Source organism: Heloderma suspectum, chromosome 2 (genome assembly GCF_057233095.1).
Source record: "Heloderma suspectum isolate Gila_16-S chromosome 2, 16-S_ref, whole genome shotgun sequence".
Taxonomy (NCBI): domain Eukaryota; kingdom Metazoa; phylum Chordata; class Lepidosauria; order Squamata; family Helodermatidae; genus Heloderma; species Heloderma suspectum.
Genome location: NC_139459.1, coordinates 343,273,048 through 343,417,226, shown reverse-complemented (window position 1 = coordinate 343,417,226; position 144,179 = coordinate 343,273,048). Strand labels below are relative to the sequence as shown.

At 46.1% G+C, this 144,179-nt stretch overlaps 1 protein-coding gene and 2 long non-coding RNA genes across 4 annotated transcripts; 1 reads left to right on the top strand and 2 right to left on the bottom strand.

The window, feature by feature from the left end:
• Positions 1-14,381: 14,381 nt before the first annotated feature.
• LOC146355299 (uncharacterized) lies at positions 14,382-48,044 on the bottom strand. The gene is made up of 2 exons (XR_014787145.1): positions 47,784-48,044; positions 14,382-14,702 (listed from the first exon to the last, which is right to left on the bottom strand). It is a non-coding gene; the product is annotated as an uncharacterized LOC146355299 (long non-coding RNA).
• A 34,550-nt stretch (positions 48,045-82,594) lies between these two features.
• Positions 82,595-136,845, top strand: LOC146355298 (uncharacterized). 2 transcript variants are annotated; one of them, XM_084830432.1, is made up of 4 exons: positions 82,595-82,751; positions 130,417-130,722; positions 134,183-134,265; positions 135,388-136,845. In XM_084830432.1, exons 1-4 carry the CDS (start codon positions 82,661-82,663, stop codon positions 135,424-135,426), a joined length of 519 nt encoding a protein of 172 aa, XP_084686558.1. In that variant the 5' UTR covers positions 82,595-82,660; the 3' UTR covers positions 135,427-136,845. The 2 variants fall into 2 exon arrangements, with proteins under 2 accessions (XP_084686558.1, XP_084686557.1); XM_084830431.1 differs by lacking the exon at positions 82,595-82,751 and adding an exon at positions 123,603-123,807.
• Positions 110,085-141,825, bottom strand: LOC146355297 (uncharacterized). The gene is made up of 3 exons (XR_014787141.1): positions 141,787-141,825; positions 119,576-119,936; positions 110,085-110,959 (listed from the first exon to the last, which is right to left on the bottom strand). It is a non-coding gene; the product is annotated as an uncharacterized LOC146355297 (long non-coding RNA).
• Between the last annotated feature and the right edge of the window lie 2,354 nt (positions 141,826-144,179).

The following is a 144,179-nucleotide window of genomic DNA, read 5'->3' as shown; positions in this document are numbered from 1 at the left end:
CAATATCTTAGGGACGGGAAGGGTAGAAACTAGACCTCCAGATGTTTTGGACTTCAACTCCCAGCATTCCTGACTATTGACCATTCTGGCAGGGGCTTCTGAGGGCTGAAGCCCAAAGTATCTGGAGATCTGCCTTCTGTCCTCCTGTCTTAGGCTGCCTGCTTGACTAAGGGTTCAGCTTCCCTTTTCTGCTTCATATTATTAAAATGCTCTCCAATTCTTATCTTCGGCTTACGGGTCGTCATTCCTCCATACATTAGATTTCATGGACATCTGACAATATAAACCACACTCCGGCTGGCACAGCTGGTAAAACGTCACAAGGAATATTCCCGCTGGCTGTTAGAATCCATCAAGGACCAGATGGGCTCCTTCACACGAAGCTTGTATCCTGCAATTGAGATTGCTCCTTCATGGAAGTTTGCGGGCTCTTTACACGACGTCGTGACCCTCCAGGGCGTCTCCTGCGCTAAATACCCTTTGTTCCATTTTTAAGTAGATCGCAGATAATGAGCTATCAAATTACCCCGCTTGTGTTCCGCTTCAGTTTCCTTCGTGAAAAGAAGAAAAGTGGCAAGAGGAGTGAGATCAATGACAGATAATCGAAGACTCAGATACGGGGAGAAGGAGGAGGAAAGGGAAGGGGGGAAAGGAAGCGCTTGTACAGGGAGTCAGTGGAGATCCTGCATTTAAAACGGAAGCAGAAAGCCCCGTTTTAAATGCAGGATTTGAGGCTGGTGTAGAGATGCCCCCTGTGTATTTGCAGTACATACAGTGCCCACAGAGGTGGTGGCCTTTGGGTGGAGTAGTGCCTAATAAGGGTCTACATACTGCTCCCTTTCTATCTCTCAAAGTGGTGTCACTATGCACCAGTATGCCCTGGATATTATCAGTTCTTTATAGGCAAAGACTGGTTTCCTTTGAAAAATGGATATTGTCATGGTCAGCGCCTTAGCTGGACTTTCAAGGACCACACTAGCACGGTCTGCACTCGCAAAAAGCTTTATTCAGGATGGAGTACTGAATCACCGTGATGGTTCAACTCACACACCTGAGTGACACCAAACTAAATTTCCAACCCTCTGCTATAGAAGGTGATAAACAACTTATGCTAAGCCACATTCCTCTGTGCTCCCTCCTCCTGTATTTGCTATTCATCACTGTGGTTTCTCATATAAGGTAATCCATGCGTTACACCTTTTCGCTTAAACCTAGACGTAAATTCATAAGGTTATGACAGATGACAGGAAAACACTAGCTTAACTGCAAGCTCCATAGGAAGCTACAGAAACCCACAAACTGCATCCTGTTATTCTTCACTGCCGCACTAAGCAAAGCCTTTCATAAGCGTTCTGTCTTACTGACTTTCTCTATATCGCATTATGGCTGCTAACTTAAAATGGAGTCTCTTTGGCCAAAACTGAATGTCCACTACAGCCATGACAATATGCCTCCCAAAATATGAAATTCTTCAAAATGCTTCCTAGCTTTATTATAGGTCAAACGACATACTTGTCAACTCTCATCTTTCTGTTGTGTTCCTTCTTGTTTACCCTTGGGTCTCAAAATCTCACTGCGTGTAGCAGACAGCGCTCTCCCATGTGCTTTGTGAATGACTTCAACTGGGTAACCTCTGCTTTTAAAATCCCTCTTTAGTGTTGAGCTTCTCTTTCTTTTATCTCTGCACAATTTCTGCGTATTCGCAAGAACTGGCTTACAAGAATGTTTTCCTTCATGTGCCTAGGGTGCGAACTCTGAAAATGTAAGTAGGTGTTGCATTCTGTGCGTTTCTTGCATGTTACTGTTCGTAATTTTCCTGCTCTCTTTGCAACCGTAATATCTAGGTCAGTAATATGGGTGTTGCTGAAATCCATTTCAAGTGGGCGCATTTGGAATCCTAACAAAGTGCCATGGGCACTAGTGACAAAATGGCGGCCATAGTGGGGGCATGGCTACTCACAAAATGGCCACCAAGGGGATGGGTGTCAGGTCAGAACGGAGTCAGGTGGGCAAGCAAGCAGGGAAAGGCTCCCCACCTTCCCCATAAAAGGCCTCTGCTGCTGCTCACAGCAAAAAAGCCCCCAAACAAACGGGGCTGGGTGGGGCAGCCAGCGAGCCTGGGAATCTAGCGCGCACAATGAACAAAAATAGCACAGGCTTGTGAGCAAGCATGCGGCAAAATCCTTAACTTTGCACGTGTCCCCCACATGCACCAAACAACATCCAGAATGCCACAGCAAACACAAAGCAGGTGGCCATGGGGAGAATGGGAAATGCCCCTGCATCACCACCACTCCGAACACAAAAGCCTGGAGGTAAAGCAACGCGGGCAGATCAGCAAACAGGCTGGAAATTCCATTGCTTCACCCACCCACCACCGACAAGCAAACAGAAGGGTACAGAAGATGAGCACCACACCGCCCAACACACAAAAATAAAGGGTTGGAGACCAAGCGCCATCCCCCTCCTTCCCAAAAATTCAGATAGGAGGTTGAGCAAGCAGGCAGGAGATGCCCCCCCTTTTGCCTCTGCTCCCCTCTCAGATGGGAAGAACTCCAGATGACGAGGGGTGAGGGGAAAACTAAAAGAAGAAGGAGCAACAGAAGGAGAGGTCCTGGAAAATTCCTCTGTAGTGCATTTGATTGATTGATGGATTGATTGATTGGCTGCCTTTCAGGGCAGAAGCCCTCCCAAGGTGGCTCACAGCAATAAAATACATAAAATCAGTTAAAATATTAAAAATGATAAAAACATAACAACAATAAAAGCCGACCATAAAACCAGCAATGATGTTAACAGCGGTAACAGCAACAATAGCAGTCATATCAGTACAAGGCCGAGGTAAAACAATATATTTTCAAGGCCTTCTTAAAAGTTTGCAATGACAGAGTACGGCAGTCCTCTGGTGGCAGCTTGTTCCAAAGGTGTGGGGCCACTGCAGAGAAGGCGCTCTCACGTGTGGCCACTCATCTGACTGCTCTCACAGATGGGAAAATGAGAAGGGCCTCTGTTTCTGATCTCCAAGTGTGGGCAGGCATAGTACAGACACAGTCTGGACAGATGCATTTTCCATCTGTTGTTTCTTTTTTCTTTTACTTTTACTCACCCCTCTTGTCGACTGGAGTGCTTCTTGGCCTTGAAAAAGCACTTTTGGCTCTCGCTCCTCTGCTGAAATCACTTTTAAGTCACAGAACCTTGGAGACACATCAGACCGCTTCCCCCGGAGCCTGTGTTCTGGCCACCTAGGTCCCTACACTTGCCTACAGCCTTTTCTGAGTCTTCCTTGACGAAAACCTCAGGACTTGCATCCAGCACCATCTCCAGGAAGGATTTCATGAGATCTCAGGAAAGGTATCTTTCAAGCTCTGTCCTATTTCCTAGACGTCCTTCCTCTACAAATCATGGCCCCCACGGCTGTACCCACTTTTCTATCATGTGCCTGTGTGAGTGTGTTTAGCGATTTGGTTTAGTTTTGAACTGGCTGTTGGTTGGAAGCCAAGCCCCTTTACTGCAGCCTCGCCCTGGTTGTCCAGGAGAAGGATCATAGCTGGGCCTCCTTCTCCTTGCTTCCTCTTCATGCCTACTGTGATCAGTCAATTCTTCCAGAAGAGATGGCCGATACACATGTGGTTAAAAAGAGAGTCCTTTGCCATAGTTGTGAATCCTCACCCTCTTCCCTGAGAGGAAGCTGGAAGAAGCAGGTTGTTCACAAGGGGCTAGTAACGGGGGGGGGGGTGCGTATGTGGGAGAGGTAACCATGCCCCGCCCTCACCTTTTGCCACAGTGACTGTGCACAAGGACTAGCCTTGGCCCACTGCCCAAAGTTGCACACAAACTGCTTTTGTGAGAACTCTTGTGACTGCTTTCCCCCTCCCCACTCACTTCTCCCAGTGGCAGGGGAAGCACAAAAAGTTCAGTGAGGTGTTACCCACCCCTGGTTTAAACCCTGTAAGATCCCAGAGCTCCACGCGCAGTTGCTCCTGGCCTTCCCCCTGGCAAGGCATCACTTGGCTGCATAACTAGGGACAGCCAAAGACCTTTCGCTGTATGTGGCGGAGCAGCAAATGGTGCCCCCTCACCCTTAACTAAGGTGCTTAAGCCTGTCGTGGCTGAGCCGTGGTGGGAATTAAAGAATTCTTACCACACAGGCCAGTCCACATTTGCAAAAGCCTCTTTATTTCAGAACAGTCAGGAAAAACAGATTAGGAGTTGTCCTTCTAAGCCCTCTTTTTTCTCTTCGTGTAAGTCTAGGCAGGGTTGTACTATCTCAGGGATCTCATTTAACTTCTTTCTTCACCATCTTATTGCTACTTGTTTCAAGGTCTTTTGCACTGGTGGCGGAAGACCGGACACTCACTCTACCTGCTGTTTTCCTAGGATTCTGGATGCCCGAGTGTCTCTCTAGGCTTCCGCTACTCTGGTTGGTAAATTATTGGCAGTTTCCCCTGGTTTCCTTTTAACAGAATGAATGTGGTCCCAGTTGAAGTTGGAGGGGAAAATGTCTTCAGTGCTTCCTACTGGTCTAAGTGAGTGTTGGTGTCATTTTGACTAGCTGGCTGTGTGACTGGCCAGCGTGATTTCTTTTCAAAAGTGGTCCAATCAGTTTTCTTCAGGACCAACCTCATGAGTTGATTTATATTGGCCCAGTTTGGATTGTGACAGCCAATTACGGCTAAGAGCTCTTCACAAGACTTTGGGGGGTCTTTTCTGGGGTCTGGAAATTGACCAGCCAAGTGTTTTTGAGATCTGAGGGGGTCCATGGCTCATGTTTGTCCATGGTATTCTGTCCATCTCCAGCGGCAATTGCCACACGGGGCACTGGAGAGGTTGGAGAGGAGCAGAAATATTCAGCAGGTCCTCGTATGACCCGCTGTCATTCAGCCCTTGGGTCTCTCTATCAAGTGAAACTGGGGTGTTGGCAGATGGTTCTACAACTGTCCCTTGTCTAGGTGGTGGTTGTTTCTTGACGTGGGGGAAGTTTTAACTGGGTGCCGAGTTCACTACAGGCCGAGCCTCCTGATGCTCCTTTCCGGGGAGCCGGTGGGCGATGGGGAGGCGACCTGTGGTTTAGCAACAACTCTAATTCATCCCCTCCTGCTTCTGACTCAGCTCCACATCTGTTCTTTTCACATTTTTCTTCCAGGGCAGGCGATGCCACTGAGTCAGCCTGGATGTTGGCTAACTTTCCTTCGAATCTGCTGTTAGCATCCTGAAGGGCTTTCACCTTCGAATCAGCAGGTCGCTTGGTCGCTTCTGCATACTAGTCAAAATATGCGTCACACTGGTTCTGGGCGATCTTTGAGCCCAGTTGTTCTAGGGCACCTCTCAGATGGACAATTCCATCTAATCTGAACGACCCTTCAGTTGGAAACTATAACTTGGGGGATGTCACTGGAGTCAAAGTGCCACTTATTTAACCATTTGCAGATCCGAGGACCATAGCTGTCGAATCTGTACCTGGCTGGAGACCCTAATGGGGGTAGGGGAATCCTTTTGCTTTGACTTGAATCCATTTCCCTAATCCTGACACAAAGCAGAAGCAGACAACACCTCCCCCATCAGCGCTCTTGTGTTCACTACAACTCATGGACCGTGAGGTCTAGTGGCTTTCATGGGGCAGCTGCACCAACGGGGAACATAGAACAAATAAAACAGACAGGTTGAGTCCCACTCAACCTCACTGCATTTCTTCCCACTATTTTTCTACTGACCAAGTCCTACCTGGCCGTGGTTGAGTCCCACCCAACCTGGGGAAGTTTTGTTCTGTGGAACCTACCTTAGCTGCCATCCGGATGGTCTTTCTAAGACCGTGTCCTACACAGTCCGGCTGAGTCCCACCCAACCAATACAAGTGGACCTTCGCTGGGGTCTCACTTTCTCTGTTTTCCTTCCCGGGTGTACTGACTACTACTCAAGAGAATCGGGCGTGGGCCCCACCATTCTTCCCAAGGGGGTCTAGGAGTCCTTATGGGACTTTATCAAATGGGCCCCCCTGGGCGGCGAATCCCAACTGCCAATTCCTGGCCAATGCACCAAATGTTGTGGTTGAGTCGTAGTGGGAATTGAAGAATTCTTACCACACAGGCCAGTCCACACTTGCAGAAGCCTCTTTATTTTAGAACGGTCAGGAAAAACAGATTATTTATTAAATTTATTAATCGCCCACCTGGCCGGTCACCCAGCCACTCTGGGCGATGAACAAAATACATCACAGAACAGTTTAAAACAATAAAATTCTACAATAAAAACACCATATTTCTAAAAATACCCTAACCCACCCCAAATGCCTGCCTGAACAACCACGTTTTTAATGCGCGGCGGAAGCTCATTAAAGAGGGGGCATGGCGATGTTCCCTAGGGAGGGAGTTCCACAGAATTAGCTGCAGCGAATCTCTCTCAATACACGCAGACATGAGAGAGAACCCCATCACATGGTGTTCTGCATTCTTATACCTGACATTCATCACAGGCTGCTCTTTCCATCGCTCCCCCCTCCCATCTTCCTGTGAGCTTTAGGCAATGCAATGTAACGCTAGGAGAATCAACAAAAGGTACTTTCCAGTTGCACAGGATATGGCTTAACCACAAACATGAGGTGAAAGCTAAAGCATCCTGTTATGAACATGGGCAAGTTTCTAAGCAAGGCTCCCCAGCACAGCTTTTACCAGAATACACGTCAGAGAGTACAGGCTCACAAAATGGAGGCCAAGACACAAGATGGCATCAGTCTGGTTCATGGCCCCCTTCCACCACAAACCCGAGACCAGCCAATCTCTTTTGGCACCTGAAGTAGAACATTTCACATGTACCTTGCCCCCGCTCCCCCGGTAGTAAATATCCTCCATGGAAGCATCTATTTTTTTTTAATCAAAGTTAGCAGCCATCACAACATATTGTGGCACTGAATTCCGTAACCTAGGCTGTGTTTCCATGACAATGGAAGGAGAAGCTAATGGAGGAGTACCAGATTTTTAAAAAGGAATCAGCTTTGCTGTGAGCAGGGTTCCATGAGCAGATTCTCTGAAGCAGTAAAAATCGCTTCACAGAACATACTTCCTGGTGGGGTTGGAGTGAACATCATCTGACTGGCAGGGGCTGCTCAACCAATAACAGAGGCTCCCCCGCACTTTCTCCTTTCCCCTGAAACTCCAGATGCACCTGCATTTCAGGAGCAAGCCTCATTGAGCACAATGGGAGTTACTTCTGAGTAGACACACATATGCTTGTGCTGGGAAAGGCGGCGGGGGGGGGAGAAAACAAAGACAGAAACCAGCCCCCATTGTAACCTGCAGGATATCTATAAGGAAGCTGTGAAGTACATACTTCCTAAGGCAATGAACTGGAGCCTTGAGATCGCACTTAATGAATTCGGCTTTAAAATGTGCCATTTCAATTGAGGGGGAATCTCTGTCAGTTCTGATGTGGGAATTCAAAGGCAAGCCCCATTCAGCACAATGGTAGTTACTTCTGAGGAGACACTAATGGGTTTGTTGTGGGAAAGAGCAGGACACCAGCCCCCTTTTTAATGCACAGCATCTCTATAAGGAAGCGGTGACGTAGTTACTTCTGTCAGGCAGTGCACTGGACCTCGAGATGGTGCATCTCTAAAAGGAAGCGGTGACGTAGTTACTTCCGTAAGGCAATGCACTGGACCTCGAGATGGTGCTTAATCACACATAAGGAACTGGGCTTCAAAATGTGCCATGTCAGTCGAGGGGCTTCTCTGTTATTTCTGTGGGCATTCGCAGGCCTCATTCAGCACAGTGGGAGGACACAACCCTTGACTGGGGTCATGGTGAAAGGCACACCCCTGGGCAGGGCTAGCATACCCAAGCTAAATGAGGGGGTTGGGGCACACAGTAACTCTACCAGGGAGAACCCGACCTAAGGAAAAGAATCGGACTTTAAGCAGCCTCAGGAAATCCGGTTTTTCCCTGATAAGCTCTGGGGTGGCTGGTGGATGGCCATGACATCGTGTATCCCTAATGACCTCAACATGCAGCCGGCTCGGAGTAAATCACTGGTGGAAACACCCCCACTAATCATGTAGTATTTGAAGAAATACTTCTTTGTACTTCCAATATTACATCCCAAAGCCCTTGCAATCTCACTTGGCCAAGTCCCTTTCTCTTCCCCCCGCCCCGGTAGTCTTAGGGTCCCAAATGGCTTCGCCTCAGCTTTCCCAACTCCCTTAGACCCCTTAATCAAGCCCATTCCAACCCAGACTCATTACACATCTCCTAGACGTCTGTGTACAGCAGGCCTTGGCTTGGACTCCAAAGGGACCTCTGAGCTAATTTCTCCCCACAGTTCAAACTCTGTGCATGAATGCCGCAGTATCCAGGTTATGTTCTGTCTCGTGTGCATACTATGCATTGGTTTATTTGGAAACTGAGTCCATTCTGAGTTCATATGCCTGTTACCAACCAGCTAATTCCCTAAAGTAATTGTGATGTATGTTTGTTATTGTGTGTAATAAAAATGTCCTGTGTTTTCAAAGAAGATGTGTGTGTGTGTGTGTGTGTGTGTGTATCATTAGGCCATGTCTGCCAAGATGCACTACAACAAAGGTTCAAAGTAGGGCTGTGCACCGCCTCGTTATGAAGCCCGAATAACGAGGCAAAGCAGGCTGATTCGGACCATCCTCCTCATGATACAAAGCACAGCAGCGCAGAACCGAGGTGGCCCAAGGCGAAGCACCTCCTCTGCCTCATATATTCAGAGCTTTACTTAATGCCTGAGCAGTCCAGACAGGCTGTCTCCAAAATGTATCAACTTCTGAAAGCTCATGCAGAGGGGCAGGAGGAGGAGGGGGAGGGGGGAGGCGAGCACAGGAGGAGGAAGGAGTATGCTTTGGGGAATAGGAACTCTCAGCCAGAACCGATGCCAGCAGTCTCCAATCAGAGGGAGTGGTGGAGGAGGGAGGTCTATACTTCGGCGAAAGGCAGCGTTATTGCGCTAGCTGTGTCTTTGGGAGAGGGTTGGTGTATGGTTAGATGATCTGGTGTGTGTGAGTGCACGTGCATTGCTTGCAGTTCCTCTTTCTATTTCTTTGTTCTCAATCGCCATTACTCCTTTGTTCTGTGTATTATAATTCATCTCTCTTTTCAATATTCTTTCGAACAAACATAGCTTTTCTTTGCTCGTTACTGCTATGCTCCCCCCGCTCCCCAACCATTCCATTCATGTTGCTTGTGGACTCTGGAAAAGGCTGCATTTGTTTTTTAAGGTTCACTGGCTGTTTTTTTTTTCATGGTCACCCATCACTTCTGCTTTCTCCATTCCATTCCTTGTCACCTTTGTCTTTCAAGTCTGTCTCTTCTAGATTTTTAAAAACCCAGTCTTATTTCAATTTTTAAAAACAAAGATTGACTTCTGGGCATGTCCCCCCCCCCTTAAGTCATATTCAACCATTCCATTTTTTCCTTCTTTCAAAATTCTTAAATAAAGGCCCATTATAGCAGCCTATGCATTGGTGTTTGGCTCCCCACTCCCACACCCCGTTCTGAAGTGAACCATCTCTTTCTTTTCTGTGTTGATCCTCCCAAAACAGAAATTAAAAAGGGGGTTTTATTTATATTGTTTGCTTGCTCTTGGCTCTTATCTTATTGCCTCCTGCCGTTGTCCTGTATTCACTGAACTTCACCTGCCTTCCATAAAAGAACACGAAATATAAAACAATAAATTAAAGAAACCCATTATTTGCTTAGGTAGTTCTGCTTCTCTTTTGCTCTTATGTGTCTGTGTTCGTATGTGTGTGTGTGTGCTAGGTTGTTGTTCCACTAATGCTACAGGTCCGAATTTCAAGGCAGTGTTGAAAAAGCACTAAACACATACTATTTATATTAATTGCCTTCTTATTCCAATAACTCTCCACTGTATGGCAAAGCAATCCAGCGCAATGTAAGGCATCTTCGGGGTATTGGCAGGGGCACAGGTGGACGAGGTGCTGCTCTCACCAGCAGCACTGTTAGGCAAGCTGCCTGAACTCTAGTCCAGGTAGTGTGTCCCGGTGCAGAAGGGCAGCAGAGCGCGGAGGCCAGCTGCAGTGCCTGGAGGTCAGTGTTCCAGGAGGCTGGCATGGGCAGGTGCAGTCGTCACATTCTTGCCCAAGGCGGAGCAGCATCTCCTTCTGTAGTGGAGGAGGGGAGCCCACTGATGGACATTAGGTCAGAGGTGTCTAACATCCTCAGCGTGGTAGAGGGCAAAGAGGAGGAGATCAGGGTGTGTTGGAGGAGCAGCATCATGTGTGTTGGAAAACATCAAATTTCACCTGTGCCTAGCACACAAGCCAGTGGGCCGAATGGCCTGGACTTTGGTTCCTGGGATGCCCTGGGTGGGCGGCTGGGAGGGGCAAAGTTTTCACACGTCTGTAGAAACAGGGAGAAGTTGCAGCTCTTTACTTTGGGAGTTTTTGTGGAAAACATCGAATTTCACCTCTGCCTACCACAAACTCTCAAATTTGGCAGTTGGAGTCTCCTCCAGGGGGGCTGCGAGGTCGTCATATTTCATGTCTGTGTCATAAAAACTGAAAAGGTTATGGCCGTTTGTGTTTTCCCATGCAAGTTACTGGGAAAATGCCAAAAGTGGATGATCCGGATAGCCGAATCTTGCTTCGGATTTGGATCTGAGTCGAAGCGGAGGGCACCCGAATAAGTCCAAGGTGGACAGGGTTCACTAAGGAGTATCCGAAGCAACATCAGAAGTGGATCGGGGGGTCTGTGCACATCCCTAGTTTAAAGGTCCCTTAACGGGTGTATCTCTAAACATTTGTACATGTGTCTGGGAAGGGCAATCGGTAACATTAATTTAAATAGAAATACAATGCCACAGCGTGGAACACTGTTGTGGTATGATACTGTTATGGTTCTTCATGGGTTAAAGGGAGAATAGGAAGAAGTGGAGTTCAGTAAAGAAGGGTCTGTCTCCTCGGGGAGAGACACTTCGGTTTCTACTTCAACACAGCTGCTGGTCTGCCTTTCAGAGTCTCTACATGGTGTCAAAGTGGGATGAGTTCTTGACTCAGCAGAGGGAATTGAATTGGAGGGGGTGGGGGAAGAACTCTCAGCAATAAGAGGGGTGAATGGAAAACTAAAAGAAAAAGGAACAACAGAAGGCGGGGGTGGGGTCCTGGAATATGCCTTTGTAGTACAAACGTAGCCTGGAAGAACCTCAGAGACTTGGCTTTTAAAAATCACTTTATTAATATTTTGACAAGAAAGATTCACTATTTCAGTTATTTCAGTAACGGTTGATTATGGGTCTTAATATAATTTAAGGTTAATGTGTCACCACTAGGTGTGTACAATTTCCCTACCCGGGTCCGTTTCGGGGCATCCGTGGGGGGGGGGAGGCGGTCCGTTCCACCCCCCGGAATCCTCCGTTTTTTTCAGCTCCCCGGAACTTCTGTTAATAATTCCGTAAAAACCAGCGGAAAATCCTACTTCGCGCACCTGCCGCCTGAGTCCGTAATTCAGGATCCGATGGCTGTTTTATGGAGAAGTTCCCAGTTTACGAAAAATCTCTGTAAAGGCTTCTGGGTTTTCAGATGGCGGGAATCCCCCATGTAAGTTCCGGTCACCTCACCTCACCTGACCTCTGTGCACTTTGCAAATCAGCCCCCCACAGCAGCGAAAAAAAGCCTCGAGGTCCCAGGGAAACGCCTATTTAAAAAGGGCAAAGCCCGTCACGGCTCGTGGGGATTTCCCACATAACTTCCGGTCACCTGACCTCACCTTAGTCACCTGACCTCACCTTAGTCACTTGACCCCACCGAAACTGACCTCACCTGTCACCTGACCTGACCTGACCTGACTTCACCTTAGTCACTTGACCTCACCAGAACTGACCTCACCTCACCTGATCAACAGAAAAGATGGAGGATTTCCGTGCACTTCACGACTCAGCCCCAGTGAAAGAAAAAAGCCTCGAGGTCCCAGGGAAATGCCTATTTTAAAAAAAGGTAAAGCCTGTTGTGGCTCGCGAGGATTCCCCACGTAACTTCAGGTCACCTCACCTCACCTCACCTCACCTGACCTCCGTGCACTTCACGACTCAGCGCCCACCCCAGCAGCAAAAAAAAGCCTCGTGGTCCCAGGGAAATGCCTATTTAAAAAGGGTAAAGCCCATCGTGGCTCACGGGGATTCCCCACACCTCACCTCACCTGACCTCACTGCACTTCTTAACTCAGCACCAGCGAAAGAAAGCCTCGTGGTCCCAGGGAAAATGCATATTTATATTATCGGGTAAGCTGTTCGCGTTTGTCTTCGATTTCCGATTCACAGATGTCTTTTCCTGGTTTTTTCATAAAATCCACCGTTCGGGAGATTAAAAAAAAAATCCGGTCTGGGGGAGCTCCGGTCAGGATAGACCGGGCTGCTCCGGTCCGAGGAGGATTTCGCAGGACGGATTTGTCGTAATTCGATCCCGTTTCCGTTCGTTGCGAAATTCTCTGACATCCCTAATCACCACCCCAACCCATCACTGCTCCTTCTGCGCCCTGCACTGCCCGGTAGACCTACCGCAGTCCAGCCAGCAATGGGAAGGGGAGAGAGAAAGGAAGGAGGACCCAGTGCTGGGAAAATGCCCAGGGGTCTCCTCAAACCTGGAGCCAGCCCTGGGAGTCAGAGCCATTGAACTCAGTGGCACTTCCAAGTCAGCGTGCATAGGCTCAGGCTGCAACTGAGCATTTGCTTCAAAAAGGCTTGTATAAGGCTGCAATCTTATACCAACTTATTCCAGAGTAACTGGAACTTATGAGTAACTTATTCCAGAGTAACTTATTAGTAACTTACTAGTAATTTAGGGAGCAATCCTATGGCCGCTAGTCAGCGGCTAGACGGCCATAGGATAGGTTGGTTCCTGGGACCGACCCCGGAGCCCACGCTCCGGGGTCGATTCCTGGAGAACCGACCTTCCCCTCCTCCTGCGCTGCCTCGGAGGCAGCTCAGAACGGCTCCGTATGCCGCGCTCGGAAGAGGTATGCGGAGCAGTGAAAACGGAGCATTCCTGGGGGCCTTCCGGGGCAGGGAAGGCAGAAATGCCAGTACGACACGTCCTCTGTGTTGTCCGGCAGCTGCCTCCCCCGCTCCGCCTTCTTGCAGCTAGACAGCTGAAATCTATCTAGCCACAAATGCAAGGCAGCTGAAGCACGCAGGGGATGATCCCCTCCATGCGTCTCCTGCCCTGCATTGGATAGGCGGTCACCTCCGAGTTCGAGAAGAAATTTCAAAAAACTTTCTGGATTCTTCTGAAGTTTTAAACTGCTGATCTGAGTTAGGAGCCCAGTAAAAGAAATGGGGGAAATACACAGCACTAAACTGCATGATTATTTCCCTCCCCTCCCTCTTTATTGTTGTTGTTAGTCTGCAAGTTTTCCAGTCAGAGCTCATGCTGAACATAAGCTCGACCTGGCATCCCCTCTGGTTATGAGTCTGGAATCCCTGGGAGCTCCAACCCAGCGAAGTTAAGAGAATTGGATGTCCCTGCTTCTCCTTCAGAGTCACTTTCCCAGCTTCCTGCATCTCCAGGCCTTTAGAATTTGTGCATATTATCAAATCAATAGTACACTTTAAAGCATATTTTTAAAGCCTCTTCATTACAGACTCTTCCTCACTAGAGTAGGGAGGGGCAGTTGCCATGATGACCATGGCAAGCATTTGTGGATCCCTTGGGGGGAGGGGGGGCCGCAGGAGTCCGTTCTCTTGCTTTGGAGAATTTGCTACAGGATCAATGGCTGTTGCTACCACTATGCTCTGTTCATCTCTTTCTAAATAATACAGATATTACAAAAACCATCCAAGGGGGCTTCCAGAGGGAAGGGTCCTAGTGCTATCAATCAAAAGGGCCTGTGCAGCTATTCCATCTTTTTCCCCCTTAATGGATTTTCAATGGTAAGAAAAAAGATGGAAGAAGCTATGAGAAAATCCGGGAGGGTTACGAATGGAAGACAACGTTGTCTGGACACTCCATAACATTCTGTGAATGAGGCAGGGTGATGACGCAATAAAAGCTTCATCTGGAAGCATCCCAAGTGCTTTTGAGTAAATATGAACAGGGTGAGGCTGTAGTATAAAATATCTAAAAATGCAAACTATGTTAAACTAAACTATATATACCTACCTGCCAGCCCAAGAAAAAAGATTTTGTGTCTTCAAAGATGTAATTCTGCAGACTGCCAGCAAAGATAACTCCGTAAATCCGGGCAGCCACTAAGAACTGATTTGTACCCCTCCACCAAGTTCCTCCTAGGCAGTAGGCCTCAACTTGAGTTCTACCCCGGTTCCATCTCCCAATGACCACTGAGATTCACGGGTGAACAGGGTATGAAATCTCCAGTCTTCAGAATCCCAGATGAGCAGTTAGGAAAGCTGGACTGGACTCCTTCCATTCTGTTCTTTATAAAATTATGTGTGAAAAGTAACATATTTGTTGTTCAGTTGTTAAGTCGTGTCCGCCTCTTCGTGACCCCATGGACCATAGCACGCCAGGCCTTCCTGTCCTCCGCTCTCTCCCGAAGTGTGCTCAAGTTCATATTGATTGATGCTATCTAGCCATCTCCTCCTCTGCCGTCCCCTTCTCCTTTTGCCTTCAATCTTTCCCAGCATCAGGGTCTTTTCCAGTGAGTTTTCTCTTCGCAAAGTAACATATACAATCCACTAAATAGATGTTCTTTGAGGAGATCCCAGGACTCCTTAGCAACCTGGAAAAAAGAGACAAGACGGTATGCTGAGAAAACACAATGGATGTCTGTTTTGCCACACTCAGGCTAGATTACTAGGAAATGGGCTCATATAGATTATGCATGCATTGGGCAAGATAGAAGTGCCCAACTGGTCACGCAATCTAAGATTAGCTATCAGGAAAGTGAGTGGTTTAGATTTCGTGTTTACTTCCAGTTCATTGGAGTTTTATTTGTATATGTACGTTGAAGCTCTTTGGCTTTGTATTATAACACTGACATCCTAGAGGACGACCTCGTTCGTACGGCACGCCAGGCTCACCGTGGGTTGTTTGATCCACAGTGAGCTACAGCGCATGCCAGGTGCATACGGCTGCCATTATGAACATGCAAGCCCCGATGAGTTTGTGGAATATCATCATATAACCCACGGCCACCGTGGGTTATTTCAGTTTTATTCACCCAAGAGAATCTGGGTTGACTCGTCAGTATCCAGACTTATAAAGAGACTTCTGTCTACTAAATTCATAATGAATGAACCTTTTTACCATTGTTTATCACCACGATTCAGAGCTAGTACAATGTATATATACGCTTGTTGACTCATTCACCCCAGATACCTGGGTTGGCTCATCACTATTATGTCCTGTTGAAAGGGGATATATATTTACTGAATTTACTATGAATGACCATCTGTATTATTGTCAAGTATTATCATTCAGGGACAGTGCAATGTGTATGTACACTTGTTATAATTCATTATAATCACATTGTGAACCTTATAATTATTAGCATCGTATTTGATTATGTCACACATTTTGTGGTCTCATTGATCTGCTGGTGACTTTAGTTGAGGGTTCCCCTCCCCTTGTTTCATTTTGCTATTCACAACCTCACCAGTGCTGCCTCCAGCCTCCCTCACCAGTGACTGCCCCTCCACCAATACCCAAACGGCACTTAGGAAGGACCGTCGCTTGTTCACCGCTTTTTTTTACGCTTCGGGAGTATGCGCATGAGATTATACTGAGATGGGTAACTTCTTCTTGCTCCATTTGACTAGGGGCTTCTGCACATGGAGCTTTTATTGTGCTATTGAGACTGGTTACTCACGGAAGTTTGCGGGTCCTTTAGATAACATCGTGACACGAAATGACCTGTATTCCATTTTTTTAAAAAAAGATTTGAGATAATGAGCTATCAAATTACAGTATTTTGAGTTCCACTTGAATTCCCTCAGGAAAAAGGAAAAGCCGCCATAAGAGGAGCTAGACCACAGCACCATCTAGTGGCTGTATAATGAAACATACAGAAGGCTCAGATAAGGGGGGAAAGGACGGGGGAAAGGGGGGAAGGAAGCGCATGTAAAGGGAGTCCGTTGTGATCCTGCATTTGAAACAAAAGCAGTAAGCTCTGTTTTAAATGCGGGATTTTAGGCTGGTATAGAGACTCTAGCTTGTTTCTTAAATTTGAACAAGTGTGTCTGTGACTCACTTGACCAAGAGAGAAAACTGCAGCTATATGGACACATATAGCGGATTTATGAGTCCCAGCTGACTGTTTGGGGCATCAAGAATTAATTGATATGGGTTGTGGTCCCTGAAACTTCTCTTAAGCCAAATAACACAAAGTGGTACTACAAAATATACATTTATTGCTCAAACACGATTAGAGAATAACAAATCTTTGAAATGATGAAACAAGCAAAACACATTACTACATACTGTGCAATTGGGATGATTACAAGCAAAATAGAAATTGTGGCTACTATATTTCTTAGTAAAATTAAAGTTCTATTCCTCTCAACCAACAAAGCGGTCATCATTAAGATCTTATAGTTACCTATCTGGCAAGCATGGTTTGCAGAGCTTAGGCAATCATGTTTGGTAGGCTTCTCATTCTTCCAGGATCTCTCTGGGCAATTAGATCAAACTCTTGCTTTGATAATTTATTTTATTTATTTATTTATTTCATTTCTATACCGCCCAATAGCCGAAGCTCTCTGGGCGGTTCACAAAAACTAAAACCAAACAACACACAATAAAACAATTTAAAATATATAGAACATTAAAACCACAATATAACAATACAATCACAATAAAACCTAGCAGCAGTACAGGAGTTTAAAATACAGATTTAAAACAGCAAAGATAAAAATTTAGAAGGCTAAAATGCCTGGGAAAATAAAAAGGTCTTCACCTGGCGCCGAAAGGAGTACAATGTAGGCGCCAGGCGAACCTCACTAGGGAGCTCATTCCGGAGCCGGGGTGCCACAACAGAAAAAGCCCTCCTCCTAGTAGCCACCCGCCTCACTTCCTTTGGCAGGGGCTCACAGAGAAGGGCCTCTGATGATGACCTTAAGGTCCGGACAGGCACATATGGGAAGAGGCGATCCTTCAGGTAACCTGGCCCCAAGCCGTTAAGGGCTTTGAATGTTAACACCAGCACTTTGAATTGGGCCCAGAAATGGACTGGCAGCCAGTGCAGCTGGAAAAGTACTGGCGTAGTATGAGCTCGCAGGCCAGTCCCTGTTAACAATCTTGCTGCCCTATTTTGGACCAGCTGAAGTTTCCGGACCGTTTTCAAAGGCAGCCCCACGTATAACGCATTGCAGTAATCCAGACGAGAAGTTATCAGAGCATGGATAACTGTAGCTAGGCTATCTCTGTCCAGATAAGGGCGTAGTTGGTATACCAGCCTAAGCTGATAAAAAGTGCTCCGTGCCACTGAGTTCACCTGTGCCTCAAGTGACAGTTCTGGATCCAAGAGCACCCCCAAACTACGAACCTGATCCTTTAGGGGGAGTGCAACCCCCTCCAGAACAGGTTGAATATCACCTAGCCGGGCAGACGAACCACCCACTAACAGTACCTCCATCTTGTCTGGATTGAGTTTCAGTTTATTAGCCCTCATCCAGTCCATTACCGTGCCCAGGCACTGGTTCAGAACAGCCACTGCCTCACCTGGTTTTGATGAGAAAGAGAGGTAGAGCTGGGTGTCATCCGCATATTGACAACTCCCAACCCAGACAACCTATCCAGAAGGATACCATGGTCGATGGTATCAAAAGCCGCTGAGAGGTCCAGGAGAATCAACAGGGTCGCACTCCCCCTGTCCCTCTCCCGGCAGAGGTCATCCCACAGGGCGACCAAGGCAGTTTCCGTTCCAAAACCAGGCCTGAAGCCCGATTGAAATGGATCTAGATAATCCGTTTCATTCAACAGTGCCTGGAGCTGTCCTACAACCACCCACTCAAGCACCTTGCCCAGGAAGGGGATGTTGGCCACTGGCCTATAATTGTTAACATCCTCTGGGTCCAGGTTAGGCTTTTTCAGGAGTGGTCTAATTACTGCCTCTTTTAAAGCAGCAGGCACCACTCCCTCTCTCAAGGAGGAATTTACAACCTCCTGGACCCAGCCGGACAACCCCTCCTTATGGATAACCCTTATGTTGATGATGACCTCATCCTACGTTTTGTACCTGGCCGTACCACTATTCCTATTTTTTTCCAGTGTAGCCAGGTTTGCCATTGACACGGGTAACTTAGATGAAGGTAACCCTGCAGCAGCTTTCTGGTTCCAGTACTCGACTGACCCATTTGTGTCAACCTTCTTCTATTTCTAAGAATACATTCTATTACTCACAGTTCTCTCACAACACAGGCAGAACTAATCTCATATGTCACAGATCGCATACAGTTAGCATACACTGATAATTAGGAATAGCACTCCTCTGAAATACAATGAATTCTGATCAGCAATGCACATTACATTCATACTCTGTGACAGTATTTATTTCCCCCCTGGTCTTTCGAAAGTGTGCAGATTTGACTGTTCAGTACGTGTAGTCTCGCCTTGTACGTTATATTTCTTTGTATGTCAAAGGCAGCATTGAAGTGAAATAGGTAACATACAAGGAAATTGACACAGCAGGACTAATTGGCTAATCTGAGCACACTTGAGAAGGACCGGGGGCGAATAATATTAAGAGAAAGCAGGAACCCATTTGTGCAATTCAGAAGCACGGAAAAAGAAGGAAAAAAAGGCAAACAAATAAGTGCTCTGAAAAGGAGCACCAAAGACAGGGGAGGGGGGATAATAACTCCCACTTGGTAATGTCATCCTCGCACTATTAAAACTTGAACTGACACTCGTTAGCGTTCTCCCTCTTTTCAACACTCCCCGAGCCTTCAGGAAGTTCAGAAAGGGGAGTAGCACATGGCAGCTTGGCATGGCTTCTTTCCTCCTCAGTCCCCCTCAGTCCTCTATTTAGCCTGCTCCCTGCATATATCTCAGTGTCCTTTGCGTGGCGACACGTCATGTCTCCTCGTCCCTACAGCAGGAAATTTTCCCAGCCTTCTCCCCTCCCTGATTACTATCCCATCCGACACTGAAAAAAAATTGGTGCCCTGAAAGTAAGCAAATAGGGTTGTATATCATCATCATCATCATCAATTTCCCAGTCTTGCCTTGTCAATTACCTTGTATGTTGCAGCTGTTTCTCTTGGTATTACCCCCCCCAGTCCTTAGTAAATGTGCTCAAATTAGCCTATGTGCAGTCTCGCCTTGTCAACTGCTTTGTATGTTACCTACTCCACTTTGGGACTTCCTTTGACAGCTGTAAGATACAAGGCGATTGAAAATGTGAGACTATACACAGGAGACAGCTATATCTCTGCTTTTGCACATTTGCGAAAGACCAGGAATAATAGTAATAGTAATAGTGATAATTTTAAAGCCCCCATTTGAGCACGTCCAAGGCACTGAAAAAATAATTTTAAAAAAGGTGATGACTTAGTTACAGTCTTTCTAAAGTGCCACTTTGGTATTGGTGGAGGAGCAGTCTTTGGAGGTGGCACTGGCAAGACTGCAAAAAGCAGCACAAGCCATGCTGCTGGGTTCAGACATCATGACATGCCTCCCTGAGAACAAGCCACCCTCAACAACATCACTACAAGCCATGGGTTCTCAGGGTGGCTTGTTTGTGAAAAACAACACACGTTGAAACATCTGCACTGAGTTCGGACATCATGATAAGCCACGCTGACACTAACAAGGATCACAACCCACTGTGGCTCATCATGTCATGCGAACCCAGTCATCGACCTGGTTCGGATGATCATTGTAGGCTAAACAAGCCACAATCGCTTGTTTAAGCTGCAGCACGTGCCATACATGATTGCATCATCACCCGCCCGAATGCAGTTTGTCATGTTGTCTGACCCTGGGCAGCATGGCTTGTTTGTGGGGGAAACAACCCTCAGATATCCCATGGGCTGTTGTTGGGGGTTCATAGAATCATAGAATAGTCGGGTTGGAAGGGGCCTACAAGGCCATCGAGTCCAACCCCCTGCTCAGTGCAGGAATCCAAGTCAGAGCATCCCTGACAAATGGCTGTCCAGCCTTGTCTCGAAGGCCTCCAGTGTGGGAGAGCCCACCACCTCCCCAGGTAATTGGTTCCATTGTCGTATTGCTCTTACAGTCAGGAAGTTTTTCCTGATGTTCAGCCAGCATCTGGCTTCCTGTAACTTGAGCCCATTATTCCGTGTCCTGCACTCTGGGGTGATCAAGAAGAGATCCTGGCCTTCTTCTCTGGGACAACCTTTCACGTACTTGAAGAGTGCTATCATATCTCCCCTCAGTCTTCTCTTCTCAAGGCTAAACATGCCCAGTTCTTTCAGTCTCTCTTCATAGGGCTTTGTTTCCAGTCCCCTGATCATCTTTGTTGCCTTCTTCTGAACCCTCTCCAGTTTGTCTGCATCCTTCTTAAAGTGTGGTGCCCAGAACTGGACACAGTACTCCAGATGAGGCCTAACCAGTGCTGAGTAGAGGGGAACTAGTACTTCCCAGGATTTGGAAGCGATGCTTCTATTAATGCAGCCCAAAAGAGCATTGGCCTTTTTTGCAGCCACATCACATTGTTGGCTCATATTCAGCTTGTGATAGACAACAATTCCAAGATCCTTCTCTCTTGTAGTGTGGTTGAGCCACGTATCCCCCATCTTGTAACTGTGCATTTGGTTTCTTTTTCCTAGGTGCAGAACTTGGCATTTATCCCTATTCAATGTCATTCTGTTGTTTTCTGCCCAGCGCTCCAGTCTATCCAGATCACTTTGAATTTTGTTTCTGTCTTCCAAAGTATTAGCCATCCTGCCCAATTTTGTGTCATCTGCAGATCTGACCAGCATTCTCTGCACCTCCTCCTCCAAGTCATTCATAAAAATGTTGAAGAGCACTGGGCCCAGGACTGAGCCCTGCGGTACCCCACTCGTTACCTCTCCCCAGCTTGAGAAGGTCCCATTGATAAGCACTCTTTGAGTCCGATTCTGTAGCCAACTGTGGATCCACCGGATCGTTGTTTCATCTAGCCCACTTTGAGCTAGTTTGCTCATCAGGATATCATGGGGCACTTTGTCGAAAGCTTTAATGAAGTCGAGGTATATGATGTCTACAGCATTCCCACGGTCTACAAGGCAGGTGACTTGATCAAAAAATGAGATCAGATTTGTCTGGCAGGACTCATTTTTGACAAATCCATGTTGGCTTCGAGTAATCACGGCATTTTTTCAAGGAGCTTCCAGATGGATTGCTTCATCATCTGCTCCAGAATTTTCCCAGGGATTGATGTCAGACTGACTGGTCCGTAGTTCCCAGGTTCCTCCTTTTTACCCTTTTTGAAGATAGGGACAACGTTAGCCCTCCTCCAGTCATCTGGCACTTCCCCTGTCCTCCATGATTTCTCAAAGAGAATAGACAGCGGTTCTGAGAGTTCTTCTGCCAGTTCCTTTATGACTCTAGGATGCAGTTCATCTGGCCCTGGTGATCTGAACTCATTCAAAGTAAGTAGGTGTTCCTTGACCATATGCCTATTGATCTCAAGCTGCAAGCCTGCCCCTTCAGCCTGTACTTCGCCTTTGCCAGGGGGGTCAAAGACCCTCTTTTGGGAGAAGACTGAGCCAAAGTAGGAATTGAGCACCTCTGCCTTTTCTTTGTCATCTGTTATCGTTTTGCCATCCTTATTTAGTAGCTGAACCACCATTTCTTTCCTCTGCCTTTCACTATGCATGTAGCTGAAGAAAGCCTTTTTGTTGTTTTTAGCATCCCTTGCTACCCTCAGCTCATTCTCAGCTTTAGCCTTCCTGATGCCATCCCTGCAATTCTGTGCTATCTGCCTGTACTCTTCCTTTGTTACTTGGCCTTCTTTCCACTTCCTATATATGTCCTTTTTTGTTTTCAGGTCATCCCTAAGCTTTTTGTGAAGCCACATTGGCTTCTTCTGTTGCCTTCCACCTTTTCTTCTTGTTGGAATTGTTTGTGATTGTGCCTTGAGAATTTCCTTTTGTAAAAGCTCTCACCCATCTTGGACTCCTTTTCTCGTTAGCGTCGCTTGCCATGGGACCTTAATGATAATTGTCCTGAGTTTATTAAAATCAGCTTTCCTAAAATCCAGGGTACGCGTTTGACTACACTCGGCTTTTGCTTCCCTTAGAACCAAGAACTCAAGTACAACATGGTCGCTTTCCCTCAGAGTTCCTGTAACTGCTACTTTATCCACTAAGTCATCTCTGGTGGTTAGGATCAAGTCAAGGATAGCCGATCCTCTAGTTCCTTCCTCTACTTTCTGTAGGAGGAAGTTATCCGCCACACAAGTCAGGAATTTCCTGGAGGGGCCATGTTTTGCAGAATTTGTCTCCCAACAAATATCGGGGAAATTGAAGTCCCCCATTACTACTACATCATGCTTCCTTAAAACATTGGCTATTTGCTTTTCAAAAGTTTCATCCTTGTCTTCTCCTTGATTGTCTTCTCCTTGATTGACAATGGTTTTAAAACATTGTTTCCTGTTCAAACAAGCTGTGCTGCCTGGGTTCAGGTGACATGACAAGAGCCAGTGTGGTGTATTTATGTATGTATGTATGCATGTATTTGATTTATTAGCCACCCATCTGGCCGGCTACCCGGCCACTCTAATAGCGTACAATACTAATAACAAATTTACATAATCAACTGAACAAAAAAATAAATAACAAAACAACACTGCTCTAAAAAACCCTAACCCACCCCAAATGCCCGCCTGAACAGCCAGGTTTTTAAAGCCTGGCGGAAGCTGATCAAAGAGAGTGTAGTGGCGAGAGTGTTCGATTAGGAGACGGGAGATTCGGGTTCTCGTCCCCACTCGGCCATGGAAGCTCACTGGGTGACTCTGGGCCAGGAACAGACTCTCAGCCCAACCCACCTCACAGGGTGGTGGTTGTTGTGAGGATAAAATGGAGAGGAGGAGGAGGAGGAAAATGTAAGCCACCTTGGGTTCTTTGCAACAGGAACAATGGCGGGATATAAATGCAATAAATAAATAATAATAAATAAATGGCAAGCTGTGGCTGGCTGGGTGATTATGAAACTTGCACCTGGCACACGCCACAGCTTGTTTAGCCTACAATGATTGTTCAAACCAGACCAGGCAGTCATGCTGTGTTGTAGTGTTTAGTCTCTCCAAATTCCCACCCCCCAAATATCCTAGTGCCTATAATTATAAGGGGAGTATCCCCTACTTCCAAAATGGTGATCGAATGGACTACAAATTAAAGTTATTGCAGTGCCTCGCACAGTGCTGCAGCTAGGTAACCTGAGACCCTGGACTTCATAGTCTGTGTGTGTGTGTGTGTGTGTGTGTGTGTTGGGTGGTGGTGGTTCAGACAGCCAGGCATAATACTTCAGTAGTGAAGCACAGAACTAGCATGTCTCCACCACCCAGACATTTCCTGCTCTGCAACTGCTTCTAAACTTCTGATAAGTTGGGGCAATACAGCAACAATGACCTGTTTGTCAATCCTAATGAAAAAGAAATATGCCGAGCATGTACAGTTTCACATTTTAAATTCACTTAAATTACAGCACCATCTTGACTACAAGAATAACATGTGGTTTGCTTCTGCGGCCCTGATGCTAAATACTCTTACTTGGGAATACACTCTATTTTGTTGTAGAACAGGATATTATATTTTAAAAGTAAAATAATAAAATGAGCACCTGTGATCAGTACATGCCTGGCTGGCCGCCCTGTAACTATAAAATGTTTTCCAAAGAGAAGAATGGGTGCTGTGCCAATAGCCCCGGCATGCCCATATCAGCCCTGGCACTGGGCCAGTTTGCCACAGCCCCCCATCACCTGTCACTCTCCAAGCGGTCCTTAGCAGGCCCCTGGGCTCTGGACTTGGGCCCCTAGCTGCACCACTTGCCTCACAGCACCATGTTTTCTCTGTTCTGTCTGTACAGAACAGACAGTGGGGGAGGCGGCGACGGGAGTGGGGGCAGCGGGCACCGGGGAGCGGGCGACTCACATTAGCGTCGTGAGAAGACACGCATCCCAAATGCGATCGCTGCCACGTAGGACGGAGGAACCCGGCTGCGATGGGCGGCCGCGCGAGCGCGCATGCGCCTGGGCTCGCCCCGGCAGTCTGCTGCGTAAGCTTCCCGCTCTAACTTCAATAAATAAATAATAATAAATAAATGACAAGCCGTGGCTGGGTGATTATGAAACTTGCACCTGGCACACGCCGCAGCTTGTTTAGCCTACAATGATCGTTTGAACTAGACCAGGTAGTCATGCTCCCTTCTACACACAGCCCATCTCGCTCAGTACCAGCTCCACTGACGGGCAGTGCCTCTCCTGGGTTCATGTCAGGGCCTTTCCCAGCCCTGCTGGGAAATACCCGGAATTGCATGGGGGACCTTCTGCATGCAGCGCAGAGGCTCCAGCACTGAGCCCTTTGCCTGCATCTCTCTCCAACAGACACGCCGGACACCTCCTGCGACATGCAGGCATTCAGCTGGGAATACTGTCGGTGTCCCCCCGCCCCCCGTCTGGCCCAAGTCTGGTTAATCACAGTCTCAGCCCAATTCTATGGGTTGCTATAATCCCCCGCTCAGTATATCAATGAATACCAGGAGAGGAGGGGGGAGCAGTTTGTGCTGGCAGGAGGAGGACCTAATCCAAATTAGCAGTTAGATATTCTGAAAGGTCCAAGTTTTTTTGGGGGGGGAAGTGTTTTCTCTTAAAAAAATACTTTTTATTCTATTTTTTAATCTTTATAAATGAAATAAACAGTACCAACAACCCAGTCAATCTCTACAGTTTCCACCAATACAGTATTCCTAAGAGGACACAGCAATAACAAGACAGAGAGAAAAAAAATCAGAAGAAGAAAAAGGAAGAGGAAAGCAAAAGAGAAAATATGAAGAAGTTACTTAAAAGGATTAGATTTAAACTGCATTACACACAAACTTCAAATATCATTCTACTTAGAAATTATACCTATAACATTGCCAATATTACAATTCAGTACAGCATAGGAAGCCAACCTTAAATTTCAGTATCATATCATCAGTCTTATAGCAAGGAAGCAAGCATACAATTCATTTCCACTAACCACATATTGCCCTTCAGTTAATATTTCATAGTAAAGCTTAAAAATTTTGCCAGCCAAAAATATTACTAATCAGTCTCATAATGAAAGTAATAATAATAGTAATAAGGAAGGAAATTAAAAAGGATAAAAAATAATAAATCACTAATATATTTTATACTATCTATATTTTAGATAGTATCATTTCTTGATATAGATATGATTGTGTACATAGCTATACACACAAACAAGAATTTTATATATCATGTCAAAAGAGGAAGTTAAAAAACAACAATAAATATATGTAACCAATCCTCTGCACTGGCATACGGCCTGGCCCTTGTAGCCCAAACAGATCCGAGAAGCAATAATCACTGAAATATTCCCAGCTCGTGAGGGTGGGAAAGAAGTCTTCTGTGCTTTACTTTGTATACCAGCTAGCCAAGCTTCCACCGTTTTATGATTTAAAAACTTTTTCATCTGTCCTTTGAAAAGAATGCAAAATATAGCAGGGTGCTTGATATGATATGGCAAATTCATTTGTCTTGCCTGATTTCTCGCCTTGGTGAATTGCCTTCTTTTATCAGCGATTTCTTTAGTGTAATCTGGAAATAACGTAACTTTATCCTTTGTTGGCCCCCCCCCAAAGTTCTTTCATTTCTCTTGCCAGGCACGGAATATGATTTTTTGTAGAGACTCTTGCAAATTGAACAGTATAGGCAGTCCCTTTGGTGCCACGAATTGAACCTGGAACACGGTATGCTTGCTCAATATCAAGTAAATAATCAGATAGCAGAGCAACTAGCTCATGCAGGAATTTATCCAGGAATTTAAACAGGCTTATATCAGCAGGCAGATCTTTGATACCAAGAATACGCAGGTTTGCTCTATGTGAATGTGCCTCCAGTTGGGAAATTCTAGCACACAGGATATTATGAGAGGCATGCATAGCAGTCACCTGGTCCTGGAGGGCATTAACCTTCAATTCCGTCTTTTGCAGAGATCTATTAATTAAATCCACAGTCCCTTGAAGGGTAGTAATGAAATCTTGGATTGTATCCAGCCTCTGAGCCTGTTCTGCTAATTGAGAAGACAAAGTTTTTATCAAAGCCAACAACTCCTCTACATTTCCAGCATTTCTAGAAACCTTTCCCAAGGGAGGTGTTGGGGGGGGGGGGTCAGCAGTGATCCTGCAGCTTTCTTCCTTCCCCTTAATGCTGCCATCCTCCTCTTTCATAAGCAAAGCAAGTAGGGATAATGGCAAACACACAGTCATTTAAACAGATTTTGCAGGTCCTCAGATATTGTTGGTATTTTCATTTCATAAATATTAACTAAAATTGGTGCTTGTCAGCCCTGAATTCTCCTCACTACGGAGGAGTTTCATAACAACTTTGGGTAGATGACCGTCCGGAAAACTAACCTTAGAGGCCAGCCCTTCTGCTGCTTTGCAAAAGGAGTTGTTCTTCCAAGATCTTATCCAGATGATACTCTAGCTTCCCCTTTTAGTTCCAGGGGAAGATAAAAAAAGGTTTTCAACCTTTTAAAAGCTGTTTGAGGGGGCGACCTGCAGAGCCTCCACAGGACACTTGCCAGGGCGACATGGCACCGACCGGAAGTCAAAAGAAAAAATGTGTTTTCTTGAATGCTTCCGTTTTCCCCGGGCTTTCACATCTCTAATCAGGACTAGTCGCATGAATAGCCTTCTCCTTCATGAATGTGTCTATACCCTTTTAAAGCCATACAGTACATGTGGCCTTCACTATATCTTATGGTAACAAATTCAATAGTTCGAGAGTACATGCTGTGTGAAAAGGTACTTTTTTCTGTCTGTCCTAAATCTCCCACCAATCAACTTCATGCGATGGCCCTGGAATCTAGTATTATGAGAGAAGGAGAAAAATGTCTCCCTCTCCATTTTCTCCACACCATGCATAATTTTGTACACCTCTGTCATGTCTCCCCTCACTCACCTTTTCTCTAAAATAAACAGTCCCGGGTATTGTAACCTTTCCTCACAGGGGAGTTGCTCCAGCCCCTTGGTCATTTTACTTGCCCTTTTCTGCACTTTTTCCAGCTCTACAGTATCCTTTTTTAGGTGCAGTGACCAGAACTGTACGCAGTATTCTAACTGTGGTCACAACATAGATCTGTATTAAGGGGACTACGATCTTTTTTCCGTTCCTTTTCCAGTTATGCCTAACATGAAATTTGCCTCTTTCACAGCAGCTGCACATTGGGTTGACATTTTCATTGAGCTGTCCACCACAACCCCAAGATCTCTTTCTTGATCAGTCATTCAAGACGAGGCAGATGGCTGTCCCGCCTCGTCTTGAACACCTCCAGTGTGGGAGAGCCCACCACTTCCCTAGGTAATTGGTTCCATTGATGTATTGCTCTAACAGTCAGGAAGTTTTTCCTGAACATCAGGAAAACCTTCCTGACTGTTAGAGCAATACGACAATGGAACCAATTCCCTAGGGAGGTGGTGGGCTCTCCCACACTGGAGGCATTCAAGACGAGGCTGGACAGCCATCTGTCAGGGACTTGCTCTGACCATCTGCTCTGACTTGGATTCCTGCACTGAGCAGGGGGTTGGACTCGATGGCTTTGTAGGCCCCTTCCAACCCTACTATTCTATGATTCTACCCCTAGCTCAGATCCCATCACCATATAAAAGAAGTTGGGATTTTTTGCCCCAGTGTGCGTATCACTTTACACTTGCTTATACTGAACTGCATTTGCCATTTGATGCCCATTCTCCTAGTCTGAAGAGATCCTTTTGGAGCCCTTGGCAATCCATTTTTTGTTTTAACCCTACATTACCCTACATTATTTGGAGTCATCAGCAAACTTGGCCACCTCTCTGTTCACTCCTAATTCCAGATCATTTATGAATACGTTGAAAAGGATTGTCCCAATACCAATGGGACCCCACTGTTTACATCCCTTGGTGGGGAGAATTTACCATTTATTCAAGTTTATTAAAGGTTTTGCTAGTAACTTGGGTAACTTGTAGACTAGCAGTTCAATTCTGTGCATGTTTCCTTGGAAGTAAGCTCTATTAAATGCAATGGGGCTCAGTCGCCAGTAAGTGTGCATAGGATTGTAGCCTTTGTCACAGGTGATAGGTTCTTATTTTGTCCAAGGTTACTGTTAACCTCCAAAAAAGAGAGAGGAAGCAACAGAATGGCTGTTCAAGACTTCTCTAATACTCACATATAATATTCAGAATTCTGTGCTCAAAAATCTTTGTTTATCCTTGACATCTCTCTCTGACGCCTGGCATTTGTACAGTAAAAGGTGTCCCCAACCAGTCGTGTCCGACTCTAGGGTGCGGCGCTCATCCCCGTTTCTAAGCTGAAGAGCCAGCGCTGTCCAAAGACGCTTCCATGGTCATGTGGCCGGCATGACTGAACACCGAGGTGCACGGAACGCTGCTACCTTTCCCGCCAAGGCGGTACCTATTTATCTACTTGCAATTCCTTGCTTTCGAACTGCTAGGTTGGCAGAAGCTGGGACTGAAGACGGGAGCTCACTCCATCACGCGGCACTCGGGCCTCGGACTGCTGTGTCCTGCCGACCTTCCAGTCTGCAGTTCAGCGTCTTAACCACTAAGCCACTGCGGCCCTTCATTTGTACAGTAGCTCCACAATATTTTTCTGCTGCGAAAACCATTATCGGTCTGAGTCATACAATGCTGTCTCCTTGAGTGCAAATTAGCAACCACTTGCAGTTTCTGCAAGTGGCAGCAGACCACCTGGTTCACTTCTAATCAGGTTTCTGCCATGTCCTTAACCCTGATAGTTTCATGATGTCATCAGCATTAATATTTTGTTTTTCCAGGAACAAAACGATGCCCCCACACATACCATCAGGAAATACACGAAGGTGGCAGTAGGACACTCATTCTCAGTCTTAATACAACAGAGCAGATATTGTTAGTCCAGCGTGACCACCCAAAAGGCACGATAAAAGAACTTGCTATAGATCATCGTGAGAATCTTCAGTGGATGACAAATAAGACAGGGGTTTCTCTGACTAACCACAATTTCACCGTGAGGAATGCCAAAAAGACAGATGAAGCCCTCTTTGAAATTCAGCTATTCAATAATGGATCGTGCTTGATTCAAATAAATGTAACTGTTACTGGTAAGTTCTGAAAAAGGCTCCCCAAGTAAAATTCTTCCCTTGTGTATTTGGGGTATGTTTGACCACAGAGACTGTAAAGATTGTTTGTCTGTATATTGCCTGATCCTATCAAGTCCTACTCAGAGCAAAACTGAAAAGGGCTGAGTGCAACATTACAAGTTGTCTACCCTGATACAGTAATTCAGGCTGGTGGAACACCAGCACCCTCCTAACTTCTCCATAGCACAGAATCGAGGACCAACTTGTGTCCATGTGCCATGAGCAGAGGTGGGCAACTTGTGGCCCTCCAGATGTTTTGGCCTACAACTTCCATCAGCCCTAGCTGGCATAGCGAATGGTGAGGGATCATGGGAGTTATACGTCCAAACATCTGGAGGGCCACACGTTGCTCGCCCCAGCCTAGAGAAACAATAGAAATGCATGAACATGAGTACTGAGTGTCAATGTCCATAAGCCAAACAGGCTACAAGGATGCTTCTCGAATAGGATGCCAGCTAGATTATGCGAATAAAACAGTAATAGCCTTCTCAGGCTTTCACAATCAGTTCTTCTGACCTTGTCTTGCCATTTTGTCACCATGAGGTGGAGTGAAGTGCTCTGCTTGTTAAAGTAAGGCCAGTAGTTAATGAACATCAGCAGTGTGGTGCAAGTGTGATAGTGGATCATTTCTAGAAGGCTTGTGGTGGAAGATTCTAGGATATTGCTGCTTCAGGACAGGATACAATATGAGCTCAGGTTTCATATATAGTCCATGTTCAGATGATCACAGGGGTAAAAGAAGCCATAGTGGCTTCTCCCCTCACCCCCACGCACGACCGCAATTTGCAAAATTACCCACGCTGCAGTGTGGGTTGCCGTGTCATCCGGTCCCAGTGCATGGTGGGGGTGGCTTCATATCCACCTTACAACTCACAACTTGCAGAAGGGATTGTAGGATGGGTACAAAGCCATCCGCGCCATGCACCAGGTTTGAACGATGCTGCAGCATGGGTAATTCTGCTAAACACGGTCGTGCATGCAGTGCACGTGGGGGGGGGGAGCCACAATGGCTTCTTCTACCCCTGTGATCGTCTGAACACCCCCACAGCATACCTGCCTTCCTGTAAAATTCCATCACTGCACTCGGACATGAACAAAACTCGAGATAGGGCTATGGCAGGAATGGTGAACATGTGGCTTGCAGGCTACATCCAGCACTGATGCCTCCTCATCTTACCCCTGGCCTCCCCTTTCTCTTCCCCCGTGCAAAACAATTAGGCTTTTTTTTAAAGCTCCCATTAGTGTTTGTTTGTTTGTTTCATTTTTATACCACCCAATGGCCAGGGCTCTCTTTTGCCACTTTTCCTCTTTAATGGAGGCTTCTAAAAATCCTAATTGCCTTACCAGGGATCATTTTCTGCCGGGTGCTGCTGGGGAAGAAGGGCTAATCCCTCCCCACGCACTGTGACAACCCCAAATCCCCACCCTCAGGGTAGCGACTGGTTGAGAGGTCTCCAGCCTTTTGGGCCACATGAACACAGTTGGCATTTTGAAAAAATGCCCTGGGCACCACCACAAATTAGCTGCTGTAGGGGGGTTGGCGGATGCCTCAGCCTGGCCTTGTGGGTGCAGTGATATCCATGGGCGCTGCATGGAAACCCTTGAAGCAGGCTTCTTTAAAGTCTCCACTGATGCACTTCAGTGGACAGATGAGGAGAGGAGGCGTCTGGCGAGCGAGAGGGGGAGGGAAGCCGGAGGAGAAAGCACGGGTGTATGAAAGAGAGTATGTGTGGTGGCCCTGCCTCTATCCACTTTTGGCTCCAGCCCCATCCACTGCTGGCATGCAACCCCCAGACTGTTTCCCAAGAAGGAACGTGGCCCTTGGGTCAAAAACGGTTCCCCATCCCTGGTCTATGGGAACAAGGAATTCCAGGGTGCTGTAGTTTGAAGTGGCCCAGTCCAGATACAGATTTGGCATCTCACTTGCTGCTATTGGTGAAAACTAGCTTAGATATGTGCACCGATTGTCAACTTGTCAAGCTGAGTCAGGCTTAAAGCTAACTTCAGAAGCACCTTTGTTAAGGTCCATCCCCTCCTGAAAGAGCTTTGCACTTCAAACAACTAACCAACTCTCATGTGGCAAGCTCACTTGCCCCAGTTCCAAGAACACGTTTTTGCACTCACAGCTAGCTCATAGCATTAACAAAACTAATCACCTCCACAAAATACAATAAATGCTTGTAACCTCACACACTGCAAGGCATATTCCATCACACTTGCATAGGATGACGTGTAAGGGGTGCAGTAGACAGGATATTGTGTATGTATTTATAGGGATGCAGTTTGCTATAGACACTGCAGGCAGACAGCTGCTTTAAAAGGTATTTCAGTACGTGATGCACTTACGACCTAGCTCCCATGCATCATCAAACCCCTTCTGAGCAGAAAGGTCAGGTAGAAATTAAATACTCTCCCTGAGGGCAGATTTTCCCCACACTGCAATAATATCCCTTAACTGTTAAGACTTAACAGTACTCCTGGGCAGAAAAGTAAAGTGCTGCTCTTCGGAACAAACCACTGTGGTGTGCACACACATACAGCCTGTGATGCCAAGTGCCCTAGCCTCCACTCCTGCGTGCTGCCCATCTGTCCCCATGGGCTTTTCCTCCAATGAACACCTACCCTGCCCAGCAAATGCTTCAGTAGTTCAAAACACTTTTGTATATTGAGCAAACATCTGCCTTTTGCTTTCCAGAATTTCCTTTTTCTCCAGCTGTAGCACCCACATCTAATGCAACCTCCCCTGAGACATCCACAGTGCCTCCTCACGGAGAGGACAGTAAGTATCGGTAAGGGAGCGGGGAGAAATCTGGTCTTTCCTAAAATTCTTCTTACAGCACATTTCCCTTTTTTTCTGCCTTTTTTAACTAGAGGTAGCAGCAAGACATGAGATCACAACCAATGTCAGGGCAAAGCAAGAAGTGGAAAACATTTAACGGCTTGTCAGTGTAAAATGTCAAGGGTGCTGGAAAGTTAAAGCTTTCTCATCGCAAGGACGCCATGGCGCGCGTGCTCTCTCTCTTGCTTGTAAAATCCAGTAGTTCACATTTGGTCTGATCCAAAGAAATGCAAAATAAGCCACTCTTTTTTGACAAACATTGTGTTGGCCAGGTGAAATTAGGCTTTTGGATTACTTAGCATTTTCTGTTTGTTCATAATTACATAGCTCTCTCGGGGTGCTTCCAGACAGAGCACTCATCGTGCTAATAATCAGAAGGCACTGTGCAACTATTCCATCTTTTCTTTCTTAAAGGAGTATGTGCAGTAAGAAAAAGGACTGCAGTAATAGTGGAAAAACAGGGGAGGGTTATAAATGGAAGACAATGATGCTTGGACACTCTCCCGCCCATAACGTTCCATAATGAGGCATGGTGATGATGCAATATAAATGCCTTGTCTGGAAGCATCCTCAGACAACTATGGCGCAATAAAACTGTATGCATCCAGAGGACAATTCTATCTTCCAGATTTGAAAGTTAGCCTGATATACTCACCACTGTGTGGTGTGTGTGTGTGGGTGGCCCGGGGGGCGGGGGATATTAGGATATGAATATCAGGATGTATGAAAGACATGATAATACAGAAATCTGACTAGCTGGGGATGTAGATGGAAAACAGTCCATTAAAAGAATGGAACGCAAATGGAATTTTGTGCAAAAGCCTCAAAATTATAGAGGGACATTTACTAGAAAACTGTGCAGTAGAAGAACAAGCTGAATTCTGTTTCATAACTAATGAGCAATGGCAGTAAGATTAGCATTTCTCCATGCCTTCCCCATGAATCATGAGAAAGCTTAGCATGTAGGCAGGGGAGCTGAGCTAACCTATCTCAAACCAATTGCCTTGGTTACATTGGGTCCTTGCAAAATCATGCAGGATAAATATACAAAGTATTTGAATCGTGGGGTTTATTCTGTGGGCACAGTGTAGGCATTCTAGGAACAGAATTTGGATGCAATGCAGAAGCAACACTTAAGTCCTGGCCAAATACCAGACCTAAATGATCTGTACCAATGAGAGTGTTGCATCATTCATCAGCACTTATTTGCTGACGGTGCAGGATATAATTTTTTTTTTAATGTAATAAACAAGTTCATCTGTCTGTTATTCCTCTAAAATACTGAAACTCTTAACTTTCTGGTTTGCTTTCAGATAAATGCCTCTATATTACTCTGGCCATTCCCCTTGTCATTCTGGTTGTGTTTGCTGTCGTTTTGTCATTTACTTACTACGAAAGTGCTTCAAGTCTGCCACAAAAGTAGAGTCTGAACTATTTATAAATGATTGACATCATCAGCAACGGAAGGTGTAGTCTATTAAATGGAAAAGATGGTGGAGATGTCCGATGAGGATGTTTCTATTGCTTTTTGCAGACTAACTTTTTTATTAAATAAAAAAGTATTTTCTTTATCTTTTTTTCTTTTAAAAATTATTTTAAAAATATCTTTTAATATAAACTCATCACATAAAAATATAAATGTAATGCACACTCACAGAAAATAATCAAATTTCAGCTTTGGAATTTAAAGATATTCTATGACGTCAACATATTCAGTAAACTAAATCCCTCCAAAAGGGTCTCCCGGGGGCATGTATTCAGGAACACCTCTATTCACACATGCAAAGAAGGGAGACCAAATTTCAATGGAACGGTCCCTTTTGCTAAGTCCTCGAAGAAGTCTGCTATGATGCATCAAATGCTCTGGCAGAGCTATCTGCCAAACCTTCATTAGCCAACCTTCGAAGTAAAACCTGCACTTGACTTCCAGTGCTGAGTAATTTCGAAACAGGCCACTGCTAACAGGCAGTTTAACAAAACCTTATGGATTATTTTTCTACCAACATTGTCATAAATGGATAATAAAGCTAGAAGTGGGTCAGGGCGAACAGGCTGAGATAGAATGTCTGAGATTATTCCAAAACTCGGAGACCCGAACACATAGACCCTGGAGCATTCCTACCACATGTGCATCCAAGCCAGGTCCCAGCTGGGTCCCACTCCCAGCCTATTGCTGGAAGAGCCTGAGAGGCTGCAGCAGCAGCTACTCTCCCCTGAAGCTCTTTCCCCATGGAACAGGAAGGAAGAGTGGCACATTCACCATCTGGTTTCGGGGAAGGATGGGAGCACATGGGACAGGCTAAGCTGCTTACTGGGAACACTGACCCTGAGCCAGATCGTCAATCTCAGCAAGCCCAGACAGATGTAGAGCGGCAACCCAGCATAAAAGGGCCCTGCAGTGGCAGACACGACACGCCCGAGAACATGCTGGCCAACAGCAGAGGGTAAAGGGCACTTTGGACTGAGTCACTTATTTTGGTCACTTAGGCGCAGGGTGTGTGCAAGCCAGCACTATTAGGATTGAAACTTAGGCGGCCGGGAAAAGGGGGGGGCTACTGTGGCCTGAAAACCATGCTCTCCAACCTGCACAGCCTATAAGCTGCAGCAGGCAGGTCTTGGTTCATAAACCAAATTTGGCATCTGTCCTGCAGAGAAGTAGGTACTGCGTCTCAAAAAGTTGAAGTAGCATTGTGTTAAGACTTTGGATTGGGGTGGGGGGCATTGAACGAAGAGGGAGGTACAGGCAGAGAGACTGAGCAAACAGAAATAAATGTTTCTGAGCGTGTGAACGGTGGTTGCAATTTAAGACCCACCCGCTCCGCCCTGCCACACACACACAGAACACAGCATCCTAGTCACCACTGGAGAGCCAGGGCCTGCGGGAGAAGCCACCACCACCACCACTGGGGAAGAGGCGTGCTTGCCACCGCTGGGCCTGCTGCTGCCGCCGCTGGGCCTGCTGCTGCCGCCGCTGGGCCTGCTGCTGCCGCCGCTGGGCCTGCTGCTGCCGCCGCTGGGCCTGCTGCTGCCGCCGCTGGGCCTGCTGCTGCCGCCGCCACCACCACCACCAGGCCTTCCCTGTGGACTTCTGCCTGGCGGACCGCCAGTCCCTGCAGGACCAGGCCCCCAGGTACTGAGCCAGCTGTGCTGCTCCACCTGCCCCTCCCTGGAGAGGCTACATAAGCTGGCAGGCTGAGGTGGCCTGGGAGAGCCAGGGCCTGCAGGAGAAGCCGCCACCACCACCACCACCACCGGGGAAGAGGTGTGCTTGCTGCCACTGGGCCTGCTGCTGCCGCCGCCGCCACCAGGCCTTCCCTGTGGACTCCTGCCTGGTATTTTTAAGGGGATTTTAATTGTTTTGTTTGTTTGTTTTATTTTGTTGGGGGGAATTTTGTTGTGTTTTTAGGGGTGGGTAGCCTGCCTGATAGGCGGGAGCAAGGGGACATGTGTCCACCTGATGGAGGCAGTGGGGGGAGTGTTGGGGGCCAGAACATACCGAGGCTGGGCGGCAGGCGCTGGCGGAGCGCTAGGAGTAGGCCATGCCAGCTAAGGGGAACAAGGGAGAGATGTGTAGTATCTGTCCCCTGCTCCGGGCCTGTCCAGAGCCAAAGGATGGCTGGGGGAGGCGTGACCCCATCTTCTGGCCTTCGTTTGCTGCTCTGCAATGCCAGGTCTGTTACCCAGAAAACCTCCCTCATCCATGACATGATCCTGGATGAGGGTGCAGACCTGGCATGTATTACGGAGACCTGGCTGGCCGAAGCTGCTGCTCCAACCCTTGCAGCCATGTGTCCAGCCGGATTTTCGTATGCACAGCAGCCGAGGGCTGGGGATCGGGGAGGGGGAGTGGCTGTTATCTACCAAGAGTCCTTGGTCTTCACCAGACCCCCTCTCCGGGAGACCAAGGTTGCTGAGTGCATGTACTGGAGGTTGGGCCCGAAGGGCAGTCTGGGAATTCTGCTCGTGTACCGTCCACCCCGCTGCACGACTGACTCCCTGGCCGAGGTGCTTGAGGTGGTCTCTGATGTGCGTGTACAGTCCCCTAACTTACTGGTGTTGGGGGACGTCAACGTACATTCGGAGGCCATCCTCACAGGAGCACCTCGGGACTTCATGGAGACCATGGCCTCCTGGGAGCTGCACCATATTCTAACTGGGCCCACCCATGTAGCCGGTCATGCACTAGACCTTGTGTTTGTTTCTGGAGAAGCGGGGAGTGATCTGGAAATCGGGGGTATATCCACCACCCCCTTGTCATGGTCAGATCACTATCTGGTGATGTTGGACTTCTCGGTTCCACAACCCCTCCGCAGGGGTGGAGGACCCATTAAAATGGTCCGCCCCAGGCGTCTTATGGATCCAAATGGATTCCTGAACGCGCTTGGGGATTCTCTGGGGCATGCCAACGGCCACTCGGTCGAGACCCTGGTGGGTGGCTGGAATGCCGCAATCACTGGGGCATTAGATCGGGTGACTCCGAAACGCCCTCTCCCCCTGAACAGGGCTCGGACTGCACCATGGTTCAATCCGCGGTTACGAGCTCTGAAACAGGAGGTGAGACGGCTAGAGCGTCGGTGGCGGAAGTCTCGCTCCAAAGACGATCAGACACGGGCTAGAGCTGTATCTTCAGCCTATCACGTGGCGGTGAAGGCAGCAAAAAAGGAATATTATGCTGCCTCCATCGCGTTTGCAGAGTGCTGTCCCAGGAGGCTGTTCCAAGTGGTCCGGAGCCTGGTCGGTCCTGTGGTTCTGGAACCACTGGAGCATTCTAAGGCTTCCTGTGAGGCTTTGGCAAGGCACTTTGCAGATAAAATTGATCAGATTAGGTGTGTTACTCTGCACACTGTGGATACAGTTAGTGAGCAAGAGGCGGCCTGTGGCAAACTGGTTTTGTGGGATCAGTTCCAGCTTCTTCCTCCTGATGAAGTGGACAAGGTGCTTTCATCTGTAAGGCCGACCACCTGCTTACTTGATCCTTGCCCATCTTGGCTCATTATGAGCTGCAGAGAGAGACTGGGTGAGGGGATCAAGGCGGTGGTGAACGCCTCCCTTGAGGAGGGAGTGATGCCATCAGCCCTCAAGGAGGCAGTGATAAGACCGCTCTTAAAGAAGCCCTCCTTGGATCCTCAAGTTCTGAACAACTTTCGCCCAGTCTCAAATCTGCCATTTTTGGGCAAGGTGATTGAGCAGGTGGTGGCGGTGCAGTTGAAGGCACACTTGGAAAAAACTGATTATCTAGACCCATTTCAGTCAGGCTTCAGGCCTGGGCATGGGACAGAAACGGCCTTGGTCGCCTTGGTGGATGATATGAGGAGGGCTCTGGATAGGGGTGAATGCTCCTTCCTTGTTCTCCTCGACCTCTCAGCGGCTTTTGATACCGTTGACCACGGTATCCTCCTGGACCGCCTGGAGGGGTTGGGCATTGGAGACACTGTATTGCGGTGGTTCCGGTCCTTCCTCTCCGGCAGGTACCAGAGGGTAGCACTGGGAGAGGAGGTTTCGGACCCGTGGCCATTTACTCGTGGGGTGCCACAGGGTTCCATCCTCTCCCCGATGCTATTTAACATCTATGTGAAGCCGCTGGGGGTTATCATCAGGAGGTTTGGGGTGCAGTGTCATCAATATGCGGATGACACGCAGCTCTACCTCTCATTCAAATCTTCACCAAGGTTGGCCGTAGAATCCCTGTCCAAATGTTTGGAGACGGTGAGTGGCTGGATGGGGAGGAATAAGCTGAAGCTGAACCCTGACAAGACCGAGGTACTTTTGGTGGGAGACAAGAGGAGGCTGGGGGATGCTGACCTGGTGTTGAATGGGGTACGGCTACCCTTGAAAGACCAGGTCCGCAGCCTGAGGGTCATTTTGGACTCCCAGCTGTCCATGGAGGCTCAGGTGTCAGCTGTGAGCCGGACAGCGCTGTATCAACTCCATCTGATACGGCGGCTGCACCCCTTCCTTCCCGACCATCTGCTCCCATCGGTAGTACATGCCCTGGTCTCCTCTCGTTTAGACTACTGTAATGCGCTCTACGTGGGGTTACCCTTGAAGACGGTTTGGAAACTGCAGCTGGTACAGAACGCGGAGGCTTGCCTGATTAAAGGCAGCCGCCGGCGAGATCACATCACTCCAGTGCTGAAGGAGTTGCACAGGTTACCCGTTGTTTTCCGGGCCAAATTCAAGGTGTTGGTTTTGACCTTTAAAACCCTATATGGTTCCGGCCCAGCCTATCTTAAGGAGCGCCTCCAGCAACACCAGACAGGCCGCTTAACAAGATCAGCCTCGGATGGCCTTCTCTCTGTCCCATCAGCCAGGACAGCTAGACTGGTGGGGACGAGGGAGAGGGCCTTTTCTGTGGTGGCCCCCACTCTGTGGAACTCCCTCCCTAGGGAACTCCGTCATGCCCCCTCTTTAATGAGCTTCCGTCGTGCATTAAAAACGTGGTTGTTCAGGCAGGCATTTGGGGTGGGTTAGGGTATTTAAAAAAAAAAATTATGGTAGAATTTTATTGTTTTAAATTGTTTTATGGTGTGTTGTACATCGCCCAGAGTGGCTGGGTGACCAGCCAGATGGGCGATTAATAAATTTAATAAATAAAATAAAATAAATAAAATCACAACAGGTCTAAGCACACCTTTGCATCTAAGGCAGCGGATCTGCCGGCGCTGGTGGGTGGTCCTAAGCTTTAAGCGAGCGACTATGCTTCCCCTAGTACCACAGGCATCCATGGCTCCAGAAATTAAAGTGAACCATCACAAATACCCCTATTTGATACCCTGCACACCAAAGAAATGCCTAGGGCACAGCAATGTTGCATTTTGCTGCCTACAACCATCCTGAAAACACACCTGCCACAGCATCTCTGGATTAATCTTTGTTAAGGTACAAACAGAAAGGGAAGAAGTGAAGCGTTAAGCAATGGAGGAAAGAAGATGGGGGTGGGGGTTAGTGTGGTGGGAGAAAGCGAGTTACTGAGCACTGGCCCCTTTTCCATTCTGATCTTCTTGTTCCATCCAAGCCTCTGCCAAAGGATATGGTTGGTGACGACTGCTCTGCAGGTGTTGGTGAGGCGCTGGGTCTGCTTCCTCCAGCTCTCCCGGTGGTGCAGAGGGGTGCTCTGCAGGGCCTTCTTCCATGCCACGGTGTGGGGTGACCAATGGATCCACTCTAGGCCCCACTGGAAAGACAGGTGGGCGAGGTGCGTATTCATGCAGAGGAGGAGGACCAGGAGGGGAAGGGAGGGGAAGAAACTGCTGTGGTGGCACGTAGGGATGCGGCGTGCACCGAGCTTGACCTTGGTGGCCTTGCACTGCTGCTTGCAAGTCTGCTGCCAAGCTTCTAAGCACATCCATCACTTGTCAGTGGCAACAGTTCCCTCCCTCACTGCCTGATCAAAGACGAGGTCTGAGACTGCCATGCCTTTGCGCACTGATCTGCGGATGCTCTTAGCTATTGTCGGAGTTGACAAGAAGCCAACAGACACTCACTGGCCCTTCTTCTGTATTCCTTCTCTCTTATTTCCTCGAAAAGATTATATGTGCGCTCCCCTGCCGTTTCAGTGGTTGCTGACCAAGCCTCTTGCAAGTTGCACCCGGTTGGTTTTACGCTTCTTATGGAGTCACACTGCCTGTTGAGCGTTGGTTAGTGGTGGCTCTGTCTCTGCCGGTTCTTCCCTTGGGGGGTTTCTTCTTGACAATGGAAGGAGATGGAAGGAGAAGCCAATCGTGGCTTACTCAGATTTTTCAAGGAGCCGGCTTTTAGCCCTATTTTATTTATTTATTTATTTTTATTTTATTTATTTCATTTCTATACCGCTCAGTAGCCAAAGCTCTCTGGGCGGTTCACAAAAACTAAAACCAAACAATACACAATAAAACAATTTAAAATATATAGAACATTAAAACCACAATATAACAATACAACCACAATAAAACCTAGCAGCAGTACAGGAGTTTAAAATACAGATTTAAAACAGCAAAGATAAAAATTTAGAAAGCTAAAATGCCTGGGAAAATAAAAAGGTCTTCACCTGGCGCCGAAAGGAATACAATGTAGGTGCCAGGCGAACCTCACTAGGGAGCTCATTCCAGAGCCGGGGTGCCACAACAGAAAAAGCCCTCCTCCTAGTAGCCACCCGCCTCACTTCCTTTGGCAGGGGCTCACGGAGAAGGGCCGCTGATGATGATCTTAAGGTCCGGGCAGGCACATATGGGAGGAGGCGATCCTTCAGGTAACCTGGCCCCAAGCCGTTAAGGGCTTTGAATGTTAACACCAGCACTTTGAATCGGGCCCAGAAATGGACTGGCAGCCAGTGCAGCTGGAAAAGTACTGGCGTAATATGAGCTCGCAGGCCAGTCCCTGTTAACAATCTTGCTGCCCTATTTTGGACCAGCTGAAGTTTCTGGACCGTTTTCAAAGGCAGCCCCATGTATAACACATTGCAGTAATCCAGACGAGAAGTTATCAGAGCATGGATAACTGTAGCAAGGCTATCTCTGTCCAGATAAGGGCGTAGTTGGTATACCAGCCTAAGCTGATAAAAAGTGCTCCGTGCCACTGAGTTCACCTGTGCCTCAAGTGACAGTTCTGGATCCAAGAGCACGCCCAAACTACGAACCTGATCCTTTAGGGGGAGTGCAACCCCCTCCAGAACAGATTGAATATCACCTAGCCAGGCAGACGAACCACCCACTAACAGTACCTCCGTCTTGTCTGGATTGAGTTTCAGTTTATTAGCCCTCATCCAGTCCATTACCGTGCCCAGGCACTGGTTCAGAACAGCCACTGCCTCACCTGGTTTTGATGAGAAAGAGAGGTAGAGCTGGGTGTCATCCGCATATTGATGGCACCTCAGCCCACACCTCCGGATAACCTCCCCCAGCGGTTTTATGTAGATGTTAAACAGCATGGGGGATAAAATAGAGCCCTGTGGAACCCCATGGCACAATTGCCATGGCACAGAGCAATAATCCCCCAGCACCACCTTCTGGAATCGGCCATCCAAGTAGGAGCGGAACCACTGTAGTGCAGTGCCTCCAACTCCCAACCCAGACAACCTATCCAGAAGGATACCATGGTCGATGGTATCGAAAGCCGCTGAGAGGTCCAGGAGAATCAACAGGGTCGCACTCCCCCTGTCCCTCTCCCGGCAGAGGTCATCCCACAGGGCGACCAAAGCAGTTTCCGTTCCAAAACCAGGCCTGAAGCCCGATTGAAATGGATCTAGATAATCCGTTTCATTCAACAGTGCCTGGAGCTGTCCTACAACCACCCGCTCAAGCACCTTGCCCAGGAAGGGGATGTTGGCCACTGGCCTATAATTGTTAACATCCTCTGGGTCCAGGTTAGGCTTTTTCAGGAGAGGTCTAATTACTGCCTCTTTTAAAGCAGCAGGCACCACTCCCTCTCTCAAGGAGGAATTTACAACCTCCTGGACCCAGCCGGACAACCCCTCCTTGTTTGATTTAATAAGCCATGAAGGGCAAGGGTCAAGCACACAAGTGGTCGATCGGACTTGGCCAAGCACCTTGTCCGCATCCTCAGGCCTCAGTAACTGAAACTCATCCAATAAAACTGGACCAGACGGTGCTCTGAACGCCTCTACCAATGGAACTGCATTAATGGTGGTGTCCAATTCATGACGAATCTGAGCGACTTTATCCTCAAAGTGCCGCGCAAACTCGTCACAGCGTGCTACCGAGGGTTCCACCGTCTCTCTCCCTGGCCCAGAATGTAACAGGCCGCGAACCACTCGGAAAAGCTCCGCCGGACGACACTGAGAAGATGCAATGCTGGTGGAAAAGAACTGCCTCTTTGCCACCCTCACCACCACAGAGTAGGCTCAATAGTGGGCTCTTACCTGTGTTCGGTCAGACTCAGCACAAGTTTTCCTCCACCTGTGTTCTAGCCGTCTCCCCTCTTGCTTCATTGCCCTCAGCTCAGGTGTATACCAAGGAGCTGGCCGGGCTCTGCTCAGAGGGAGAGGGCGCTTGGGTGCGATCGTGTCAACCGCCCGAGTCATCTCTGCATTCCACAGAGCGACCTGGGCTTCAACAGGAGCACCAGCCATACCAGCAGGAAAATCCCCCAGAGCCCTCTGGAATCCATCGGAATCCATTAATCTCCGGGGGCGGACCATTTTAATAGGTCCCCCACCCTTGCAGAGGGGAAAGGCCGCCAGAAGTCTAAACCTCAGCAGGAAGTGATCTGACCATGACAAAGGGACAGATGTTAATTCCTCCACTTTCAGATCACCATCCTCCTGCCTAGTCGAGAAAACCAGATCAAGCATGTGTCCTTTTGTATGCGTTGGGCCGATGACATGTTGGGACAGCCCCATGGTCGTCATGGCGGCCATGAAGTCCTGAGCCGCCCTGGAGACAGCGGCCTCGGCATGGAAGTTGAGATCCCCCAGGACCATCATCCTGGGGGTCCTCAACACCAAGTCCGAGACCACCTCTGTCAGCTCAGGCAGGGAGTCCGATGGGCAGCAGGGTGGGCGGTACACCAACAGAATCCCTAATCTGTCCCGGGTACCCAACACAAGGTACAGACACTCAAGATCTGCACTCGAATGAGCAGGAAGCCTGGAGAGGGAGATTGAATTCCTATAGACCACGGCAACACCCCCTCCCCGACCCTCAAGTCGGTGTTGGTGCTGCACCGAGTACCCAGGAGGGCACAGCTGGGAGAGAGTGACCCCTCCCAGTTCCCCCACCCAGGTCTCAGTAATACATGCCAGGTCAGCCCCCTCATCCACAATCAAATCATGGATGAAGGAGGTCTTATTTTGGGCCGACCTGGCATTCAGCAGCAGCACCACCAGACCCGAGGGCAGACTGGTAAGGCTGCCAGGAACCATCAGGTTGGGGAAGAACCAGAAGAGGGGACAGCTGTAAGGTGTCTAGCCCCTCTTCTCCTCAGCTGGCCTGTTAATCCCCCAACGCCATGCCTCCCCCTGCCCGTGACCCTACTTTTTGGTCCCACCTTTCGGTTTGTCCTTTGGTTTTGGGGAGTTCTTTGCTCCTGACTTCTGGCTTGGCTCCTTATGGAGAGTCATTCCATAGTCAACATCAATGGGAGGTTCAGAATAGGGCTGTGCATGGACCTCCCACTTTGTTTCGCATGCTCAATTGGACGTTCTGAAGCAGCCCGGCTTCACTTTGGAACACAGCAATCCACTTTGCTTCAGATTCGGATCCGAAGCGAGACTCAGATATCCAAATTATTCAGATTTGATGTTTTCCCCTTGACTTGCATTGGAAAACAGAAACAGCCATAACCTTTTCAGTTTTCATGATAGATACATGTAATTTGGGGACCTGGTGGGGGTGATCCTACCTGCCAAATTTCAGATGGTTTGGCCCATTAGTTTTTGTGCTAGACACAGATAAAATGTGCTGTTCGCAGAAACTCCATCTGAAGGTCATAAAGCGATGATCAGAGCGGTCAGGTGTTTGAGCGGTGATTAGGAGGAGGTCACTATCCCTAATCTCTGCTGTACATTTCTCTGAAGTGCAAACAACCCCTCCCCCTAGTAATACTTTCCTATTCAGCTTCACAGTGGATGACCACAGGCTCTCTTTGGCTGAATGGAATACACATTACCTGAGAAAACAGGCGGGCAGGCAATATGGTTCATTCAAGCTGCCAAACTCCAGACAGTTTTGCCCAGTAGTTTTTGTGCTGAGCACGATGTGCTGTTCTCAGAAACTCAAACCAAAGGTAATAAACTAAAGGCATCAGATAAGTTAGGAGTTTAAGAGGTGATTAGGAGGAGGTCGCTATCCCTAATCTCTGCTGTTGTTGTTCAGTCGTTCAGTCGTGTCCGACTCTTCGTGACCCCATGGACCATAGCACGCCAGGCCTTCCTGTCCTGCGCTCTCTCCCGGAGTGTGCTTAAGTTCATATTCATTGCATCGGTGTGATGCTATCTAGCCATCTCATCCTCTGCCGTCCCCTTCTCCTTTTGCCTTCAGTCTTTCCCAGCACCAGGGTCTTTTCCAGAGAGTTTTCTCCTCGCATTAGGTGGCCAAAATATTTGAGCTTCAGCTTCAGTATCTGTCCTTCCAATGAGCACTCAGGGTTGATTTCCTTTAGGATTGAGTCTGCTGTAGGTTGTGCCAAATAAAAATAATATAACCCCTCTCCCCTAGTACTACAGCTTCACAATGGATGACCTCAGGCTGTCTTGGGCAGAATGAGAAAATAGGCTGGCAAGCAGGCTGGCAGAGGAGGCGGAGAGACAGCCATGGGCAAGGGCGCTGGCACATGGCTGGTGGAGAGATATTCATGGAAAACCCTGAGTTTTGAGTTGAACTGGGCCAGAGACAAACAAAACAAGCCCACTAATGGCGCTTGCTAAGTGAAATGCAGAAGACTGAGTTTTGAGTTGAACTGGACCAGAGACAAACAAAACAAGCCTGCTAAGAGGCTATAATAATAATAATAATAATAATAATAATAATAATAATAATATCCCCACAACCGCTGCTTGCAGTGCCTTGGCCCAGAACTCCTGGCCTGTGGTCCTGCTGGGAGTGATATTGGGGAAGGGATGGTGCCCTGTCTCCCTGCCTCCTCTGGCACCTGCCCCAGCCTCTTTCCCCATGCCCCCCTCACTTGCCCCACCAGTATTTCCTGCCACCCCATCTGGGAGTTCTCCCCACAAAGGCCATCTTCCAGGCAGTGATCGCACACAGTGGCCAACATGTACGTCCTCTCCCGGCATAGGGGCTCTATCCACTGTGCTAGGCCATCCCTCAGCCTTTTCACCACTTCCCACATGTGGATGTTGCCATTTTAAAAAGGGTGACTCCCTGCAAGAAGAGTTGGCGCCCATGTCCAGGCCTCAGGAGTTGGTGGCGGCAGCGGAGGTGGCGAGGGCGGCGGCAATGATGCAGTGGTGGTGGCGATGATGGCGGTAGCGAGGGCGGCGGCGGTGAGGTCGGAGATGGTGGCGGCTCAGGTAAGGACCTGGCGTGCTTGGGCCGGGGGCGCCAAACCTCCAAACCACACCGAGTGCTTCAGAGAGCCCCTGACCCACTTTGGGTCGCTTCATGCCCCCTCCGCTTTGCCTCGGAAGGGGCTCAAAGTGACCCGAAGCAGCTCGCTTCGACTCGGGGTTTGGGCCTTGGGCCAAAGCAGTGCACAGCCCTACTGAAAAGCATGCCAAAAGCTGGGACCAAAGAGCATGTCAGGATTAAAGGACAAACCAAAAGCCGGAACCAAAAAGCACACTGAATGTCTGGACTGAACCTCACTTAGCCAGTTTCCTGGCTGAACATTTCAAACTGGGTCTCCCCAGTTCTAGTCAGAAACTCTAACCACTACACTATCTTGATTCTTGCTTTAAATAAGAACACTAATTTTAAAGGCAGTTGGAAGCAGAGAGGCTAAACAAAATGGGGCGGGGGGAGGACAGCTTCAAGATGACAGTATGTGGATACCAACTGATTTGCGTTGGAGCTATAGAGGTGGTAGAAAGCTTCTCTTATGTACATGTAGTCATGATGGCCTGTGTTTGGTAGGCTCTGAAATTATCTAAAGTAATGGTAGGGTTGAAATGAGTTAACTTTAGTACAGCAGGGGGGGAAAGAAGTAGTCACAATCTAGCATCAAAAGCCACTGTCCTTTTCAGAATCTGCCACCCACAAAAACCAGCCCTTTGGCAATCATCCACTTCATTTCCTACCTCGCTGGGCAGGCTGGCGTGGATCTAGTTCCTCTGCCTCCTTTCATTCCCTTCCTCCCTATCTGCCTGCTTTCATTAGAACAATTTCTCTTGTTCTCTCTACCGGAGGCAGACAGGAGGAACTTCCAGAGCTGCAGCTGGTCAGGCCTGTTCAGTTTCCCTTGCCCTTCTCACTCCCAAACTGGCAGTTGCACATTCAGTCCTGGCCTGTACATGCAGCAGAATGCAGAGGGAAGGGGGCAGAGTCCTGAAGTGGTAGAATGGACTAGAGCGGTGCGCAAAGGGCCTCTCAAAATTCTCCAGCCTATTCGTGGGCCAAGAAATGGCGGGGGGTAGGGCAATTTCACTAAATTTCTCCTAGGGGAGGAGAAATTCTCCAACAGTTCCTCACAGAATGGGCTGACTGTTGGCAGGGGTTGCAGCACAGCTTCTTTCTTTTGTCCTCAGAGTTTTTGGTTTATTGCACTGCTTCTGCAGGTAGCAACAGCATCAACTGTGCTGAGGCTTCCACTTTTCTGAGGCAGAATTTTGCATTTCTTCTGGCGGGATTTTTGAGCTTCCCTGATCGCTGCAAGGTGGCCAAGGGTGCTGTGTGTGTTTTCTCTCTCTATCACTCATCTTTCCATTGCTCTGTAGCCTCCCAGGACATCTGCACTTTCTGAACTGGAAAAAATTGCCTCATGATGGCTCTGACTGAAGGAGAGGAAGCTGAGGAGGCTACAGGCTGCCACAGAGGTTACTGTACTGTGACATTACTCATGCACACCCCTCAGCCACCTCGTAAGGAAGGCAAGCAGAAGAACCTCAAACCCAGCCCATGACAATTTCTCCAAAATTACTCTTCCTTTGAATTTCTTTTCGAAAGCCATTTCTTTTCTATCAAATTGAATGAGAATGGTTGAAAAAATGTGGGGGAAATTTTTGGCACAGCACCACAAGGTGCTGCGGTGTGCTGTTCTACAGCGGTAGTATGGTCGGTACTGCTTTGCTTTTTGTAGGCCCCCCCCCCGTGTTTTTTCCTTCCCACTGTCCACAGCTCAGATGCAAGATCCGAACACCGCCCATTTCAGCGAAAAGCGGCGGGAAAGGCTAGAAGCCCGCCAGCCCTTCAGCCCGTGATGAGTGACGAAGGCAGGGCGCGGCACCGCGTCCATTCTCCTCTCTAGCGGCGCATGGACCACGCAGTGATCGTGCAGCACCCTCGTGGCAGGAAGAAGAAAGTGGCTGACTCTTGGCCTCACGCCACGTTCTCCTGCACGGAGCTGTTTCGTTCTTAACAAACACATCGCTTTTTCAGGCTTTCACGTCCCCTGAGGCCTTGCTTGCCTTCTGTGTCCTCCGAAGCCTAAAATGACGTTCACCCTCCAGTACTGAGGATGCGAATCCAGCTGAAACAAGAACGCGCCGCCTTTGGGTTTAAATCGCGTCTCAACGGCCATTTGGGGGAAATGGCGTCAGAACATCGCCCAGGGGAGGGGAGGGAATGCCGCCCTGCCAAGCCTTCCAGGCCACGGCGCTCCCACCCCACCGGGAAGGCGCCCTGCTCCAGTCGCCCTTCTGCGGCCGAACCGGCGGCACGCAAAACGGCAGCAGTGTTTCTCGCCGGCAGGACAGCGCGCCTCGACGCACAGGGTCGGCAGCTGCGCTGTGCGCAAAGTGCTTTGCGCGCGCACAGCTTTCGCGAAGGAGACGCGAGTCGGCGCCAAGTCGGAGGAGCGAGTTCTGTCTCAGCTCCGCCGCCCGACCGAAGCACGCAGGACCCCCAAAGACCTTAATTCAGGGCGAAAGGCATATTTTGCCGGAGAACCCGAAATCGGGGAGAGCTCCCTGGCGCCGCCTAACCCACAACTCGCCCTCGCCGGGGAGAGTCTCGAAATTCACGTCTCCTCGCCGGTGTCAGCTAGCCAGCAAGACCTCGGTCCTCTCGCAGCCCTTACCAGGCCCTTTCTTCCTGTTTCACGCCCCCCCCCCATAACGTACCTCTAGAGCATATATCACGTCCTCTTCATGCACATGTAAGATCGGAGCGGCAAAGCCAAATGCTTCAGACGCAGCGTTTTAGGGTCACGAGAGCCGGACACGACTGCACAACAAAATGGCGCCAGCGCGAAGGGAGACTGCTTGCTCCACGCAAGGCCAGCTGGAGCATGAGCGGAGACGCTTTTTTCCCGCAGGTGCAAGAACAGCCAGAGTCCACCTACCCATCAGAGTCCCTCCCCCAAAGAAGAAGATAGGAGCAAGGGGAATATACTTACCCTGCTCCCTGGCAGGCGCGGCAGAGCGGGGACCAATCCGTCCCAGCGTCAGAGCGGGGACCGATCCGTCCCCGCGTCAGAGTGGGGACCGATCTGTCCCAGCTTCAGAGCGGGAACCGATCCGTCCCCGCGCTCTCTCCCTGGCAGGCGCGGCAGAGCGGGGACGGATCCGTCCCGGCGCTATACTCTTGCCCAACACAAGGCGGCGCGAGCGGGTCCCTCAACCTCTGTCTCGCTCCCGCAAAAGGAAAAGAATGATTCCGCCAAGATGCTCTTAAAAATCCGATAGTGAAAGGAGGATCTGTTTTCATTGCTGACCTTTTCGCCCTGTGCTGTTTAAAAACAAAAAGCGGGCGGGCGGGGAGAGGAAGAAGTAGTCAAAAGCTCCAGTTGCTTAGAAGAGAGATAAATACAGCAAATAATTTTGTGGCACTTAGGTAAACAGTTTCATTAGTAGTACATTTGTTAGTCTTTATGGTGCCACAAGACTCTCTGTTGTTTTTGTTACAGCAAACTAACAAGGTTACTCTTCTGGAAAAGATTTAGGCTACAATCCTCAATATAGTTACAGGGAGAAAGCCCCATTGAATTTCGTGGGATTTACTTCTGAGTCAAAGTTCTCAGGCCTGCGCTGGAATTGTGGCAGAAGCTTTCATCAGCTAGAATACAGAAATTAGTTTGTCAACACACACACACACACACACGGTTCCCCCCTTTGTCACAAAAGTCAGTTACATTTCTACAGGAATGCCTATCCTGGAATCCCTCATCCCAAACCCTCGAGCCCTGGAACCCCCCCCCCTTTTTAAAAAGTATTTGGTCCTGCAAGATGTGAAGAAAAATAACAGGTCTTTCTTTCAGCACTGAGAAACATCAAGCAGCCTACACAGTAATCGAAAATGAAGAGGAATGGCTCCCTTGCCAAAGGGCATGAATTCCGGGCCACAGGAGCGTTCTTATTAGTCATCAGAAACAACAGACTCATTGAGGCAATCTCTTCTTCATTACACTTAGCCAGGGCACAATCCTATGCATGTTTAGAGACAGGAAAAAGGCCTACAGCGCCCGGCCTCTGGCTCATTTGGCCGCTCATTTCAGTGGGTCTACTCTGTGTGGGACACCTACTCCACCTGCCAAACAAGTAAGTGGTAGCAGTGCGGAGGAAGAGGAGGAACAGCAGGTGGTGACAGTGGTGGGAGAGGGCCCATTGAGGATCTCTTGCCCAAGAGTCCTCAAAAACCTGGAGCTGGCTGGCATTGATTCAAGCCCTGCACGACACCGACATCCCGTGGAAACTTGCTGCAACAAACTCACCTTCTGCTGCTAAACCAAAAGAGAACAAAACAGTGGAATGCTGACCCCAGTGGGAGATTGCAATATTGGTTTGTTTGGGACCTGTAGCCCACCCTATACTATCTCGAAAAGTTGGAGCAGACACCAATTCAAAGCTCAACCTAGAATTCTGACAAGCATTTTTGAGGGGGGCAGACAACTGAAATGTTAAAACTTGTATTAAAACATATTTTACGGATTTGTAAAAAGAAAAGTTGTATCCACTTTGTTGGTTTTTATTTTGGATGCTGCCTTGAGAAGGTTCTGCCCTTAAAGGCATCTTAGAGATACTTTTAGGTAAATTTAGGTTTAAACAGATTAAGGAGAAAATAACAGAAGCTATTCAAGAATGCAATTACAGGCTATTTATTAATAATCCTTCCTGCAACCAGAAGCAATAAAATGGGCAAAAACTGCAAGGAGCACGCTTTTAATTAACTTTGGAGAGGAAGCTTGCTAAAGAGGTTTTACTGAGGTAAGGACTCTCAGTAGCCTCCCCAGGGTCATTCGATGGAAATGAGAGGTGAAGCTGAATGTCTTCTGCGTATTGGTGACACTTCAGCCCAGAATGACTTCTCCCAGCAGTTTCATGTAGATGTTGAAAAGCATAGGGGACAAGACGGAATCCTGCAGCACCGCACAAGACAATAGCCCTGCGGTTGTGCAGAGAGAGGATGCCCGTGGACACACCAATATCTCCAGCCTTTTGTTGTTGCAGTGGGTCTACATGAGAGTGACCCAGTTTGCATGATCACTGCAGCCCACCATGGCTTATTTCAGCCAAAGTGGGTTGTGGTACATGCCAGCATGCACTGGGTGACTTTTTCTTATTCAAGCTGTGGCCACGGCTTGTCGTTTTGTGCAAACCTGGTGACGGTGGGTTGTTGGCATGGTTAACAAACCACCCACAACCCTAAAACAGCCCATGGCTTCTGGGTGATTTGTTAACAGAGTGGAGCCCAACGAGCCCCCTGGTTTTTCAGGGGGATGTAGGCAATGAAATGCGGGGGAGGTCGCCTAGGGTGATGTTGGCAGAAAACTCGGAATGAGTCTGAATGAACACAGGCTAGAGCTCATTTGAACGCCTACTCGGTGGCAAAGGGGGTGGTGAACTGACCGACAGGCACTTCACTGGCCGTTATACCCACCTGACTATGTTCCTGCCTCCTCGTAGCTGTCAGGAAATAGGCTATGTTACTCTGCATCAGCTGATACCTCCAATCTATATGATCGTTGTTGTTGTCGTTATTATTATTAGTGCCCCTTACAGAAGGCCTTAGCAGTTCAAAGCGGGGGACATGTTGAGCTTTCCACAAATAACATATTTGCATCCTGAGGCATTTTCTCACCTTTGGGGGTCCATTTTGGATGCTTACCAGCCTTTGTACCACCTTGAACAGCCTCCCACATTCTTTGATGCACCTAAGGAGCTCCTGCATGCAGGGCTGCCCCATTTATTTCAAGAGCGGGAGCAAGCAATGCGTGTCCGCGCAGATCAGTGTCTCTGTTGAAATGATAATTGGGACAACCCATGTGTAAGCTGACGCTCTAGTGTTAGACCGGGAGGTGGTCCGCTGCCGTTCTCGCCTGCTATATTGCGCTAGATTGTGATCTAGAAAGGTCACTTTTAATTTTAAAGCCTTTGCCTGTGGTTTCACGGTTCTCAGGAAAAGCGTTCACATTTCCTTTGCAGCCCTAAGCGCCAGGTTGAAGACAAAGGCTAAACCAAACATGCGGGCAGGTGCATTCATTCTTGAAACATAACCATTTGGAGCTATGGGGAATGAAGAGGGATATATGAAATTAAGCCAGCTTTCTTCACAAGTGAGGAGGACTCGAGGTATGGGTTTTATTGTCTTTTGGGGATTTCTGCTTTCATTGCATATCATTTGGGCTTTGTAGTTGTGTTTTTTGAATAAAGGCCAGTGAAGGGTTTTTCAAATGACCAAGAAGCAACATTGTATTTTTTATTATTTAAAGATTTTATTAGTTTTCCAAAACAAAATTAAGCAAGCCAACAGAAAGAGAGAAAACACACAAACAAACAAATAAAAAGGAACACATTGGATTTAAATCTAATTCTTGACAGAGGGCAGTACATTTAACATATTTGTATACCTTTCTCCTTTACCTTACAAACCAAGATACAGGTGACAGACAGCTCAGTCAAGACCTTTCCGTGCTACCTTCAGTGTGTGGTGGGGATGGTGTGTATGTGTGTGATTATGCAATTTGGATTCTTTGCCTCAGGCACCAAAATGTCTTTGGAGCTTACAGTGTAGGACAAAGGGGTGGGGGAGATTATAACAGTGGGGGTTTTAATGGGAACCAAGTAATTGCTGGAAGAAGAATTTGAGATTACCAGCAATTTGGTTAAAGGCTGGAGTGCTGGTCATCAAAAGATCCCCCTCCTACAGAAATGCTTCCAAGAGCCACATGATCTGGGTAGTTGAGTGATGGTTGTGCAGGACCTTACACTCCCATCTCCAATAAGCCACAGCATCTGGAATGACTCATTTTTTGCCTCACTCTCTGAAAGATTACTCATAGCTTGTTTGTGTCACATAAAACTCAGTTGGTAAAGTTTTTCAGGACAGCTTCCACAAAGGAGAGAGTGCAGCGCCCTTATATATTACTGAGGATGAAACAGGAAGCCTGAGATGCCTACAAGCACGTGCTCCCTGTTCCAAGAATATCACTCACCTGAGATATAGGTTGTGCAGACCATCAAATTGTAAGCTTAGATCTCTCACCCACTCTGTCTTTTATCTGAATATACTACTGGAACGGGTTTATTGAAAGTGAGATGGAAATGCAGTTTCTGATACTGAACTGTTATTGTTGTGATGTTGTTACCCTGCTTTGCCATTAAAAACACACAAAGCTGCTGACAGAATAAGAAAATAATGCAATCCGACAATACAAGGTAACTACAAAAGAGAACTAAAGACATGAAAATTGAGCACATCTTTCCTTATCAGTCTGGAATCATGAAGCATATCTGAAGGTAGGATGGATCAAAAGCCGCATATTAGGTTGCTCAGGAGCTTAGTGAGGGCAGCAGGTCAGAATGGCACCTTCTTATTGGTCCTTCCATGTATATACCTGCTTGTGCCCCCACTTAAAGTTCTTTTAAAAGAGGGATGGGGAACGTGTGGCCCTCCAGACGTGTGGCCCACCATTAGCTATGCTGGCTAGGGCTGATAGGCGTTGCAGTCCAACAACATCTGGAGAGCCACACCTTCTCCACAGCACACCTTCTCTGTCCCGCTTTTAAAAGTACTTTTGGTTTAGACTTGACTTTGAATAGCTTCTATTCTGCACTGTGTCCAATTAACCTCTCCCGGTATGAACCTACCCAAACACTATGATCATCATCTGAGGCCCCCCTGCAGGCGCCACCTCCAAGGGAGGTTCAGAAGATGGCAACAAGGGAGAGGACCTTTTTGGTGGTGGCACCCTGATCGTGGAATGCTCTCCCCAGTGAAGTCCACAGGGCACCAACCAAGGGCATTGTTAGTGGTGGGTTCACCTGGGCATGGGCCCTGGATCTTTTGAGCTGTCCTAATTGCCTTTTTTTTTTTTTACATTTTCCCATTGACTTGCATTGGAAAACATAAACGGCCATAACCTTTGGGGTTTGTATGATAAATACATGACATTTGGATCCTTGGTAGCCCCCATGCAGCTGGGTGCATAATATGCCAAATTTCAGGCAGTTAGGTCCAGTGGGATTTGTGCTAATCACAGGTAGAATTTGCTATTTTCAAGAAAATCTGTCAAAGCAAAGAGCTATATATATATTTGTGCTTCCACAGATGTGCGTGGAATTTGGGGACCTGGCAAGCCCTATGGAGCTGACTGAACCTACCAAATTTCAGACAGGTCCAGTGGCTTTTGCACTAGCCATGCGTAAAGTTTCCTTTTCTCAAAGTCTAAAACAAAAAGTAAAAACTGTCAAGCCACCCAGGGGATTAGAGATCCTAATCAGAAGGTGTTTAACATGACCCTTAGGAGGTCACTGTCCCTAATCTCTGGTGTGTGTGGGGGGGTTAAGTGCAAAAAACCTCCCCCCCCCTCACTTTTCTGCTCTTACATACCCACTGTTGGGAGGTTGCCTGCAAATGCAATAAAATTTTGAAGAGGGAGAAGGAAGGGAAGAAAGAGCTCCATGTGAAATACTGGTATTTCACACTGCATCTGATTTTACTGCCCCAAACTGGAAACTTTGGCTTCTGCAGAAGTTTAGTAGCTTCAGTACAGCAAAGGATCCAATCAGCCTCCATAAACTTCCTTCTCCCCCTCCACTTTGTTGTTGTTGTTCAGTCGTTAAGTCATGCCCGACTCTTCGTGACCCCATGGACCAGAGCACGCCAGGCCTTCCTGTCCTCCGCTCTCTCCCGGAGTGTGCTCAAGTTCATATTCATTGCATCGGTGATGCTATCTAGCCATCTCCTCCTCTGCCGTCCCCTTCTCCTTTTGCCTTCAGTTTTTCCCAGCATCAGGATCTTTTCCAGTGAGTTTTCTCTTCGCATTAGGTGGCCAAAATATTTGAGCTTCAGCTTCAGGATCTGTCCTTCCAGTGAGCACTCAGCGCTGATTTCCTTTAGGATGGACTGATTTGACCTCCTTGCAGTCCAGGGGACTCGTAAGAGTCTTCTCCAGCACCACAGTTTGAAAGCATCAATTCTTCGGCACTCAGCCTTCCTTATAGTCCAGCTCTCACAGCCATACATTACTAGTGGGAAAACCACAGCTTTGATTATGCGGACCTTTGTCGGCAAGGTGATGTCTCTGCTTCTTACTATGCTTTCTAGGTTTGCCAAGGAATATGAAAAGCCCTATAAGGCAGGTTCCTATGTTCTTATGAGAGTAAGAGCAATGGAGCCAAAGGTTGATGAGCTTGTACAGAACAGAGAGAAAAAGAAGAAGGAGAGACAGATTGCCCAGAAAGCAGGCAAGCTTCCAGTGTAAAGAGCTGGGTTCAACATATCAGATGAATTAGAATAACCTAATGTAGGGAAACCCGTTTTTCTTGTAGTGAGCTCTGGGTGTAAGCTGTGTTCAGTGGACTGGGTGCCACAAAAGGGAAAGTGCTACTGGTTTTCTAAGGCGACAAAGAAGTGGACTGATGCTCTAGATGACTGCTCCAGCAAGGGAGCCCGGATGCTGGTGATTGAGGACTGAGAAGAAAAGGTAAGAGACACAATGGGCCATTTTGCGCGACATGTCAGCCCATGGGCTGTCGGGGACAAGCAGGAGAGAGTGGATGCACTGCCTGCAGCATGCCCACCACTTCTGCTTTTACTTCGCAACCCACGGTTGGCTGGTTCATAGCTTGCTTGTCATCTCATCCGAACCCGGAGCCCTGGGCTGTTTAGGAGCTAAGCAAACCAGAGGTTAACCCAGCAACCAACCATGGTTAACGGCTGGGTTATTTAGCCCCTAAGCAAGCCAGCACTCCAGGTCTGGATGACACACTAAGCGACCTACAAAGGAGACGATTATGGCTTGCTAAATAAAAGCAGGAGTGGTGGGCGTGCAGGAGACAGTGCATCCGCTCTCTTCCACTCGTGCATGTCAGCCCATGGGTTCTTTAGCCCATGGGTTGTCGTGCCATGCGAACCAGATCAATATGGCTTGGAAACCAGCAGAGGAGGGTAAAGCAGGTGGTGTAGTTGCAAAGTGCCTGTCGTGGCTCAGATTACAACCTGAACATTTGTTTTTAAATTTCAGCCTCAGTGTTAAGGGTGGAAATTTAGTAAACCACGTACGTTTACTAGGCAAGAGTAACTGGGGGTGAGGGGCTTGACAGTGGACTCAGTCCTCCCTCATCTCCATCTCCTGAACAGATCACTGGCAGGATTCCAGCTTTTCAGAACGGAGTTTTGCGTGTGCTGCTCCAGTCCTTGGAGTGGGAAGGGGAAGGAGCTGAGCATCTCCTGTTTGCACAGGTGGTTCCCGATCAAGCTTACATATAGCTATGGCCCCTGGCTGGATCAGGGTGACTGTGTTTCCCAACAACAATAACCAGTCTACTCTGAGGGTAGGTTTGGGCTGTTGGGGGTTGCAGAATATGCACAGGATTAATGTTAAGGGGCAGAGACTCTGGGGAAAGTTTACATTTCTTAGTTTGTAAAGCAGCAAGAATTACCGCTCCCTTCTATACCGGCAGGAATTCATACAGAATAGCATTTGAGGGACATATTGCTTTTGGGTTGGGCTAAACTTTACCTCCCCACCAGAGAACTGGACCTGGGTAGATGGTTCATTATTAGATCAAACCTTGTGAGTATGTTTCTGTGTTCTCTCTTATATGTGCCTGAATACTTTTAATAACATTAAACTGCAACATTAAGTTTAACAAAGTGAATTATAACCCATACTAGAGTAGTTGGAATTATGAATGCTTTCACAACTCCTGGGTTTGATGTTCAGAGCACGGGCTGATTCATGCATGCATGCATATGCAGCTGCACGCATATAGATACAATGCCACATTTACAATGGGGGTGGATCAATACCCCAGGGTGACACCCCCCCCCCCGCCATGACATCCAATAGAACTCACTGCATGAGTCTAGCAGAGAGTTTCCCTGCCTTATTGGTGGCAGGTAGTCACGCAGGGCTAGTCCGAGACATTCTGCTGCCTGAGGTGGAGCAATGAATGGCTCCCACGCAAGCCATAGCCCCCAAAGCCAGCCAAGTTACTTTGGTGCGCGAGGCAGAAAATCCCACAAGCCCCTCTCCCCAGCCATGGCAGTAAAAATACAAGAACAACAAATTGAATAACTGTCCATTTGCTGCCTTTTCATAACACCTGAAGATTGCTGCCTGAGGTGGCCATCTCACTTTGCCTAATGGTAGGGCTGGTCCCCCGGCTAGTGGGGAAGGCAAAACTTACTACATGATGGATTCAACCATGAATTCTCCAGTTCAGTATTTATTTGTCATCTTTTTAGTTTGCCCAATGACAAACGTTCTCTGGACAGATAACTGCTGATCAGGTTGAGTGACAATTGGTACAGGAATGCCCATTTTTCTCTTGCATGAGTGGATTATGCGTTGCCAGTTTCATTCCAAAAATGCTCGCACCTCAGCAAGCGTGTGAATGCCCATTAGGGCAGAATTTTGCGGGATACCTGCTTTCAGCGTGAGTCCTGACTAACTCAGACAGATATCACCTGTCTCTGTAGGAAGTGTTGCATTTGGGAAATTGGTGACACAAAAGCTGATGCTAGGCTTTTCTCTGTGATGACTGCCTGGCTGTTTCATATACTCATTGCCTGATGATGCAGTCATGATGTCCTGATATACATGCATTCAGGTTGTGAAGGGTTCCACAGTGTGAGCCAAGCCTCCATAAGGAGATGTTCGCAGTTTGTGTTTGCATCCAGACTGAGGACTAGGTTACATGTTCCGTTAACCAAATAGCAGTTCCTTCCATGTGCTAATTTCCAATTCCCTTGCTGTAATATCTACCCCAGTTCATCAAATAAATCTTCCTTAACAAAATAGGCAGATTTCCCACCAGTGCAGCATAATCTTGAGAGTGCCACTGGCAATGAAAATGGCCTGCTTCAGGTGACTTGCTGGGCCCACTGTGGGTTATTTAACCCCCGATGAGCTACAGTGTGTGCCAGGCACCATTTTGAATATGCAACCCTGAGAGAGTTGCAATGTGTCACGCGAACCCAGCCATCGGGGTTATTTCATAGAATCATAGAATAGTAGGGTTGGAAGGGGCCTACAAGGCCATCGAGTCCAACCCCCTGCTCAACCCCCTGCTTAATTTGAGGGTTAAAGAGCCTTTGCATAACCCTACAACAAACTAAGGGTTATGCAAGGGTTGTTTAACCCATGAATAGCCCCTGACAGATGGGTTGGCATATGCTGGGACTGCATATTCAAAATGGTGCCCAGCATGCACTGCGGCTCATCAGGGGTTAAATAACCCACAGTGAGCCCAGCGTGCCAGGCAAACTGGTTCCATATGTCTGTGGTTAGAGGAGTGATGTGAACAGGTGAGCTCGACATTACCACGAGGGAATGGAAATTTGCTGCACTGAAGCCACCAGTGGAGGCTGGCGGCTCCTATTTCAGTGGGGTAGTGAATTCACCCTGGGCTTTAGTCAGAACGAGCCAGAACTCTAAAGGAGCTATTCAAAGTGCTGAACCCTATCCCCCAACTGATTTCATCATGGCCCCTAAGCTAGCCTGCTGCCATCAGGTGCCATGGAGGATGCTAGTAAAAATAAAAGAGGACTAGATAAGACTGACATCCGCCCACCCCTGGTGGAAAAATGACACCTAAGAGATGTTCTCTTTTCTTTGTACAGGTTCATTGTACCTACCTTGCCAGCAGGAAAGACATGTAGGGCTCTTAAAGTTGATGATTTTTTTCCTGAAATGTGCACTGATCAATTTAAATGGATCTGCAAGAAGGAGGTAATTCTGATCTAACATGTGACATCCAGAGATTATCAATCTTTACACAGAGTGACAGGATACCTTTCCTTACCTGGCAGATCTGAACTACAAGGCAAAGAGGGGGTGGAGGAATCAAATGGCTGTCTGTCTGTCTGTCTGTCTGTCTGTCTCTCTCTCTCTCTCTCTCTTGTGCATGCCTACTTGGAAGCAAGTCCCACTGTGTTCAGTAGAGCTTACTCCCAAGTAAGCAGGCATTAAATCAGATATCTAAGTTCTTCAATATTTTGCAGTTCTGTCAATTTGGTTGGTATGTAAGCAATTCCATGGTCTGGCCAATATCTTAGGGACGGAAAGGGTAGAAACTAGACCTCCAGATGTTTTGGACTTCAACTCCCAGCATTCCTGACTATTGACCATTCTGGCAGGGGCTTCTGAGGGCTGAAGCCCAAAGTATCTGGAGATCTGCCTTCTGTCCTCCTGTCTTAGGCTGCCTGCTTGACTAAGGGTTCAGCTTCCCTTTTCTGCTTCATATTCTTAAAATGCTCTCCAATTCTTATCTTCGGCTTACGGGTCGTCATTCCTCCATACATTAGATTTCATGGACATCTGACAATATAAACCACACTCCGGCTGGCACAGCTGGTAAAACTTCGCAAGGAATATTCCCGCTGGCTGTTAGAATCCATCAAGGACCAGATGGGCTCCTTCACACGAAGCTTGTATCCTGCAATTGAGATTGCTCCTTCATGGAAGTTTGCGGGCTCTTTACACGACGTCGTGACCCTCCAGGGCGTCTCCTGCGCTAAATGCCCTTTGTTCCATTTTTAAGTAGATCGCAGATAATGAGCTATCAAATTACCCCACTTGTGTTCCGCTTCAGTTTCCTTCATGAAAAGAAGAAAAGTGGCAAGAGGAGTGAGATCAATGACAGATAATCGAAGACTCAGATACGGGGAGAAGGAGGAGGAAAAGGAAGGGGGGAAAGGAAGCGCTTGTACAGGGAGTCAGTGGAGATCCTGCATTTAAAACGGAAGCAGAAAGCCCCGTTTTAAATGCAGGATTTGAGGCTGGTGTAGAGATGCCCCCTGTGTATTTGCAGTACATACAGTGCCCACAGAGGTGGTGGCCTTTGGGTGGAGTAGTGCCTAATAAGGGTCTACATATTGTTCCCTTTCTATCTCTCAAAGTGGTGTCACTATGCACCAGTATGCCCTGGATATTATCAGTTCTTTATAGGCAAAGACTGGTTTCCTTTGAAAAATGGATACTGTCGTGGTCAGCGCCTTAGCTGGACTTTCAAGGACCACACTAGCACGGTCTGCACTCGCAAAAAGCTTTATTCAGGATGGAGTACTGAATCACCGTGATGGTTCAACTCACACACCTGAGTGACACCAAACTAAATTTCCAACCCTCTGCTATTGTTGTTGTTGTTCAGTCGTTCAGTCGTGTCCGACTCTTCGTGACCCCATGGACCATAGCACGCCAGGCCTTCCTGTCCTGCGCTGTCTCCCGGAGCGTGCTCAAGTTCATATTCATTGCATCCGTGATGCTATCTAGCCATCTCATCCTCTGCCGTCCCCTTCTCCTTTTGCCTTCAGTCTTTCCCAGCATCAGGGTCTTTTCCAGGGAGTTTTCTCTTCGCATTAGGTGGCCAAAATATTGGAGCTTCAGCTTCATTATCTGTCCTTCCAATGAGCACTCAGGGTTGATTTCCTTTAGGATGGACTGATTTGACCTCCTTGCAGTCCAGGGGACTAGAAGGTGATAAACAACTTATGCTAAGCTACATTCCACTGTGCTCCCTCCTCCTGTATTTGCTATTCATCACTGTGGTTTCTCATATAAGGTAATCCACGCGTTACACCTTTTCGCTTAAACCTAGACGTAAATTCATAAGGTTATGACAGATGACAGGAAAACACTAGCTTAACTGCAAGCTCTATAGGAAGCTACAGAAACCCACAAACTGCATCCTGTTATTCTTCACTGCCGCACTAAGCAAAGCCTTTCATAAGCGTTCTGTCTTACTGACTTTCTCTATATCGCATTACGGCTGCTAACTTAAAATGGAGTCTCTTTGGCCAAAGCTGAATGTCCACTACAGCCATGACAATATGCCTCCCAAAATATGAAATTCTTCAAAATGCTTCTTAGCTTTATTATAGGTCAAACGACATACTTGTCTACTCTCATCTTTCTGTTGTGTTCCTTCTTGTTTACCCTTGGGTCTCAAAATCTCACTGCGTGTAGCAGACAGCGCTCTCTCATGTGCCTTGTGAATGACTTCAACTGGGTAACCTCTACTTTTAAAATCCCTCTTTAGTGTTGAGCTTCTCTTTCTTTTATCTCTGCACAATTTCTGCGTATTCGCAAGAACTGGCTTACAAGAATGTTTTCCTTCATGTGCCTAGGGTGCGAACTCTGAAAATGTAAGTAGGTGTTGCAATCTGTGCGTTTCTTGCATGTTACTGTTCGTAATTTTCCTGCTGTCTTTGCAACCGTCATATCTAGGTCAGTAATATGGGTGTTCCCCTTCATGGATCACTGCCTTGTTGTGGCGAAGGGGCTTGCGTAACTCAGTGAAGCCATAAGCTATGCCGTGCAGGGCCACCCAAGACGGACAGGTCATGGCAGAGAGTTCTGACAAAATGTGGTCCACTGGAGAAGGAAATGGCAACCCACTCCAGTATTCTTGCCAAGAAAACCCCATGGAACGTATCACAAGGCTAAAAGATATGACGCCGGAAGATGAGCCCCTCAGGTCGGAAGGTGTCCAATATGCTACTGGGGAAGAGCAGAGGGTATTTCCAAGTAGCGCCAGAAAGAGTGAAGCGGCTGGGCCAAACCCGAAAGGACACTCAGCTGTGGATGTGTCTGGTGGTGAAAAGAAAATCCGATGCTGTAAAGAACAATATTGTTTAGGAACCTGGAATGTCAGATCAATGAATCAAGGTAAGCTGGAGGTGGTCAAACATGAGATGGCAAGATTGAACATCGACATCTTGGGAATCAGCGAACTAAAATGGACAGGCATGGGTGAATTTAATTCAGGTGACCATCATATCTACTATTGTGGGCAACAATCCCTTAGAAGAAATGGAGTAGCACTCATAGTCAACAAAAGGGTGGGAAAAGCAGTACTGGGGTACAATCTCAAAAATGACAGAATGATCTCAGTACGAATCCAAGGCAAACCATTCAACATCACAGTAATTCAAGTCTATGCCCCAACCACTGAGGCCGAAGAAGCTGAGGTTGATCGGTTCTATGAAGACCTACAACACCTTCTAGAGCTAACACCAAAAAAAGATGTCCTCTTCATCATAGGGGATTGGAATGCTAAAGTAGGAAGTCAAGAAATCACCGGGATAACAGGCAGGCATGGCCTTGGTGTACAAAATGAAGCAGGACAAAAGCTAATAGAGTTTTGCCAAGAGAACACGCTGATCATAGCAAACACTCTTTTCCAACAGCACAAGAGGCGACTCTACACATGGACGTCACCAGATGGTCAATATCGAAATCAGATTGATTATGTCCTTTGCAGCCAAAGATGGAGAAGCTCCATACAGTCAGTAAAAACAAGACCTGGAGCTGACTGTGGCTCAGATCATGAGCTGCTTCTTGCAAAATTTCGGCTTAAATTGAAGAACGTCGGGAAAACCACTAAACCTTTCAGGTATGACCTAAATCATATCCCTGATGAATATACAGTGGAGGTGAGGAATAGATTTCAGGGATTAGACCTGATAGACAGAGTGCCTGAGGAACTATGGACGGAGGTCCGTAACATTGTTCAGGAGGCAGCAACGAAATCCATCCCAAAGAAAAAGAAATGCAAGAAAGCCAAGTGGCTGTCTGATGAGGCTTTACAAGTAGCTGAGGAAAGAAGGGAAGCGAAAAGCAAAGGAGAAAGGGGAAGATATATCCAACTGAATGCAGAGTTCCAGAGAATAGCAAGGAGAGACAAGAAGGCCTTCTTAAATGAACAATGCAAAGAAATCGAGGAAAACAACAGAATGGGAAAGACTAGAGATCTCTTCAAGAAAATTGGAGATCTCAAGGGAACGTTTTGTGCAAAGACGGGCATGATAAAGGACAAAGAAGGCAGGGACCTAACAGAAGCAGATGAGATTAAGAAGAGGTGGCAAGAATACACAGAAGAACTATACAGGAAAGATCTTAATGTCCCTGATAGCCATGATAGTGCGGTCACTGAACTTGAGCCAGACATCCTAGAGAGTGAAGTCAAGTGGGCCTTAGGAAGCATTAGTAACAACAAAGCTAGCGGAGATGACAGTATTCCAGCCGAGCTATTTAAAATCCTAAAAGATGATGCTGTTAAAGTGCTGCATTCAATATGCCAACAAATCTGGAACACTCAACAGTGGCCACAAGACTGGAAAAGGTCAGTTTACATTCCAATTCCAAAGAAGGGCAACGCCAAAGAGTGTTCAAACTACCGCACCATTGCGCTCATTTCACATGCCAGCAAGGTGATGCTCAAAATCCTACAAGCTAGGCTTCAGCAGTATGCGAACCGAGAACTACCGGAAGTACAAGCTGGGTTTAGAAGAGGCAGAGGAACTAGAGATCAAATCGCCAACATTCGCTGCATCATGGAGAAAGCAAGAGAATTCCAGAAAAACGTCTATTTCTGCTTCATTGACTACGCTAAAGCCTTTGATTGTGTGGATCACAACAAACTGTGGCAAATTCTTAAAGTGATGGGAGTACCAGACCACCTTACCTGTCTCCTGAGAAACCTGTACGAGGGTCAAGAAGCAACAGTAAGAACCAGAGATGGAACAACCGATTGGTTCAAAATTGGGAAAGGAGTACGACAAGGCTGCATATTGTCACCCTGCTTATTTAACTTATATGCAGAGTACATCATGAGAAATGCCAGAGGTCGGAATTAAGATTGCCGGGAGAATTATCAACAACCTCCGATATGCAGACGATACCAGCCTAATGGCAGAAAGCGAAGAGGATCTCAAGAGCCTCTTGTTGAGGGTGAAAGAGGAGAGTGCAAAAGCTGGTTTGAAACTCAACATTAAAAAAACTAAGATCATGTCATCTGGCCCTATCACTTCCTGGCATATAGAAGGGGAAGAAATGGAAGCAGTGACAGATTTTACTTTCTTGGGCTCCAAGATCACCGCAGACGGTGACTGTAGCCATGAAATTAAAAGACGCTTGCTCCTTGGGAGGAAAGCTATGGCAAACCTAGACAGCATAGTAAGAAGCAGAGACATCACCTTGCCGACAAAGGTCCGTCTAATCAAAGCTATGGTTTTCCCAGTAGTAATGTATGGCTGTGAGAGCTGGACTATAAGGAAGGCTGAGCGCCGAAGAATTGATGCTTTCGAACTGTGGTGCTGGAGAAGACTCTTATGAGTCCCCTGGACTGCAAGGAGGTCAAATCAGTCCATCCTAAAGGAAATCAACCCTGACTGCTCATTGGAAGGACAGATAATGAAGCTGAAGCTCCAATATTTTGGCCACCTAATGCGAAGAGAAAACTCCCTGGAAAAGACCCTGATGCTGGGAAAGACTGAAGACAAAAGGAGAAGGGGACGGCAGAGGATGAGATGGCTAGATAGCATCACGGATGCAATGAATATGAACTTGAGCACGCTCCGGGAGAGAGCGCAGGACAGGAAGGCCTGGCGTGCTATGGTCCATGGGGTCACGAAGAGTCGGACACGACTGAACAACAACAACAATATGGGTGTTGCTGAAATCCATTTCAAGTGGGCGCATTTGAAATCCTAACAAAGTGCCATGGGCACCAGTGACAAAATGGCGGCCATAGTGGGGGCATGGCTACTCACAAAATGGCCACCAAGGGGATGGGTGTCAGGTCAGAACGGAGTCAGGTGGGCAAGCAAGCAGGGAAAGGCTCCCCACCTTCCCCATAAAAGGCCTCTGCTGCTGCTCACAGCAAAAAAAACCCCAAACAAACGGGGCTGGGTGGGGCAGCCAGCGAGCCTGGGAATCTAGCGCGCACAATGAACAAAAATAGCACAGGCTTGTGAGCAAGCATGCGGCAAAATCCTTAACTTTGCACGTGTCCCCCACATGCACCAAACAACATCCAGAATGCCACAGCAAACACAAAGCAGGTGGCCATGGGGAGAATGGGAAATGCCCCTGCATCACCACCACTCCGAACACAAAAGCCTGGAGGTAAAGCAACGCGGGCAGATCAGCAAACAGGCTGGAAATTCCATTGCTTCACCCACCCACCACCGACAAGCAAACAGAAGGGCACAGAAGATGAGCACCACACCGCCCAACACACAAAAATAAAGGGTTGGAGACCAAGCGCCATCCCCCTCCTTCCCAAAAATTCAGATAGGAGGTTGAGCAAGCAGGCAGGAGATGCCCCCCCTTTTGCCTCTGCTCCCCTCTCAGATGGGAAGAACTCCAGATGACGAGGGGTGAGTGGAAAACTAAAAGAAGAAGGAGCAACAGAAGGAGAGGTCCTGGAAAATTCCTCTGTAGTACATTTGATTGATTGATTGATTGATTGATTGGCTGCCTTTCAGGGCAGAAGCCCTCCCAAGGTGGCTCACAGCAATAAAATACATAAAAACAGTTAAAATATTAAAAATGATAAAAACATAACAACAATAAAAGCCGACAATAAAACCAGCAATGATGTTAACAGCGGTAACAGCAACAATAGCAGTCATATCAATACAAGGCCGAGGTAAAACAATATATTTTCAAGGCCTTCTTAAAAGTTTGCAATGACAGAGTACAGCAGTCCTCTGGTGGCAGCTTGTTCCAAAGGTGTGGGGCCACTGCAGAGAAGGCGCTCTCACGTGTGGCCACTCATCTGACTGCTCTCACAGATGGGAAAATGAGAAGGGCCTCTGTTTCTGATCTCCAAGTGTGGGCAGGCATAGTACAGACACAGTCTGGACAGATGCATTTTCCAGGACCTCCCCTTCTATTGTTTCTTTTTTCTTTTACTTTTACTCACCCCTCTTGTCGACTGGAGTGCTTCTTGGCCTTGAAAAAGCACTTTTGGCTCTCGCTCCTCTGCTGAAATCACTTTTAAGTCACGGAACCTTGGAGACACATCAGAACGCTTCCCCCGGAGCCTGTGTTCTGGCCACCTAGGTCCCCACACTTGCCTACAGCCTTTTCTGAGGCTTCCTTGACGAAAACCTCAGGACTTGCATCCAGCACCATCTCCAGGAAGGATTTCATGAGATCTCAGGAAAGGTATCTTTCAAGCTCTGTCCTATTTCCTAGACGTCCTTCCTCTACAAATCATGGCCCCCACGGCTGTACCCACTTTTCTATCATGTGCCTGTGTGAGTGTGTTTAGCGATTTGGTTTAGTTTTGAACTGGCTGTTGGTTGGAAGCCAAGCCCCTTTACTGCAGCCTCGCCCTGGTTGTCCAGGAGAAGGATCATAGCTGGGCCTCCTTCTCCTTGCTTCCTCTTCATGCCCACTGTGATCAGTCAATTCTTCCAGAAGAGATGGCCGATACACATGTGGTTAAAAAGAGAGTCCTTTGCCATAGTTGTGAATCCTCACCCTCTTCCCTGAGAGGAAGCTGGAAGAAGCAGGTTGTTCACAAGGGGCTAGTAACGGGGGGGGGGGGTGCGTGTGCGGGAGAGGTAACCATGCCCCGCCCTCACCTTTTGCCACAGTGACTGTGCACAAGGACTAGCCTTGGCCCACTACCCAAAGTTGCAAACAAACTGCTTTTGTGAGAACTCTTGTGACTGCTTTCCCCCTCCCCACTCACTTCTCCCAGTGGCAGGGGAAGCACAAAAAGTTCAGTGAGGTGTTACCCACCCCTGGTTTAAACCCTGTAAGATCCCAGAGCTCCACGCGCAGTTGCTCCTGGCCTTCCCCCTGGCAAGGCATCACTTGGCTGCATAACTAGGGCCAGCCAAAGACCTTTCGCTGTATGTGGCGGAGCAGCAAATGGTGCCCCCTCACCCTTAACCAAGGTGCTTAAGCCTGTTGTGGCTGAGTCATGGTGGGAATTAAAGAATTCTTACCACACAGGCCAGTCCACACTTGCAAAAGCCTCTTTATTTCAGAACGGTCAGGAAAAACAGATTAGGAGTTGTCCTTCTAAGCCCTCTTTTTTCTCTTCGTGCAAGTCTAGGCAGGGTTGTACTATCTCAGGGATCTCATTTAACTTCTTTCTTCACCATCTTATTTGCTACTTGTTTCAAGGTCTTTTGCACTGGTGGCGGAAGACCGGACACTCACTCTACCTGCTGTTTTCCTAGGATTCTGGATGCCCGAGTGTCTCGCTAGGCTTCCGCTACTCTGGTTGGTAAATTATTGGCAGTTTCCCCTGGTTTCCTTTTAACAGAATGAATGTGGTCCCAGTTGAAGTTGGAGGGGAAAATGTCTTCAGTGCTTCCTACTGGTCTAAGTGAGTGTTGGTGTCATTTTGACTAGCTGGCTGTGTGACTGGCCAGCGTGATTTCTTTTCACAAGTGGTCCAATCAATTTTCTTCAGGACCAACCTCATGAGTTGATTTATATTGGCCCAGTTTGGATTGTGACAGCCAATTACGGCTAAGAGCTCTTCACAAGACTTTGGGGGGTCTTTTCTGGGGTCTGGAAATTGACCAGCCAAGTGTTTTTGAGATCTGAGGGGGTCCATGGCTCATGTTTGTCCATGGTATTCTGTCCATCTCCAGCGGCAATTGCCACACGGGGCACTGGAGAGGTTGGAGAGGAGCAGAAATATTCAGCAGGTCCTCGTATGACCCGCTGTCATTCAGCCCTTGGGTCTCTCTATCAAGTGAAACTGGGGTGTTGGCAGATGGTTCTACAACTGTCCCTTGTCAAGGTGGTGGTTGTTTCTTGATGTGGGGGAAGTTTTTAACTGGGTGCCGAGTTCACTACAGGCCGAGCCTCCTGATGCTCCTTTCCGGGGAGCCGGTGGGCGATGGGGAGGCGACCTGTGGTTTAGCAACAACTCTAATTCATCCCCTCCTGCATCTGACTCAGCTCCACATCTGTTCTTTTCACATTTTTCTTCCAGGGCAGGCGATGCCACTGAGTCAGCCTGGATTTTGGCTAACTTTCCTTCGAATCTGCTGTTAGCATCCTGAAGGGCTTTCACCTTCGAATCAGCAGGTCGCTTGGTCGCTTCTGCATACTAGTCAAAATATGCGTCACACTGGTTCTGGGCGATCTTTGAGCCCTGTTGTTCTAGGGCACCTCTCAGATGGACAATTCCATCTAATCTGAAAGACCCTTCAGTTGGAAACTATAACTTGGGGGATGTCACGGGAGTCAAAGTGCCACTTATTTAACCATTTGCAGATCCGAGGACCATAGCTGTCGAATCTGTACCTGGCTGGAGACCCTAATGGGGGTAGGGGAATCCTTTTGCTTTGACTTGAATCCATTTCCCTAATCCTGACACAAAGCAGAAGCAGACAACACCTCCCCCATCAGCGCCCTTGTGTTCACTACAACTCATGGACCGTGAGGTCTAGTGGTTTTCATGGGGCAGCTGCACCAACAGGGAACATAGAACAAATAAAACAGACAGGTTGAGTCCCACTCAACCTCACTGCATTTCTTCCCACTATTTTTCTACTGACCAAGTCCTACCTGGCCGTGGTTGAGTCCCACCCAACCTGGGGAAGTTTTGTTCTGTGGAACCTACCTTAGCTGCCATCCGGATGGTCTTTCTAAGACCGTGTCCTACACAGTCCGGCTGAGTCCCAAGCAACCGATACAAGTGGACCTTCGCTGGGGTCTCACTTTCTCTGTTTTCCTTCCCGGGTGTACTGACTACTACTCAAGAGAATCGGGTGTGGGCCCCACCATTCTTCCCAAGGGGGTCTAGGAGTCTGAGTCCTTATGGGACTTTATCAAATGGGCCCCCCTGGGCGGCGAATCCCAATTGCCAATTCCTGGCCAATGCAGCAAATATTGTGGTTGAGTCGTAGTGGGAATTAAAGAATTCTTACCACACAGGCCAGTCCACACTTGCAGAAGCCTCTTTATTTTAGAACGGTCAGGAAAAACAGATTATTTATTAAATTTATTAATCGCCCACCTGGCCGGTCACCCAGCCACTCTGGGCGATGTACAAAATACATCACAGAACAGTTTAAAACAATAAAATTCTACAATAAAAACACCATATTTCTAAAAATACCCTAACCCACCCCAAATGCCTGCCTGAACAACCACGTTTTTAATGCACGGCGGAAGCTCATTAAAGAGGGGGCATGGCGGTATTCCCTAGGGAGGGAGTTCCACAGAATTAGCTGCAGCAAATCTCTCTCAATACACGCAGACATGAGAGAGAACCCCATCACATGGTGTTCTGCATTCTTATACCTGACATTCATCACAGGCTGCTCTTTCCATCGCTCCCCCCTCCCATCTTCCTGTGAGCTTTAGGCAATGCAATGTAACGCTAGGAGAATCAACAAAAGGTACTTTCCAGTTGCACAGGATATGGCTTAACCACAAACATGAGGTGAAAGCTAAAGCATCCTGTTATGAACATGGGCAAGTTTCTAAGCAAGGCTCTTCAGCACAGCTTTTACCAGAATACAGGTCAGAGAGTACAGGCTCACAAAATGGAGGCCAAGACACAAGATGGCATCAGTCTGGTTCATGGCCCCCTTCCACCACAAACCCGAGGCCAGCCAAGCTTTCTTGGCACCTGAAGTAGAACATTTCACATGTACCTCGCCCCCGCTCCCCTGGTAGTAAATACCAGGATGCATCTATTTTTTTTTTTTAATCAAAGTTAGCAGCCATCACAACATATTGTGGCACTGAATTCCGTAACCTAGGCTGTGTTTCCATGACAATGGAAGGAGAAGCTAATGGAGGAGTACCAGATTTTTAAAAAGGAATCAGCTTTGCTGTGAGCAGGGTTCCATGAGCAGTTTCTCTGAAGCAGTAAAAATCACTTCACAGAACATACTTCCTGGTGGGGTTGGAGTGAACATCATCTGACTGGCAGGGGCTGCTCAACCAATAACAGAGGCTCCCCCGCACTTTCTCCTTTCCCCTGAAACTCCAGATGCACCTGCATTTCAGGAGCAAGCCTCATTGAGCACAATGGGAGTTACTTCTGAGTAGACACACATATGCTTGTGCTGGGAAAGGCAGCGGGGGGGGGGAGAAAACAAAGACAGAAACCAGCCCCCATTGTAACCTGCAGGATATCTATAAGGAAGCTGTGAAGTACATACTTCCTAAGGCAATGAACTGGAGCCTTGAGATCGCACTTAATGAATTCGGCTTTAAAATGTGCCATTTCAATTGAGGGGGAATCTCTGTCAGTTCTGATGTGGGAATTCAAAGGCAAGCCCCATTCAGCACAATGGTAGTTACTTCTGAGGAGACACTAATGGATTTGTTGTGGGAAAGAGCAGGACACCAGCCCCCTTTTTAATGCACAGCATCTCTATAAGGAAGCGGTGACGTAGTTACTTCTGTCAGGCAGTGCACTGGACCTCGAGATGGTGCATCTCTAAAAGGAAGCGGTGACGTAGTTACTTCCGTAAGGCAATGCACTGGACCTCGAGATGGTGCTTAATCACACATAAGGAACTGGGCTTCAAAATGTGCCATGTCAGTCGAGGGGCTTCTCTGTTATTTCTGTGGGCATTCGCAGGCCTCATTCAGCACAGTGGGAGGACACAACCCTTGACTGGGGTCATGGTGAAAGGCACACCCCTGGGCAGGGCTAGCATACCCAAGCTAAATGAGGGGGTTGGGGCACACAGTAACTATACCAGGGAGAACCCGACCTAAGGAAAAGAATCGGACTTTAAGCAGCCTCAGGAAATCCGGTTTTTCCCTGATAAGCTCTGGGGTGGCTGGTGGATGGCCATGACATCGTGTATCCCTAATGACCTCAACATGCAGCCGGCTCGGAGTAAATCACTGGTGGAAACACCCCCACTAATCATGTAGTATTTGAAGAAATACTTTTTTTGTACTTCCAATATTACATCCCAAAGCCCTTGCAATCTCACTCGGCCAAGTCCCTTTCTCTTCCCCCCGCCCCGGTAGTCTTAGGGTCCCAAATGGCTTCGCCTCAGCTTTCCCAACTCCCTTAGACCCCTTAATCAAGCCCATTCCAACTCAGACTCATTACACATCTCCTAGACTTCTGTGTACAGCAGGCCTTGGCTTGGACTCCAAAGGGACCTTTGAGCTAATTTCTCCCCACAGTTCAAACTCTGTGCATGAATGCCGCAGTATCCAGGTTATCTTCTGTCTTGTGTGCATACTATGCATTGGTTTATTTGGAAACTGAATCCATTCTGAGTTCATATGCCTGTTACCAACCAGCTAATTCCCTAAAGTAATTGTGATGTATGTTTGTTATTGTGTGTAATAAAAATGTCCTGTGTTTTCAAAGAAGATGTGTGTGTGTGTGTGTGTGTGTGTGTGTGTGTATCATTAGGCCATGTCTGCCAAGATGCACTACAACAAAGGTTCAAAGTAGGGCTGTGCACCGCCTCGTTATGAAGCCCGAATAACGAGGAAAAGCAGGCTGATTCGGACCATCCTCCTCATGATACAAAGCACAGCAGCGCAGAACCGAGGTGGCCCAAGGCGAAGCACCTCCTCTGCCTCATATATTCAGAGCTTTACTTAATGCCTGAGTGGTCCAGACAGGCTGTCTCCAAAATGTATCAACTTCTGAAAGCTCATGCAGAGGGGCAGGAGGAGGAGGGGGAGGGGGGAGGCGAGCACAGGAGGAGGAAGGAGTATGCTTTGGGGAATAGGAACTCTCAGCCAGAACCGATGCCAGCAGTCTCCAATCAGAGGGAGTGGTGGAGGAGGGAGGTCTATACTTCGGCGAAAGGCAGCGTTATTGCGCTAGCTGTGTCTTTGGGAGAGGGTTGGTGTATGGTTAGATGATCTGGTGTGTGTGAGTGCACGTGCATTGCTTGCAGTTCCTCTTTCTATTTCTTTGTTCTCAATCGCCATTACTCCTTCGTTCTGTGTATTATAATTCATCTCTCTTTTCAATATTCTTTCGAACAAACATAGCTTTTCTTTGCTCGTTACTGCTATGCTCCCCCCGCTCCCCAACCATTCCATTCATGTTGCTTGTGGACTCTGGAAAAGGCTGCATTTGTTTTTTAAGGTTCACTGGCTGTGTTTTTTTTTTTATGGTCACCCATCACTTCTGCTTTCTCCATTCCATTCCTTGTCATCTTTGTCTTTCAAGTCTGTCTCTTCTAGATTTTTAAAAACCCAGTCTTATTTCAATTTTTAAAAACAAAGATTGACTTCTGGGCTTGTCCCCCCCCCCTTAAGTCATATTCAACCATTCCATTTTTTCCTTCTTTCAAAATTCTTAAATAAAGGCACATTATAGCAGCCTCTGCATTGGTGTTTGGCTCCCCACTCCCACACCCCGTTCTGAAGTAAACCATCTCTTTCTTTTCTGTGTTGATCCTCCCAAAATAGAAATTAAAAAAGGGGTTTTATTTATATTGTTTGCTTGCTCTTGGCTCTTATCTTATTGCCTCCTGCCGTTGTCCTGTATTCACTGAACTTAACCTGCCTTCCATAAAAGAACACGAAATATCAAACAATAAATTAAAGAAACCCGTTATTTGCTTAGGTTGTTCTGCTTCTCTTTTGCTCTTATGTGTCTGTGTTCATGTGTGTGTGTGTGTGCTAGGTTGTTGTTCCACTAATGCTACAGGTCCAAATTTCAAGGCAGTGTTGAAAAAGCACTAAACACATACTATTTATATTAATTGCCTTTCTTTTCTTTGGATTTCTTTTCCTGGTTTTTTTCATAAAAATCTTTGATTTTTCATAAGAATCTTTGGATTTCTTTTCCTGTTTTTTTTTCATAAAGTCCACCGTTCGGGAGACTTTAAAAAAAATCCGGTCTGGGGGAGCTCCGGTCAGGGTAGACCGGGCCGCTCCGGTCCGAGGAGGATTTCGCAGGACGGATTTGTCGTAATTCGATCCCGTTTCCTTTCGTTGCGAAATTCTCTGACATCCCTAATCACCACCCCAACGCATCACTGCTCCTTCTGCGCCCTGGACTGCCCGGTAGACCTACCGCAGTCCAGCCAGCAATGGGAAGGGGAGAGAGAAAGGAAGGAGGACCCAGTGCTGGGAAATTGCCCAGGGGTCTCCTCAAACCTGGAGCCAGCCCTGGGAGTCAGAGCCATTGAACTCAGTGGCACTTCCAAGTCAGCGTGCATAGGCTCAGGCTGCAACTGAGCATTTGCTTCAAAAAGGCTTGTATAAGGCTGCAATCTTATACCAACTTATTCCAGAGCAACTGGAACTTATGAGTAACTTATTCCAGAGTAATTATAAGTTACTTATGAGTAACTTATTCCAGAGTAACTTATTAGTAACTTACTAGTAATTTAGGGAGCAATCCTATGGCCGCTAGTCAGCGGCTAGACGGCCATAGGATATGTTGGTTCCTGGGATGGACCCCGGAGCCCGCGCTCCGGGGTCGATTCCTGGAGAACCGACCTTCCCCCCCTCCTGCGCTGCCTCGGAGGCAGCTCAGAACGGCCCCGTGTGCCGCGCTCGGAAGAGGTATGCGGAGCAGTGAAAACGGAGCATTCCTGGGGGCCTTCCGGGGCAGGGAAGGCAGAAATGCCAGTACGACACATCCTCTGTGTTGTCCGGCAGCTGCCTCCCCCGCTCCGCCTTCCTGCAGCTAGACAGCTGAAATCTATCTAGCCACAAATGCAAGGCAGCTGAAGCACGCAGGGGATGATCCCCTCCGTGCGTCTCCTGCCCTGCATTGGACAGGCGGTCACCTCCGAGTCCGAGAAGAAATTTCAAAATACTTTCTGGATTCTTCTGAAGTTTTAAACTGCTGATCTGAGTTAGGAGCCCAGTAAAAGAAATGGGGGAAATACACAGCCCTAAACTGCATGATTATTTCCCTCCCCTCCCTCTTTATTGTTGTTGTTAGTCTGCAAGTTTTCCAGTCAGAGCTCATGCTGAACATAAGCTCGACCTGGCATCCCCTCTGCTTATGAGTCTGGAATCCCTGGGAGCTCCAACCCAGCGAAGTTAAGAGAATTGGATGTCCCTGCTTCTCCTTCAGAGTCACTTTCCCAGCTTCCTGCATCTCCAGGCCTTTAGAATTTGTGCATATTATCAAATCAATAGTACACTCTAAAGCATATTTTTAAAGCCTCTTCATTACGGACTCTTCCTCACTAGAGTAGGGAGGGGCAGTTGCCATGATGACCATGGCAAGCATTTGTGGATCCCTTGCGGGGAGGGGGGGCCGCAGGAGTCCATTCTCTTGCTTTGGAGAATTTGCTACAGGATCAATGGCTGTTGCTACCACTATGCTCTGTTCATCTCTTTCTAAATAATACAGATATTACAAAAACCATCCAAGGGGGCTTCCAGAGGGAGGGGTCCTAGTGCTATCAATCAAAAGGGACTGTGCAGCTATTCCATCTTTTTCCCCCTTAATGGATTTTCAATGGTAAGAGAAAAGATGGAAGAAGCTGTGAGAAAATACGGGAGGGTTACGAATGGAAGACAACGTTGTCTAGACCCTCCATAACATTCTGTGAATGAGGCAGGGTGATGACGCAATAAAAGCTTCATCTGGAAGCATCTCAAGTGCTTTTGAGTAAATAGGAATAGGATGAGGCTGTAGTATAAAATATCTAAAAATGCAAATTATGTTACACTAAACTATATATACCTACCTGCCAGCCCAAGAAAAAAGATTTTGTGTCTTCAAAGATGTAATCCTGCAGACTGCCAGCAAAGATAACTCCGTAAATCCGGGCAGCCACTAAGAACTGATTTGTACCCCTCCACCAGGTTCCTCCTAGGCAGTAGGCCTCAACTTGAGTTCTACCCCGGTTCCATCTCCCAATGACCACTGAGATTCACAGGTGAACAGGGTATGAAATCTCCAGTCTTCAGAGTCCCAGATGAGCAGTTAGGAAAGCTGGACTGGACTCCTTCCATTCTGTTCTTTATAAAATTATGTGTGAAAAGTAACATATTTGTTGTTCAGTTGTTAAGTCGTGTCCGCCTCTTCGTGACCCCATGGACCATAGCACGCCAGGCCTTCCTGTCCTCCGCTCTCTCCCGGAGTGTGCTCAACTTCATATTAATTGATGCTATCTAGCCATCTCCTCCTCTGCCGTCTCCTTCTCCTTTTGCCTTCAATCTTTCCCAGCATCAGGGTCTTTTCCAGTGAGTTTTCTCTTCGCAAAGTAACATATACAATCCACTAAATAGATGTTCTTTGAGGAGATCCCAGGACTCCTTAGCAACCTGGAAAAAAGAGACAAGACGGTATGCTGAGAAAACACAATGGATGTCTGTTTTGCCACACTCAGGCTAGATTACTAGGAAATGGGCTCATATAGATTATGCATGCATTGGGCAAGATAGAAGTGCCCAACTGGTCACGCAATCTAAGATTAGCTATCATGAAAGTGAGTGGTTTAGATTTCGTGTTTACTTCCAGTTCATTGGAGTTTTATTTGTATATGTACGTCGAAGCTCTTTGGCTTTGTATTATAACACTGACATCCTAGAGGACGACCTCGTTCGTATGGCACGCCAGGCTCACCGTGGGTTGTTTGACCCACAGTGAGCTACAGCGCATGCCAGGTGCATACGGCTGCCATTATGAACATGCAAGCCCCGATGTGTTTGTGGAATATCATCATATCACCCACGGCCACCATGGGTTATTTCAGTTTTATTCACCCAAGAGAATCTGGGTTGACTCGTCAGTATCCAGACTTATAAAGAGACTTCTGTCTACTAAATTCATAATGAATGAACCTTTTTACCATTGTTTATCACCACGATTCAGAGCTAGTACAATGTATATATACGCTTGTTGACTCATTCACCCCAGATACCTGGGTTGGCTCATCAGTATTATGTCCTGTTGAAAGGGGATATATATTTACTGAATTTACTATGAATGACCGTCTGTATTATTGTCAAGTATTATCATTCAGGGACAGTGCGATGTGTATGTACACTTGTTATAATTCATTATAATCACATTGTGAACCTTATAATTATTAGCATCATATTTGATTATGTCACACATTTTGTGGTCTCATTGATCTAGCTGGTGACTTTAGTTGAGGGTTCCCCTCCCCTTGTTTCATTTTGCTATTCACAACCTCACCAGTGCTGCCTCCAGCCTCCCTCACCAGTGACTGCCCCTCCACCAATACCCAAACGGCACTTAGGAAGGACCGTCGCTTGTTCACCGCTTTTTTTTACGCTTCGGGAGTATGCGCATGAGATTATACTGAGATGGGTAACTTCTTCTTGCTCCATTTGACTAGGGGCTTCTGCACATGGAGCTTTTATTGTGCTATTGAGACTGGTTACTCACGGAAGTTTGCGGGTCCTTTAGATAACATCGTGTCACGAAATGACCTGTATTCCATTTTTTTAAAAAAAGATTTGAGATAATGAGCTATCAAATTACAGTATTTTGAGTTCCACTTGAATTCCCTCAGGAAAAAGGAAAAGCCGCCATAAGAGGAGCTAGACCACAGCACCATCTAGTGGCTGTATAATGAAACATACAGAAGGCTCAGATAAGGGGGGAAAGGACGGGGAAAACGGGGGAAGGAAGCGCATGTAAAGGGAGTCCGTTGTGATCCTGCATTTGAAACAAAAGCAGTAAGCTCTGTTTTAAATGCGGGATTTTAGGCTGGTACAGAGACTCTAGCTTGTTTCTTAAATTTGAACAAGTGTGTCTGTGACTCACTTGACCAAGAGAGAAAACTGCAGCTATATGGACACATATAGCGGATTTATGAGTCCCAGCTGACTGTTTGGGGCAACAAGAATTAACTGATATGGGTTGTGGTCCCTGAAACTTCTCTTAAGCCAAATAACACAAAGTGGTACTACAAAATATACATTTATTGCTCAAACACGATTAGAGAATAACAAATCTTTGAAATGATGAAACAAGCAAAACACATTACTACATACTGTGCAATTGGGATGATTACAAGCATAATAGAAATCGTGGCTACTATATTTCTTAGTAAAATTAAAGTTCTATTCCTCTCAACCAACAAAGCAGTCATCGTTAAGATCTTATAGTTACCTATCTGGCAAGCATGGTTTGCAGAGCTTAGGCAATCATGTTTGGTAGGCTTCTCATTCTTCCAGGATCTCTCTGGGCAATTAGATCAAACTCTTGCTTTGATAACCCTTATGTTGATGATGACCTCATCCTACGTTTTGCACCTGGCCGTACCACTATTCCTATTTTTTTCCAATGTAGCCAGGTTTGCCATTTACACCGGTAACTTAGATGAAGGCAACCCTGCAGCAGCTTTCTGGTTCCAGTACTCGACTGACCCATTTGTGTCAACCTTCTTCTATTTCTAAGAATACATTCTATTACTCACAGTTCTCTCACAACACAGGCAGAACTAATCTCATATGTCACAGATTGCATACAGTTAGCGTACACAGATAATTAGGAATAGCACTCCTCTGAAATACAATGAATTGTTATCAACAATGCACATTACATTCATACTCTGTGACAGTATTTATTTCCCCCCTGGTCTTTCGAAAGTGTGCAGATTTGACTGTTCAATACGTGTAGTCTCGCCTTGTACGTTATATTTCTTTGTATGTCAAAGGCAGCATTGAAGTGAAATAGGTAACATACAAGGAAATTGACACAGCAGGACTAATTGGCGAATCTGAGCACACTTGAGAAGGACCGGGGGCGAATAATATTAAGAGAAAGCAGGAACCCATTTGTGCAATTCAGAAGCACGGAAAAAGAAAAAAAAAGGCAAACAAAGTAAGTGCTCTGAAAAGGAGCACCAAAGACAGGGGAGGGGGGATAATAACTCCCACTTGGTAATGTCATCCTCGCACTATTAAAACTTGAACTGACACTCGTTAGCGTTCTCCCTCTTTTCAACACTCCCCGAGCCTTCAGGAAGTTCAGAAAGGGGAGTAGCACATGGCAGCTTGGCATGGCTTCTTTCCTCCTCAGTCCCCCTCAGTCCTCTATTTAGCCTGCTCCCTGCATATATCTCAGTGTCCTTTGCGTGGCGACACATCATGTCTCCTCGTCCCTACAGCAGGAAATTTTCCCAGCCTTCTCCCCTCCCTGATTACTATCCCATCCGACACTGAAAAAAAATTGGTGCCCTGAAAGTAAGCAAATAGGGTTGTATATCATCATCATCATCAATTTCCCAGTCTTGCCTTGTCAATTTCCTTGTATGTTGCAGCTGTTTCTCTTGGTATAACCCCCCCCCCCAGTCCTTAGTAAATGTGCTCAAATTAGCCTATGTGCAGTATCGCCTTGTCAATTGCTTTGTATGTTACCTACTCCACTTTGGGACTTCCTTTGACAGCTGTAAGATACAAGGCGATTGAAAAGGCGAGACTATACACAGGAGACAGCTATATCTCTGCTTTTGCACATTTGCAAAAGACCAGGAATAATAGTTATAGTAATAGAGATAATTTTAAAGCCCCCATTTGAGCACGTCCAAGGCACTGAAAAAATAATTTTAAAAAAGGTGATGACTTAGTTACAGTCTTTCTAAAGTGCCACTTTGGTATTGGTGGAGGAGCAGTCTCTGGAGGTGGCACTGGCAAGACTGCAAAAAGCAGCACAAGCCATGCTGCTGGGTTCAGACATCATGACATGCCTCCCTGAGAACAAGCCACCCTCAACAACATTACTACAAGCCATGGGTTCTCAGGGTGGCTTGTTTGTGAAAAACAACACACGTTGAAACATCTGCACTGAGTTCGGACATCATGATAAGCCACGCTGACACTAACAAGGATCACAACCCACTGTGGCTCATCATGTCATGCGAACCCAGTCATCTCCCCTCAGTCTTCTCTTCTCAAGGCTAAACATGCCCAGTTCTTTCAGTCTCTCTTCATAGGGCTTTGTTTCCAGTCCCCTGATCATCTTTGTTGCCTTCTTCTGAACCCTCTCCAGTTTGTCTGCGTCCTTCTTAAAGTGTGGTGCCCAGAACTGGACACAGTACTCCAGATGAGGCCTAACCAGTGCTGAGTAGAGGGGAACTAGTACTTCCCGGGATTTGGAAGCGATGCTTCTATTAATACAGCCCAAAAGAGCTTTGGCCTTTTTTGCAGCCACATCACATTGTTGGCTCATATTCAGCTTGTGATAGACAACAATTCCAAGATCCTTCTCTCTTGTAGTGTGGTTGAGCCACGTATCCCCCATCTTGTAACTGTGCATTTGGTTTCTTTTTCCTAGGTGCAGAACTTGGCATTTATCCCTATTAAATGTCATTCTGTTGTTTTCTGCCCTGCGCTCCAGTCTATCCAGATCACTTTGGATTTTGTTTCTGTCTTCCAAGGTATTAGCCATCCTGCCCAATTTTGTGTCATCTGCAAATTTGATCAGCATTCCCTGCACCTCCTCCTCCAAGTCATTCATAAAAATGTTGAAGAGCACTGGGCCCAGGACTGAGCCCTGCGGTACCCCACTCGTTACCTCTCCCCAGCTTGAGAAGGTCCCATTGATAAGCACTCTTTGAGTCCGATTCTGTAGCCAACTGTGGATCCACCGGATCGTGGTTTCATCTAGCCCACTTTGAGCTAGTTTGCTCATCAGGATATCATGGGGCACTTTGTCGAAAGCTTTGCTGAAGTCGAGGTATATGATGTCTACAGCATTCCCACGGTCTACAAGGGAGGTGACTTGATCAAAAAATGAGATCAGATTTGTCTGGCAGGACTCGTTTTTGACAAATCCATGTTGGCTTCGAGTAATCATGGCATTGTTTTCAAGGAGCTTCCAGATGGATTCCTTTATCATCTGCTCCAGAATTTTCCCAGGGATTGATGTCAGACTGACTGGTCTGTAGTTCCCAGGTTCCTCCTTTTTACCCTTTTTGAAGATAGGGACAACGTTAGCCCTCCTCCAGTCATCTGGCACTTCCCCCGTCCTCCATGATTGCTCAAAGAGAATACACAGCGGTTCTGAGAGTTCTTCTGCCAGTTCCTTTATGACTCTAGGATGCAGTTCATCTGGCCCTGGAGATTTGAACTCATTCAAAGTAATTAGGTGTTCCTTGACCATATGCCTATCGATCTCAAGCTGCAATCCTGCCCCTTCAGCCTGTACTTCGCCTTTGCCAGGGGGGGCCAAAGTAGGAATTGAGCACCTCTGCCTTTTCTTTGTCATCTTTTATCGTTTTACCATCCTTATTTAGTAGCTGAACCACCATTTCTTTCCTCTGCCTTTTACTATGCACATAGCTGAAGAAAGCCTTTTTGTTGTTTTTAGCATCCCTCTCTGACTCCCTGAGTTGCCCAATAATCCTCCCAGGCACATATTAAAATGTTAAGATATAAAAAGCACAACAGTTTAAAAGAATATAAAAGATAAAAGAGATAAAAGAGAACAGCAGCTAAGAAGGAGCAGATAAAGTCCACGTTTGCCCCTTTCCCCTTGTCTTTAAAGCTGCTGTCCTCTGCTGCCGCTATTTGCTGCTGGTATTGTGGCTGCTGGTGTCTCTGGAGAAGCAGGTGGGTAGGTCTTCAGGTCCTACGCGACTCCAAGTGTGACGCTAAGTGCACACTTAGTGTCGCACTTGGCGCGATGCCGAGGCGCACGCCAAGGCGCTGCCTCTGGCAGCCCCGCCTTAAGTACCTGTGGGCGGGGGCAGAAGCAGGCTCAGGCTCAGGATCACCCGGTGCAGCTGCTGGCTGGTCCTCCTTCCCCAGGCTCCTTCCCGAACAGCCTCTAGCAGCCCCGCCTTAAGTACCTGTGGGCGGGGGCTTAAAAGGATTAAATTTAAAGCGGTTCTGAGAGTTCTTCTGCCAGTTCCTTTATGACTCTAGGATGCAGTTCATCTGGCCCTGGAGATTTGAACTCATTCAAAGTAATGAGGTGTTCCTTGACCATATGCCTATCGATCTCAAGCTGCAATCCTGCCCCTTCAGCCTGTACTTCGCCTTTGCCAGGGGGGTCATAGACCCTCTTTTGGGAGAAGACTGAGCCAAAGTAGGAATTGAGCACCTCTGCCTTTTCTTTGTCATCTTTTATCGTTTTGCCATCCTTATTTAGTAGCTGAACCACCATTTCTTTCCTCTGCCTTTTACTATGCACATAGCTGAAGAAAGCCTTTTTGTTGTTTTTAGCATCCCTTGCTACCCTCAGCTCATTCTCAGCTTTAGCCTTCCTTTCGCCATCCCTGCAATTCTGTGCTATCTGCCTGTACTCTTCCTTTGTTACTTGGCCTTCTTTCCACTTCCTATATGTGTCCCTTTTTGTTTTCAGGTCATCCCTAAGCTTTTTGTGAAGCCACACTGGCTTCTTCTGTTGTCTTCCACCTTTTCTTCTTGTTGGAATTGTTTGTGATTGTGCCTTGAGAATTTCCTTTTGTAAAAGCTCTCACCCATCTTGGACTCCTTTTCTCGTTAGCGTCGCTTGCCATGGGACCTTAATGATCATTGTCCTGAGTTTATTAAAATCAGCTTTCCCAAAATCCAGGGTACGCGTTTGACTACACTCGGCTTTTGCTTCCCTTAGAACCAAGAACTCAAGTACAACATGGTCGCTTTCCCTCAGAGTTCCTGTAACTGCTACTTTATCCACTAAGTCATCTCTGGTGGTTAGGATCAAGTCAAGGATAGCCGATCCTCTAGTTCCTTCCTCTACTTTCTGTAGGAGGAAGTTATCCGCCACACAAGTCAGGAATTTCCTGGAGGGGCCATGTTTTGCAGAATTTGTCTCCCAACAAATATCGGGGAAATTGAAGTCCCCCATTACTACTACATCATGCTTCCTTAAAACATTGGCTATTTGCTTTTCAAAAGTTTCATCCTTGTCTTCTCCTTGATTGCCTTCTCCTTGATTGACAATGGTTTTAAAACATTGTTTCCTGTTCAAACAAGCTGTGCTGCCTGGGTTCAGGTGACATGACAAGAGCCAGCGTGGTGTATGTATGTATGCATGTATGTATGTAATTGATTTATTAGCCACCCATCTGGCCGGCTACCCGGCCACTCTAATAGTGTACAATACTAATAACAAATTTACATAATCAACTGAACAAAAAAATAAATAACAAAACAACACTGCTCTAAAAAACCCTAACCCACCCCAAATGCCCGCCTGAACAGCCAGGTTTTTAAAGCCTGGCAGAAGCTGATCAAAGAGAGTGTAGTGGCGAGAGTGTTCGATTAGGAGCCGGGAGATTCGGGTTCTAGTCCCCACTCGGCCATGGAAGCTCACTGGGTGACTCTGGGCCAGGAACAGACTCTCAGCCCACAGGGTGGTGGTTGTTGTGAAAATAAAATGGAGAGGAGGAGAAGGACAATGTAAGCCACCTTGGGTTCCTTGCAACAGGAAGAAAGGCGGGATATAAATGCAACAAATAAATAATAATAAATAAATGGCAAGCTGTGGCTGGCTGGGTGATTATGAAACTTGCACCTGGCACACGCCACAGCTTGTTTAGCCTACAATGATTGTTCAAACCAGACCAGGCAGTCATGCTGTGTTGTAGTGTTTAGTCTCTCCAAATTCCCACCCCCCAAATATCCTAGTGCCTATAATTATAAGGGGAGTATCTCCTACTTCCAAAATGGTGATAGAATGGGCTACACATTAAAGTTATTGCAGTGCCTCGCACAGTGCTGCAGCTAGGTAACCTGAGACCCTGGACTTCACAGTCTGTGTGTGTGTGTGTGTGTGTGTGTTGGGTGGTGGTGGTTCAGACAGCCAGGCATAATACTTCAGTAGTGAAGCACAGAACTAGCATGTCTCCACCACCCAGTCATTTCCTGCTCTGCAACTGCTTCTAAACTTCTGATAAGTTGGGGCAATACAGCAACAATGACCTGTTTGTCAATCCTAATGAAAAAGAAATACGCCGAGCATGTACAGTTTCACATTTTAAATTCACTGGAATTACAGCACCATCTTGACTACAAGAATAACATGTGGTTTGCTTCTGCGGCCCTGATGCTAAATACTCTTACTTGGGAATACACTCTAGTTTGTTGCAGAACAGGATATTATATTTTAAAAGTAAAATAATAAAATGAGCACCTGTGATCAGTACATGCCTGGCTGGCCGCCCCGTAACTGTAAAATGTTTTCCAAAGAGAAGAATGGGTGCTGTGCCAATAGCCCCGGCATGCCCATGCCAGCCCTGGCACTGGGCCAGTTTGCCACAGCCCCCCATCACCTGTCACTCTCCGAGCGGTCCTTAGCAGGCCCCTGGGCTCTGGACTTGGGCCCCTAGCTGCACCACTTGCCTCACAGCACCATGTTTTCTCTGTTCTGTCTGTACAAATTACTACTCTCAAAGAGAAAAGGGGCTAAGGATGCACTCCTATGCGTGTTTAGACAGAGAAAAGTCCTTCAGCTCCCAGCATTCTCCAGCAAGGCATGCTGGCTGGGGAATGCTGGGACTTGCAGGATTTGTCTTCTGCCTAAACCTGCACAGGATCTCTCCCCAACAATCTTAAATATTGCGTTCCCCAAAGTAAAACAATTCTGAACAGCAGCCTCACACAAGCGACACTGACAGCAGCAATCAATAATCCAAGTGCCCACGTGTCTGGCGCAACAACAAAAATCCAAATACTTCCAAAGGCTGGCACTCCGGGCCCAGCGCGGTGTCAGCAAAGAAAAAGCCCTGCTCCTCTAGCTACAGGGAGGGGAAGGGCAACTTTCCCCGCACGGAGCTCCGCCCCTCCCCACATCTGGGCGATGCCACACGCACATTCGGCAACAGACGGGCGGGGCACCCTCAGCATCGTCCGCCTCGGGAACCAGTCCGTGCTCGCGGAGCGTGGGGAGGGGAAATGGAAACCCAGTTTCTCCGGCTGTGTTTGATCGGAGCCATCAACTGTGCTGTAGGCACCGGGCTCGACCCAAACCAGCAATCTCGCGAAGGTAAAGGCGAAGGTGGGCGAGGCGGCGACGGGAGAGGGGGCAGCGGGCACCGGGGAGCGGCGACTCGCGTTAGCGTCGTGAGAAGACACGCATCCCAAATGCGATCGCTGCCGCGTAGGGCTGCCGCAGAGGACGGAGGAACCCGGCTGCGATGGGCGGCCGCGCGAGCGCGCACGCGCCTGGGCTCGCCCCGGCAGTCTGCTGCGTGAGCTTCCCGCTCTAACTCGCGCCCCTTCCCGGCCGGCGCGCTGCTGCCCCGGTGCGGACGGCGGCTCTTCCCGCCGCGGCTCGGCCACAGAGCCGCCCGCTTCCTCCTCCGCCTGCGCCGGCCACAGAGCAGGGCGAACGCTCGCCAGACTCCCGCTGTCCCGCCAGCCTGGGCTGGGGAAGCTGGGAGTTGCGGCCCGGCACATCTGGAGAGCGCCAGGTTGGGGAAGGCTGGGCTGGCCCCTCACAGCCCTGTAGGGCAGGCCTCTCCTCTCCAGCCCGGGAACAAGGGGCGCTCCCTTGCACACACAGCCCATCTCGCTCAGTACCAGCTCCACTGACGGGCAGTGCCGCTCCTGGGCCCATGTCAGGGCCCTTCCCAGCCCTGCCGGGAAATACCCGGAATTGCATGGGGGACCTTCTGCATGCAGCGCAGAGGCTCCAGCACTGAGCCCTTTGCCTGCATCTCTCTCCAACAGACACGCCGGACACCTCCTGCGACATGCAGGCATTCAGCTGGGAATACTGTCGGTGTCCCCCCGCCCCCCGTCTGGCCCAAGTCTGGTTAATCACAGTCTCAGCCCAATTCTATGTTCTGAAAGGTCCAAGTTTTTTTTTGGGGGGGGGGAGTGTTTTCTCTTAAAAAATACTTTTTATTCTATTTTTAATCTTTATAAATGAAATAAACAGTACCAACAACCCAGTCAATATCTACAGTTTCCAACAATACAGTATTCCTAAGAGGACACAGCAATAACAAGACAGAGGAAAAAAAATCAGAAGACGAAAAAGGAAGAGGAAAGCAAAAGAGAAAATATTAAAAAGTTATTTATTTATTTATTTATTTCTATACCGCCCAATAGCCGAAGCTCTCTGGGCAGTTCACAAAAATTAAATCCAAACAACACACAATAAAACAATTTAAAATATACAGAACATTAAAACCACAATATAACAATACAACCACAATAAAACCTAGCAGCAGTGCAGAAGTTTAAAATACAGATTTAAAACAGCAAAGATAAAAATTTAGAAGGCTAAAATGCTAAAATGCCTGGGAAAATAAAAAGGTCTTCACCTGGCGCCGAAAGGAATACAATGTAGGCGCCAGGCGAACCTCACTAGGGAGCTCATTCCAGAGCCGGGGTGCCACAGCAGAAAAAGCCCTCCTCTTAGTAGCCACCCGCCTCACTTCCTTTGGCAGGGGCTCACAGAGAAGGGCCGCTAATGACGATCTTAAGGTCTGGGCAGGCACATATGGGAGGAGGCGATCCTTCAGGTAACCTGGCCCCAAACCGTTAAGGGCTTTGAATGTTAACACCAGCACTTTGAATCGGGCCCGGAAATGGACTGGCAAGCCAGCGCAGCTGGAAAAGTACTGGCGTAATATGAGCTCGCAGGCCAGTCCCTCTTAACAATCTTGCTGCCCTATTTTGGACCAGCTGAAGTTTCCGGACCGTTTTCAAAGGCAGCCCCATGTATAACGCATTGCAGTAATCCAGACGAGAAGTTATCAGAGCATGGATAACTGTAGCTAGGCTATCTCTGTCCAGATAAGGGCATAGTTGGTATACCAGCCTAAGCTGATAAAAAGTGCTCCGTGCCACTGAGTTCACCTGTGCCTCAAGTGACAGTTCTGGATCCAAGAGCACCCCCAAACTACGAACCTGATCCTTTAGGGGGAGTGCAACCCCCTCCAGAACAGGTTGAATATCACCTAGCCGGGCAGACGAACCACCCACTAACAGTACCTCCGTCTTGTCTGGATTGAGTTTCAGTTTATTAGCCCTCATCCAGTCCATTACCGTGCCCAGGCACTGATTCAGAACAGTCACTGCCTCACCTGGTTTTGATGTAAAAGAGAGGTAGAGCTGGGTGTCATCTGCATATTGATGGCACCTCAGCCCACACCTCCGGATAACCTCCCCCAGTGGTTTCATGTAGATGTTAAACAGCATGGGGGATAAAATAGAGCCCTGTGGAACCCCATGGCACAATTGCCATGGCACAGAGCAGTAATCCCCCAGCACCACTTTCTGGAATCGGCCATCCAAGTAGGAGCGGAACCACTGTAGTGCAGTGCCTCCTACTCCCAACCCAGATAACCTATCCAGAAGGATTCCATGGTCGATGGTATCGAAAGCTGCTGAGAGGTCCAGGAGAATCAACAGGGTCGCACTCCCCCTGTCCCTGTCCCGGCAGAGGTCATCCCACAGGGCGACCAAGGCAGTTTCCGTTCCAAAACCAGGCCTGAAGCCCGATTGAAATGGATCTAGATAATCCGTTTCATTCAACAGTGCCTGGAGCTGTCCTACAACCACCCGCTCAAGCACCTTGCCCAGAAAGGGGATGTTGGCCACTGGCCTATAATTGTTAACATCCTCTGGGTCCAGGTTAGGCTTTTTCAGGAGTGGTCTAATTACTGCCTCTTTTAAAGCGGCAGGCACCACTCCCTCTCTCAAGGAGGAATTTACAACCTCCTGGACCCAGCCGGACAACCCCTCCTTGTTTGATTTAATAAGCCATGAAGGTCAAGCACACAAGTGGTCAATGGGACTTGGCCAAGCACCTTGTCCACATCCTCAGGCCTCAGTAACTGAAACTCATCCAATAAAACTGGACCAGGCGGTGCTCTGAACGCCTCTACCAATGGAACTGCATTAATGGTGGTGTCCAATTCATGACGAATCTGAGCGACTTTATCCTCAAAGTGCCATGCAAACTCGTCACAGCGTGCTACCGAGGGTTCCACCGTCTCTCTCCCTGGCCCAGAATGTAACAGGCCCCGAACCTCTCGGAAAAGCTCCGCTGGACGACACTGAGAAGATGCAATGCTGGTGGAAAAGAACTGTCTCTTTGCCACCCTCACCGCCACAGAGTAGGCTCGATAGTGGGCTCTTACCTGTGTTCGGTCAGACTCAGCACGAGTTTTCCTCCACCTGCGTTCTAGCCGTCTCCCCTCTTGCTTCATTGCCCTCAGCTCAGGTGTATACCAAGGAGCTGGCCGGGCTCTGCTCAGAGGGAGAGGGCGCTTGGGCGCGATCGTGTCAACCACCCGAGTCATCTCTGCATTCCACAGAGCGACCTGGGCTTCAACAGGAGCACCAGCCATACCAGCAGGAAAATCCCCCAGAGCCCTCTGGAATCCATTAATCTCCGGGGGCGGACCATTTTAATAGGTCCCCCACCCTTGCAGAGGGGAAAGGCCGCCAGGAGTCTAAACCTCAGCAGGAAGTGATCTGACCATGACAAAGGGACAGATGTTAATTCCTCCACTTTCAGATCACCATCCTCCTGCCCAGTCGAGAAAACCAGATCAAGCGTGTGTCCTTTTGTATGCGTTGGGCCGATGACATGTTGGGGCAGCCCCATGGTTGTCATGGCGGCCATGAAGTCCTGAGCCGCCCTGGATACAGCGGCCTCGGCATGGAAGTTGAGATCCCCCAGGACCATCATCCTAGGGGTCCTCAACACCAAGTCCGAGACCACCTCCATCAGCTCAGACAGGAAGTCTAATGGGCAGTGGGGTGGGCGGTACACCAACGGAATCCCCAATCTGTCCCGGGTACCCAACACAAGGTACAAACACTCAAGATCTACACTCGAATGAGCAGGAAGCCTGGAGAGGGAGATTGAATTCCTATAGACCACGGCAACCCCCCCTCCCCGACCCTCAAGTCGGTGTTGGTGCTGCACCGAGTACCCAGGAGGGCACAGCTGGGAGAGAGTGACCCCTCCCAGTTCCCCCACCCAAGTCTCAGTAATACATGCCAGGTCAGCCCCTTCATCCACAATCAAATCATGGATGAGGGAGATTATATTTTGGACCGACCTGGCATTCAGCAGCAGCACCACCAGACCCGAGGGCAGACTGGTAAGGCTGCCAGGAACCATCAGGTTGGGGGAAGAACCAGAAGAGGGGACAGCTATAAGGTGTCTAGCCCCTCTTCTCCTCATCTGGCCTGTTGATCCCCCAACGCCATACCTCCCCCTGCCCGTGACCACAGTTATGGTGGCACCTCTCTGACTCCCTGAGTTGCCCAATAATCCTCCCAGGCACATATTAAAATGTTAAGATATAAAAAGCACAACAGTTTAAAAGAATATAAAAGATAAAAGAGATAAAAGAGAACAGCAGCTAAGAAGGAGCAGATAAAGTCCACGTTTGCCCCTTTCCCCTTGTCTTTAAAGCTGCTGTCCTCTGCTGCCGCTATTTGCTGCTGGTATTGTGGCTGCTGGTGTCTCTGGAGAAGCAGGTGGGTAGGTCTTCAGGTCCTACGCGACTCCAAGTGTGACGCTAAGTGCACACTTAGTGTCGCACTTGGCGCGATGCCGAGGCGCACGCCAAGGCGCTGCCTCTGGCAGCCCCGCCTTAAGTACCTGTGGGCGGGGGCAGAAGCAGGCTCAGGCTCAGGATCACCCGGTGCAGCTGCTGGCTGGTCCTCCTTCCCCAGGCTCCTTCCCGAACAGCCTCTAGCAGCCCCGCCTTAAGTACCTGTGGGCGGGGGCTTAAAAGGATTAAATTTAAAGCGGTTCTGAGAGTTCTTCTGCCAGTTCCTTTATGACTCTAGGATGCAGTTCATCTGGCCCTGGAGATTTGAACTCATTCAAAGTAATGAGGTGTTCCTTGACCATATGCCTATCGATCTCAAGCTGCAATCCTGCCCCTTCAGCCTGTACTTCGCCTTTGCCAGGGGGGTCATAGACCCTCTTTTGGGAGAAGACTGAGCCAAAGTAGGAATTGAGCACCTCTGCCTTTTCTTTGTCATCTTTTATCGTTTTGCCATCCTTATTTAGTAGCTGAACCACCATTTCTTTCCTCTGCCTTTTACTATGCACATAGCTGAAGAAAGCCTTTTTGTTGTTTTTAGCATCCCTTGCTACCCTCAGCTCATTCTCAGCTTTAGCCTTCCTTTCGCCATCCCTGCAATTCTGTGCTATCTGCCTGTACTCTTCCTTTGTTACTTGGCCTTCTTTCCACTTCCTATATGTGTCCCTTTTTGTTTTCAGGTCATCCCTAAGCTTTTTGTGAAGCCACACTGGCTTCTTCTGTTGTCTTCCACCTTTTCTTCTTGTTGGAATTGTTTGTGATTGTGCCTTGAGAATTTCCTTTTGTAAAAGCTCTCACCCATCTTGGACTCCTTTTCTCGTTAGCGTCGCTTGCCATGGGACCTTAATGATCATTGTCCTGAGTTTATTAAAATCAGCTTTCCCAAAATCCAGGGTACGCGTTTGACTACACTCGGCTTTTGCTTCCCTTAGAACCAAGAACTCAAGTACAACATGGTCGCTTTCCCTCAGAGTTCCTGTAACTGCTACTTTATCCACTAAGTCATCTCTGGTGGTTAGGATCAAGTCAAGGATAGCCGATCCTCTAGTTCCTTCCTCTACTTTCTGTAGGAGGAAGTTATCCGCCACACAAGTCAGGAATTTCCTGGAGGGGCCATGTTTTGCAGAATTTGTCTCCCAACAAATATCGGGGAAATTGAAGTCCCCCATTACTACTACATCATGCTTCCTTAAAACATTGGCTATTTGCTTTTCAAAAGTTTCATCCTTGTCTTCTCCTTGATTGCCTTCTCCTTGATTGACAATGGTTTTAAAACATTGTTTCCTGTTCAAACAAGCTGTGCTGCCTGGGTTCAGGTGACATGACAAGAGCCAGCGTGGTGTATGTATGTATGCATGTATGTATGTAATTGATTTATTAGCCACCCATCTGGCCGGCTACCCAGCCACTCCAATACCGTAGAATACTAATAACAAATTTACATAATCAACTGAACAAAAAAATAAATAACTAAACAACACTGCTCTAAAAAACCCTAACCCACCCCAAATGCCCGCCTGAACAGCCAGGTTTTTAAAGCCTGGCGGAAGCTGATCAAAGAGAGTGTAGTGGCGAGAGTGTTCGATTAGGAGCCGGGAGATTCGGGTTCTAGTCCCCACTCGGCCATGGAAGCTCACTGGGTGACTTTGGGCCAGTAACAGACTCTCAGCCCAACCTACCTCACAGGGTGGTGGTTGTTGTGAGGATAAAATGGAGAGGAGGACAATGTAAGCCACCTTGGGTTCCTTGCAACAGGAAAAAAGGTGGGATATAAATGCAATAAATAAATAATAAATAAATGACAAGCTGTGGCTGGGTGATTATGAAACTTGCACCTGGCACACGCCGCAGCTTGTTTAGCCTACAATGATCGTTTGAACTAGACCAGGTAGTCGTGCTCCCTTATACACACAGCCCATCTCGCTCAGTACCAGCTCCACTGACGGGCAGTGCCTCTCCTGGGTTCATGTCAGGGCCTTTCCCAGCCCTGCCTGGAAATACCCGGAATTGCATGCGGGACCTTCTGCATGCAGCGCAGGGGCTCTCCAACAGACACGCCGGACACCTCCTGCGACATGCAGGCATTCAGCTGGGAATACTGTCGGTGTCCCCCCGCCCCCCGTCTGGCCCAAGTCTGGTTAATCACAGTCTCAGCCCAATTCTATGGGTTGCTATAATCCCCCGCTCAGTATATCAATGAATACCAGGAGAGGAAGGGGGAGCAGTTTGTGCTGGCAGGAGGAGGACCTAATCCAAATTAGCAGCTAGATATTCTGAAAGGTCCAAGTTTTTTTTTTTTGGGGGGGGGAAGTGTTTTCTCTTAAAAAAATACTTTTTATTCTATTTTTTAATCTTTATAAATGAAATAAACAGTACCAACAACCCAGTCAATCTCTACAGTTTCCAACAATACAGTATTCCTAAGAGGACACAGCAATAACAAGACAGAGAGAAAAAAAATCAGAAGAAGAAAAAGGAAGAGGAAAGCAAAAGAGAAAATATGAAAAAGTTACTTAAAAGGATTAAATTTAAACTGCATTACACACAAACTTCAAATATCATTCTACTTAGAAATTATACCTATAACATTGCCAATATTACAATTCAGTACAGCATAGGAAGCCAACCTTAAATTTCAGTATCATATCATCAGTCTTATAGCAAGGAAGCAAGCATACAATTTATTTCCACTAACCACATATTGCCCTTCAGTTAATATTTCATAGTAAAGCTCAAAAATTTTGCCAGCCAAAAATATTACTAATCAGTCTCATAATGAAAGTAATAATAATTGTAATAAGGAAGGAAATTAAAAAGGATAAAAAATAATAAATCACTAATATATTTTATACTATCTATATTTTAGATAGTATCATTTCTTGATATAGATATGATTGTGTACATAGCTATACACACAAACAAGAATTTTATATATCATGTCAAATATAAAAAAGAGGAAGTTAAAAAACAACAATAAATATATGTAACCAATCCTCTGCACTGGCATACGGCCTGGCCCTTGTAGCCCAAACAGATCCGAGAAGCAATAATCATTGAAATATTCCCAGCTCGTGAGGGTGGGAAAGAAGTCTTCTGTGCTTTACTTTGTATACCAGCTAGCCAAGCTTCAACCGTTTTATGATTTAAAAACTTTTTCATCTGTCCTTTGAAAAGAATGCAAAATATAGCAGGGTGCTTGATATGATATGGCAAATTCATTTGTCTTGCCTGATTTCTCGCCTTGGTGAATTGCCTTCTTTTATCAGCCATTTCTTTAGTGTAATCTGGAAATAATGTAACTTTATCTTTTGTTGGCCCCCCAAAAAGTTCTTTCATTTCTCTTGCCAAGCACGGAATATGATTTTTTGTAGAGACTCTTGCAAATTGAACAGTATAGGCAGTCCCTTTGGTGCCACGAATTGAACCTGGAACATGGTATGCATGCTCAATATCAAGTAAATAATCAGATAGCAGAGCAACTAGCTCATGCAAGAATTTATCCAGGAATTTAAACAGGCTTATATCAGCAGGCAGATCTTTGATACCAAGAATACGCAGGTTTGCTCTATGTGAATGTGCCTCCAGTTGGGAAATTCTAGCACACAGGATATTATGACAGGCATGCATAGCAGTCTCTTGCTCAGACACCTGGTCCTGGAGGGCATTAACCTTCAATTCCGTCTTTTGCAGAGAGCTATTAATTAAATCCTTGAAAGGTAGTAATGAAATCTTGGATTGTATCCAGCCTCTGAGCCTGTTCTGCTAATTGAGAAGACAAAGTTTTTATCAAAGCCAACAACTCCTCTACATTTCCAGCATTTCTAGAAACCTTTCCCAAGGGAGGTGTTGGGCGGGGTCAGCAGTGATCCTGCAGCTTTCTTCCTTCCCCTTAATGCTGCCATCCTCCTCTTTCATAAGCAAAGCAAGTAGAGATAATGGCAAACACACAGTCATTTAAACAGATTTTGCAGGTCCTCAGATATTGTTGGTATTTTCATTTCATAAATACTAACTAAAATTGGTGCTTGTCAGCCCTGAATTCTCCTCACTACGGAGGAGTTTCATAACAACTTTGGGTAGATGACCGTCCGGAAAACTAACCTTAGAGTCCAGCCCTTCTGCTGCTTCGCAAAAGGAGTTGTTCTTCCAAGATCTTATCCAGATGATACTCTAGCTTCCCCTTTTAGTTCCAGGGGAAGATAAAAAGGGTTTTCAACCTTTTAAAAGCTGTTTGAGGGGGTGACCTGCAGAGCCTCCACAGGACACTTGCCAGGGCGACATGGCACCGAACGGAAGTCAAAAGAAAAAATGTGTTTTCTTGAATGTTTCCGTTTTCCCCGGGCTTTCACATCTCTAATCAGGACTAGTCGCATGAATAGCCTTCTCCTCCATGGATGTGTCTATACCCTTTTAAAGCCATACAGTACATGTGGCCTTCACTATATCTTATGGTAACAAATTCCATAGTTCGAGAGTACATGCTGTGTGAAAAGGTACTTTTTTCTGTCTGTCCTAAATCTCCCACCAATCAACTTCATGCGATGGCCCTGGAATCTAGTATTATGAGAGAAGGAGAAAAATGTCTCCCTCTCCATTTTCTCCACACCATGCATAATTTTGTACACCTCTTATCATGTCTCCCCTCACTCACCTTTTCTCTAAAATAAACAGTCCCGGGTATTGTAACCTTTCCTCACAGGGGAGTTGCTCCAGCCCCTTGGTCATTTTACTTGCCCTTTTCTGCACTTTTTCCAGCTCTACAGTATCCTTTTTTAGGTGCAGTGACCAGAACTGTACACAGTATTCTAACTGTGGTCACAACATAGATCTGTATTAAGGGGACTACGATCTTTTTTCCGTTCCTTTTCCAGTTATGCCTAACATGAAATTTGCCTCTTTCACAGCAGCTGCACATTGGGTGGACATTTTCATTGAGCTGTCCACCACAACCCCAAGATCTCTTTCTTGATCAGTCGTTCAAGACGAGGCAGATGGCTGTCCAGCCTCGTCTTGAAGGCCTCCAGTATGGGGGAGCCCACCACTTCCCTAGGTAATTGGTTCCATTGTCGTATTGCTCTAACAGTCAGGAAGTTTTTCCTGAACATCAGGAAAACCTTCCTGACTGTTAGAGCAATACGACAATGGAACCAATTCCCTAGGGAGGTGGTGGGCTCTCCCACACTGGAGGCATTCAAGACGAGGCTGGACAGCCATCTGACAGGGACTTGCTCTGACCATCTGCTCTGACTTGGATTCCTGCACTGAGCAGGGGGTTGGACTCGATGGCCTTGTAGGCCCCTTCCAACCCTACTATTCTATGATTCTACCCCTAGCTCAGATCCCATCACCATATAAAAGAAGTTGGGATTTTTTGCCCCAGTGTGCGTATCACTTTGTTGTTGTTCAGTCGTTCAGTCGTGTCCGACTCTTCGTGACCCCATGGACCATAGCACGCCAGGCCTTCCTGTCCTGCGCTCTCTCCCGGAGCGTGCTCAAGTTCATATTCATTGCATCCGTGATGCTATCTAGCCATCTCATCCTCTGCCGTCCCCTTCTCCTTTTGCCTTCAGTCTTTCCCAGCATCAGGGTCTTTTCCAGGGAGTTTTCTCTTCGCATTAGGTGGCCAAAATATTGGAGCTTCAGCTTCATTATCTGTCCTTCCAATGAGCACTCAGGGTTGATTTCCTTTAGGATGGACTGATTGGACCTCCTTGCAGTCCAGGAGACTCGTAGGAGTCTTCTCCAGCACCACAGTTCGAAAGCATCAATTCTTCGGCGCTCAGCCTTCCTTATAGTCCAGCTCTCACATCCATACATTACTACTGGGAAAACCATAGCTTTGATTAGACGGACCTTTGTCGGCAAGGTGATGTCTCTGCTTCTTACTATGCTGTCTAGGTTGGCCATAGCTTTCCTCCCAAGGAGCAAGCGTCTTTTAATTTCATGGCTACAGTCACCGTCTGCGGTGATCTTGGAGCCCAAGAAAGTAAAATCTGTCACTGCTTCCATTTCTTCCCCTTCTATATGCCAGGAAGTGATGGGGCCAGATGCCATGATCTTAGTTTTTTTAATGTTGAGTTTCAAACCAGCTTTTGCACTCTCCTCTTTCACCCTCAACAAGAACAGCCTAAATAATTCTGAGAACAAATGTAACTCTGTGTACACATTGCAATTTCCAGTGCTGACCTTATAGTTTTCTTCATCCAAACTTTGAAATAAAATAGATATTTTCATTGGTAGTGAATACTGGAACTAATTTATTGTCATTATAACCCCTTTATTTTGTAGATATGTGGTAGAATCATCAGAGTTTACTGTAAAAAGGTAAAGAGCAAAGAAATACTAATGTGTTTACCAGCTGACGAGAAAAAAATCTGGTACTGGCTGACCTCACCTGCTAGTGTGCCTTTGACTTTACCCTGAGGTACATAAATTAGCTTTGCATAGCATAGAGGCAAGCATGATCAGTTGCTAGAAGCCACTACTAAAAGCATGAGTCCTGCTGAATAGATGAAAAGTTGCCAGCAGTTAGAGCAAAATCTTAACAATTGGAGCAGGAAGGTTAATTGCTATTTTGTTTGCATTTGCTCATAGCCCATATAAAACTAGATCCCCAAATATAAACAACTGATACACCCTGCTTCTCTAACTCTCACAAGCAACACTGCAATAAATCTATCCATAGTCATTGTAGGAGAGGTTTGCGACAGCACTGGTGGTGAGTAATGTATTTCTCCCCATTCCATGTCCGGGGGCAAAGGTTTCCCTTAAAAGTATTTCTTGTAGGTAAATAATATATTCATTTGATCATTTATCATCCAGCCTTTTAAAATAGGATGTCTACCCATTTCTACACAGCAGTGTCCCAGAATTTCAAGACTATTTGTTCGTCTGTTTTCTTCCATGGGTATGCCCTCCCTTTCTCCAACACATTTAAAACCACATATCTTTTCTTTTTAAAGCACCCCTTAGATATGAAATTGAGTACACCAAAAACTGATTGCACTCTGATCTAGTCAATTTAAACACATTTGCCTTATGCCGGCCCACCTCCCCAAGCAAGTCTCTTCCCCCTCCTTCATTATACTTATATTTTTGTACAAACTGCTGCCATTGGATCAAAACCAGGGCCACAGTAGTAGTATGAGGAATTTGCTTAACAGCAGGAGTGAACAACCTGTGGCCCTCCAGATGTTTTGGACTACAACTCCCATCATCCCTCACCATTGGGTATGCTGGCTAGGAGTGATGGAAGTTGTAGGCCAAAACATCTAGAGGGCCACAAGCTACCCATCCCTGCTTTACACAAATATTCTGTAAAAAGCCTGAGTGTGCCAGCACCTGTTTTAATCATTGCTAGTAACTTGCTGCTGACACCGATAACATACTGCATCTGTGACTATAATGTCTACCTTCCACATCTGAAACATGAATAGAGCCCATTTAATAAATCTAATTGTAGTAAATACCTTCTATCAAGAATTAGCCCTGCAGCTATAAAAAACAGAAGTATACACATACGTAATGTTCACTCCACTTTTATTCCACATTTCTTGAAAAGTAAAGCCAAATAATCCCTCAACAGAGAATTCCCCTCTCATGCCTTGGGAATTCCAGCACCAAGTTTGACTGCCATCGTTTAAGAGCCATAATCCAACAATGCCATACACCGGTGTTTGAAGGTGTGACTGTGTACACTTGTATGTGACATGCACACATTATATATTCGCTGTGGGAAGCAGAATGTGGAGGAACTGCCCCATGGTTTTCTTTGTTTAAATACGGTGTTAAAGGACTATAGCTTCTCCATACATTGTAAGTTGCCTGATGGGGGCTGAGAATGTATGGAGGAGTGTGAGTGGCTGGGGCCATGTGATTGGTCAGTGGGAATGCTGATGGGCTGGGGTGTTGGAGTGAGGTAGAGGGAATTAAATAGGCAGGACTTGGATGAGAGAAGGGAGCTGGTGAGGGAGAGAGGGATTTGATCTCTGAGAGAAAACATCTCCTGGGATAGGGAGAAGTGGTTAGTGGTTTTAGGCCTTAGTTTAGTGTAGCTAAGGTTAAGAGAAATCTTTAAAAGTTCAATCTGTCTAATAATCTAAATAAATCATTTTGATTCTTTTACATTGAGTCTGTACTGAAGTCTTCATCATGCTACTTATACTTAACCTAGGGAGAAGTTTAAAAGGAGCAACTCACACACATAATTATACTCTAGGAGAAAAAAGGAGTATAAGAAAGGTATAAGGCAGAAATCTGAGGTGGGTGGGAATAACCTGCTTAAGTGGAAGCAAAGATGATTCCCCCCTCCCATCTTGAGGGACTGTAGGCCAGGTGAAGAGAGGAAGGGTTTTGTCACACAGCTTTGTCACACTAGTGACAACAGGGGTGACACAGCCATCATAATGTGCGGAGCTGCTTTAACTGCACCAATTCCTTCAGTTGGAGAGATTTGTTCTTCCTTGTTTGCATCAGATCACACTCTCTCTGCTCCCTAACTCCTCTGTATTTGGGAATGCCTGATAGCTAAGGCATTACCAGATGGCAATGGAGGAAATGGACTTTGATGGAGGGGCCATGGTGCAGGCATACAGCAGCCTGTTGGGAGACTTTGGCTCCATATATCTCCAACATGCAGACATGTCTTTTCTTTGGTACCTTGTGCCTAGTCATCCCTGGCTGCTTGGAGGACTTGAAGGTAGTCAAATAATTATGGAAATATTCTTTTGCTCAGAGGACATGGTCTTCTCCCCATTCTCCCTTTGTTGTCCCCCTCCTTTCCAGCTGTGTCCAATTTCATTTCTTCCCCTTGTAACAGAATCAGCCTTCCCCTTTTAATAACCTCCACACTTCCTGATCCACATAGTCTGGTTGAAATGGTCAAAGAGAGGGGTGGGAATCTGCTTTATGCAGCTGTGGTGTTCTGAAGTAAGGGGCAGTTCCTGAAAAGAAAGGACTGCATGAGAAAATTCTCTTCTGCCCCCTGTCCAGCAGGAATAAATCTTTGGGGGTGGACAAGGTTCCCTGCATCCCTTTTTATTAATAGGACTAGAGGTTCTTCTCCAGTGGATTTAAACCTGTATAAGGGTTCTCATGGAACATAAGGCTATCAGTGGCTACTAGTCCTGAAGAATACAGTCAGGTCCAGAAATATTGGAACAAGGATAACTGTTTGGGCAGTTGGCCTCTGTACACCACCACATTGAAGTTGAAAGGAAACACACCCAGATGGGAGCAAAGTCAGGACTTTCAGCTGTAATTCAAGAGGGTTGACAAAAGGGGGGGACTAACCATTCAGGAAGGACAGCCAGTGGCATACACACACACCCATCGTTGGTGGCTCATAAGTAATGGAACAAACGGCTGACAAGCAGCTGCATGGCCAGGTGTGGCCTGTTTCCTGGGTACCCCATGACCAATCAAGCAGATAAAAGGCCTGTAGGTGGTTCTGGGTGTTACATTTGCATTTGGTAGCTGTTCACTGGAACCCCCAACATGAGGTCCAAAGAGGTATCCATGTGAGTGAAGGAGGCCATCATTAGGCTGAGGAAACAAAATAAACCCATCAGAGAGATAGCAAAAACAGTGGGAATGGCCAATACAACAGTTTGGAACATCCTGAAAAAGAAGGAATTAACTGGCAAGCTCAGCAACAGCAAAAGGCCTGGAAGACCACGGAAGACAACGAAAGTGGATGACTGCAGAATTCTGCTCATGGTGAAGAGGAACCCTTTCACAACATCTAGCCAGGTCAAGAACGCTCTTGTGGAGGTAGGCATGTCATTGTCAACATCTACAGTCAAGAGACAGCTTTATGAATGTAAATACAGAGGCTTCACAACAAGGTGCAAACCACTGGTAACGCTCAAGAACCGAAAGGCCAGATTAGCCTTTGCCAACAAACACCTATAAAAGCCTGCCCAGTTCTGGAATAAGATTCTTTGGACTGATGAAGCCAAAATTAACTTGTACCAGAATGATGGGCAGAGAAAAGTATGGAGAAGGAAAGGAACAGCTCATGATCCAAAGCATACCACATCATCTGTCAAACATGGTGGAGACAGCGTTATGACATGGGCATGTATGGCTGCCAATGGAATTGGGTCACTGGTGTTTATTGATGACCTGACTGCTGATGAAAGCAGCAGGATGAATTCTGAAGTGTATAGGGCTATACTTTTTGCTCAGATTCAGCCGAATGCTGCCCAACTGATAGGACACCGCTTCATAGTGCAGATGGATAATGACCCAAAACATACAGCAAAAGCTACCCAAGAGTTTCTCAAGGCAAAGAAGTGGGATGTTCTTCACTGGCCAAGTCAGTCACCTGATCTCAACCCCAAAGAGCATGCTTTTCACTTACTGAAGGCAAGACTGAAGGCAGAAAGACCCACAAACAAGCAGCAGCTGAAGGCAGCTGCAGTGAAGGCCTGGCAAAGCATCTCGAGGGAGGAAACTCAGCATTTGGTCATGTCCATGGGTTCCAGACTTCAGGCAGTCATTGACTGCAAAGGATTTTCATCCAGGTATTAAAGGCGATCCTTAAGTTTGAAATGATGTAGGTTTGTTCCATTACTTATGAGCCACCAATGATGGGGGTCTGTATGCCACTGGCTGTATTTCCTGAATGGTTAGTGCCCCACTTTTGTCACACTCCTTGCATTACAGCTGAAAGTCCTGACTGACTTTGGTGACTGACCCAAAGTCGCCCAGGAAGCCTCATGGCTGAGTGGAGACCAGAACCTGGGTCTCCTGAGTCCCAAGCCAACACTCCAATCACTATACCACACTTTGTATAATGGCAAAGATTGGCACTTGAAATTGAATTTTGCCTAGCGTTTGACTGGACAGGGGGGTCATCATTTTGCACCCCCCACGATCCCATGCATGACTACTCAGAAGTAAGTCCCACTGAGTTCAATGAGATGGTCCCCACCCCATATAAGTGTTATAGGATTGCAACCCAATCCCTCAGATGATACACTGAATAAAATACAGAGACACACTAGCATCCCATTCCCCCCCCCTTCACCATGAACGTGGGGGGGGGGCAAAGAAAAGACAATATTAACTACTACAGCAGCCTTCACCAACCTGGCACCCTCCTGATGTGTTGGACTACCACAACCTCTTACCCTTCTCTTACTCCCCCCCTCCCTTCCTTCCCACCAGGACATTCATCTTCTGCTCTGTCTTCCACAGATGCTCACCATAAGAGAAGCATAGCCTACCCCACAGAAGCTCCTGCAGCCAGGTCTGAGCTATGGTCATGGTGCGCAGCACAGGGGTCAGTTGGGAGAAGAGAGGGTTATTGCCCATCTCCCCTCCTGCTAGGCTGGTGTGGGGGTGGGCAGAGGGCACTGTCGGACCTAGTCCCAGCACTGCTGGGGGCCCTATGACCTGAGAACCAGAATCTGATTCAGACATCCAGTAGGATAATTGTGAACCAAGTACGGTTGTAGGAAGCTTGATGCAAGTCAGGATTTGAGAGCCTGGCTCCACCTGTTTTCCCACTGGATGGCAGGCCAAGGGAGGATGAGACTCCATTTCAGCCACAGCTGCAAGGCAAGGCCTTGAATCAGACCACTAATTTACAACCTGAGAAATCTTCTGTGGGGACCAAGCAGGGGGAGAACTCTGCAGAGGAGCGGGCTTGAGGGGTGTCACTTAGGTTTAAACACCCTCTCCAGTGTAGTGCCTGCTTACAGGCCAGATTTCCCTATCAGGATAGATCATGAGAAGGTGGGGGCGGGGGTAGCAGTCCCTCCCTTGCATTTAAGCAGGCAGTATAGGCTGGAGAGCCTTTGCTGGGAACAATGTCATCTAAACTGGCCAAAACACTTTCTTGCCTGGACTTTCCGTGAACTCTTGTCTTCCACGAATCGTGTACCTTCATCTTTGAAGCTAAAAGAAGCAGAGAGGTTGGTGGATGAGACCTTCAGGGACCTAATAGCAGTGTCCCACTCCATGGGTGACAGCTCCTCTGCGTTCAAGGAGAATGGGGAGTCTTGAGAAGAAGGATGTTATTCTGAGGAAAAGGGAAATGAGCACAAGTTTGCACAAAGGCATGGCAAGCAGACAAGAAGAGGTGCAAAACAGCATTTTGAGGAGCATATCACTAACAACATCAAGGCCAACAATAAAGAATTCTTTAAACATATCAGAAACAGGAAAACAGCTAGGGAGGCAGTTGGACCGTTGGATGACAATGGAGCTAAAGGAGTACTAAAAGAGGACAAGGAGATTGCAGAGAAACTGAATGAATTCTTCTCATCCGTCTTCACTGCAGACACTGATATAGGACAGATACCTGTGCCTGAACTGATGTTTTCCGGAAGGGAGTCTGAGGAACTGAGGCAAATAGTAGTGACAAATGACGATGTTCTCAACCTTATTGATGAATTGAAAGTAAATAAATCACTGGGCTCAGATGGTATCCATCCTAGAGTTCTCAAAGAACTCAAATATGAACTTGCTGATCTTCTAACCAAAATATGGTCCCTAAGATCAGCCTCTGTATCAGAGGACTGGAAGATGGCCAATGTAACACCAATTTTTAAAAAGTGATCCGGGGTAATCAGTAATCGGGGTAAAAAAGGGAATTACAGGCCGGTTAGCTTAATGTCTATAAATTGGTTGAAAGCATTATTAAAGAAAAAATTAGTAAATGTATTGAAAGACAAGCCCTGCTGAAAAAGAATCAGCATGGCTTCCTTAAAGGTAAGTCCTGTCTCACTAACCATTTAGAGTTCTTTGAGAGTGTCAATAAAAATGTAGACAGGAGTGGTCTGGTAGACATTATTTACTTGGACTTCCAAAATGCTTTTGGCAAAATTCCTCACCAAAGACTCCTGAGCAAACTTAGCAGTGATGGAATAAGAGGAGAGATCCTCTTGTGGATCACTAACTGGTTAAAGAACAGAAAGCAGAGAGTAGGAATAAATGGTAAATTCTCCCAATGGAGGGATGTAAATAGTGGGGTCCTACAGGGATCTGTATTAGGACCAATGTTTTTCAGCTTGTTCATAAATGATCTGGAATTAGAAGTGAGCAGCGAAATGGCCTTGTTTGCCAACGACACCAAATTATTTAGGGTGGTTAAAACAAAAAGGGATTGTGAGGAGCTCCAAAAGGATGTTCCCAGACTAGCAGAATGGGCATCCAAATGGCAAAGTGTAAAGTGATCATGTTGGGGCAAAAACACACACACTCCACTTCAGTATAACCTGATGGGATCTGAGCTAGCACTGCAGTCGTGTAGTGGCAAATTCAGCAATGCAGGGTCCCTTTCTGACAGTCACAGCCACACCCCCTCACAGCCATGCCCCTTCTAAGATTGTATAACCTTGTAAGATATAAAGCCTTCAACTCGGATCCAAAAACAGTGCAGCTGAGAGTAAGGCAGTGGCATTTCAAGATGTCTGAGAAAAAATGCAGGGGAGTTAAAATCTTTTTCACCCACTCACTCACTCAAACCCAAACATTTTAGGTTTTCAAAATATGATACTCTACGGAAGCTTCACCCTCTCAGCTCAGCACTCATGGACAGATCCCTTCTCATTTAAACAGTCCCCTTGCACACGCCCTTAGCACCCCAACATTACCCATTAGCCTTTCCGAAGCTCCTTCATTATATCTCTCCCATCCTACAGCAGAACCGTCCACTCACCCAGCTGGATTGAAACACACACACACACACACACACACACACACACACCTTCTTTCTCCTCTCCCCCCAACTGATTTTTTTCTGTTTCCATCCCCTCCACCAGGGTTTCTTTGCCCAGAGACATGCCAACCTTGTGCCAAAAAGTGTAGCTGACAAAGCAGGTTGCTTTCGGCAATTCTGCTCACTGTAGAAATTAACAGTTAATTAATTAATTAATGTGCAAGAATTAACAGTGCAATCCAATGGGCGTTTATTTCGAATTAAATTTACAGAGATCTTGGGAAGGCAGCTAAGGCTGTAGTCCTACTCACACTTACCTGGGAGAAAGCCCAATTGGCAGTTGAACATGGTGGGACTGACTTCTGAGTAAACATGCATAGGATTGTGGGATAAATCCTAAACTGGCACAAACCAACCATCTGCCCTGCCCCATAAGTAAATAATGGTGGCAGTGCCCCCACCCCTCTCCTGCTGCTGACCTGGCCAGCAGCAGCAGCCCTGAATGGGTGGCGCTGGGCGTGCAGGCCTGGAGCAGGGACCTGCAGAGAAGCCAAGAGCTGAGGAGGAGAATGGCGGGGAGGGGGGCAAGAGGAGGCTGCAGAGCTCCCTCAGGCTCCCTCTCTTGCTCGCTCCCTTTGTCTGGCCGGCTCTGCATAGTAGACAAGAGCAGCCAAGAGGCAGCTGCCTGCACTGCCTCTGTGCCCTCCTCCTTCCCTAGCAGACTGCACTGCGCTAGCGGTGACCAACCAAGAAAGAGATCTTGGGGTTGAGGCGGACAGCTCGATGAAAATATCAACCCAGTGTGCAGCCACTGAAAAAAAAGGCAGACTCCATGTTAGGCATAATTAGGAATAAAACTGCCAATATTATAATGCCTTTATACAAATCTATGATGTGACTACACTTGGAATAGTGTGTACGGTTCTGGTCAGCACACCTAAAAAATTGTAGAGCTGGAAGAAGTGTAGAAAAGGGCAACTAAAATGATCAAGGGGCTGGAGCATCTCCCCTATCAGGGAAGGTTATAACAGCTGGGATTGTTTAGCTTGGAAAAATGGTGAGTAAGGGGAGACATGGAAGAGGTATACAAAATTATGCATGGTATGGATAGGGAGACATTTTTCTCCCTCTCTCATAATACTAGAACTTGAGGTCATGTACCGCAACCGAGAGAACATCTCTAACAGCACCCAGTAAGTCTTCACAAACATGTAGGAAGAAAGCCAGACCATGAAGCACATGGTCTTGGATGTCTATACATTAATGCCCAGAATATGGGAAACAAACAGAACAAACTTGAACTTTTAATACAGGAGGGAAATTATGACTTCATAAGTATAACTGAGACTTGGTGGGATGACTGTCATGACTGGAATACAGCAGTTGAAGGATATAACTTGTTCAAAAAGAACAGGAGGAACAGAAAGGGAGGTGGGTTGCACTGTATGTGAAAAATACATATCTCTGCACAGAAATACAGGAGGATGAGCTTGGTAGCCCCATCCAGAGCATCTGGGTTAAAATAAATGGAGCAAAGAACAAAAGGAACATGGCGGTCGGAGTCTACTACCGGCCACCCAATCAAGGAGAAGACGAGGATGAAACTTTTGAAAAGCAAATTGCCAATGTTTCAAGGAAGCATGATGTAGTAGTAATGGGGGACTTCAATTTCCCTGATATTTGTTGGGAGACAAATTCTGTAAAACATGGCCCCTCCAGGAAATTCCTGACTTGTGTGGCAGATAACTTCCTCCTACAGAAAGTAGAGGAAGGAACTAGAGGATTAGCTATCCTTGACTTGATCCTAACAAACAGAGATGACTTAGTGGGTAAAGTAGCAGTTACAGGAACTCTGGGGGAAAGCGACCATGTTGTACTTGAGTTTTTGGTTCTAAGGGAAGCAAAAGCTGAGTGTAGCCAAACCTGTATCCTGGAGTTTAGGAAAGCTGATTTTAATAAACTCAGAACAATGATCAGTAAGGTCCCATGGCAAGCGACTCTAACGAGAAAAGGAATCCAAGATGGGTGGGAGTTTTCAAAAAAAGAAATTCTCAGTGCACAATTACAAACAATTCCAACAAGAAAAAAAGGTGGAAGACAACAGAAGAAGCCAGTGTGGCTTCACAAAAAGCTTAGAGATGACCTAAAAACAGAAAAGTACACATGTAGGAAGTGGAAGGAAGGACAAGCAACAAAGGAAGAGTACAGGCGGGTAGCACAGAATTGCAGGGATGGCGTCAGGAAGGCTAAAGCTGAGAACGAGCTGAGGTTAGTGAGGGATGCTAAAAGCAACAAAAAAGCTTTCTTCAGCTACGTGCATAGTAAAAGGCAGAGGAAAGAAATGGTGGTTCAGCTATTAAACAAGGATGGTGAAATGATAACAGATGACAAAGAAAAGGCAGAAGTGCTCAATTCCTACTTTGGCTCAGTCTTCTCCCAAAAGAGGGTCTATGACCCCCCTGGCAAAGGCGAAGTACAGGCCTATGGAGCAGGATTGTAGCTTGAGATCGATAGGCATATGGTCAAGAAACACCTAATTACTTTGAATGAGTTCAAATCTCCAGGGCCAGATGAACTGCATCCTAGAGTCATAAAGGAACTGGCAGAAGAACTCTCAGAACCATTGTCTATTATCTTTGAGAAATCATGGAGGACGGGTGAAGTGCCAGATGACTGGAGGAGGGCTAATGTTGTCCCTATCTTCAAAAAGGGTAAAAAGGAGGAACCTGGGAACTACAGACCAGTCAGTCTGACATCAATCCCTGGGAAAATTCTGGAGCAGATTATAAAGCAATCCATCTGTAAGCACCTTGAAAACAACGCAGTGATGACTCGAAGCCAACATGGATTTTCCAAGAACAAATCCTGCCAGATGAATCTGATCTCATTTTTTGATCAAGTAACCTTCCTTGTGGCTGTGGGAATGCTGTGGACATAATATACCTCAGCTTCAGCAAAGCTTTCCACCAAGTGCCCTGTGATATCCTGATGAGCAAACTAGCTCAAAGTGGGCTAGATGAAACAACAATCCGGTGGATCCACAGTTGGCTACAGAATCGGACTCAAAGAGTGCTTATCAATGGGACCTTCTCAAACTGGGGAGAGGTAACGAGTGGAGAACCGCAGGGCTCAGTCCTGGGCCCAGTGCTCTTCAACATTTTTATTAATGACTTGGAGGAGGAGGTGCAGGGAATGCTGATCAAATTTGCAGATGACACAAAATTGGGCGGGATAGCTAATACTTTGGAAGACAGAAACAAAATTCAAAGTGATCTGGATAGACTGGAGCGCTGGGCAGAAAACAACAGAATGGCATTTAATAGGGACAAATGCCAAGTTCTGCACCTAGGAAAATAAAACCAAATGCACAGTTACAAGATGGGGGATACTTGGCTCAACAACACTACAAGAGAGAAGAATCTTGGAATTGTTGTCTATCACAAGCTGAACATGAGCCAACAATGTGATGTGGCTGCAAAAAAGGCAATTGCTCTTTTGGGCTGCATTAATAGAAGCATAGCTTCTAAATCCCGGGAAGTACTAGTTCCCCTCTACTCAGCACTGGTTAGGCCTCATCTGGAGTACTGTGTCCAGTTCTGGGCACTGCACTTTAAGAAGGATGCAGACAAGCTGGAGTGGGTTCAGAGAAGGGCAACAAGGATGATCAGGGGACTGGAAACAAAGCCCTATGAAGAGAGACTGAAAGAACTGGGCATGTTTAGCCTTGAGAAGAGAAGACCGAGGAGAGATATGATAGCGCTCATCAAGTACTTGAAAGGTTGTCCCAGAGATCTCGTCGCCAGGATCTCTTCTCTATCATCCCAGAATGCAGGACCCGGAATAATGGGCTCAAGTTACAGGAAGCCAGATTCCGGCTGAACATCAGGAAAAATGTCCTGTTAGAGCAATACGACAATGGAACCAATTCGCTAAGGAGGTAGTGGGTTCTCCCATACAGGAGGCATTCAAGATGAGGCTGGACAGCCATCTGTCAGGGATGCTCTGACTTGGATTCCTGCATTGAGCAGGGGGTTGGACTCGATGGACTTGTTGGCCCCTTCCAACCCTACTATTCTATGATTCTGTGATCCCATGGAGCTGATTGATGGGAGACTCAGGACAGATAAATGGAAGTACTTCTTCATATAGCTCACAAACTATAGAATTTGCTACCCCAAGACATAGTGATGGCCACCAATTTGGATGGCTTTAAAAGGGGGTTAGAAAAATTCCTGGGGAAGGCTATCAATGGCTCCTAGTCCTGATGGCTGTGTGCTACCTCCAGTATGAGATGCAGTATGCCTATGTATACAAGTTGCTGGGGAACATGGGCAGGGAGGGTGCTGTCGCACTCATGTCATGCTTGTGGGTTCCCGGTCAACAGCTGTTTGGCTGCTGTGTGAACAGAATGCTGGACTAGATGGACCCTTGGTTTGATCCAGCATGGCTCTTCTTATGCTGTTACATTCTTCCCCACTGTAAGTATTCATTGGGGCCAGGTTAATATTCTTCCTCCTCCCTATGGTTACCTACTGACTTGCCCACTTGATCATCAAATTGAACTTACCTGCCCAGCTACAGCCACAACAAATCATGCTTTGAAACGCTGTGGAAAGCAGTATATAAATCTGATAATAAATATGTCTCCCCTCTTGTCTTTCTCCTCTGCTTAGACAAAGTTTGCAGCATTTCATATACTAACTCTCAAAGCATTTCCTGATTGGCTGCTGGGAGATTATTTCTTCTTCTTCTTCCTCCCCCTCCTCCAATTAATGGCATAATAAGGCCAAAAGAAAAAAGAGCCTATGTCAGGAACATGTCCTGATTGGTTGATGGGAGATTTGCTAGCTTCCCACAGGTAGAGAAGGGTGTGTATAAGGAAAAGGATGTGAGTTAAATATGTAGTATACAGCTGATTCTAACTTTGTTTTTACTTTAACTGTGCAGATCACTGTGCATGTGCAACAGACCTTTAAGCCTTCCTACCTAGCCACCCCCCCCCCCATTGTCTTCTCTCACATGGGGGCTAAAGAAAGAAAACCACCACTGGTGATAGTAGTTTTGATCTGGATTGGGGCCCTGCACCCTTCACTAAAGTTTTAAAAAAATCAGCTGATGCTACATATTTAACTTAGCATGTAGTTTAGCCCTCATCAGTGTCTTGTATTTTGATTTGAAAGGTTTCATGCAGAACTGAGCTCATGATAGATGAAAGTGAAAGGAGGGGGGATTTTCAAGCAAATTCTCCTAATTTGAATTTGCTTTCAAATAGTACACACCAAAGCATTGCAAGCTCCCTTGCCTGTCTACTTTCTTCTAGGCTATTAGTCCACAGCCTCTCTTGGCCTTCAGCACCACTTTCTCCAGCACCAGACGCTCCTTTCTTCAACTCCATGCCTCCAACCATCCATCATTTTTGCATGTACACACTTGGCCTTGTGGTCCTTGACCTTGTGAGCAAAAGGGATGGTGCAAATAGCCACAAACAATATGATCCCCGAAGTACACACTAGGACACAGGCCAGAACCAGCTCCAAGAGTCCTCTGCGGGAGCCAAAACCCTTGCATGAGAGCTGGGAAATCCTCAGTCCCTGGAACATTCATAGCTTCCCATAGACTAGGCTTCCCAACCTGGTGCCCTCTAGATGTTTTGCACTACAACTCCCATTAGCACCAGCCAGCATGGTCAGAGGTTAGGGATGATGGGAGTTGTCCAAAACATCTGGAGGACACTAGGTTGGGGAAGGCTGTCATGGGGATATCTGGAAGGCTAGCACACAGTTTGTGTTTTCTGTGTTTGACATTTCAAATGTAGGTGTGGGCCATAAAGTTGGAACATGTTAACATCAATTTTACACCAGTTGCACTAGCTGCCAGTGCATTTCTAGGCCTACTTCAAAGTATTGGTATTAACCTTTGAAGGCCTCAGTGGTTTGGGACCAAGTCATCTAAAGAACTGCCTTCACCCATATAATTCTGCTCATACTTTTAAGAACAGCTTCAGTGGTCCTGCTCATATGCCTGCCAGTAAGATCAATTAGCTTAGTGGGCACAAGAGACAGGGCTTTCTTGGTGGTGACCTCCTGACCCCTACAGGACAGGCCTTCAACTGGCCTTAAAATGTAACTCTTCTAGGCTGCCTTTCCTTGAGAGTGTCTTTGTGCAGCTGGCTTTATGCAATTCTGACCTGTTTAATGACTGACATTTTTATGGTAATATTTAAAACTTATGATACCAGAATGCTGTCTCAAGTGTCTAATGTGTCTTTCTTTTATGTACACTGCTTTGTGAGGGCATGACCCTGAAAGGCAGACTACAAATGCTTTGGATACTGACTGCTGACAGGAATAAATAAGGGTAGATAAGCCAATTCTGATATTACATTATTGCAGTGCTCTCTATATGGCTGCTCCAGAAGGCAAGTAGAAGCTGCAGCTCTCCACTTAACTGAGTCAGAGAGTGCATATGGTCATCAAGACTCTAGATCCATTTCAATCTGGTTTCAGGGCCATGTGGCAAGTCTAAGCCCACAGTGTGGTCATGTCATTCTCTGAGACAAGAGTTGGAAACCCAAGTAGACTTATCAGTTTTATACAATAACTTTATAAGGATATCTGTCTGTCTGTCTGTCTGTCTGTCTGTCTGTCTGTCTGTCTGTCTATCTATCTATCTATCTATCTATCTATCTATCTATCTATCTATCTATCATCTATCTAATTTTCTTAATTGCCCATCTGGCAGTCACCCGGCCACTCTGGGCGATGTACAATAGTACAACAGTTTAAAACAATAAAATTCCACATTTAAAACATCGTATTTCTAAAAATACCCTAGTCCACCCCGAATGCTTGCCTGAACCACATTTTTAATGCATGGCAGAAGCTGATTAAAGAGGGGGCATGGTGGAGTTCCCTAGGAAAGGAGTTCCACACAGTGGGAGCCACCACAGAGAAGGCCCTCTCCCTTGTCCTCATCAGCCTAGCAGTCCTGGCTGATGGGACAGAGAAAAGTCCTGAGGCTGATCTTGTTGAGCGGCCTGTCTGGTGTGGCTGGAGGCGCTCCTTGAGATAGGCTGGGCCAGAACCGTATAGGATTTTAAAGGTCAAAACCAACACCTTGAATTTGGCCCAGAAAACAACTGGTGACTAGAGAAACTCCTTCAGAACTGGAGTGATGTGATCACGCCGGCAGCTGCCTTTAATCAGGCAAGCTGCAGCTTCTGAACCGTCTTCAAAGGTAACCCCACATAGAGCGCATTATAGTAGTCTAGAAGAGAGGAGATGCTTCCTGAAACTTCCCTTCAATACATGGTGCCCACCAACTTAGGAATCCCTGTATCCCCTCAATACAATTTACTGACTCAGTTCGCATGTCACAACAACTTTAAACCCTGGGATGTTGTTAACGCAGCAGTTGGTGCTGGTGCATGCTGCCTGCTCGTTCCTGCTGAGCAGGAGCAGCTAAACAACCCAGGGACGCTTTGTGATGTTTGCTGTGACATGCGAGCAAGGAACTCTGGCTTGCCTCTCCCGCAACAAACCAGAGTTGGAACTCGGGATTGTTTGAGAGACAGACAAGCCAGAGTTCCTGACTTGCAGGACATGATTAGCCACTCCTGTTTGCAACAGGAGCAATCAGGTAGTGTGCACCAGAATGGGTGTGCTTAGACACACATATGGATTTCTTGCATCTGTACAGATTTGCCATTAATTTCAGTGGAGGGACCCAATTCATCCTCACATCCCATTGTGCATTTGAATCATGAGTTTCTATTTAAATCAATAGAAATCCACATAAGAAAGAGACCCCTGTATACACCCAAGGACATACAGATAGTAGCAGATCCAACAAAGTGCTTCAGCCAATTATGCTCTTCAGATACACTTTGTTTAAAAAAAAGCAAAGTTAAGCATTTTAATGTTTCCCATTTGAACATTCAGTGTATGATTTTTACAATATAGTTTATGTTCATCATTTCAGAAAACACAAACATTAATATGATTTACCACTGGTTACTGAGCTGACACTGGATCATTCAGCTCTCCATTCAAAACCCATCACTTCCAAGAAGCCTTTGCTTTAGCTTGTGGCCTCCGGATATTTTGGCCTAAAACTCCCATCAGCCCTAGCCAGCATAGTTAATGGTGAGGGATGATGGGAGCTGTAGACCAAAACATCTGGAGGGCCACAAGTTGCCCATGCCTGCCTTAGTGGCTTAAACCTTCAACTATCATTCCTAATCAAAAGAAAGTCAAATTGCTAGTATGAGTTTATCTTGATAGGCATGAGTAGATCCTCTTCCTTATGGTTTTGCGTCAAACTGGATAGATGGTTAGTGACAACAAGAGGTCTGAATGGTCTTTAATGCCTGCCCTGAGCCTTTGCAATATATTATCTATCACAGTTTGCTGGAGGGACAGAGAAATGGCAGAGGAGCTTTTGCCATCTGAAATTTGCAGAGACAGGGTAGAAGTTGGATTAAAGATGAAGTATCTTGGGGAGATCAGTTTCTCTTTGGAAATATGATGCAGGATTAGCTGCTGTACTGTCAGGTTAGAGGTCCTAACTATCTACCTCTTCCTAGTCTCCTAATTTCCTTACACTACACTACTAGGGTGTTAAAGGGGCCGCAGTGGCTTAGTGGTTAAGACGCTGAACTGCAGATTGGAAGGTCGGCAGGTCAGCAGTTCGAGACCCAAGTGCTGCGTGACGGAGTGAGCTCCCGTCTTCAGTCCCAGCTTCTGCCAACCTAGCAGTTCGAAAGCAAGAAATTGCAAGCAGATAAATAGGTACCGCCTCGGCGGGAAAGGTAACAGCGTTCCGTGCGCCTCGGTGTTCAGTCATGCCGGCCACATGACCACGGAAGCGTCTTCGGACAGCGCTGGCTCTTCGGCTTAGAAATGGAGATGAGCACCACACCCTAGAGTCGGACACGACTGGTTGGGGACACCTTTACCTTTTACTAGGGTGTTAGGTGATTATGAGCTTCGCTTCTCACAGACATTCCCCTTCTTTGGAGAAGGGTTTATTCTATGAGATCTCTCTATTACTGTTCTCAGGTTTTCTATTTCTAAGGTTAATTCCCAACCTAGTCTTGGTGAGAAATAAAGACAAGCAAGACCCAAAGTGAATATTATCACAGTTTACTAATCTGGTATTTCAGAAACAGTAGTCCAAATAGTCCAAGCAAATATAGTAATACAAGCAAAAATAGAAATTAGTAAATACTTAAACCACATAATGTATTAATTCAAAGCCATGAGCAGTTTGAAACACACCAAATGAGATATACTCACTGTTCCAATGATCCTTTAAGTAGTCATCAAAGGTATATAGTTGCATGCATGCTCCTCTCTTTAACAGAGGGTTTATATAGGCTACGTTGTAAAGCGTCTACCAATAAAATCCTAGTACACAGATTCCTACTTTACAGATTCTAATTTCATGGATTCCTAGTTTATACATTCTGAATCATCAGACGGTAATCCTACTTTTAGCATTTCAGCACCATTTAGATAGATAGACAGACAGACAGACAGACAGTCAAATCTAACAGCATATTACTACTTCCTGACAGTACTGTATTGAAGGGAGTCTATTTGCTTCTTCTGTGCTCTGCTTGCACATCTGTAAATAGATACTACACAAGCAGCGTGTTGGACTACAACATGAGAGATGTAGACTAACAAATCTGCAGGCCAAATGTCTAGAACTGCAGAATATTGAAGAATATAAACACAGAAAACAAGGAAGTCATAAGTCAGTCAGTCATTGGAGAAACATTTTGCTTGCAGTTCAAGTCTACTAGATAAAGGAAAGGTATCGCTTTGTCTAAAGGTTGGTGGTTCTTTGGATGTTGCATGTTAGATCAGAATCGCTTCCTTCTTACGTATCTGCTTAAATTAATTATTGCACATTTCAGAAAGTAGTTCATTGACTTTAAGAACCCCACAACTCATTCCAGCTGGTAGGGGGAAAGTAACCTGTAAAGTAACCACAAACCTGTAAAAAGAAAAGAGAAAAAAATGTAATGAGCTTCATTTTTCAAATGAGGACAGAATTCAGATGTTTTAGACTTGATGTATTATTTCCTGTGGTTTCTTTCTGTAATTTCTTAGAAAGGAAATAAAGCATATCTTCATTTTAGGGGTAGGGGAACTTCAGTCTTGTGTGGTCTTTTATTTTTGCTTGAATTCCTGTGGTTTACTTATTTGGTTTGACTTTACCAATCAAGACTAGAGAGCACATCTTCGGGATCTCTCACCAGCTAATTCAGTGCCTAGAGGTGCCTCGTTCAATCAGACCAAAGCCCCTCTAGGCCCTACTGACAAGAATCCCAGCAACTACAAAGCACCAGATGGTCCTGCAGAAATTGGCCAGTGGTTCAGTAGTTGAGCATGGATCACCCTTTGCTCACCACTGGTTTATTTGATGTCATACTACTATCCTGTTAGGGAATTGCATAATAAACTCTGAAGGGGCATTCAAAGGGTTATGTGTTGGTATTCCATTGCCTTTCACAGCTACTATGTCCATTAAAAAATGAAAACTAGAATTATGTGGGCTTAGGGGTGTCAGGAAACAACTTGCACCTACCCTAGCAACAGCCTTTATCCTTAGGCAGGCACGACTCATACACGGAGGTTCGTACTTTTGTCCTAACATTGTGTCATTTGTGCTGGATAATATGAAGTGAAGTATCTGTGTTTATTCATCTGGAAAACCTAAAATAAATCAAATGTTGTCAGGCCTTCATAAGGATAACCTAGGGTCTGACTAAATGATACACAGCAGATGTTTGGACAATCCCACCAGCATGGTTGTTTAACTGAAAAGGAGCTGAGGGAGGCTGAGCATTTTAGCTTGGGTGAGGGGCTATTTGTCTGCTCAAAATTACCCTTCCCAAGCTGCTTCTGTTGCAGGGACTCTGTATCTTTCCCCCCTATTGGTGGGAAAGCAGTTTGAGGAGTGGTGTGAGTTGAAAAAAAGAAGTCAAAATGAGTTAAGGGTCCCTCATTCCTGCTGCAGATTCTAATGTGGGGTTGGGGGTAGGGATTGTTCACACATTTTCCGTATATTGTCTAGTTTGGCCTTAAAGCAAACTGTAGTCTGCATGGGATGGATATCAAAAAACTAGAAACTAGAAGCTACAGGGCTGCCTGGTTGACTCAACTGCCCCTTGCACAATTAATCAATTAGGCTGATATACCCTTATCTGGCCAGAGACAGCCTAGCTACAGTAATCCATGCTCTGATAACTTCTCGTCTGGATTACTGCACTGCATTATATGTGGGGCTGCCTTTGAAAACGGATTGGAAACTTCAGCTGGTCCAAAACAGGGCAGCAAGATTGTTAACAGGGACTGGCCAATGAGATCACATTACACCAGTACTTTTCCAGCTGCACTGGCTATCAGTCCATGTCCACACCCAATTCAAAGTCCTGGTATTAACATTCAAAGCCCTAAACGGCTTGGGGCCAGGTTATCTGAAGGATCACTTCCTCCCATAGGTGCCTGCCCAGATCCTAAGATCATCTTCAGGGACCCTTCTCCATGAGCCCCTGCCAAAGGAAGTGAGGCAGGTGGCTACCAGGAAGAGGGCCTTTTCTGCTATGACACCGAGGCTGTAGAATGAGTTCCCTAGAGAGGTTTTCCTGGCGCCTACGTTGTACTCCTTCTGGAGCCAGGTGAAGACCTTTTTATTCTTCAAGTATTTTAGCTTCCTAGTCTTTTAGCTCTGGTGTTTTAAATTTGTATTTTAAATCTTTGCATTGCTGCTAGGTTTTATTCTGGTTGCACGGTTATATTGTGGTTTTAAGCTTTCATATTTTATATTGTTTTATGCTGCACTTTGTGGTTTTAATTTTTATGAACCGCCCAGAGAGCTTTGGCTATTGGGTGGTATAGAAATTATATAAATAAAAAAATAAAATCAATACAACTTTTTCTGTCACAGATGCTCATGTTGCAGTAGTTGGATGCAGGGGGGTCAGTACTTCAAACGTCTCCTGTACATCATCTGGTTTGGCCCATCATTTTCTTTCTAAAGGCTTAGTGACATTTGATTTATTTAAGTGGGATGAAGTCCACCATATAAGTATGATACTTCCTTCCATGTAGCAAATTTCCATTGCCTTATTTTAATGTCTAGCACAGAGGGTCAAATGAATCCTCTAACCACATACAGAAGTTTAAGTTGTTGTTGTCTGTGACACCTTCAAGACTCTGCAATACTGGCAAGAAAATTCCCCTTTGTTAAGGAAGATTCATTTGATGAACTGGGCTGGACAATGCAGCAGGGGAGTGGCTAACTACCATATGGAAGGATCAATCATTTGGCTAAAGGAACAAGTAACCTGGCACTCAGTCTGGATGCAAATATAAGGTAGGATGATAGAAGAGCACTGGGAGAACTAGAACTATCTCTGGCAACTGCCTGCGCTTCCTTAGGGAGGCTCAGCTGACCTGGAAACCCTCATATACATAGTGAATTCACACATGTGTTCATACATGATAAGTGCAGCATCTGCCCATGAACTTGTAGAATAGGCAGCCATCACTAAGTAAACCCCAATCAGTTTCTGTAATCATTTCTTTCTCCAAGTGCAACACTTTTTAAAAACAGCAGTTGACATTCGTCTGAAGCCTGAATCACATCAAAAGTAGGGATCTTGTCAAAAGTCGATCTTATGGGCTTCCAGGTGCTAGCTGCGGTGTGAATGTTTCTGGAGTGGAACAGTATGCAATGTTAAAACACGATCTGCTCCACAAGTCTTGGCAGAGAAAACCTGAATTGCTCCAGTTGCTATCAGAACACACTGAAATAGAAGGAGTGGTTGTGTTGTTCTTTAATTGTGTGACATCTGGTGTTGTGTGAGATGGGCTTTGTCTTTTCATTCATAACATTCTGGTAATAATTGTCATAGCACCAGCCATATTGATTAGAGGAACTCCTCATGGGAATGCATCATTTAGTAAATTTCACCTCCAGGGCCTGCCAAAGACATTTTGCTGCCTGAGACAGAGCAGCAAGCCCCCCCCCCCCCAATCAATCAACTGCTTAGCAGGCACCTAAAGCAGAAAATCATACCTCTACCCTAACCTGGCAGTAAAACAAAAATCCTCCATGAATGTATCTTTTGTTTTGTTTTTTAAGCCATCAAAGTTAGTGGGCATCATAATATATTGTAGCACTGAATTTCAAAATTTAATTAAGGCTGCAATCCTATAAACACTAACCTGGGAATAAATCTTATTGAAACGCAATGGAGCTTACTTCTGAGTAGACATGTAAAAAAATTACACTTTTCTTATTGTGTGAAGAAATATTTCATTTTCTTTGTACCTTCAGCATTACATCCCAGTTTGAAGTCATGCCATGAGTAGAAAAATACCCATAAAACAGCTGTAGACATGGGGATGGTTAAAAAGATCCCAGGAGCTATGTAAAACATATGCTTCTGATTCACATTAGACCAGACATGGACACACGCTACAAACTTAGGTGTCCGAAGCCATTTTATTGCTGCTTTGCCTTTCTGAAAAGGAGTAAGGAAATGTGATGTCTGAATGACACTTCAGCCATCCATGCACTATTGTTTAAAAAAATATTTTTATTGTATTAATTTATTTAAAATATTTCTCAGCTGCCTTTTATGTAATGTGTAATATAATGTGAGAAATGGCACTTTTGAAAGTGGCCTCTCAGGACCATTTCCTGATGCTAAATACCAGTGGTAGAAATTCCCAAACCTAGCAATACAGCAGATTAACTTGACCTCAGTCTGCCTCCTCACATCTGTGGGCTTAATTAAGGAGACAAACCAGGGCTAAGTTCACAGTCCCAGAATACAGATGGCTAAATTTAAAGTCACCTGGCTGCTGGTGAGAGTCTCAGCCCCCACCCAGACCTATTAGAATGAGGGGCTGTCATGTTGTGCATGGCCTGTCAAGTTAAATGATGCCCAAGTAGCATCCCCACCCTAAAGGTAAAGGTGTCCCCAACCAGTCGTGTCCGACTCTAGGGTGCGGTGCTCATCCCCGTTTCTAAGCCGAAGAGCCAGCGCTGTCCGAAGACGCTTCCGTGGTCACGTGGCCGGCATGACTGAACACCGAGGTGCACGGAACGCTGTTACCTTTCCCGCCAAGGCGGTACCTATTTATCTACTTGCAATTTCTTGCTTTCGAACTGCTAGGTTGGCAGAAGCTGGGACCGAAGACGGGAGCTCACTCCGTCATGCAGTACTTGGGTCTCGAACTGCTGACCTGCCGACCTTCCAGTCTGCAGTTCAGCGTCTTAACCACTAAGCCACCGCGGCCCCATCCCCACCCTGTCAGGAACAAATAAATACAGTAAGATGCACCAAAAGCAGATGCTTCACTCTTCCAAGCATCACATGGCAGGTTGCCTGGAAGCACCAACCAGCTGCCTCAGGCATGCAAGGAGCTCCCTTGCCTGCTTTGACTAAAAGGCAGGCATGTGCTCACTCCTTTGCTCACTCTCCTGCCAGTGCCAGTGCTGCTATGCATCTATGTGAGCTTCAACACCCCTGAGCAGTGCAGCCCAATGCTTATCTTCAATACTCTTGGGCAGAAGGACACAGTGAGGGGACTGCTGCTTGTGAACTAGTGGGAAAGCCTCGGCTGAGCTGAATGCTCAAAAACCCGAAAGGCAAGACACTGGTGATGACAGATTAGATGTACACTCAGGCAGATTCTCTAGCCTTAAGACAACAGCAGCCTCCTGTTTTGCCTGCCTTAAGACAACAGGGCTTCAGTTTTGTCTGCTTCAGTGCTCCTTTACCTTTTCTCTCAACTCAGTGGGCTCCTCATGGGTAAGATGTTTGTCTACGGGCAGCATTTTTCAGTCCATGGCTGCTTATAGTATCCAGCTTATTTTCTGTCTTGTGTACTTACTGTCCATTGATTTGTTTGTAACATATGAACTAACTGAGTCCATTATGGAGTTCATATCATGCCTATTACCAACCAGCTAATTCCATAAAGGAATTATGGTGTATATTGTTTATTCTTGTGTATAATACAACTTTCTCCTGTTTTCAAAGACTTGTGTGTACGTCCACCGATGTGGTGGTGGTGGGGAGAACTCTAGGCAGCAAGATGAGTGAGTGGAAAACTAAAATAAAAAGGAACAACAACAAAATAAAAAGGAACAACTTTTGCCTGTTGGATATGTGTAGGCTTGCTTGGTCAATGTCCTTGTATGTTGCAGCTGTCAAGGGAGCACTGAAGTGGAGTAGGTAACATGCAAAGAAACTGATAAGACAAGGCTGCATATAGGCTAATTTGTGTACAAGTTGCAAAGATCCCCGCAGGGGTGAAATAATAATAAGAGAAAGGAGGGACCCAATAGTGCAATTCACAAGCATCAAAAATGGGGAAGGGGGAAGCGAGAGCAGTAAGTGCACCTGGGAGGGATCTTCCCTTGGCAATGTAATCCTCTTGCTTTTAAGTTTTGAAGTGACACTTCTTTGTTTTCTTCTCCCACTCAACACTTCCCCGAGTCTCCGGCAAGTCCAGAAAGGGGAGATATTGGCTCTCCACTCGTTTCACGGCTCCTTCTAAGAGCAATTACTGCAGGTGAGCAAATTTCCCCTCCATTTACTTCTCAGCCTTTAAATTTGTGCAAATATTCCTGAGAGGTTTAAAAAAAAAAAAAAACCTTCGAGGGTGGTTGAATGGGAAGGCACAAATGGGGCGCCTGCACCAGCAGTACTTACACTCCCACCCCCCTGCATGGGTCCCATTCACTCTGTCCCATGCAGCCACCTTCTGACGTTTTTTTTTTTTTTAATGGACAGGGAGATTTGTGCAAATCCGCTGAAGCACAGTAAATGCAGCAGTAAGTGCTCCGAAAAGGAGCCATGAAAAGGGGAGGGGGAGTTAATAATTCCCCTTTCTAGATTCTCTTGTCAGGGGTGTTTCTGAGTGCAGGGAGTAGGATAGCAGTTCAGATTCTGAAGGAGAACTGCCAGACATGGGGGAGGTGTTTTCTCAGGCTAGTCTAGATATGAGTAGGCTGGCTTCCCAGGTTACAAACATCCAGCTGGCTGAGGATGAGGGTCCCTCTTCACACACACACCCCTGTGAGAGGCAGTGAACAGGAGGAGGTGGGGTCTGGGGAGTATGACTTAATAGACGTCAGATGCAGGTGCAGAGCAAAGAGAGAAGACAGGGGCAGAACTCAGATGGTCTACCCAATTGGCCTTGCGTGAAAAGCTGCGCTTAGAGGCCTCACAAGAAGAGAGGGACCTCCCCCCTTAAGTTAGGCTAGTCAGACCACTTCCCTTTTCAAACTCTCGTATCTTCCTTCTTAATCCCCTGAAGGCATTCCTTTGTAGACTGAGAGTCACTGAGAATTTGCATCTGTATGACACTATGAAGTAATGGGTTAAAAGCTGTAGACTGAAGCCTCTTGTCTGTATGCTTGGGCTTAGAAGTAAAGTGGGGGCTAAAGGAATCCTGACTTATCTGGAGAAAAGGTGGAGAACACTGAAAAGTGTCAGTTCAGCACTTAATAGAGAGAGGATTACATTGCCAAGAGGGAGACATTGTCCTCCCACACACATACACACACTTTTGGTGCACTTACTCCATTCACCTTTTCCCCCCATTTTTTATGCTTCTGGTTTGTGCTACTGGGTCCCTCCTTTCTCTTACTATTATCCCCCACCCCCTTACAACCATCAGCAAACTAGCCTGTCAACACTGCCACAAGCCCTGTCACCAGCTGGAGATATGAAGGCCTGGGGAAAAAAATCTGGAAAAATTGGGACACCCCTCCCCCCGGTCCCGTTTTTTCCAAAAAATTGAACAGCTTTGGATTATGAATTAGTTACTTTATGAATATAAGACAAAGTTTTTATATACTGTTATCCAGCCTTTACTCCCTACAAAATGATTTCTAAAAACTATGTAATAAGAACATGTTTATAGACTAGAGATGTAAAACATCTGGAAATAATGAAGCCATGGGAAAAAATTTTTTTTAATCCACTCTAAATTCCCAGCATAGTTAGTTCTTTCATTCCTTATTAAAATTATTGATCTAAAGTATATTTTACTAATAGGCATTTATGCTCAGTTTCCCAACATGTGAGTTTCCCAACTATTGCGCAATCTTGTCAGTAAATGTGCATTCTTGACAGTTTTGGTTTTGTTCTATAGAGTCCTGTGTTTCTGATGCTGTAGCAGTCATTTAATGTAGTTCTAATCTATTCAGGCAATAATTACAAATTTACTGAGTTTACTTTGTAAAGTTTTAAAATATAAGCAAAGTAAGTTATACATAAAATAACTTTAGGAACAGAAAGGCTGCTTTATGTTCCTAAAGCAGCCTTTTCCAACCTGGTGCCCTCCAGATGTTTTGGACTACAGTGCCCAGCATTTCTGACCATTGGCCATGCTGCCTGAGGCTAATGGAAACTGAAATCCAAAATATCTGGAGGGCACCAGGTTGGGGAAGGCTGTCTTAAAGCAACGAAGTGACTTTAGCTCTGTAAAGAGTGCTAAAAAAAAAATAAGTATTGCTTATTTTTCAATTTCCCCCCAAATTTCTGTTAAAAAAAAAAAAAACACCAGAAAAACACTGGGTGTTTTTCCATGGCCTCAACATTTCTGGAAATTTTACATCTCTGTCATCACCCCAACACATCATTGCTCCTTCTGCCCACCGCACTGCCTAGAAAGCCTACCATCACACAGACTAGCAATGGGAAGCAGGGAGAGAAAGAAAGGAGGACCCAGTGCTGGGGACTTGCCCAGGGTTCTGCTCAAATCTGGAGCCAGCCCTGGGAGTAAGTGCCATTGAACTCAGTGGGACTTACTTCTAAGTAAGTGTACAAAGGCTCAGCCTACAACACACTGAGCTTAAAAAAAGGCTTGCATAAGGCTGCAATCCTATGCCAACATATTGCTGAGTAAGTCCAATTGAATGTAGGATTTCTCTGCACTGCATTCTCTGCACATACCTCAGCTTCCACCCCCATTTTTTTGTCCAGAATCCCTGATACCTCCAATTAGCAAAGTTAAGAGAATTCAATATCCTCCTTCTCCTTCAGAGTGACTTGCTCAGCTTCCTGCATCTACACACCTTTAGAATGTGTGCATAGGACCAAAACAATAGTAAACATTAAAGCATGTCTTTAAAGCCGCATCATTATTGACTCTTCCTCATTAAAGTAGGGAGAGGCAGTTACCATGGTGACCATGGCAAGCATTTTTGGCTTTGGGGGCGGGGGGCTGCAGGAGTCAATTCTGTTTCTTTGGAAAATCTGCTACGGGATCAATGGCTGTTGCTTTTATTTGTAAATAAAACAGATATTACAAAAACCATCCAAGGGGGCTTCTAGAGGGAGGGGTCCTAGTGCTATCAATCAAAAGGGGTTGTGCAGCAATTCCATCTATTTTCCCTTAAGGGATTTTCTGCTGTAAGATAAAAAGACAGAAGAAGTGGTGGGAAAATACCAGAGGGTTATGAACCAGGGTGATGGCACAACAAAAGCACCCCAGGTGCTTTTGAATAATTATGAATAGGATGAAGCTGTAATATAAAATATCTAAAAATGAAAACTATGTGAAACTGAACTCTACATACCTGCCAGTCCAAACAAAAAGCATTTGCGTCTTCAAAGATGTCATTTTGCAGACCACCAGCAAATATAGTTCCATAAATCCACGGTAGCCACTAAGAACTGATCTGTATCTGTCCATCAGGTTCCTCCTACGTAGCAAGTCTTAATCCAAGTTTTACCCTGGGTAAATCTGCCAATAACTGCTGAGATTCATGAGCGAACAGGGTATGAAAACCCTGAGTCTTCAGAGTCCCAGATGAACAGTTAGGAAGGCTGGACTTGACTCTTTCCATTCTGTCCTTCATAAGATTAAGTGCAAAGACAACGTATGAAATCCAGTACAATGAAATGTTATTTGAGGAGGTCCCAGAACCCCTTAGCAACCTGGAAAAAGATAAGACAATATGCTGAGAAAACCATAGATTTCAGTTTTGCTCTTCTTGTGCTGGATTACTAAAACATGGGCTCAATCAGATTATTCTTGCACAGGGCAAGATAGAAGGGCTCAACTGGTCATGCAATCTAAGATTAGTAATCAATAGAGTGATTGATTTAGAGTTCATGTTAAGTAGTTTAAGTAACATAGCCAGCTACTTGTTGGCCTAGTAGCAAGAAGGGCTTGGGGAAACCAAACATTCTGAGGATCATCTCTATCCATAGATCCAACCCATGAGACTAAGTACAGTCCCATTTGTTTCAGTGGGTCTGCTTTAAGTCTGGATCCAACCCATGTATCCTGGTGTCAGCCCACCACTTAGCAACTGAACTTCTAGAGACCCTGGGGAGCAAACTGAACCTGAAGAAGGCCAACTAGGGCAACAATCTTTGAACAAAACATTCCAAAAGGCATAAGCAGGGACAAAACCTGCAATAAATCTGTTAATATGTAACATGCTACACCAGAATAAATCTGTTAATATGGATGATGGACCAGAATGTTGGTACCTCCAACTTGTGGGGCAGGACAGGCTGCAAGATAGCTTTTGTCTATCTTTGCCCAGGGGCCCAATCAGGCCTTACACGGTTCCCCAGATGCTTATGCCCCCTTGCCCCAGTTTTTGCCCCAACTCCATTTGCCTTCAACCCTCCCCACCGCTGAAATGCAGCCCCCAAAAGCTTCTCCAAAATTGAATTCAGTCCTTGAGCGGAAAGAGGTTCCTTACCCCTGCTATAAGGTGAGTATCCCCTATTTGCAAAATGTTGCTAGAATGGTCTGCAAATTAAAGTTATTGCACTGCCTTGCACAGTAGTGTAGCCAGGTAATCAGTGCTCCGAGCTCAGTTCCCAGAAATCCAACTCCCCAGTCCCCTTGTAGGAGCCACAGTTCATCCCTGGCTCTGCGCTTGTGAGAGCAGTGTGGAGAGGCCGAAAAGGGAGCGTTCCTAGGGCAGGGCAGGGAGGGGACCGTGGAAGTGCTGGTATGATGCTTCCTATGTGCCACCCAGCCACCACCACCCCTCCCTGCAGCACCCCAGTTAAAACAGCTGAAATCGGCCATCTAGCCACAAATGCAGGGCAGCTGGAGTGCAGAGGACAAGATTCCCTCCCCACTCTTCCCACCCTGCACTGGATAATCAGCCATCTCTGAGTTCGGAGGAGCTGACTATCCCCATAGGATTGCGCCCTAAATCAGCATTTTCTCTTGGATATGATCCAGGTCATCTTGACCATTATTTTTATGCTAGTTACCCAGAATTCATTGTGAACCTGTTTGTGTCTCTGTATCTTCTCTTTAATACAGTTCCATACAATACTTCTTACTTATTTATATTTTCAAATTCTTAGTTATTCATAATTAATATTTAGAATTTGCATTTCATAATAAGATATCTTATACTGTTCTAAGAAAGGTGGGTTAGCATTTTTTCAATAGTCTTCCCAGAATGTCCAGTAAAGCAAAGTCAACTATTTCCTAAAATCTATGACAAGTTGACCCCGGCCAGTTTGTTGCTTACATCAGTAGCTGGCAGGGTTAAACAGTGAGAGGGAGAACTCTTCTAGCAGTAAGCCTAGAGGCTTCATGAGAACCAGAACAACATGGGGCATCTTTGTTCACCAACGAAAAGTGTGGGTGCATTAAATGAAATGGGCTTAAATAGTGTGTGAATGCATGTTCAATGTAGCATAGCATGTGAGTATAGAATGAGACACAATCCTTGCATGGCCTCTTCCCACCTGTGTACTTCCCCACACAGAAAGTAAGAGCAAAGATCGGGGCCCTTGCACTGTATTTCTGCTTTCAGAAAGGTGTTGTGAGGCCCTGATCCTCCTGCTCCCACCAGCTGTGCATTCCATCCCCACCCTTGCCAAATTATTTGAGGGGCAAATTTCATGTTACTGTAAAGATGTAGCCAGGTTTTCTTTCCTTTTTAACCCAAAAGTAAGCACATGTGACCTTATATGGATCAGGACCCTAGACTGGTGGTTAGGGGGCTTTAACCCTTTTCTCTATGCCTGCAATTTACATTGCAACTGGATGCCTTTTTGACAATGTAAATTGGAGGCACGGGAAGGGACGTATGGATTGTGTTAAATCCGTTCTGTCTGTGTTTCGTGGATTGTCAGACATCTTTTGTTCTGTTGTCCACTAATTGAAAAAATTGGATTTTTTGTACGAAAATTTAATTTACAAATGCTCATTAGCGCACTTGCATAGCTGCACACTTCTGCTAATGTGCATTAGCGTTAATGTGTGCTTGTGCAAGTGCACATTTGCACAACTCCCCCTAAGAGTAAAAAAACTGGTCTGCAAGTCTGGTTATTGGAACACTGGTTCTGTGGAAGTGTTGTGTCTCATTGTATCACTCCTGTTCAGTTATGTGTGACAGGTGAATTTGGTTCATTTGGAAGTTGTTCCAGTCTGTTTTTCAAGAATATGGACTATTGCCCAGAACGGGTACTGGAACATGGTTTCTGTGGTTGTTTGGGGGCTTATTGCATCCCCCCTATGTAGTTTATGTGTGTCAGGTGAATTTGGTTGATTTGGCTCACCTGGAAGTTGGTGTTCCAGGCTATTTTTCTAGAATATGGACTATTGGCTGGAACAGGTATCTGAACATGGTTTCTATGGAAGTTTTGTGGCTTATTGCATCCCTGTCATGTAGGTATGTGTGACTAGTGAATATGGTTGACTTGGCTCCCTTGGAAATTGGCATTTCGGGCCATTCTGTACTGCTCTAGATGGGTTCTGGGCATTATGGGGTTAATAATAATATAATACTGAAAGGGTTTCAGTCCTAAAATATTGTTTTCAAGAGTCTCTAACACATGCATAGTTTTTGGCATCGTTTTGTTTTAAATAAGGGGGCTGTTCTGTCCTGTTCCGTTCTGGCTTTTTCACCATCCCTACTTCTAAGAAACTGGGTTTAGGACTACAGCTTTAGTTGAATGATATTAAACAGCACAAAGCAAAATACCACAACAGAGAATTTTCAAAATTCTGAACTATGGAAATTGCTGAAAGCATAGCCCTTGTGTTTGCAGCAGCAGAATAACAACAAAGTTGCAATCTGGCCCCTGACTATTATTTATTTCATTTCTATACTGTCTAATAGCCAAAGCTCTTTGGGAGGTTCACAAAAATTCAAACCACAAGGCGCAACATAAAACAATATAAAATATGAAAGCTTAAAACCACAATATAAGTTTACCAAGGCTGCAATCCTATACCTACTTAGCTGGGAGATCAACTGGATCAGATTTATTTTCCAATAGAACATGTATAGGATTGCACTGCACGGCTTTTATTTTATTAACCTACCCTAAGTTGTTTTAGATATATGTTGTTTTTGTGTATATTGTCTGTCCATGTGTTTTTTATGTAAATGGCTTTTAACCTCTGTATACTGTATTTTTAATGTTTTTAATCTTTGTAAACCACCCAGGGAGCTGTGGCAATGGGGCAGGATAAAAATGTAATAAATAACAATAATAACTTTTGTGGACAAGAGTTTTCCCCCCAACAAAACGCCGGCAGAACTGTCGTCACACGCCGTTTCCTCATTTGGGCAATGGAAAGGGGGGAAGGGCAGGAGGAGGAACTAGAAAGCAGTCCCGTCAATAAGTCGCCACACCTCTTCCAGTCTCAAAACGCCCGCTGATCCCGAGCCGGCCGTGTAATCATTATTGAGGTGAGTCAGAGAGAAAATGGCGCTGAGCAAGGTCGGGCTTATGCGGCTGTTGTGCCTGTTCGGCGCGATCAAGTGTGTCATATGCATACCGGCAGATTCAAAGCAGCAACCTTGTGAAAGCGAAGGTAAGGGGGGAGCGATCCGCGTGACATTTGCGAGGAGAAGAAATAAATCCTAACTACGATCGCTCCCGAGCAGGGCCGCTCCATTCATCAGCCTGCCACAAAGCGTCAACATTCCCAAGGGACGGAGGAATCTGGCTGTAACGGGAGCTCGCTCCCGGCCCAGGCGGAGCGTGTTGCACCGAAAAAGGCAAACCGCTCTTTCTGTCACTTTCTCTAGTTTCTCCGGCCTGCGCAGCCCGGAGGAAGCTCCCGGGACCTCCCGCTTCCCGCGAGCACGGTCTACCGCCTCCGGCGGTTCCGGGGCAGCAGCTCGGCCAGCCAATCGCTTCCTCCTCCACCTGCGCTGACCACAAGGCAGGGCGAGCGCCGTTCAGGCGCCCTCAGCCACCCGTAGCCTAGCCCAGCCTTCCCTAACCTGCTGCCCCTTCGGTTGTGTTGAACAGGCTGGGGGATCCTGGGAGGTGCAGTCTAACACATTTGGAAGGCACCGGTTGGGGAGGGCTGGGCTAGCCCCTCAGGGCCTCCTGGAGCAGGACTTTCCTTTCCCCCCTTAGCCCTTGAGTCCATCCAGCTCCGTATTGCCTACAGCAGTCTTCCCCAGGCTGGTGCCCTCCAGATACTTTTAGACCACAGCTCCCAGCAATTCCTGAGCACTGGCCATGCTAGCTGAGGCTGAAGCGTGCTGAAGTTCAAGCCATCTGGAGGGCACCAGGTTGGGGGAAGGCTGGCCTACACAGTCAGGGGCTCTCCAGGGTTTCCAGTCACCGTCTTTCCCAGCCCTACCCAGATAGGGACAGTGTAAAAGCTGGAACAGCCCCTTTATATTAAAGCATGCCAAAAATAGTGGCATGTGTTAGAAACACTTGAGGACAATATTTTAGGACGAAAACCCTTGCAATATTATATTATCCCCATAATGCCCAGAACACATCTGGAATGGAATGGAATGGCCCCAAATGGCCACTTCAGAATGAGCAAAATCAACCAAATGCAGCAGTCACACATAACTCCATGGCAGGGATGCAATAAGCCACAAAACGTCCACAGAAACCATGTTCTGATACCTGTTCTGGTTAACAGTCCGTATTGAAGGAAAATGGCCTGGAATGGCAACTTCTAAGTGAACCAAATCAACCAAACTCACCAGGTACACATTACTAGATGGGACAGATATAATAACCTTGAAAACCACATTTCAATATCCATTCTGGGTCACAGTTCATATTCCATTAAACAGGCCGGAACAGCAACTTTCAAGTGAGCAAAAACAACCAAACTCATCAGTCACACCAGACTGGATGGGACAGATATAAATAAGCTCCAAAACGTCCACAGAAGCCACATTTCAATAGCTGTTCTGGGCCACAGTCCATATTGCAAAAAAAACAGGCTGGAACGGCAACATCCAAGTGAGCCAAATCAACCAAACTCACCAGTCACACCAGACTAGATGGGATTGACCCAATAAGCAACAAAACATCCACAGAAACCTAGTTTCAGTAGCCATTCCATGCCATAGTCCATACAGTAACATAGTTACATATGTCCGTAGTAACATGGTTGTTACTGTACTAGTTTAACTGTGTTTTATATGTTTTATATTGATTTTGCTGGTCTGTGACCAGAATAAATGAATTAATTCATTCATTAAAAAAAGCTGCCAATAGGCACCTGGGCTCATCCTATATGCCTATACACATGCACATCAGATGCTTGTTACAAGTTTAAAGTTGTGCTACCCAGTTTATGTGGTTCTTGATATCTATAAGAAGTCTACTCCTTGCTCTCTCAGAGGGGTCTATAATCTCTGTCACAGTGATTGTCTTGAATGCACCCTTCCTTTCTGTTGTTTGTAAGGAGGCACCTTCTTTGTGCAGCTCTGCATCCATGGATTTAGCTATTCCAATTCTACCTTCTCTTTTAACTCTAAATTTAGGTGAAATCACTTTAGAATCAGAAGGCTGACTTACCACTGATCCCCTTGTATTTTGCTGATTAAACATCTGTATTTGACTTAGCTTGGTCTGTAACTTTTCTAACTTGTTTATGATTTTACATTATTCCTTATCAGGAAGTTTGTGGAAGGTGGTTATTAGATCTTCCTCTGCTAGCTTGGTCTAATCCAGCTGATCTAAGGCTGCACTCTTGGGGGCTGGTTTACTCCAATCTAATATCGCTTGGATAGGGCCATAAGATTTTCCTCCAATGCTATTCTGTCTCCAGTAGGCACTGTGATTGGTTCAACCCACTGAATTAGATCATCACATCCACCTGAGTTGGAAGTGAGTCTAGTTGAAGGAGGACAAAAATATTTCCTCCTCATGTCTTCCTTTTTAGATAACAGGGATTTTACTGTTGTGTCTTTAAAATGCAGATGAAGGAGCACCCCTTTCTGGGCTAGCTGATTTTCTTTTCCGTTATCAGTGCTGGAATTCTTTGGGAGCTAAAAATTAAGAGAATGTTCTTAGCGTTTTGATTATTGAGAAGCCTCTTAATTGATTTTAAATCTATATAACCTGAAGCAGGGCCTAGTAATAGTTCCAAATGTCATCTAACCCAAAATACAGGGCCCCAATTAGGGTGTGGGCCCTTGTATGGCAAAAGGTGAACAATTTCACATGAGCTCAATATCAAGCTGCTTGAGTGGGCAGAAGGTCTTGTTTCTTTGCCCTTCAATGAGTTATTATAAGGTGCCTTTCTTCAGATATCCAAGCGCAGTTCTTGGGGGTGGGAGGAGTACGATGCTGAAGTATCCCCACTTTGCTCTCCCCACATTAGCCCTGTGCATGGAAGGAACAACTGATTAGGGCTTGGAGGTACACCTTTTCTAGCCGTTGTAGCATCAAGGTGGGAAAATATACAGTTCTTGAATTTTCCTTTCTCTGCTACTCAAACTGTAGTACTTGAACTTGCTGTACAAAATATTCCTTAGGCCAAGACTGGGTTAGATGGGGAAATTTCCATCCTATGTGTTTTAAAAGTTACAGTGTAAATTTTCAAGGAAAACTTGCAAAGCATCCCTAAAATCAGAATTTGTCTAACCCAAAGGTCATAACACAAGTGTTCAAGCCTTAAAACAAATCCATTAAAAACCAGTTATTTTTTAAAAGTTAAAATCATTGGATGATGAAATCAAAAGTGTCAGTTATCATAAAAACTATATCTCTGATAACAAATTTACCAGTGGTCTTTTTAATAAAACAGCTGATCCAATTATCTTGATCTCAGTGCACAACGTCTCATGGTGAAAGAAACATCCCTACATTGGCCCGCCAAAATATCAGTAGTCATTTGCTGGAAGTGAAGTAATATTGCAGCTCTCCCAACAAGTAAAGTCTGATAGGTAGCTTTCAAAGCCAGGGGAAAATGTTAATAGGGGATATCACAGTGCTGCATAATAATAAAAAGTTCAGCTAATTCAGATGTGAAGACCCACCAGAGACATTCAGGTAGTAATTTTGCTTCAGACATGCAAAGAAACAGAAATGGCTGTCAAAGAACTTGTAAATAATTACTGAAAACTGAACAATAAATCACTGTTATCTTCTAACCAATAATCCTTATAATACGTTAATAATAATAGTAAATCTTGGGGCCATCAACAGCTGAATAATCTTTCTATGTCATCTTTTTCTCTCACCTTTCGCTGACTGACCCAACCTCCCTCACTGATTTCCTTGGCTGCTGCGGAATACTCCTGTCCACCACACGCAGCTCCAACATTTTAAACATTACAGTGATTGCACCAAAAGGAAGTCCTTCTGTTTCTGATTCAAGTCTTCCTATTTTCACAGAGCTGAAGCCAAAATTACACTATCCACAGGCAAGAAGGAGGTATCAGCAGAGTTAGGGTAACCCTGTGTGTGCAAGTGTGCAGACCCCCCAACCCCATCCTTAGAAAAAAAAAAAAAACTTAAGGGGGAAACTCAGAAACAGCCCCATAAAGACTCAGTGGTGTGGAATGTCAAAGGACTGAAAGACTAAGCAGGGAAAATTGTCAACAGGATGAGAGGGGGAATGAAATGGAGTGGTTTGAACTGGAGGAAGGAGAATAAGGCACATAGATATTAAAAGGGAGAGGGGGGCAGGGGAGAGAGAAATCACCATCTTATTGTCAGGATAGATCACTTCCTTGTTCATACTGAGATGCTATCTTAAAATGTCTCCAGGGTCAGAAAAGAGGGCTGGGATTGGGCACAAATGTGTCCACCTCTTATAGTGCCCAGATGCAAAAGAGGACAGGACTCCTGCACTTTTAATAGTTGTATAGAAGAGATAATTTCAGCAGGTGTAGATTATGCATCCTTACTCAGAAGTCCCACTGACTTCAATGGAACTCCCTCCCACACAAATTGAATTCTGTTAAAGAGACCTGTTATATGGGAACAGTCCTCAAAACTTTATTTTAAATAATAATTCCCAATGACCATGCTAGCTGGGAATTATGGGATTGCAGTCCAACACATCTGGAGGGCACCAGGTTGGGGAACATAAGAAGACCTGTGCTGGATGAGACCAAGGTCCATCTAGTCCAGCATTCTGTTCACCCAGTAGCAAACCCACTATCCATGGGAAACCCACAAGCAGGATATGGGTGCAGTAGCACCCTCCTGCTCATGTACCCCAGCAACGATTGTACGTAGGCATACTGCTTCTGATAGTGGAGGTAACATAGAGCTATCAGGACTAGTAGCCATTGACAGCCTTCTCCAGGAATTTGTGTAACCCCCTTTTAAAGCCATCCAAAGTGGTGGCCGTCACAACATCTTGTGGTAGTGAACTCTATAGCTTAACTATGCTTTGTGTGAAGATGTACTTCCCTTTATCTGTTCTGAAACTCAAACTTCAATAAAAGCATTAACTTCAATAAAAGCAGGGCAAATATCCAAATATAAGTCCTTTCACGAGTGGCGCCTATATACCAGTCTTTCCAATGGACCTACTATTGTTAATAGTACAGTCTTAACAGTCTTCAATCGACTTCATTATAGGCAGTGAGCATTTATCCTTCCAGTGTTGTAGTATCGGTCTTTAGCAGTCAAAAGGGCATAAAAAATCCATTTATGCTGACCATATGTTACATTCGACGAAGCAGGTAAATAATTTAAGAGAATGTGTACATGAGTAAATATTACAGAGCTTTCCAGTAGAAAGTTTATCCATATTATAACTTCCTCCTCAAAGGAGACAACTATTGGGCATTTCCAAAACAAATGATTAAAAGAAGCATTAACTGTATTATACTCCCAAAAATTAGCTGAGTTAGACAACCCTTTATTAAAGAGTAGTTGTGGTGTCCAACAGACGTGAAGCAAAAGTTTTTGCTGAATAAGATGTAAAGTTCATTACAATTATTATGCTGACTTTCTAAGAGGATGGATTAATCAGAAAACTTGATTCATTCTAGCTATCTGCATTGTTTCCTCCATTCGCTTGTCACTGTTTCTTGGTGATTAGTCATAAATATTTTGTAATTTAATGCTTGGGGGACAGCAATCCTATGGCACTTAGACAGCATCTGGGGAACCATAGGATTTTTCGGATTCCCAGATCCAAGGTTGGAGACAGCACTCAAACCTTGGGCTCCCCACCCCCACCCCCTCACAGCCAACACAAAGACAACCATGCCAGGACCTCAGGGAGGAGGAAAAGGGGGCATTTCAGTGGGCAGGGAGGGGATTGGAGAGGCCAACTTATGCAGTATCCACAGGCCTCTCCAGCCTCCTTTTCTCCCCCTCCACAGCACCCCAGCTAGATGGGCAAAAAAGCCATGCTTCCTACTCTGCCTTTTTGCTAGATGGGCAAAAAAGCCCATCTAGCGAAAATGCAGAGTGGGAGGTGTGGTAGAGGCAACCATCGCCTCTGCCACTTCTCCTTCTCTGCACTGGTTGCTTGTACGCCTCCAAGTTCGGAGGCTTATGAGCACTGAGGGTGCAATCGATAGGATTGCACCCTAAATCACTAATTTATCTGAAGTAACGGAACAAAAGCCTTTCCCACTAATATGTTGGCTCTACAAACATAATTTTTGCAAACTATACAATAATTATATAAGGTAAGCTAGTATTCCTGTCTCTATATTCCAGGTAGAGGGCTTTGTGGCTGACGGATACTCAGCAAAGTCATGGCTGGGCTAAGATTTGATCTAAGAGTTCCTTGGCTTGTGTGTTTAACCAGGCCTTGGTGTCTGACTGATCAGGTGCTATCCTATTGGTAGCAACTAAGTGCATTAGCATCAGGAATTAACATTCAGCTTGTTGGCTGGATATCTGAGATTATTTTTGTTGCCTTGTTCTAATACTAACACTCACTTAGCCCTGATCCTGTCTTGCATTTATCTTAATTCAGGTATTAAACAGAACTGCTTTTATCTCTAATGTCTTCGTGACTACTTCCTTCCTGCCTCTCTTATCTTTTGGGTTTCTTATTCCTGCTTCCTGAGTTAGTGCAATACTATTTTCTGCATTTCAGGTCCCTCATTGCAGGACCGTACTTCCTAATTGTGATCTTGGTGTATGCTTTTGGCAGCAGACCACCAGTTTTAACCAGGCTTCTGCCATGTCCTTATAGTTCCATGATCTCATCCATGCTATTATTTTGCTTTGACAGGAACGAAGGGATGCCTGGAGAGATACCATCTTAAAATACGTGCAGGTGGCAGTTTATCACTCATTTTCAAATATAATATAACAAAACAGATACTGCTATGCAAGTTTGACCTCCTGAATTGTGTGCTGAAAGAATATGCTTTAGGTTATCCTCGCAATCTTCAGAAGCTGATGAATGAGACAGGGGTTTCTCTGGTCAACCAAAATTTCACCGTGTACAATGCAAAAACGACAAATGAAGGCCTCTACAGAATTGTGCAATTCATGGATGAAACATGCTTGGCTCAAATACATGTAACTGTTCTCGGTAAGTTCAGAAAAAGACTCCCCAAGTAAAATTCTTTAGTATCTTTGGGGTTCTTATCTTATCTTAGTTGTATATCATACATTGAGTTCACAGACATTCTCATTTCTCTCCTAATTTTAACAACAACAGAAAAAAGAGAATTAACCATCTCAAAGTTCAAAATCCACATATATAGATATCATTTTTCTCTATGTCTTGTGCAAATTCTATAAAAGGTTTCCAATCTAACATAAATTTAGTTGTTGATCCTTCTTTAATTATAATAATTAGTTTTGCCATCTCTGCCAGCTCCATCATTTTCACGATCCACTCACTCACAGTTGGTATTGTTTCATTCTTCCACTTTTGTGCATACAGTAACCTTGCAGCCATTGTCATGTAGAGAAAGAGGGTTCCCCCCTTCTCTTTTACATGTTTATCTGTTAGTCCCAATAAAAAAGTCTCTGGCTTTAGTTCTATAGTAGTCTTTAATATTCTTTGAGTTAAAGACTATATTCATTTCCAAAATGTTTTAGCTTTTTTACAAGTCCACCATAAATGATAAAATGTTCCCTCTTGATCTTCACATTTCCAACATTTTCCAGAAACACCTTTATACATTTTAGACAATTTAAACGGTGACATATACCATCTATACATCATCTTTTAAAAATTATCTTAAAGACTTGTACATAAAGTAAATTTTAAATCTTTTCCCCACATACTTTCCCACTCTTCCACTGATATATTATGACCAACTTTTTGTGCCCATTTTATCATACCATCTTTTACTTGTTCATCCTCTGTCTCATACCTTAACAGTAATTTATACAGTTTAGCAATAACATGTTCATCATTTGTACATAGTGCTGTTTCAAACTCAGATTCTGTTTGTTCAAATCCACCATTTTTCTCATCTATTTTAAACCTTTGTTTAATTTGCAAATATGAAATTGTTTTTACTGATTTCGTATTTTCCTATCAGTAAAAAAATTCTGAGAACGCACTACCGGTATATGTATATTTATTTATAAATGATATACATGTACTCCTGTACTAATATATTATGTATGATATAAAACACACACACACACAAATACACACAAATAGAAATTTTAAAAGGATGAGATAAAAATAATTTATAATAATTTAAAAATAATTTATTTTACTTATTAACGGTAGAAAAAAACCTTTTTGCGCTCACTAAAGATAATAATACTTTTTAGTGAGAGTAATGTGATTGAATATGCTTCATTATTTTTGAAAATCTAGGTTTAACACTATTAACGGTACAAGAAAACCTTTTTGCGCTCACTAAAGATAATAATACTTTTTAGTGAGAGTAATGTGATTGAATATGCTTCATTATTTTTGAAAATCTAGGTTTAACACTTTGTGATACAGCAATTTGAAGGTCTGGTTCTAAGTTCAGTTTATTTCAATACTGGCCTCACAAAGATACATAGATCCAAATGGAAGAAGTGCATCATTGGCTGCGCTTACTAAATCATGATACTCGTTTTTCTATCCCATCCACCAAACATGCAAAAGTTTTTGTTGAAATTCAGCTAATAAATTTCCATCTTCCCTGATGTCAATCAGTTGTTCTTGCAGACTAATCGGAAGGTGTTGCATTTATATTTTTAACAAATGGGTTCAAAACCCACTGAAACTCTTCGTTTGGAAGACTTTAAAACAGGTTAGAAAATTCAGTTTCCAAGTTTTTTGAATGTGCAGACATGAGAATTTTTATAGGTGACTCACTTGGTTTTCGGCAACAAAATCACATACTGATAGACCTTTCCAAACATCCATTTTCAAAATGCTCTCTCCATAGCACAAGTTTCTTTCAAAAAGCAGTTACTTTCTCACTCATTGTTAAAACATCACCTTTACCTTGAAGGGACAGATTAAGTGTGTTTATTTTTTCAAGACTATCTCCTGGTAGCATACTACTGACAGCCACTTGTCATCACAGAAAAAAGGTCAGCAAATTTGGAACAAATTTGCTCTCCTTCAACTTGATGGCAGCTGCTCTGGTGCCACGGCCGAGCAAGCAACTATGGCTCCCTCTGCTGTGCCTGGCACAGACTGGTGCAGTTGTTCTCAGTGGCCGCAGCAGAGGCAGGATAGGACTGGAGCCAAGACAGAAATGCCATGGAGCTTCCCTCTTGGCTCCCATCCCATCCTGCTGCCTCCACTGCTGCCATCATTGCACACAGTGGCAGCTCGTCAGGGTAGCAGGAAGCTGCTCAATTATCAGGCAGCTCACACACCCCAATGGATTGTCTTGTGTACCCCCTGGGGTGAGCGCATCCCACTTTGGAGACAACTGGTCTAGCCCAATACAGCAATTCAGTCTGGTGCAACAACAGGCATAGCTCTTCTTAAACTAACTTGCAAAGAATCACGGACCAACCTTGTGTCTATGTGCCTAGAGAAACAGTATAAATGCATTAACTTGAGTATTGAGTGTCAGTGTCAATAAGAGAACAGACTACAAGGATGCTTCTTAGAATAGGATACCAACGAGGTTGCACTAGTACAACAGTAATAGCCCTTTTCAGGCATTCACATTAAATTCTGACCATGTCTTATCATTTTGTTACCATGGGATGGAGTGAAATGCTCTGCTTGTTAAAGTAAGGCCAGTAGTTAATGAGTATCAGCAGTGATCTACAAATATGGCTGGCTCCACTGGCTACCAGTCTGTTTCTGTTCATAACAATTCAAAGTTATGACCTATAAGCCCTATTCAGCTTGGGACCAGGCTACCTGAAAGACTGCCTTCTTCCATATGAGCCTGGCCGGGTCTTAAGATCTCCGAGGAGGTGCCCTTCTCTCCCTACAACCACCTTCAGAGGCATGTTTGGTGGGGATGCTAGAGAGGGCCTTCTCTGTGGCCACTCCCCGGGCCTGGAACTCCCTTCCAAGGGCAGCTAAATTGGTCCTCTCTCTGTTGTCTTTCTGCCACCAGGCAAATACATTTTTATTCAGGCAAGGCTGTGTCATATAAGCTGGTCTGTTGCTAAAGGAGTTTTAATTGATTGGCATGGTTTCTCTTTGTTGTTCTTGTTCTACTTAATTGTGTTTTTAATTTACTTGTTTTTATGTTGTTTTAATTGATTTTGTTTATAATCTGGATTTTATTGTTAGCCACCTCGAGTGCCATTTTTGGGTGGAAAGGCAGAACATTAATTAACAGTAACAATAATAATAATTTGTGTGCATGTTATGCATACGCATGCATGCACACATACCCTGTAATGTTGGGTTGCCGAGCCTCCACTGACAGGAACCCTATAGGTAGTAGGAGTAATGCATCTCTATGTGCCGTCCATTGGTTTCTATGGTCCCTCCCTCCCTCCCTCCCTCCAAGGAACACATACTCTGTCCAAATGCTTCAATACTACATTAAGATTAAATTTCACGATGAGACTGTTGAATATCCAGCAAACATCGCCTTCATTTTGCTTTCCAGATTCTTCTTCTTTTCCAACTGAAACACCAAGGTCTAATGCAGCCTTACCTGTTAGACCCACTGCATTTCCCATGGGATGGATAGTAAGTATTGACAAAGGAGGGGGAAGAAATCTGCTCCTTTCTAAAGTTTGTATTATCTGCATTTTTAACTAGAGGTAGCAGCAAGTTATGAGAGAAGGACCGATGCCAGGGCAAAGCAAAGAGCAGTAGACAGTAGGTCATTTTTTTGTAATAGAAAAATTGAGAGCTTTTTACTACCTGCTATTGCATGTGTTTCTGATCCGAAAGACAGCCAGAGCTATTTTTTTCTTCTTGTAAAATTCAGTGATACATATTTGGTCTGTTCCAAATAAATGCAAAATCAGCTATTCTTGTTGGCCAGGTGAAGTGAGATTTTAGATTACTTAGCATTTGCTGTTTGTTCATAACTGGATCTCTCTCTTGGACACCAAAAGTGCAATACAACCTTCTATAAATGAGGAACAATTCTACCCTCCAGATTTGAAAACTAGCCTGATGTGTTCACCCCAATTGGGGTGGCCCAGGAGATGAAAGATGTAAAAGACATTGTGATGGACCAGAAAACTGCCTGCTTGGGGAGGCAAATTGGGGGGAAAACTTTTTTTAAAAAATACAACACAAATGGGATTTTGTGCGAAACATACAAAATTGTAGAAGGACAATCACTAGATAACTATGATGTAAAGGAACAAGATAAATTTTGTTGCATAACCAATGAGCAATGACAGTAAGATTAGTATTTCATCATGCCTTTCCCTATGAGTCATGACAAAGATTGCCGTGCACATGCAGGCATGGGAGCTGAAATATATGAAAAGAACTTGAATTGTGTGATTTCTTCTGTGGCTGCAACATTAAGTTCTGGACAGTAAGTCCAGGTAATAAGGTGTACCACTGAGAACGTTGCTTCATTCATCAGCACATGTATACTGAAGGGTGCAGGATATACATTTCATAAACACAGGAGCGGGCAACGTGTGGTCTTCCAAGTGTTTTGGCCTACAAGCTAAGCAGGGTCATCCCTGGTTAGTACTTAGATGCAAGATCATCTGGGAATCAGGCTTCCTGCATTGAGCAGGGGGTTGGACTCAATGGACTTATAGGCCCCTTCCAACCCTATGATTCTATGATCTGTCATTCCTCTAAAATACTTAAACTCTTAACTTTCTGGTTTGATTTCAGATCCTGTTCTGTATATTATTCTTGGGGCCATTCTGGTAATCATTCTAGCCTTCCAACTTCTACGAAAGTGCATCAAGAAAAGTGCAGATAAAATGAATCTCCTCAGTCTGCCTCAGCAGCAGAGTCCAAGATATTTATGAATGAATTTTAACATCATCAACGGGACATCTGCCTGATCTAGTGAATCGACAATGTGATGGAGCCATCAGATGAGAATGTTTGTGTTGCAGGGATGTTGAAGATTAAGATAATGGAATATAGAGTTACAATAATTTATTAATTGTATAATGTATATAATAATTATATGTATTATATAATAATTTATTAAGTATATTTTATATGATAATGATGACAATGTTTTTTATTTTTATAATTATTATAATACATTTTTATACCACAAATTGGCAATATGTTTTGGGGCAATGTATAGAAAAAAATTTAAATTATAAAACAGCAAATGAAAATAGATTTTTCTAACTATTGGCAGATTCCCAAATCTCCCCTTTTAGGACAGGGTTCTTGAGCAGGAGGTAGCAGTCCAACACCAGACATTCCTTAGGAGGGCTAGCCCAAGACATTCTGCTGCCTGAGGTGAACCAGGAAATTGTGCCTCCCTTTCCCTGAAAAGTGATATGTCAAACACATGCACACACATACACGCGCACACACGCAGGTTGTTCTTGAGTCAAGAAGAAGGTGGTGGAGGGATGGGGAGGTAAAGACAAGGCAGGCCCCCGTGGGGAAGAAGAAGGAGCAAGGAAGCAGGCAAAGGGAACATCAGGGCCTGCTCCAGTTGGACTGCCCCTCCCTTGGGAGATGAGAGGGGGGAACAGGGCCACCCCACCAGCCCTGCTGACAGTCTACCTTATTCTTTTTTCTCTCCTCCCCATTGCCTTTTCCTTGTGTGTTGTGTCTTTTTTAGATTGTAAGCCTGTGGGCAGGGACTGCCTTCTTTGTTCATTGATTGTAAGCCGCTCCCGGAGCCCGATAAAAATACCATCAAGATATAAATAAAATAAAGCAGGCAAATGAGTGAGTCGGCGGCAAGGCAAACAGGAGGGCAGGAATGTGGTGATGAGTGGTGGTGTAGCAGAGGAGGAGCAGTTAGCAGAGCGACCACAAGCACCGTTAAACAGTGAAACGCAGCAATCGGTGCAGCAGGCCTAACCTGCCGCTGCTCGCAGTGCACGCCACCTGATGCTGCATTTTGTGTAATGAACAGGTTGGCCGGCCCTGTTCCTGAGTGAAACGGGTCTAGATCAGGGGTGCTGAACCTATTTCAGCCAAAAGGTTGAATTTCATTTCAGAGAAGCTCTCAGTGGTCACATTCCAGTGGGGGGTGGGGGTCAAAGGCAAAAGAGGTGGAGCCAAAATACCAAAAACATCTCAATACATTTTAGCTTCAAGCTCTCACTGCCAGTAACTAAGCCTTAGCAGAGGCATTTCAACTTTTTAAAATGGGGGAAAACTGCACAAAAGCCAGTAAACCACCAAACAATTGTTGGTTAGGGGAAAGCGTGTTGCCCGCTGGGTCACATTTGGTCCCCAGGTGAGCCACATTTGGTCCCTGGGCCTGAGTTTTTGCACCCCCTGGTCTAGATCATCCATATCAGGCTAGCTTCCAGACTCATCTGTGGAGTGAAACTGGCTTGGTTGCCCTAGTAGATGAAGCCCTGATCAGTCCCCCCCGCCCTCCCATCAGCCACAGATGTAGACAAAACACACTAGAGTGGCATGTTAGGATCAGACTTTTACTAGAGACATAACAAACTTACATCTCAAGGTAAGCCGGCTGAGGTCAGCCCCATGGTCAGCATGGCTTGCAGAAGGAAGGAGGAGGAAGAATAGGAAAGTATAGGGAGGAGACAAGGAAAAGGCAGAAAGACCTGCCAGAGATCCCCTCCCACCTCACTCAGGTACATGTTAACTCTTCAAGGTCAGGTTCAGTGGCTCATGGCCCTAGCCCCTCCAACACCCCTTCTCGAGGGCAACAATGGGTCACTGTACTAATCCCATGCCCATCAGGTGGAGTTGGTGCAGTCCCCCCCACCCCCCTGGCAGAGGCTTTGTCAGCACATCTGCCACCATTTCTTCAAGTCAGGCAGTGTATCAGTTCAATCACTTCTTACTCTACTAAGTCGCTGTTCAGGTGATGCCTCATGTCAGTGTGCTTGATGCCAGCTTTAGGCACCCCTGATTGTCTTCATGTAGCACTATGGCTTGCATGTTCTCCGTCTCATGTCAGTGAATAATTGTTTAAACCAAATCACTTCCTGACATGCAATGGCTGCTGCCACGTATTCTGCTTCTGTGGAAGCCATGGCCACAATTGCCTGCTTCTTACTGGCCCAACTGATAGCCCCGCCACTGTATGTGAACAAGTTTCCTGATATGGACTTGTGGTCCGACTCATCACCCGCCCTGTCTGCATCCACGGCTGGCCTTATGCTCCCCAAACTTTTAAGCCACAAAAATGACTTAGCTTGTTTTATGTTTTTCTGGTTTCATTTTGTCCTGCTATTTTATTCCTTTAAAAAAACCCACTTAGTTTTACTGTAAGTCACTTGGAGGCCTTTTTTTAACGAATGGAAACCCTAGGTTACAAGTGTCTAAATTAAATACATATAAACTAAATATTAAACTAAATTAAATACATATAAATTAAAACTATTTGAGCAATGTTGTTCTGTAGGGTTTCATTGGTGCTTCCAGATGGTGGGCTCCCAGTGCTAACCATCAGAAGGCATTGTGCAGCTATTCTAGCTTTTCTTTCTATACAGATTTTCTGCAATAAGGATGACAGAAGAAGTAGTTTGAAAACATGGGATGATTACAAGTGGATGACGATATTTCTTTGGTGGACCCCCCACTCAATAAAATTCTGTGAATGAGGCAGGGTGATTGCATATTAAAAATTTATTCTGGAAACAGCCTACGTTAATCTGTATTAACACTAACACTGATACACCTTTGGATTCATGTTGTGTAAAATACAGAATACAGAATAAAATACAGAAATAGCATTTAGTGTAAAATGCTAAAATAGCAGGAGACAGGGCTGTCATTGCACATTTCCACCAGGTGTCAATGTATTATGCTGCGCTGTACTTCTTTTCCGGGATCCCCTCGCATTCCCCTATTAATCAGTAACATAAGCATGATCTCTTTCTTCTCCCTCCACCCTTAAAGAGCACAAAACTGAAAAACATTTCCCCCTTGGAAATAATTCTCAGCATGGTTAATACTGATTAGACAACTGAATGTGCTTAAAAAAACAACAACCCTAGCACAGTTAGTTCAAAGGCATATATCTGGGGTCCTGACCACTGATCAAAGATGGGTTTCTTCCCTTCCTCCTAAAAGCAAATCCAGTGTAACAATGGGAAGAGAAGATTTGCCTTTACTCCTACTATTATTAGCCATTCCCAGTAGGCCCATTGCTTACAAAGGCCATTCAATTTTCTGTCATTCATTTCAACAGTTAATCCCAAATCCCTACTCCCTTCCTTCATCCTTGTACTATTTCTGCAGTATATTTTAGGGTGGGCTCTACTGGAGGGAGACAGGAGGAATTTGCAGCAGCGCAATTGGTCAGGCTTGTTCAGTTTCCCTTGCCCTTCAGTCTCCTCACTCCCAAATTGGCAGTTTCAAATTCAGTCCTGGTGTGTCCATGCAGCAGAATGAAGTGGGAATGAGGTAGAGTCCTGAAGTGGTAAGAATGGACTGTACTACAGACTGTGGGTGAGGGCTCCTATTTTTAATTTTCCCTTATATAAAAAAAAACTTCCTGCAAGCAGAAAGCAAGCACAGCAAGGAGAGGATTGAGATTGTGAGAATCTCTCTCCCTGGCATGCAAAAAAGGTTTTTTTTTAAATGAGAGGTTTTCACATGGAGGAGCATTCAAAATGGCACCCCACTTGCAGTATGAAGTGGTAGAGTCTACTCTACCACTTTAGGATTGTACCACCACATTCTGCTGCATATGTAGACCAGGCTTTAGTTTAAGGGGACTGAAGAAAGTGTGGGAAGCAGTGAAGAAATCTACTTCATAAATCTGAGGAAAACTTAACTAAATAAGAGACAGGGAACATAGCTCAGTGACAGAGCACATGCAGAAGGTCCCAAGTTCTGTCCTTGCATCTCCAGGTCAGGCTAGGAAAGACCCCCTATCTGAGAGCTTTTCTACAGGAGGCTGTTAATCTGCATATCTACTTTCTGTTTCGTTGCAGAACTGAGACCCAAGCTCTACAATTACAGAAGTATGAAAATACATTTTGTTTCATTTTACAAACAGTACTTCATTTCCCTTGCTCTAACCTCCCTGCCCCACCTTATCTAAAGGACCTGTAAATAACCATAAAGAATGAAGAGTGCACAATAAATGCCTCATGCAGAAAAGCTCTGAAACCCTAGAAAGCCCCTGTCTGTCAATGTCTACTGAACTAGATAGACCAATTATCTGGCTCAGTTCATATAGAAGTGCTTCTGATGCTTTGAGCCGCTTTTTTTTTTAGAAACTGAAATGTTTTCAATAAACATTTAATAAATAATCTGTTGTTGGTCACAGTTGCCACGACCATTTTGCCAGGCTCTTCATAAAGCATCCTTCTTACACAGTTTTGTCAAGTGAAAAGGTCAAATGTGTCCCCCCCACCCCTCTCTTTCTACATTCTTTAATGAATTCAGAGTCAAAACCCTAACATTCTCCAACTCATTGAAAAGAACTGGGAAAGGCTGGCAGCCTACCAATTCTGCAGCAAGCAGTTTTGAGAAAGTACCTGACTAGAGGAACTGGAACCCGCAGGGTTCTCCCTTGGAACATGCTGCCCTCATGCAGCAGCCTCAAGTTAGGGGAAAGAAACTGGCCGACTCTCCTCTTGGCTTCAGGCCAAATCTGGAGGCTATGCCAGTACACACTTTCTGAACTAAGCTGGTTTGGGTGGTTGTTTTTTTTTTTTTTAACAGAAAGAAACTCTTCGAATAGGCACCTCTTTTCGTGACTCTCGAGTCCTTGCTTGCTTTCTGTCCTTCTCATAAGGGCAGTATATAAAACCAGAAGTATGCACCCTCCGGGACCACGGATGTGAACGTAAACGAAACAACAACGCAGGGTCTTTTAATGTAAACCATCCTTCAAAACGTTTTCAGCACACCACTTCGTGGAAATGGCGTCAAAGCAGAGGAGAATGATGTCGCCCCAAGCCCTCGAGCCCGCATTGCGATCGCATCGGCCCGGCGCCCGCCTCCTCCGCCGGGAATGGCAGCGGCGCAACTAAAATGGCGCCGTTCACGGCGCGATGTGAAGAAGGGCGGCGGCGGCGGCGCGGCGGCCATGTTGCGCTTAAAATACTTGCCTCGCACGCTCATAGCTTCTACTTATGCGTGGAAAATGCGAGAGGGTGCTAAACCCTAAGAAGGAAAGACGGCAGGAAGGAGAGAGAGAGAGAGAATTCCTTCTCTGCTTCGTCATTTAACCGACCGCTCGGCGGGCCTTCAAAAAAAAACCCTTGCTGGCGAAAGGAGCCCTTCCCCTGCCTCTAGCCCCGTTCCGCTGGCCTGCCCAGGCAGGCTTTCTCTCGGGAAGTCAGTGGGGCTGCCGCCACATAAGGGCGCGCTGAGCCCACCTTTCGCTCCCCGCCCTTTCGCCCCGTCTGCACGGCTTTCTCCCCACTGACACCTTCCCCGCGGCGCTGCTCCCTTCTTCGTTGCTCTCCCTCCCCCCCCCCCGCCATTACCTCACTGTAGTATTTCGGGGAGCGGGCCCGTCTGGAGCACCGTGACCCGCAACTCACTCCCAGGGGGCACGTTTCCAAAACGCAAGTTGTGGCATTCGCTTCAACGGAGGAGGAGGCAGCCCCTTGCGCTGCAGGACGCCTGAAATGCGAAATCCACCTCTGTCTGTCGACCTTCCCGTCCACAAAGCCACCAACATTGCGCCTCTCTCACGACCCTCGCCTCGCCTTTTCTTCCTATTCCCTCCCCCCACACACACACACACCATTAAACTACATTATATAATTTATTTATATGACATATATCATGACCTCTTTATCTGGATATACATATAAAACCAGAGTCACAAATCCAAATGGGTGAAACACAGTATTTTTGGCGCCCTTTGGCTTCAAAGGCGGAGGGGGGGGAGGTAGCAGATTGCTTCCCCCCCCCCCTATAAAACGCAAGCTAAATTGTTTTCCTTTCCAGTCTCAGTCGACTGAACGGTAGTGCTGAAGAGAGCTATATTTAGCATTTTGTGTGGAATAACTATAGCCGTGCAATGTATGCAATCGGTAGGATCGAGAAGCATGTGCCGTCTGTTCTTTCTCCCCCCCCCCCCCCCAGCTGCTCGAAAAAGCAATAACAGTCCCTCACCAAAAAGAAACAGAAGATTGTACTTACTCCTATTGCGCTCTAGCTGTTCTCCACATAACCTGGACTGAAAACTGAAACGCTCCAGTGTTCCGCGTCGGCAGATCCCTGTGCAGCCCAGCCCCCCACCCCCAGGTGGCAACGCAGCGAATATTTATCCGGGATTTTTTTCTCAGTAGAATGGTGTAGGACTGTACGGTCATTTCCAGAACAAGGAAAGGAGTCACACCTCCATTATACTCATCCTGAAAGGAAGAAATGTTCTGTGATGTGAGCAAAAACAAAACCACAAAAGCCCCATTAACTTAGAACAGAGACAAGCGCAGCAAAGAAACTAGTAGCGCAGCAGAGACCAACACGGTTTAGGCAAACCGATTATTATGGCATAAACTTTCAGGAACTCTGATCCAAGAAAGCTTATGCCACAGTAAATGTGTTCCGTCTTTATGGTGCCACAAGACTCTCTGCTGTTTATTTATTCTTATTTATTTGCAATATTTATATACCGCTCCATATCAAAAGATTTTGGAGCAGTGAACAAAGTTAAAAGAATAGAACACTAAGTTTAAACAATTAAAACATTAAAAAAGCACATTCTGAATTTAATAAACTGCAGCTGGTCATTCTAGGAAGGCCCCTTGAAATAATATCTTCAGGTGGTGCTGAAAGCAACACAACTTTGGCGCCTGCCGGACCTCTGAAGGCAGGGAGTTCCACAGGAAGGGAGCCACCACCGTGGAGGGTCTTTTCCAGGTAGACTCCAGCCCAGCCATGCATCCATGTGGAATCACCAGGGACATGCCCTCTGATGACCTCTGTGACAGGGCAGGTTGGTAAAGAAGAAGGCCCTCGCTCAGGTATCCTGGTCTCAAGTTGTTTAGGGCTTTGTACACTACCTCGGTGTTCAGTCATGCCGGCCACATGACCACGGAAGCGTCTTCGGACAGCGCTGGCTCTTCGGCTTAGAAACGGGGATGAGCACCGTACCCTAGAGTCGGACACGACTGGTTGGGGACACCTTTACCTTTTTTTTTTTACACTAGTACTAATACCTTAAACCTGGCCCGATAGCCAGTGCAGTTCCCTCAGCAAAGGAGTTACATGCTGAAAAGGGGCAGCCCCCAACAACAGCTGAGCTGATGCATTCTGCACTAGCTCCAGCTTCCGTACCAGCTTTCAGGGCAGTCCCACATAGAGCGCATTGCAGTAATCCAGTCTTGAGGTTCTAATGCCTGCACCACCATGACCAAGCTACCCCTGTCCAGGAGAGGCCATAGCGGGCGAACCAGCCAAAGCTGGTAAAAGGTACGCCGAGCTGCGGCAGCCACTTGGGCCTTCAGTGACAGAAATGGATCTAGGAGTACCCCCAACTACAAACCTGGTCTTTCAGAGGGAATGCAACCCCATCCAGAACAGGCAATGAACCTATCTCCCACACCTGGGAACCACTCCCCACACGGCTTCCATCTTGCCAGGATTCAGCTTCAGTTTATTGGCCCTCATCCAGCCCATTTCTGAGTCTAGGCCTCTCCAGGACTTGCACAGCCTCTCCCAATTCAGATGTCAAGGGAGATAGAGCTGCATGTCATCAGCATACTGATGGCATTTAGCTCCAAATCCCCTAATGACCGTTCCCAGCGGCTTCATATAGATGTTAAACAACACTGGGGAGAAGATCAAGTCAATAACCCTCTGCATCTCTCTGTTCCACAGTGGGGCTAGAGCCTTGGCTGGATCATCAGCTCTATCCCCTGGAAAATCTTCAAGAGCATTCAGAAATTCATTGGATTCCATCTGTCTCCTGGGGCAGACCATCCGAATGGGTCCCCCACCCCTGCAGGAGGGAAGTAGCACTGTGAGTTCAATGCTGACCAAGAAATGGTCTGACCATGACAATGGGGTTAGTTGGACACTCCCTCCCCCAATCTTCAGACTACCCAGCCCATAACTTGGAGCAAAAACCACATCAAGGGTATGTCCTGCTTCGTGTGTCCAGATGATGACAAACTGAGACAGCCCCAAGGTTGTAATGGAGGCCATGAAGTCCCGAGCTGGAAGTCCAGAAACAGCCTCGGCATGGAAGTTGAAGTCACCCTGAACCACCGTCCTAGGTTCTTCCAACACCACACATGAGACTGCCTCTGCCAGCTCAGTCACAGAGGATGCTGGGCATCAGGGGCAGCAGTACACCAGCAGCATCCCCAATCTGTCTCCATGGCCCAACACCAGGTGCAACCCCTCCTGGCCTACTCCAAGATGGAGTGGTTTCCTGGTGACAGAGGTGGAGGTTCTATGAATTAGAGACTCCCCTGCCTCCAGCCCTCCAACCTATGTTGGTGCTGCTCTGAATGCCCAGGTGGGCAGAGCTGAGTCAGGTCATTCCCACTGCAACAGCCACTTTGAGTGCCATTTTGGGTAGAAAA

Excerpts from the sequence above, each read along its gene's own strand:
- LOC146355298 (XM_084830431.1), top strand. The coding sequence starts at position 123,699 with ATGGCGCTGAGCAAGGTCGGGCTTATGCGGCTGTTGTGCCTGTTCGGC. Across the intron at positions 130,723-134,182 it reads AATACATGTAACTGTTCTCG|ATTCTTCTTCTTTTCCAACT; the intron begins GTAAGTTCAGAA and ends TTTGCTTTCCAG. Across the intron at positions 134,266-135,387 it reads CATTTCCCATGGGATGGATA|ATCCTGTTCTGTATATTATT; the intron begins GTAAGTATTGAC and ends GTTTGATTTCAG.